General features: G+C 39.2%; 12 protein-coding genes across 16 annotated transcripts; 6 read left to right on the top strand and 6 right to left on the bottom strand.

Annotated features, from left to right (window-relative positions):
• Window positions 1–6,798: 6,798 nt before the first annotated feature.
• Window positions 6,799–9,203, bottom strand: LOC120415680 (F-box-like/WD repeat-containing protein TBL1XR1). The gene is made up of 4 exons (XM_039577267.2): window positions 8,917–9,203; window positions 7,823–8,853; window positions 7,644–7,760; window positions 6,799–7,577 (listed from the first exon to the last, which is right to left on the bottom strand). The coding sequence occupies exons 1-4, from the start codon at window positions 8,972–8,974 to the stop codon at window positions 7,194–7,196; spliced, it is 1,590 nt and encodes a 529-aa protein (XP_039433201.1). The 5' UTR covers window positions 8,975–9,203; the 3' UTR covers window positions 6,799–7,193.
• Window positions 9,204–13,207: 4,004 nt separating this feature from the next.
• LOC120415684 (60S acidic ribosomal protein P1) lies at window positions 13,208–14,265 on the top strand. Its single transcript, XM_039577268.2, has 2 exons — window positions 13,208–13,423; window positions 13,757–14,265. Exons 1-2 carry the CDS (start codon window positions 13,349–13,351, stop codon window positions 14,021–14,023), a joined length of 342 nt encoding a protein of 113 aa, XP_039433202.1. The 5' UTR covers window positions 13,208–13,348; the 3' UTR covers window positions 14,024–14,265.
• Window positions 14,266–15,787: 1,522 nt separating this feature from the next.
• LOC120415690 (ribonuclease H2 subunit A) lies at window positions 15,788–17,138 on the bottom strand. Its single transcript, XM_039577285.1, has 2 exons — window positions 16,818–17,138; window positions 15,788–16,627 (listed from the first exon to the last, which is right to left on the bottom strand). The coding sequence occupies exons 1-2, from the start codon at window positions 17,032–17,034 to the stop codon at window positions 15,840–15,842; spliced, it is 1,005 nt and encodes a 334-aa protein (XP_039433219.1). The 5' UTR covers window positions 17,035–17,138; the 3' UTR covers window positions 15,788–15,839.
• An 88-nt stretch (window positions 17,139–17,226) lies between these two features.
• On the top strand, window positions 17,227–20,310 carry LOC120415688 (gamma-tubulin complex component 4 homolog). Its single transcript, XM_039577283.2, has 3 exons — window positions 17,227–17,402; window positions 18,211–19,946; window positions 20,002–20,310. The coding sequence occupies exons 1-3, from the start codon at window positions 17,337–17,339 to the stop codon at window positions 20,141–20,143; spliced, it is 1,944 nt and encodes a 647-aa protein (XP_039433217.1). The 5' UTR covers window positions 17,227–17,336; the 3' UTR covers window positions 20,144–20,310.
• LOC120415691 (protein arginine N-methyltransferase 6) lies at window positions 20,134–21,078 on the bottom strand (the record flags this gene model as incomplete). Its single annotated transcript, XM_039577286.2, has 2 exons — window positions 20,134–20,281; window positions 20,348–21,078. Coding segments are annotated over 2 exons (855 nt in total), but the record flags the coding sequence as incomplete, so codon positions are not given.
• On the bottom strand, window positions 21,063–28,141 carry LOC120415686 (uncharacterized). The gene is made up of 6 exons (XM_039577271.2): window positions 28,081–28,141; window positions 27,872–28,014; window positions 25,625–25,908; window positions 25,484–25,564; window positions 24,150–25,409; window positions 21,063–22,280 (listed from the first exon to the last, which is right to left on the bottom strand). Exons 2-6 carry the CDS (start codon window positions 28,008–28,010, stop codon window positions 21,375–21,377), a joined length of 2,670 nt encoding a protein of 889 aa, XP_039433205.1. The 5' UTR covers window positions 28,011–28,014; window positions 28,081–28,141; the 3' UTR covers window positions 21,063–21,374.
• Window positions 28,142–33,812: 5,671 nt separating this feature from the next.
• LOC120415687 (germ cell nuclear acidic protein-like) lies at window positions 33,813–45,282 on the top strand. 4 transcript variants are annotated; one of them, XM_039577273.2, is made up of 11 exons: window positions 33,813–33,969; window positions 41,296–42,007; window positions 43,026–43,189; window positions 43,256–43,550; window positions 43,614–43,757; window positions 43,824–43,946; window positions 44,010–44,174; window positions 44,238–44,360; window positions 44,424–44,588; window positions 44,652–44,750; window positions 44,904–45,282. In XM_039577273.2, exons 1-11 carry the CDS (start codon window positions 33,920–33,922, stop codon window positions 45,264–45,266), a joined length of 2,403 nt encoding a protein of 800 aa, XP_039433207.1. In that variant the 5' UTR covers window positions 33,813–33,919; the 3' UTR covers window positions 45,267–45,282. The 4 variants fall into 4 exon arrangements, with proteins under 4 accessions (XP_039433207.1, XP_039433206.1, XP_052562824.1 ...); XM_039577272.2 differs by having other exon boundaries at window positions 44,652–44,774; window positions 44,838–45,282; XM_052706864.1 differs by lacking the exon at window positions 44,652–44,750 and having other exon boundaries at window positions 44,424–44,514; window positions 44,950–45,282.
• Window positions 45,283–51,512: 6,230 nt separating this feature from the next.
• LOC120415689 (parafibromin) lies at window positions 51,513–53,803 on the top strand. Its single transcript, XM_039577284.2, has 5 exons — window positions 51,513–51,742; window positions 51,813–52,895; window positions 52,947–53,010; window positions 53,074–53,239; window positions 53,297–53,803. The coding sequence occupies exons 1-5, from the start codon at window positions 51,612–51,614 to the stop codon at window positions 53,473–53,475; spliced, it is 1,623 nt and encodes a 540-aa protein (XP_039433218.1). The 5' UTR covers window positions 51,513–51,611; the 3' UTR covers window positions 53,476–53,803.
• A 9,818-nt stretch (window positions 53,804–63,621) lies between these two features.
• Window positions 63,622–69,107, top strand: LOC120415685 (zinc finger and SCAN domain-containing protein 10-like). Its single transcript, XM_039577269.2, has 5 exons — window positions 63,622–63,886; window positions 64,190–64,360; window positions 64,421–65,165; window positions 65,228–65,340; window positions 67,481–69,107. The coding sequence occupies exons 1-5, from the start codon at window positions 63,716–63,718 to the stop codon at window positions 69,020–69,022; spliced, it is 2,742 nt and encodes a 913-aa protein (XP_039433203.1). The 5' UTR covers window positions 63,622–63,715; the 3' UTR covers window positions 69,023–69,107.
• A 3,124-nt stretch (window positions 69,108–72,231) lies between these two features.
• Window positions 72,232–101,234, bottom strand: LOC120415673 (aquaporin AQPAe.a). Of its 2 annotated transcripts, none has more exons than XM_039577256.2 (6): window positions 100,829–101,231; window positions 83,023–83,127; window positions 82,842–82,948; window positions 72,938–73,372; window positions 72,750–72,878; window positions 72,232–72,502 (listed from the first exon to the last, which is right to left on the bottom strand). In XM_039577256.2, the coding sequence occupies exons 2-6, from the start codon at window positions 83,105–83,107 to the stop codon at window positions 72,467–72,469; spliced, it is 792 nt and encodes a 263-aa protein (XP_039433190.1). In that variant the 5' UTR covers window positions 83,108–83,127; window positions 100,829–101,231; the 3' UTR covers window positions 72,232–72,466. The 2 variants fall into 2 exon arrangements, with proteins under 2 accessions (XP_039433190.1, XP_052563772.1); XM_052707812.1 differs by lacking the exon at window positions 72,232–72,502 and adding an exon at window positions 72,632–72,694 and having other exon boundaries at window positions 100,829–101,234.
• LOC120415672 (galectin-6-like) lies at window positions 76,527–78,286 on the top strand. The gene has a single exon (XM_039577255.2). It carries the CDS (start codon window positions 76,785–76,787, stop codon window positions 78,009–78,011), a length of 1,227 nt encoding a protein of 408 aa, XP_039433189.1. The 5' UTR covers window positions 76,527–76,784; the 3' UTR covers window positions 78,012–78,286.
• Window positions 101,235–114,793: 13,559 nt separating the features above from the next.
• LOC120415698 (uncharacterized) lies at window positions 114,794–120,124 on the bottom strand. Its single transcript, XM_039577290.1, has one exon. It carries the CDS (start codon window positions 120,122–120,124, stop codon window positions 114,794–114,796), a length of 5,331 nt encoding a protein of 1,776 aa, XP_039433224.1.
• Window positions 120,125–126,357: the final 6,233 nt, after the last annotated feature.

Below are 126,357 nucleotides of genomic sequence, written 5' to 3'. Positions count from 1 at the left end.
ATGGATGTTGAGTACACGCTTACGTAAAATTTGCAATTTGGGTGAAATCAAGCATTTTATTATTATTTGTAATAATAAATGATTTTGGGGTTGTTTTTTTATGTCTGGTTTTATTGAGAACGATTTTTTAATGTTAACGATTTCAGGCTTAGTTCATTCATGTAAATGATAAAGCGATTTTTTTAGTGTTAATATTTTTACCTGATAAAACTTAAGCCATAGTGGTACAGCACGGCTAGTATCCCAACAAAAAATGTACTTTAAAAACAAATAGTTTTTAAAAACTTTTAAAAGACACATTTCTTTTGAGTTTAATAATTTCAAATAAATATTTGTTTAAGAATTATTTTTGATCATAAATTGATTTTGAAGATACTCAATATGTGTTTTAAAATAATAGGTAAATTTAATTGGCAAATCGTAAATTGTACCTTTAACGGCGCTACCAATTTGTATTCTTATATGAACCAAAAAAATGATGTAATTTTGTCGAAATTAAAATTCTGAAATTCTGAAACTCTGAAATTCTTCAATTTTTAAATTCTTAAATTCTTAATTTCTTCGCCATCTTGAATCATAAAAAAAACATGGAGTCATATTTTAGGTTAGAAACACATATTTAGACGATTTAGAGTTTGAAAATTTTGACTCTTTCTTTTTTATTTATAATTTTGTTTTAAAATTTTTGATTGGCAGAAGTTTTTAATTTTACTTATTTTTGAAGTTATAATTTATTTAATTTTCTATCTTATTATTTTTAACTAAAACGAAACGAAACTAAACTATTGGCACTACGCCCCCCGGGGCATGGCCTTCCTCTAACGTGGGATTTCTGCTCCAGCGCCTCTGACGAGACAGGAGAAACCGGGACCGACGTTTTACTTCACCATCCGATAGAAGCTAGAAGCTATTATTATTTTATTTTTAACTATAGCTTTTAAATTTTTGGTGTTCTGCACCCATAAATATTCAAACTATTGTTTTTAATTTCGATTTTTTTCGACCTGTATTATGTTTATTTTGAATTTTTAAAATTAAGATTGTTTTTGAAATTTTAAACATTTTGAAATACAGTGGACTCTCTAGTTGTCGATATTGAAGGGACCGTCGAGAGCGGGGGTTATCAAATTATAGAATAAAAAATCAAAGCAATCTATTTGAAGGGACTGAAAAATTTATTGACAGCTGGAGCAATATTGATATCGAGAAGATCGACAGCCAGAGAGTCCACTGTATTTAGTTTTTAATAATTCGAATTTTTAAACTATGAATTTGTGATTTATTATTTTTTAATTTTTCTGATATAATTAATTGCATTTTTAAAATTCTCAAATATCTGATTTATATTTTTTAAAGTTTCTCAATTTGAAAATATTAGTTTTTTATACTTTTGGATACTTATGGATTTCTTAATTTAAAGATTTCTTAATTTATGTGTTTTAAAATTTTTGAGTTTGTGATTATTTTTTTTTAATTTGTTCTCTCGTGAGACATCCAGTCATAATCTATTTATGTTATCCTGAATAATCTTTCAAACATTCTGCTATTAAAACATGTATTTTTGGTCCCTTCTATATTAAACCTTTGTTTGTCTTTTTTTCAAATCAGGTTTATTAAACGTACCTTCCACTCTCATTTGTAAAATGGTTTACCTAATGTAAAAGTTTTGAGTTGTTTCGAATATATAATTTCTACCTAAGCATAATTAATTTCTAGTTACTTAATAAATAATACATCCTTGATTTTATAAAATGTTGTGCTGCATAAAAAAATAATTTCCCTTTTTTAGAGGCAAACTTGTTTCAATTACTTTTTCGGCAACCATTTTTTTTAAATATTTTGAAATAATTAAAAAACTTTAATACCCAATTTGAGTAAATCCACTCAACTGTGTACAATATTGCAGAAAAAGTACTGGAACGCGTTACCCAGGCAAAAGTTTTGCCGCTTCTCTTCTTGCAGAACTTCTGCAAAAGAGAGAGTGGAAGAGAGCGAACTGAAAAGTACGGGAACGTGCTGCAAAAAAGTGACTTATGCTGGCTGCAGAATTCTGCAGATCCTGCAGAAATTCTGCAATTCTGCAAGTACGGGAATAGACCTAATACCTTCTACAATCACAAATGACTTCCCTTTCCCACATTGCCACTTTGTTATTGTTGTCCATGCTCTGCAAAGAAAGGGATGTTAATAAAATATAAAAACTATAAAATAACGATACAAATACTTTCCGGAACCTGAGTGCCATCAGGTTGATGTTGTTGCTGTTGTTTCCAATGTGATAGATATCACACCGGAGACGTCTTGATTCGGTTGTCCTGGTGCGACCGTCCTCCAGTCGTAGACCCAGGCATGACATGAAAATGAAGACAAAAAGATGCATTAATACATGAACTTCTTGCTCACGAATAACCCAATCCCACCCAAAACAACACAGCTAATCTGGGTATGCACCCAAACCAACTGCGTTGTTCCGTGCCCTCCTCATTCGGCTATTTCAATATGATTGTCCTGGAGAATCCTCCCTAAGGATCGTTAAATTCCGAAGTAACTTCCCAAAAGGGCACAACCCCTGTTGCAAACAAACAGTTCACTTTGAATGTGACTGGAATAGGCTGCCTGCTCACACCCAAGGCTACGCTCCATTGAAAAATCACTACGGAACTCCCTAGTGATGGCCGTCCACGCAATCATACTTCGTCATGATAGTGCTACCTTGTCACTCGCCTATACGTCAGTTACGTAAATACATGTGACAAGACAGAACAATCACCACGATTCGAAACATGGACATCATCGACCGCCAGCTAGACAGATGTTCAAGTCATCATCTAGCATACGGGGAGGCATGAGGATAGGGAACTGATGCAGGACCAGAGCTATACTGTTCAGACTCTCATAACCAGGAATACTAACAACCAACATTTGGCGGATCGCTTCCCTGATTACGACAGTCGCAAACAGGACTGCCGATACAGTCAGTTCCGCTCCTTCCAGGATGTCCTGCACCTGGGCATCCCTAGTATCCAAAGGCATTAAAACATAGTTCAAACTAGCAGGACTGGGAACTTTATTTATTGCACTGTGGTTACTTGGAATCTTGCAGCCCTTGGCCGACATGCAGATTCGCCTTGAAAAGTCTTGAAAAAAACAAACTGGCAAAACTGCAGCGATCATCATCAAAAACTCTGTTTAAAAAATTTCAAAAAAACTAAAAATTTCAAAAAATTTCAAAATATATTTTTTTTTAATTTAAAAATGTATGTATGTATGTATGATCCCCATACCCGCAGGCAACTTGGTCCCGAAACACATGTGAGCGCTAGGTGAACAATTCGATCATCTTTTTCTCCGTAATCTGTACACCCACGTGCATAAGTTTTTTTTTGCACGAATTTGAATGCTACAAATACCGGCGCATAGAACAAAACGAATTCCCTTTTCCCTCCCCAAGCGCCAGAAATTTGTAGCGGGTGTAGGGACACTTTGCATAGACGCCCTTGCTCCCATCACGTCACTGAGGGTATGGAGCGACGAGAAATTAATAAGCATGCCCCCTCAGTCGATCCTTCATTAGAGAAGCAGGCAATCCACAACTCACAGCGAACGACCAAGGGAACACCCTACCGCGTATTTAGTGAAATTGGCGTGGTGAGTCTTAAATGGAATGTATGAATGTAAGAATAAGTGACAGTGTATTTTGATATAAGAAATGAAGCGATCATCCGGCATCATGGGTCTTGAAATGTCACTTGAATCTTCTGGGACTTCTGGCCTTGATTTCCTGGACTACCGGAACTGGTACACAGCAAAAAACTTCCTGGTTGCCGGTTAAATCTTGAGGGATGCTGGAGTTGATGAATGCTATCCATCCTGGCTTGGCTGATAATCTGGAACATCAGGACTGGAACCACACGACGATGAAACCGATGGTAACTTAACATTCCAACGCCCAAGGCTCCAAAAAAGTTGGAACGGTAACTTCAACTCAATGGTTCTCGGGCATAACTCAACCAATCAAGATGATTCTTCTTTCCAGTGATTTGTTAGGATGTCTAGATGATTCTAGACCTTTGCAGAACTTAATTTGATCAAATCTGTAATTTTTGCGATCAAAAACATCGTTCCAACTTTTTTTTTCGCGTGTAAAAAAAAATTCGCCGAAAATTCCGCGGAGGCAGTCGTTTAAAAAAAGTTGGAACGATGTTTTCGGTCGCAGAAATTACAGATTTGTTCAAATCAAGTTCTGCAAAATTTTAGGATCATCTAGACATTCTTACAAATCACTGGGAACAAGAATCGTCCCGATTGGCTGAGTTATGCCCGAGAACGGGCGTGTTGAAATTACCGTTCTAACTTTTTTGGGAGGCTTGGGCGTCCGTGTAAGTTGGACATGCGTTGGGCGTTCCAGTGTTAATGGTGTTGTCCGCCGTTATAGAGCTTTATGACGTTTCGCGTACGCACACTAGCGCACCATTTGGTTTTGCTGGCTGACAAAATTTAACCTCACTTTATTTTCGTGTACGTATACGCAATACATACGTACGTAGAATGCTCTATTGTCCGTCATCACCGTCTCCTGGGCGCCATCCACGAGGATTTCACTGACCACCAACAGATTTACGAGCGAAATATCCTTATTTTTGTATTTTTCAATCAAATATTTTAGGATTGTTAAATGACAGCTTCAAAAAATTACGTCTAAAAATTTTAAAATTTTTAAAAATTTTAAAAATTTTAATCATTTCAAAAATTTTAAAAATTTCAGAAAATCTAAAAAATTTAAAATTTTAAAAATTTCCAAAATTTTAAAAAATTTTCAAAATTTCCAAAATTTGCCTAATTTCAAAAATAAAAATTTCAAAAATTTCAAAAAATTCAAAAATTTTAAAAAAATCAAAAAATTTAAAAAAATTCCAAAATTTTAAAAATTTTCAAAATTTCAAAAATTTTAAAAATTTCAAAAATTTTAAAAATTTCAAAAATTTTCATAATTTTCAAAATTTCCAAAATTTCCAAAATTTCAAAAATTTCAAAAATTTCAAAAATTTCAAAAATTTCAAAAATTTCAAAAATTTCAAAAATTTCAAAAATTTCAAAAATTTCAAAAATTTCAAAAATTTCAAAAATTTCAAAAATTTCAAAAATTTCAAAAATTTCAAAAATTTCCAAAATTTCCAAAATTTCCAAAATTTCCAAAATTTCCAAAATTTCCAAAATTTCAAAAATTTCAAAAATTTCAAAAATTTCAAAAATTTCAAAAATTTCAAAATTTTCAAAAATTTCAAAAATTTCAAAAATTTCAAAAATTTCAAAAATTTCAAAAATTTCAAAAATTTCAAAAATTTCAAAAATTTCAAAAATTTCAAAAATTTCAAAAATTTCAAAAATTTCAAAAATTTTAAAAATTTCCAAAATTTCCAAAATTTCCAAAATTTCCGAAATTTCCGAAATTTCCAAAATTTCCAAAATTTCAAAAATTTCAAAAATTTCAAAAATTTTAAAAATTTCAAAAATTTCAAAAATTTCAAAAATTTCAAAAATTTCAAAAATTTCAAAAATTTCAAAAATTTCAAAAATTTCAAAAATTTCAAAAATTTCAAAAATTTCAAAAATTTCAAAAATTTCAAAAATTTTAAAAATTTCAAAAATTTCAAAAATTTCAAAAATTTCAAATATTTCAAAAATTTTAAAAATTTCAAAAATTTCAAAAATTTCAAAAATTTCAAAAATTTCAAAAATTTCAAAAATTTCAAAAATTTCAAAAATTTCAAAAATTTCAAAAATTTCAAAAATTTCAAAAATTTTAAAAATTTTAAAAATTTAAAAAATTTCAAAAATTTCAAAAATTTCAAAAATTTCAAAAATTTTAAAAATTTCAAAAATTTCAAAAATTTCAAAAATTTCAAAAAATTTCAAAAATTTCAAAAATTTCAAAAATTTCAAAAATTTCAAAAATTTCAAAAATTTCAAAAATTTTAAAAATTTCAAAAATTTCAAAAATTTCAAAAATTTCAAAAATTTCAAAAATTTCAAAATTTTAAAAATTTCAAAAATTTCAAAAAATTTAAAAATTTCAAAAATTTCAAAAATTTTAAAAATTTCAAAAATTTTAAAAATTTCAAAAATTTCAAAAAAAAAACAGATTTTATGTGTTTTTCTTAAAGTACACATCAGACTTAACTTAAAAATGGCATAAAGTCAAAATCATCAAAAACTGACATGGGACAATTATGCGTAGAACGGCAGTTATCCCTAGTAAATAGAGTTCTCCCTACTTAAAGAAAGAAAAAAAATAATTAGTATCAGGAGTTATCACAAGTCACGATGTCTTATTTAAAGCGATTCTAAATTCTCGATTCTAACAGATTCCCAAAAAAGTGTCCACGTGGTTTATGGATGGTCCCATTACGATCGAATGCAATAATCACCACGCCGTTTTGTTGCGTTACGTAATAAAAGAACGCTCCCTTACAATGCATTGAAACATTACCCATTAAAGCGGCCAGGCCTATTACGTAAAGTTAACCGCAAAGATGATTCGCTTTTATTGAACGTTCTTTCGTAAAACCATTGAAAACGCATCGATTTTTTTTGGGTGATTTGAAATGTATGTTACTTTATACTTTATTTACGTGTCTATCTTGAGAATGTATTGCGTTTACACACTATTCGGCGACCATCGATGAGAAAACTTTTGCCTTGATAAGTTTACACTAAATGTTTCCATTATACATACTGTTGGTTGTTGTTTTTTTGTTGTTCCAGAACGAATTTCTACAGCACACACACTTTCAATACTTGTTTTTGAGTCGAAGATAATTTTGAATATTAGTTTTATTTTATTTTTCTAACGCGCTAGCCGAAATTGTTTTGAACGTTTATTATGCATGCATTTTTTTTTTGTTTCTCGATATTTACGAACGGGTAGCTTATATCTCGGGGGGTAAATGCCTCTTGTCAATGCCTTCTTTTCTTCTTCCTCTCGCTGCAATATCTCTCGAGTCTGTCCGTCTACAAACTATAAACTTACCAAGCTAAACTGAAGAAAAACTAAGGAAATAGTTCTGTTTAAAAATGCCGGTGCGCGTCCCATTTGGGGACACGACCCACGTCCGCTCCGTCCCAACTCGTTAGGAGTTGCTCGCCTTCTTCTCGGCCGCGGTCGCCGTCGTCGTCGTCGGCGTCGCTCCCGCTCATAACTTCCTCAGGTCCAGCACAAAGACGCTGCCGTCGCTGGCGCTGGCCCCGACCTTGCTGCCGCGCGAGTTCCAGCACACCTCGAAGATGCCGCCGGTGCCCTTGTAGCTGTGCACCAGCTGACCGCTCTGCGTGCTCCAGATGTGGACGCACTTGTCGAAGCTGCCCGACGCCAGGAACTTGCCGTCCGGGCTGAACGCGACCGAGTAGACCGGTTCGGTGTGCTTCGTCAGCGTGTGGATGCACGCGCCCCGCTCGACGTCCCACAGGCGGACGGTTGAATCGAACGACGCGGACGCCAGGATGAGGTTCATGTTGGGGTTGTTGGTACCGGTGCCCGTCGGGGACCACTTGATCGTGTAGATCTCCTTCGAGTGGGCCTGGGGGAGAGGGGATTGATTGGGTTTAGTATGGGTTTTGAGCTTGGTTTGTTTCACGGAACTCACCTGCAAATCGTGCACGCACGTGTCCTGCTTCATGGACCAAATCTTGAGCGTCATGTCGTCCGAGCACGAGGCCAGCAGCTGCCCCTGCGGATCCCACTTGATGGCGTTGACTTCGTTCTGAAAATCAAATCAAAGGTGAGTTGGTTTGTCATTGGTACAAGATCAACTTCCACACTAACCGTGTGTCCCTGGAACGACTTGATCGGCTTGTCCACGCCCAGCTTGCACACGTGAATGCACTGGTCCGTGCTGCAGCTGGCAAACGACTGGTTCGACTGCCAGTCCACGTCCAGCGCCGGTGCCGAGTGGAAGCTAAACTGCTGCGTGCACTGGCCGGTGGCCGCGTCCCAGATGATGGTCGTCTTGTCCACACCCGCCGACAGGATGTAGTTGCCCCGTTTGTTCCACTTGAGCGCAAAGATCGGTCCCTTGTGCTGTCCGAGGGTGCTCGCCAGCAGGCCGTCGGTGCGCCAGATTCGTGCGTATCCGTCGTACGACCCGGTGGCCAGCAGCGTCCCATCGCAGTTCCAGTCCAGCGACGTGACGTCCTTGTTGCTGGGCACCTCCGTCCCACCCTTCTGGATGCAATGCCGCAGAACCAGCTGGTTCGGGTTCGTCGTATTGTCCGACATGTCCCAGATGCGGGCCGTGCTATCGCCGGAACCACTCGCCAGCAGGTCCGTGCTCGGATTCCACGCACAGATAAACACCTCGCTCTCGTGTCCCCGCAGCACGGTGGCCTTCGAAGCCGGAATTTCAATGCTCTGGTCCACCTCCATGCTGTCGGCCGGGGCCGGTGTCGAAGCGGACGTCGTGGTCGTCGACGTTGTCGTCTGTGCCGTCGAAGTCTCCTCATTGGCAGTCGCCCCACTCCCGCCACCACCTCCACCACCACCACCACTTCCGCCGGTTCCTCCGCTACTCGTCGTCCCGTTCGTCTCCGCGGCCTCCGTTTTAATCGTCTGCTTCTGCTGGTTCTGCATGTTCTGCCGGATGGCCACCACCTCCGGCATGACCGCGTCAATCAGACTCAAACTCTCGACCAGCCGCTGCTCGGACCCGTCCTCCCCAATACTAATCTCCGCCTCCGTGTATTGCAGACCCTTCTGCAGAATGCTGAGTAGGGCCGCCGGCGGAACCAACGCGCCATTGATGTTACTCTGCGAAATGTGCGACTCGATGCCGAACGTGTACGCCGAGTGGGAAAACCCTAAAGAAAAACAATCTCAATTCCGGAATCACCAAACAAAAACACCCGCGCCGCAGAACTAACCTGACTCTTGGAGGTAGCGGTAAACAAGAAAATTGACTTCGTCCGATGAGAAGCTCATTGCGGCGGCGGCAGCAACTTTGTGTGCAGCAGTTACCGGAACGAATTACGGGGCGACTTGGGGTCGCGAGCGGTAAGCAACCACTGCCAATCGATTTCGCGCGCCGATATCTCTTCAACAAACGACGAACAAGGTAATTTTTGCAATTTTTTCTGATAGAAAATCACTTTAAAAACAAGCCCGCAATTTTTTCCTCTCGGCACCATTCGACATTTTAGACACTTTTTGTTTGACGTTGTCAAAAAGTGACGGCGGCAGCGCCGCCTGGATGGACAATCCGAGAATCAGAAACGTTTGAAAAATCGCCTGCAAGGATGCAATCCGCAAATCACGCTTGGAAGTGCAACGTTGCGTTGAACAAACAACATAGACAAGTCGACGTCAAACGACTACTCACGCAGAAAAACAAGGCATATTTGAATCAACAAAACATTTTGTTGATTTGAAAATCATATTTTTTGTTGAATTAACGCCTAGTGGGTGTACAGAGTAAATAGAATTATTATTCGTTAATATATTGACGTTGTTATTGATTTATTGGTTAATAAATCAATGAAAATGTTATGACCGAGGTTATGACCTACATTTGCACACCTTGATTTGACAGTTGACAGACAAAAACAACAACATATTTTTGGTGACAAAATTTTACTATCTGAAGAATACTACTGCTGGAAATTTTCGGAGAAAAAAGTCTGGTTTGGTCCTAGATTGGCCAAAATCGGGCACAGTAAGATCTAACTTCCGGCGCAATGAAGCATTTGCTATTGCACGGGTTTGACGGAGCTCAAAACAGATGCGAAAGAAGAAAATATACTTTTAACAATCGTTTTCTCCGGTGCGGCTCGCGGAGGAGAAGGAGGAGGATTCTATATCAATGGTTGGAATGATTTTCCGCGCTATCTCTTCAACATTTTGAAACGAAAAGGTAGCAACTGCTCTGCCAACTACCATGACCACGCTTATGTCCTTCCAATTGTTTCCTCTTGCGTAGTGGAAGAAGTCCTGCTTTTTTGGTCTCGCTGCCGATTGTTTTCCTCCCATTTTTGCTTTTTAAATGATTGAGGAAGCAACGGAACAAGACCTGGGTCACCGGAACATGGTACCTTCCTTTCGCGTTTGCCACAGGCAACTTGTCCAGAATTTTCTTTCCCAATACACCACCCAGAGACGCTAAAACAACGCGAATGGCAGGTGCACAGGATTGGCCATGTTCCATTTAGAAAGTGGTTCTGAAAGTGCTTCATTGAGATTGTTGTTTTAGGGGGCCTTTTCCTTTATTTTTCATGTTAAACAAATGACTAGGACCTCTTCTAGTCTCCAAAACATGATCCCCTAGATCAGCCATTCTCAACCTTCTTCTAGGCTGGTACCCCCTGCCATGTAAATCAAGTAGGCCCGGTACCCCCGTTGAGAATCGCTGCCCTAGATGATCCCTTACTTTTGCCACATTGATTTAGGAATCTCGTATAGTTCCGGCCACTGAAAATAATAAATTGAGCTCAAAAATATCTGTTCCAGAATAACCGCCGCCAAAATGCTTGCATCATGTTTACGTTTGATTTGACATTTCATTTTTTCAATGTCAAAGGGATCAAGGATTCAGAGAACAAGGTAAGGTCGCGTCTAGGGTCGCGTTAAGGGGTCAAGAAAAAGCTTAAGGCTAGTATGGAGATCGGAAGGAAAGGGTCAAAAAACAGCTTTACGAACAGCAGAGCAAAGGAGAGGGAGCGTTTTCTTAGGGGCTTTTCTTCACCCTCTCTGGCTTGCTTTCGCTGCCGCTGTTGCCCATTTGAAATTTTTCTTGACCGACTCCTTCCGAAGTGCATACACCGCTTATTGTAAGGTATGAACTTCGGAAGAAACCGGTCAAGAAAAAAATCAAATGGGCAGCAGCGGCAGCTAAAGCAAGCCAGAGAGGGTGAAGAAAAGCCCCAAGAAATCGCTCCCTCTCCTTTGTTCTGCTGTTCGTAAAGCTGTTTCTTGACCCCTTTCCTTCCGATCTGCGTACTAGCCATATACGAGAAACTTTAACATTCAAACACGTCAATTGGGTCCTAAATTGAAGCTTAGATTGCTGACATTATTGTTTACTGTGATAAAGTTTATTTTTCTGGTACAATGACCCTTTGTACGACCACAAAGAGTTTAAAATGGTCGAGCGTTTTGATCGAATGTCAGAGGTGACATTTGCAGTTCTTGTTTAAAATAGTAGGCGTCGTAATTAGATGATAGTTTAATTTGTTTAAGTCATTTTTTTCACTTGTGAAAATTCATCCTTTTGCCTTCCTCATCTCAATGAGAAAAGGCTATAAAATCCAAGGGGCTGGAAACTCTAATATTTTTTTAAAATACTGAGTATATTAACGATATTCCAGTATACTTGTTAGTATACTAACCGAAACGCAATAAACTGTTAGTATATTAAGATACTCTCAGTATATTGGTAAGTATACTGGCGATATGTAAAGGAAATAATAAGTATACTAACATATATTTTGATATACTGGTTGACATAATAATTATAGCTCTAAGAGTTTCCAACCCCTTGATAAAATCACTCAAAAAATGAACTTCTTTATTCGACCTCGTAGAACCACCTTCACGTGTACCTATCGACTCAGAATCAAATTCTGAACAAATGTCTGTGCGTGTGTCTGGATGTGAGTCCGTGCAGCAAAAAATATGCACTCGAATATCTCTGGACTGGCTGAACCGATTTGGACTGGTTTGGTCTCATTCGATTCTTCTTGGGGTCCCACAAGACCCTAGTTAATATTATGAAGTTTAGAAAAGTTTTTCGAAAGTTATGGTAAAAAAACTATTTCAGCTAAACATCAAAAAAAGGGGCTCGTAAAAGGGTGGTTTTTGTAAGAATACCCGTCATGCTATACCTTTTTAGAAAGGTATATAAAAGACATTTCCAACGCATCCAACACATTGAAGATCTGACAACCATATCAAAAGTTATGAGCACTTTAGTGTTATTTATACACTTTTTTGATGCCGGATCTCAAATATTTTGAGAAAAAAGTTGTCCGGATCTATCATGCGACCCATCGTTGAATAGGCAATCAAAAGACCTTTCCAATGAGCCCTAAAGATTGACCTATCAAAAGTTATGAGCACTTTAGTGTTTCTAATACACTTTTTTGAGGCCGGATCACAGATATTTTGATAAAAATAAGGCCGTTGCAAATATTTTTGTCTTCCTCACCTTACTGAGGAAAGGCTATAAAATCACTCGAAAAATGAACTTCTTAATTCGACCTCGTAGACCTACCTTCACGTGAGGCATCGATTAAAGTTTCTTGTAATTATAAGTAATCAGAAACAGTACAATGCAGATAAAATGCTTTTAAATAAATAAAAAATACCTTTTTCCATAATAAAATCAAAAAAAGCCAAAATATGTACGTCAGATAATAGTAGGGCATTCTAAATAACAAAAACGCCCGAAAACGGCCCTACTGAATCGACAGGGGAGGAAGAAGCGTGGGGACACACCACCATACGCTCCGAGATTTGGTTGGGAGCACCGTGCTAAGAAGGTTTGGTACATACTCCGGGACCTTCTGGGATGGGACACTGTATTTCCACGAATTTAAAACATTCAGTTGTTTCATTTGTAAAACTATTTTGCCAACATTGAAAATTTAATAGCAAATTGCTGAATAATTTTCGAATCGAATGCAGCAGAAATCGTGCCGATTCGATTTGAGGGAAGGAAGTTATAAGCGTTTGACGGATGACGCAGTAATCCAGGGCCTTCGGCCCGGTTTTTTCGGAATTGCACCCCAGTACCTTCGAGTAAGACGTAGTCTACGTCAAAAAGAAGAATATAGCTTTGAAACAACAAAATATCTCGATTTAACACAACAAAATGAGAGAGTTGATTCAATGCAAAAATTTGGTTGATTATATTCAACAAAATATTTTGTTGAATCAAACCTCGTACAGGTTGATTCTTCAAAACATTTTTCTGCGTGTAGGTACCAGATTATTTTCCGACCGGGAAAGTGCGATTTCGAGTTACCGTGCAAAGGAAAAAAAATCAAGAAAAAAATTTGCACAAATTCAAAAAATGGTGGCCAATAAGATCCCCGTCTGTTTTCAGCACTCAGCGCCGGTTGCATACCTGCCGGCGTTTGCTGCGTTTCTCGGATCGGCCGCCCAACACTGGCGCCACTTTTGACACTTTGCATTTCCGGTCTGCGCTCACCAACACCACCAAGCACCGTACAGAAAAGGCGAGTTAACGTGTGCCGCGGCTCGTTCAGGCCTCTTTTCCAAAGTTGATTCCATACTGTGCAGTGTTCTCTACCGGAGCTAAGGTCATCAAATTGACGACTTGCACGGTTTTTCGGTTCAAACATGGCTCTCAACAAAGCTGAACTAGCCTGTGTGTACTCGGCGCTCATCCTCGTCGACGACGATGTTGCCGTGACCGTGAGTATTCTGGGGCCGGAAAAGGCGGATTTTTCGTGGTCGATTCCCGGGTTGGCACTTGGCGAGAAAAAGTGTGCGCGCATCGTGTAAACAAATTGGTGGCGTTTTGAAATTGCAACATCGTGGCAGAATTCAAGTTAAAATGTGATTAATTATGGGGGAAACCAGTTAAAATCGTGAAAACCCTGTCGAAAAGCGTTTGATTTGTGTTTGCAAACCGCGAGGATGATTTTTTTTTAGGTTATGTCAAATTTGTTTACATTGCGCTCCCGGAACCACCTCCATCGACCGTAACTAATCCGTTTCCTCTCTCCTCTCCCTCCCAAATCACAGGATGAGAAGATCTCGACCATCCTGAAGGCCGCCAACGTCGACATCGAGCCGTACTGGCCCGGTCTGTTCGCCAAGGCCCTGGAGGGAATCAACGTCAAGGATCTGATCACGAACATCGGATCCGGCGTCGGTTCCGGTGGTGGTGCCCCGGCTGCCGGTGGTGCTGCTGCGGCCGCTGCCCCTGCTGCCGCCGAGAAGAAGGAAGAGAAGAAGGAGGAAGAACCCGAAGAGTCCGACGACGACATGGGCTTCGGTCTGTTCGGTTAGGTCTGTCCTTTTCTGTCCGCCTCCGTTCCCCGTCTCATCGGGAAGACTGGTGGGGTGGCCGGCGGGTGTTTGGGGCGTGTTGCGAGGAAAGGAACGGGCGGGCCCACTATCCTGTCTGGTTGGTTTCTTGCCCCCGTCCCCATCCGACGGCTGCACCACACTTTCGTACAGTTTTAATGTACAATTGTACAAATAAAAAAATATTCGCTTCTGGTTGAACCGAATTAAAAAAAAAAATTAAACGCCACGTTGTGATGATTAATCCGAACACTCGAAGCCGGAACCAGAATCGGTTCCGGAATGGCCAATATGATGACGATTGTACTTAAAAAATATAACTTGAACTCGTCGAGATTATCTTAAACAAGTTACGGAATGACCAGGTACAGCTTCAAAGCCTGCTGAGTTTTTTTAAAAGGTTCTCAAGGAGCCATTACACTACTTTTTCGTGTTTGACAGTTTGCTAAAATCGCAAACAATAAGGCAAAAAGTTTGCAGGCTGACGTTTGTATTTACAAACAAATCCAGGCAAACTGTTAAAAAGTGCGAGTTAGTTGGCCTTGCTTCCTCAGAATCTATTTTTTTTTTTGTTTTCTTAAATATACTTGTCTCGGTATTTTCAAACCCTCAAATATTTATTTGCAAGTACTTTTCAAGTTTATGCAATTTATCAGCAAAAATGCGCTTCCCGAACACAGGCGTAAATTAGAAATACCTAGAATCTGGATACTTAATCTGTGTAGCACTCAAGCTCGTAGTATCCATCCGCATAATCAACTTCGATTGCCTTAAAGAATGCTGTCGGGCTTGAATGGGCTACCGGATTTTGGACCTATAAGCGATCCCGTGTAGGCCTTGACCCGGCAGTCCAGTTTCAGGAGCTCGGTTACTCTGTTCTCCAGGGCCCTTTACTTGCCTTGGTTATTTACCACCATCGGCGCAACATTTGCTTGGTTCATGCTGGGAGCAAAAAGAGTAATCTGTAACCCACACCGCCGATACAACTTGACCAACGCAGCGTACAATAGCCGAAGCTTAGCCTCGGGATGGTACCTAGACCCACGTTTAATTCCGGTCTCACGGCACACGTTGTCGTGCAGGATCCAGAAGTCCGGCTTTGTGACGATTTGAATCGGGCAATTGGCCAGAAACGATCATAAGTACATTGTCTCTCTCTCCGAATTCAGTCCACAGCGACACAAGCTTGGTGACGGAGCGCACTTCAAGAGCTTTACCAATAGCTGCGCATGGTTGAAATCTGGATCGGATCGAGATGCTCGAGAGTGACACAAAGGTGCATTGCATCGAGCAGGATCTAGAAGTTTGGCTTTTCGATTGATTGCATCGGATTCCGTCAACTGTCGGGCACTTGTCCAGAAACGGCCAAAACAACATTGTCAGCCTCCGAATTCAGTCCACAGCGTCGCAGAATTGGCGGCGGAGCGCACTTCGAAAGCTTCGCAAATAGCTGCGCCAAGAGTTTGGTGGGAACCACCCGGTGTCCTATAGCTTTCTGGAAAGTTTCCAGAGTACCGAATTTTGATGATGCTGTAGATAAGAACATCAAAATCTGCCTCGCTTTCGGAAAATTGATAGCGAGATTCAAATTGATTTTACCCGCGGCTTAATTCGAGAGAAAATGTGTGTTATGAAAAACCATTCACGTTTTTTCTTCGACTAATGACAATACTTTCGACGCGCAGTGCCTACTTGATTGCTTCCAATATGATGTTACCTCTTATTAGTTGTTTTTTTTTTCAGATATTTTTTTTTAAATTAAGACTAATTTATTTTAAAACATTTAAACAAAAAAAACTCAGATCTCCGCCACGTGCTCCAGATGTCTCTCGCGGAAGTACTCGTGACGCTTCCGCTGCTCGTTCCGATCGGCCGCAAAATACTTGGACAATTTCTCGCTTCCATAGGTGGCCTTTGCCTTCTCCTGCTCCTCATCTTCGTCGTCAAACTCCACGTCGAACGCCTTCTTATCCAGCGCGTTGGACGCCGTCGACCAGCTGAACCGAACCAGCCGCGGAAACCCAAACACCCGGTCAAAATCGCCGAGGAACTTTTTCGTAACCGGATCACCCGGATATCCGCTGCCAAATTTAACCTCCGGATCCGTTCCCTCGCGGAACTTCCACACCTTAAGCGCGTGATCGCGGCTCACCTTGGCGCAGATACTGGCCGCCGATACGATCGGGTACGTGCTATCGGCCTTTTTCGCGACCGTTATCTTAAAGTTCGGGAAGATGAGCTTCAGCTTGGCCTGGTACTTTTCCGGCGGACCGACCGTGTCCACGTACACCTCGGCAATGTTGACGCCGGCTTCGATCGCCTTGTGGATCAACCCGATGGCCGAATCCATCGAGACTTCGTTGAGCGAGCGCTTTGAGCGGCGCAGCATGGACATCGAGATGTCATTTGGGGAGATGACTTCGACGGCCCAGCCGATGCTCTCGGTGGCAAAGTCCTGTTTGTTCATTTCGTCGAAGATGTGCTCGCGCTTTTCCTCCGTCAGCTGCTTGGAGTCGGCAAAGCCCAGCTTCTTGAGGACGTCCTTTTTGTCGATAGGACTGAACGCAATGCCGTACACCATGGGACCTGGAGGGAAGAATAGTATTTTAAGAGTTTTAGCAAAGACTCCAACCATCAGCTTAAATTAACATTGCAAAGATATGAACCCAGTAGAGCCCATTTGAGGAATTGACGACAATACGTTTAGGGAGAATTGAAACAGCCATTTTTATGCAAAAGATGATAATACTGCTAATTGATTTTAGTCCCAACTCACCCAGCACCGGTCCCCGGCCGGCTTCGTCGACGCCCAGCACGCACGGCTCGTCCTTGCACAGCTGCGGAATGTCCGACAGGTACACGAAACTTTTGGCATTGTCCTGGCCGGCGATGTACGGCCCTAGCGAGTCCAACCCTTCGATGCGGCCCCTCTTAGCCTCCGGCTCCTCGCCGTCCGGATCCGGCTTCACTTCCAGCTTGGGCGAGGAGGACATGTTTCTGGATTAGATTCCGCACTGAACTCAAACAAAATTTATCAACAAAACAAGCTTGTGAACGAGATTTGGCGCCCTTTCAGGAAACTGTCACAAAGTGGCTGCGTGCGCTTGTTATAAAATTTGTTTGGCGCTGTAACCTTTTGAAAAGAGTCTCTATTTTCGTTTTTGTGACAACTGTCACATTTGAACGTTGAATTTGATAAACAAATGAAGAACCGGCTTAAAAATAATCAAGTTTAATCGGTTTAATCTAATTTCTGTTCCTTAAATACTTTTAATTGTTAAGTTTAGTCTTCGCCATGATCCACGACATCCTGTTTACGTTGTTTTCCTCGAATTCGGACCTCCCGATCGAGAACTTCACGGTAAGTTGTAAACATCTGTTCGGCAACCAAGTAAACTGCAAGCGAAGCAGAACCGGCTGCTAAAGATGATGCTAAACCTAGATCTGAGATGACGAGCTCGGATTGCAGATGTGCAGAAAGGCGTGTACGCAGAATTCACTGTTCTACAAGGGATACAGCATGTATAACAAACTGCCTGAGGCAGCCAAGAATACTAGGATCATCAACGAGTTCAAAAAGCTTGTGTAAGACTTTCGTGCGACAACGACCGACGGAATAAAAGTGTGAACCACGGCGGTACTGTGAGGAAGAGCATGTTATGACGGCCGCCCATCTTCATAATCGGAACACTTGGGGCCGCAAAAGTAACGCAAATTTGGGCGCGGTTATCTACTCGTAATCCATTCATGCTACAAAAACGTATTTACAAACGGCAGATCGACTTGCTTTCGCTACCACTGCTGCCCATTTTAAATATTCCTTGCCCGGTTAATTTTAAGGGCGTATGCCCTTGGTGAGGAGCCAGTCAATATCAAATGGGCAGCAGCGAAAGCAAGCCAGAGCGGCTGAAGAAAAGCCCCAAGAAATCGCCCCCTCTCCTTTGTTCTGCTGTTCGTAAAGTTGTTTCTTGACCCCTTTTGAGCTGCGTATTGGCCCCAAGTGTGTACTCTACATTAGACCTTAAAACTTAAGCCAACCTCTTTGACTTAAACAAAAGCGCGCTCGAAATGCACGTTTTCAGTTAGTATTTCAAAATTTGTTAATATCGGATCAAATGTAACTTTCCGCATAGTTTCTTCCAAGATGTAAAGTCCACACCTTCCCCCAGATTCCGGAGGTCGCGTCCACCTTCCTGCACCCGGGAGAGATCCAAATCCTGGAGGACCTCATCCGCATCGCGAATCAATACAAGGAACTGAAAAAGTTCGTCCAACACTACGGCACCCAATCGGCGGGGTTGATCAAGCCGAAGCAGCAGAAACCGTCGGAGGAACCGCTGCCGCAAGGGCTGTATCTGCAGGCCCTCGCCGACGGGCTGGATCTGGCGGTGAAGCCGTACCGCGATTTGATCGTCCAGCTGGAGGCAAACTACCTGAAGCGGCCGAACTTGTCGCTGATCTTCATTTACCACCAGGTTTCTCAGTATCAGTCGCTGTTTGGGTTTTTGCTGCGACTGGTCAGCGGAGTCGTTACGCAGCGGATTCATGGGTGTGCCCTGCTGCAGTACCTGCAGCAGCATTGTCTGCATGGGGACGAGCGGAACTATCAGGCGGTTAAGTTGATTCAAAACTCCGTCTACGCGATCTTCATCAAGCAGCTGTTTGGGTGGCTGCTGCACGGCAAGTTTGTCGACCAGTTTGGCGAGTTTTTCATCCAGCACGTGGACAACACACGGAGCAGCCCCTCCGCGGCGGGAACTCCGTCCGTGTCGGTGAACTCGTTCTCGGACAACGCCAGCATCAACACGGAGCTGTGGCGGTACGAGATTCGGCGGGAGATTTTACCGTACTACTTTCCGGCCAGCTGGGCCGAGAAGGTGCTGTTTATCGGGCAGACGGTGCTGATGCTGAACTGCGACCCGCGGGATAGTGCGGAGAAGCGGATGATTGGTGGTGGGGAGAGGAAGGTCGCTTGCGAGAAGCGGTTTGCGACGGTTAAGGAGAGCTTGTGGGGCGAGCAGGAGTACGAGTTCTTCAAGAAGTTCCATCAGCTTCAGATGGATGAGAATTTGAACATTGCCAAGTTTGAGCACATCGTGGACGAGATTAAGGTCCGGGTTACGGAGCAGATGTCCGAGATCGCCATTAAGGAGGCGGATTTGGTGAAGCAGTTGAAGCTGATCAAGGATTACTATCTGTTGGGACGGGGAGAACTCTACTCGGAACTGCTCAAGCAGACCAAATCGATGCGACTGGCCGCAAACAGCGTCAACATCACGGAAGATATCGAGCAGTTCTCGTTCGCGCTTCCCCCGAAGGACGAAGTGGAAAGCGCCTGTTACGAAACCAAGAGCATTCTCAGCTACATTACGCTCAAGTACAAGGTAAAGTGGCCACTCCACCTGCTTTTTTCGCCCAAAACCCTCGACAAGTACAACGAGATGTTCCGGTTTCTGCTGCGCATCCGGAAGATCCAGTACGACATCCACCAGGTTTGGACCTTCCAGCGGGAGAGTAAAATCAAGAAAAACTCCGAACTGCTCCAGTTCCGCAACAAGCTGATGTTCCTGATCGACAACCTGCAGTACTACCTGCAGGCGGACGTCCTGGAGAGCCAGTTCAGCATCCTGATGGCCGCGATCGGCGAAACGAAGGACTTTGAACGGATCCAACGGGCGCACACGGTCTTCCAAGCGAACGTGCTCAGCTTGTGCTTCCTGATGTCGAACAACAGCGCAAGCGACATGACCAACACGACCGGAGTCATCCACGTCAACGAGAACCCGGTGCTAACAATCCTCGATAAGGTGCTGGTCCTGGTGGACAAGTTCTGCTCGTTCTGCACCAGTTGCAAAGATCCGATGACGAAGATCGAGCGGCAAGAGTTCAACGGTTACGATCAAGCGTGAGTATTTCTTACTTCTTTAAAATCTCAAAAACTGACTCAAATTTTGTCGCAGCTTCAAGAACCACGTGGACTCCCTGCTGAAGCTGTTGATCGGCCTCAAGGCCGGCCCGAGCAGTGCCCCCCTCTCCCAGCTGCTCCTCCGGCTGGACTTTAACCACTGGTTCAGTAACAACTCGCAAACTGCTTCGTCTTAAAACACTCGCTCTCTTTATTGATCAACCTCCATCGACTGCAGGTGGGCCTTCATAAGGATACACTTGGTCATTACGCACTCGCACGGTAAGCTGTGCTCTTCCTTTTCCGCGTCCAGCAGCGTCAGCTGCAGGTTGTATCTGCAAAATAAACATTGTTACAAACTTAACACTCTTCATTTCTTCAAGCTTCGAAAGCAGCGTTACCTTCGCCGATTTTCCGCATTGCGCGCCAAGCTCAAACTGAACGCAATCGGGTCCAGCTTGTCCACCGTCTCGCACGCATCCTCCGGCAGCAAAATCACGCTCTGCTTCCAGTGCGTCGCCGGACTGTTGGGATTCGTGCTCAGGACCACCTCCTTCGTCGGTTCGCTCGCGTTCCCGCTGGGAAAGCTGCAGTCGAACCAAATGCAAACGCCCTGGAACTTGCCCGCCTTCTGGATGATCAGCACCTCCTTCATGTCGAACTCGTTCAAATCGTCCGTGCTGACCTCCTTCAGATCCAACCACGCCATGATGTGACCCTCGTGAAGCAGCTGATCCCCCTCCACGTTCAATATTTCCGGCTTGTCCGACTTTTGCTTGCGCAACTCCCGCCCAAAGCACCGCAAACTCACCCCCGACAAGCTCTCAAACTCGTCGAACCTGCCCGGCACGCTGCACGGAGCCACATAAATCGTGGCCGTATCCGGAAACATCAACCCACTCGGCTTCAAAAACTTGTCCCGCGCGTAAATCACCGAATCCAGCATGCCCTCGTGCAGCAGAAAGAATCCCATCCACTCCGAAACGATAATGTCCACCTTCCCCTCACCTTCCGGCAGCTGAAAATCCTCCACCTTACTCTCAACCACCTCAACGACCCCCTCAAACCCGTTCTCTTTGACGACCTCCCGCGCAAGTCGGGCCAAATTGGAAGCTTCCACGGCGGACAAACACGGCAAAGTTTTTTGTCACACTGGTCATGTGTAACATAACCACCTGCACCTTTTTAGATTAGAAATGAAGGTTTCTTTTTTAATAAAAATGATATTAATCTTATCCCCCCAAGGCGTGGGGCCGGCTCCGTCAGCCCAAATACGCCGGTGACATCCTGGCGGTGCTCTTCTTTGCTTCTTCCTCTTCTGCGAGAAAGCCGTGACTGGGTCGGGGCTAAATCGGTTCGAAATCGTCAAGGACCACCGTTAAGTGACAAAAATTTAAAAAATTCTACGTTCGAAATGAAAGTTTTTATTTATTTTTCAGTGTTTATTTTTTTAACAAATTCCTTATAGCTAAAAGGCTCTCCATTTACTGTACAAATATTACTGAGATTATTTTTAACAATATCTGACCCCCCCCAAACCCAAACATCACTTAAAGAAATGTTATAATAATCTAAATCATAAGATTTGGGGTCAGCATTTTCGAAGCCACGACAAACTAGGTGTATTTTTCCTAGTTTGTCGTGGCATTCTCTAGCTCTATAGATCTTATTTAAAATGGTAACCTTATTATCTAATACCTTGTAACATTCTAATTCACCCTTTTTAGGGGGCACCCTCAACTCTCCTACATGAATGATTGTTTTTTGATAAAGTTTGGCAGCCTTCAAATCTTCACGTTCCATTGCTGCCCAGGGTCCGGTGTTCATTTTGCCATTAAACGGGATGAGATTAGTTAGGCAATTGGCTACGTACTGTTTCATCAGATCGTTCATATGACCAACTGGAATCATATGAAACAGTACGTAGCGCTTCTCATTCAGATTGTACATCCGCACCCTCCTCACCGGTAAAATACGTGGATCTTTATAATATCTGCGTTCTAATAAGAAGAGTCTCTCCCCTTCCATACTCAACTCGTATGTGGCATATTCTGCCGTTTTCCTCTTCTTATTATAATAAATGCAGGTTCCAAATTCCGAGAAGATCTGATAAGGAAAGGGAAACTCGAAATTTGGAACTTTGAGTGGTGTTCGGGTAAGGGTTATCGGAGGGTGCGGATTTTGTGGACCCTGGGCAACTGGTTCGATCTTTTGCCGCTTCAAACCTCCGCTCGAGGCCAACGCTTCATCCTTCTCGTCCACGCCCGGGAACTCCAGGCGGGATACTTCTGCGAAACGTTTCACCATTTCGTCAACCGCTTTTATCTGCCGGCTCTGAAAATAATTCATAATAATTCCCCGATCATTCGGATTCTCGAATCGACTTATTCTGGAAAGATTACATCCCCGAAAATTCCATTTTCCCTAATTTAATTGTACCGATTTTCTTTTTTTTCATATATTATATTTTCTTAGATAATAGCTAAACAGTTTATTTTGTAAATATTTAGGCAATCGTTAATAACTCGGACACTTACTTTTCGTTATTAATAGATCTTTGTATGGAAAATATCAAGGTGACCACTCAAATCCCATTTTATTATTCCCGACTTTTTCCCTGCTTTTCCAAAACCTCAAAAAAAAAGAAATTTCTTTTCTGATGAATGATTTCATTTCTTAAAATCTTTATAAAATGTCAATTTATACTATTTAACAATTAAAAATCAAAAAGTTTGAGTAAATAAAAACATAAATTTTATTAATTATTTCTTAAAACCTTCAACCTTTTTTCAAAATTAAAGCATTGTTTTTAGTAAAAAAATAAATCATCAGATTTTGAAAAATTACCAAAAGATTTACGACAATATAAATTTCTATTTTTATTTTTAAAATTACCAAACATATTTTTTTAATTTAAAATTATTCTGATTTTCTGTTCCATGTACCGTTGCCTATCTCAATGGTTGAAGTATTTTGTCTAGCTCTCGCTCTTTAGAGGGAGATAGCAAAAAAGTTTGATTTAAAATTACAGGTACAATATGACTTTGAGAAAATTGCGATTTGGTTTTGCCTTCCTCACCTTACTGAGGAAAGGCTATAAAATCACTCGAAAAATGAACTTATTGATTTGACTTCGTAGACCCACCTTCACGTATACATATCGACTCAGAATCACGTTCTGAGCAAATGTCTGTGTGGATGTGTGTAGGTGGGTGGGCCAAAAAATTGTCACTCGATTATCTCCGGACTGGATTAACGGATTTTGACCGTAGTAGTCTCATTCGATCCGTCTTGGGGTCCCATAGGTCTCTATTTAAAATCAGCAAGTTTAGTTAAGTACTTCAAAAGTTATGTTAAAAAAAACGATTTTGGCCTATGTCCGGAAGATAGTAAAAAGGGTGGTTTTTGCAAAAAAAAACCCTATCACGTAATACATTTTCAGAAAAGTATTAAAAAAACCTTTCAAATGAGCCTAAAACATCGAGGATCTGACAACCCTATCAAAAGTTATTAACACTTAAGTGTTATTTATACACTTTTTGGAAGCCGGATCTCAGATATTTCAATAAAAATGATGTCCGGGTTCATCATGCGACCCATCGTTAGTTAGATATTTGAAACACCTTTCAAATCTGCCTAAAACATCGTGGATCTGACAACCTTATCAAAAGTTATTAGCCCTTAAGTGTTATTTATACACTTTTTGGAAGCCGGATCTCAGATATTGTGGTATAAATATTGTCTGAATCTTCCATGTGAACTATCGTTTGATATGTTTTTTATCAGTCCTTGTCGATTTTTCTGAAATATTGAAGGTCTGTGAACCCTATCAAAAGAAATGAGGAATAAAGTTGATTTGTTAAACATGTTAAGGGGGAATGTTGCCCTTTTTACTGAATGTATTGACTTTATGAATGTGAGGAAGGCACCAACCACCTAAAGGTGGATTAAATAACGTTTTTTTTTTTCAATAAATCACACATTACCTTTACCATTTTTTTCACTTGCCACCTTGTCAATATTGATCAAAATCCATACGTCAATTTATTTTTATAATGGTAAAAATGCTGATTACCGGGTTCTGGGGATTTGATCGTTCATGGGAAATGGATGTGACTTTTCGGGGATGTTGAAATTTTGAAAAAAGTGTGAGTTTCGGATAATTGTATAGAATTGATCTTAAAAGAAACAAAAAAAAAATACCAGTTCTCTATCCACCATCTTCCCGTTCACGTCACCTCTGTCCTCTTGGCTGACGACCGGAGTGACCTGTGACAACAATCTCGAGGCGTGAGGCGGAAGCTTGATAATCTCTCGCGTTTCGCCGGTATCGGACTTGGCGCGGCACGAGCTGTCGTCCTGGTTGACATCCGGCAATAATCTCGAGGCGTGAGGCGTGGCTAGTGGTATAGTGCGAGGCGTGGCTTGTGGCTGATCCGGAAGCTTGATAATCTCTCGCGTTTCGCCGGTATCGGACTTGGCGCGGCACGAGCTGTCGTCCTGGTTGACATCCGGCAATAATCTCGAGGCGTGAGGCGTGGCTAGTGGTATAGTGCGAGGCGTGGCTTGTGGCTGATCCGGAAGCTTGATAATCTCTCGCGTTTCGCCGGTATCGGACTTGGCGCGGCACGAGCTGTCGTCCTGGTTGACATCCGGCAATAATCTCGAGGCGTGAGGCGTGGCTAGTGGTATAGTGCGAGGCGTGGCTTGTGGCTGATCCGGAAGCTTGATAATCTCTCGCGTTTCGCCGGTATCGGACTTGGCGCGGCACGAGCTGTCGTCCTGGTTGACATCCGGCAATAATCTCGAGGCGTGAGGCGTGGCTAGTGGTATAGTGCGAGGCGTGGCTTGTGGCTGATCCGGAAGCTTGATAATCTCTCGCGTTTCGCCGGTATCGGACTTGGCGCGGCACGAGCTGTCGTCCTGGTTGACATCCGGCAATAATCTCGAGGCGTGAGGCGTGGCTAGTGGTATAGTGCGAGGCGTGGCTTGTGGCTGATCCGGAAGCTTGATAATCTCTCGCGTTTCGCCGGTATCGGACTTGGCGCGGCACGAGCTGTCGTCCTGGTTGACATCCGGCAATAATCTCGAGGCGTGAGGCGTGGCTAGTGGTATAGTGCGAGGCGTGGCTTGTGGCTGATCCGGAAGCTTGATAATCTCTCGCGTTTCGCCGGTATCGGACTTGGCGCGGCACGAGCTGTCGTCCTGGTTGACATCCGGCAATAATCTCGAGGCGTGAGGCGTGGCTAGTGGTATAGTGCGAGGCGTGGCTTGTGGCTGATCCGGAAGCTTGATAATCTCTCGCGTTTCGCCGGTATCGGACTTGGCGCGGCACGAGCTGTCGTCCTGGTTGACATCCGGCAATAATCTCGAGGCGTGGGGCGTGGCTAGTGGTATAGTGCAGGGCGTGGCTTGTGGCTGATCCGGAAGCTTGATAATCTCCGGCCCCTCTTCACTTTTGTCCTTTTTTAAAATTAATGTATATTATTGTCAATGAAGATAATTATGAATATTTTTCTATTAACCGAAATAATTACCTCTTCCTTTTGCGAGGCGTAGAGCAGCTCTTCCGGCACGACTTCTGGCTCGTTTAGCAGTTTTTTTTGTTTGCCGTCGTCCTGTATTTTATTAAATAATATTATTTTTAATGTAGATTGATAATCAAAGTATATTCATACCAAAGAGAACATGACCGTAGCTGCGGAAGTTGGATCTTTTCTTTTATAACCAGTCCAACCTGGCGGGGCCTTTCTTAATTTGGGGAATTCACTTTTTAGGGTTATCGCTTCCTTTTTTTTTTGTTTTTGTTTAGTTAAAATCTTAACTTTAATTAATTTTTTTTCAACAACTTTAATATGATTCGCATGATTAGAGAGGGAAGCCGGTAGAAAGGACAAGGACTGTGGTGGTGTAGGCCGTTTATAGCCGGTCCATCCTGGTGGATCTTCGCGATTTAATCGACCTGTAAAAAAAAATTGTTGTATTGTCGCAAGCTGGGCATCACATGACCATCTACGACAACGATTTCGAATTGGGTTTCTGTGAAGGCCTGTGGAATCAGCTAGCTTCGATCGAACATCCTCTCTAATTTAAATCGTTTACAAATTCCGTTTCAAACGCAACACGCAACAACCGGTCCCGTGTTCGAACCGATTGTTGCGTTTGAAACGGAATTTGTATACCATTCTAATTAAATTCCGTTTCAGAAATCGGATTGATTTGACTGAGTGGCTTCTAATTCTGGTGCAACATGAGAAAAGGGCGGATATGCATTTTGACAGATGGAGCAATTTTGCAAATTCCGATCCAACAGGTGACTTTTTCACAAAACCCGAAATGTAAATCAATAGTTGGCTCTCTCAGCTACCCTTTAACATAGCGGGTTTTGTTAAATAGTCAACTGTTGGCTCGGAATTTGCAAAATAGTTATAGCTGTCAAAATGCTTATGCGCCCTTTTCAAATGTTGCTCCAGAATTGGTGAATTTTCAAATGTGAATTGCCCTTTGGCCGCGCAGCAAAACCTTCAATAGGGTAGTGTACCCAGTTTTCGCCCTGCACCAGTTTTCGCCTTCTGGATTTAATATTTATTTTGCTAACTTATAATATTTTTTGGTTCAATATATTATGCAGGTTTACATATTCATATTCATTCATTTCTAGCACTAACTGAAACATTAATAGTGATTTTCTTTTTTTTATAATTTTTTTATGCTTTTTTAAAAAAGCATAATTGGGTCCTAAAATTAAGCTTAGATTGCTGATATTATTGTTTACAGCGAAAAAGCTTACTTTTCTGAGTACAATGACCCTTTGTACGACCAAAAAGAGTTTAAAATGGATTTTTAAATCAATTTTGAAAAATTAACCTCGTGGTCCTTCTTGACAGAAAAGCTCCTACTTGACAGCTCGTTCCAAAGGGACCATAGTTGATCCATCGAAAAAATGTTGTCTTGTCAAACAAAATTTTTGCATTAAAATGAAGAAAAGGGATTAGAAATGGTTTTTAATCGTGTTTTTTACCGTTGAACATGAAAATCGACATAGGGCTTTAGTACCCAATTGCAGCCGCCATAATTTTGACAATTTCAACCACAGCGGGTAATTTTGTTAATGATGGGAAATAACTTATTTTGTCCGCAAATAAACCAGTTATTGTTCACCATAAAATTTTATATAATCGCAGCGAAATTTGCTTGAAAACTTATTTGGAACATTGTAGGCTAATTTTAAAGATTAATAATTCTTTTTAATAAAAGTCATTCATTCCCAGTCACGGATATTTCTAGCAGAACTTGTTCTGCTAGAATCCTGCTAGAATGATTCTAGCAGGCTTATCAGAATACTGTAAGAAATTTGCTAGAATATTCTGACAGAGCAAAATTTGACGAAAATGACGTCATTTGCTGAACCGATTTATGGCGAATGTGATTGCCGCCATTTTGTCAAGTTTCCAAGTTCTTTCATTTTCTTTTGTCGAAGGAGATTGACGTATTTTCTGCGCCACCAACTAAGTTAATTGTTTCAATAAAATGGCCCAACATAAGTAATAAATCTTTTCTTAATTTCAGCAGGTATACAAACAAGATGGATCTTCTGACCAAAACCACGGAAATCGTCAAAATTGATAATGACACAATGGCCCAGGGACAATCGCTAGGACGGATCAGACCGAGTACGACTGTGTTAATGTTGTTCAAATAATCCTCAAAAAATATGCACTACGTGATATATTGATCACCTTGGCGAATATATATATTTGTTTTTACTAAAACTATAAAAATATCTCAAAATATTTTGCAAAAAAATAAATGGAAAAAACCGTGCAGTGCAGTGTTCATTTATGATACATTTGCTTTTTTTCATTTAATTTTTTTCTATTAAATTGTAATATTAATCACTATTGCTATTTTTAATACAAACTTACCGAAAAAGAAGGCTGGCCGTACATCGACGTTGTTGACGGCCGACGAGCCCGGAATTCCGCTCGATTCTCCCGCACCGTTATTTCTCACAGACGGAAGGTCAGACGGATTGACCATCTCCTTGTCTTGATGCATATCCATGATCCTGTATGTTTTGTTATTTTATTATTTTATTTTTTTAAATATTTTTAAAGATTTTTTTTAAACTTACGAATTGTGAAATGTAGGCCCACGTGATCGTTTTGAGTTTTGAAAATGTGTTCAAACTTCAAGGCATGCTATGATTTGAAAATCTATAAATGGCAACCGGAAATCAATTTTCGCTATTCTCCGCTAGTTTCACATGGTTGATTTTAAGGCCTTTAAGGGAGCGTTCTTTTATTATTGAACGCAAGAAAAAGCTGACGGTTAAGAGGAATTGCAGCAAAGCTAAAAGACACATGTCGCCACCTATGAACAAATAGCGTAAACCTATGATTTTTTGAAAAAATGTGTTTTTTCCTTAGGGGTCGTGCATAAACCACGTGGCCTCCTTAGGGGGGGGGGGGGGTTGAAAATCTGACCAAAAAAGGCCACAAAGCCATGGGGGGAGGGGGGGGGGGGCGACGGCAGACCACGTGGCCTTTAAAAAATACTTTTAAAAACATCATAAAATTGAGCTAATTAAATTTAAATACATGCATACAGTTCATGTTTCAGATTAAACGCATATTATTATTTTATTTATAATTACCACGTATATTTCAATTTCACTGTATCAGTGATGGAAGAATCGTATCGAACTTATCGATTTTCAAGCAAACAATCTTTTTGTTTCTTTATCAATTTTTAAATTAAGAAATAGCTCTCAACCGGAAATATGTTTTTCTTTATGCTGAGAAAATTTTCTTTAACTTTATTCAAGGAACACTGAAGATTGGTCTTTTCATACCTGAAATAAAATCACTCAAAGGACACAATAAACTAAATTGAAGTTTAGAAGTGTCAACCAAACAACACTCAGTTTTCAAACGCCGATATCTATTCGTGAATCAAATTTCAATATAATGTCATTCAAGATCAATATATATTTTTTTATAATACCGTTAAAAGAAGAAAAACTCATATTTCTTTTTTTTTAAATAAATATTTCAGCAACCAAAAGCAAGATCAAAAATGTAACATTTTAGAGAATTTCATGATCTTTTAAATAGTTATTATTACAATTTAAAAAAGATAAATCATTTGCCAAATTTATCATTTTGCAAATTCATCCAGACTACGATTCAAAAGCAAAAAAATAATAATAGAAAAATACAAATAAATTATTTTTAAAAACTGCTAACTTTTTTAATTTAATGCTTTTTAATCGTTTATTTGCACAGAAAAAAAAATCAATCCTCGTAATCGTGAATAAAGTTCACGAATGTCAGAACCACGAAGGAATTTATTCATGAGTATGGTGCATTTGCACTATGAACGTGAGTATATTCCTTCGTGGTTCTCGCATTTGATTTCGAGAACTGATTTTTTTCAGTGTGGTTTGATTGTATGGAAATATTTAAAAGCACGATTTATAAACTCATGTAGCTTGAAGAGTCTAAAAGTATTTATATTTTAGCATTTATATTTTTAATGCATTTCATTGCATTATAATTTTATAATTCTGGCCTTCAGTTTAAAATCAAATCACTGCTTATTTATAATTTTCATGTTTTGTAGGATTTACAGAAAAAGCTATGTTTGTAGAATCTTTTTATTTTCTGTAAAATAATAATAAAATTTTATACTGTTGAGTAAATGAACCAGAGTGACTCCTCAAATCCCGACTTTTCCAGAACCTCAAAAAATATGTGCTTGTTGCCTGAAGAATCATTTCAAATCAAAAACTTTTTATAAAAAGTCAATACAAACCATTGGACAAATTTCTTTAAAAAATCATTCACAGTTTTATTTAAAAAAAAAACTTTTATTTTGAATATTAAATTCCTAAAAACTTCACTTCAAAAATGGAACCATAGTTTTTATTTAGCGTAAAAACATAAATAATCAGTTTTTGAAAAATAACCGAAAGCTTAACAGTACCTATTATTTAAATGTTTATTTTTTTTTAAATTACTTATTATATTTTTTTTTGAAACTTTAGCTGGCAATGAAAATGATGATAACAACAAAAACAGGCAACAAAATTTTAAATTTTATTCATATGATTACCTTTATTATACAATCTTTACATATATTTTTTTACATGATTCTTTAGAAGAATTTAAAAATATCTAGGAATTCGTTGAAAGATATTTTACCAAGTATCCTTTAAAATTTTGTAAATTTCGATATTTAATTTTTTGAATCAATGTCGATTTATCGAAGTGTCAGTATTTAAATGTTTAAACTTTTTGTAATGTAAAATGTAGTTTGATGACCTTTTTTATTTTATCTAATTTTTATACGAATGTTTCTGAAAAAAATTTCTTTAAACTTATTTGTAATAACTCAATCAAATTCTTGTTAATTTAATTCAACCAATAAAAAATTCGATTCAATTTGTTTCGTTATTTAAATAACAAGTAAAGTCTTTTACATGCTATTTAAAAACATTATATAACGTTTATTAATGAATTTCTTATCAAATGAAGGCTTTTTAACATTTTTACAGCAGAAAACGGAAAAGGACGTAAAACTTCAGAAAAAAACAATATTTTTGTAAATTCATTAATATACTGAGCTGAGGGTAAAAAGCGTTGATTAACATATTTACCAGTCTTATTTGCGATTTGAAGATTTTTAATTATTTTTTTTAGCGTTAAGAAGTTTTTAATTTTTTTATTAAAAACTAAAAATCTTTGGATTTTTTAGAAATTTAAGTTTTCCGAAAACTGAAGATCAATCCTTATCTATGGTATGGAACCTATATTCACACAAAAGTTTAAGCGAATCAAACATTTGGCAAACAATATTCGAAATGACTGAATGAATTTAGTTTAAGATTTAAAAATATTAACTACAAATAAAAACTGTGTGAAACGTAACTATACGCTTATGTAATCGTTGAAATTTAACACTTTTTCATAATGGCTTTATTGGCTTTGTTGTTGTTTAAAGTTTAATGTTACCTTTGACTAGTTTCATTAAGATTGATGCAGGGAATCATGAGAAATAAGCGATTTTGTTCTTCAATCCAGCAGAAAGGAATGCGATTTTTGGCAAGTAACCTCATTTTGGCGCCACCTACATTTGAAACACAGTCGCGCTGCAAAACCTCATTCGCATGGTTGATTTAAAGGCCTTTAAGGGAGCGTTCTTTTATTATTGAACGCAAAAAAAGCTGACGGTTTCGAGTTTTTTGCACACGCAGAAAAATAAAGCAAATCTTGATTTTTGTTGAATCGTTCGTTCCCTCTCCTTTGTTCTGCTGTTTTTAAAGCTGTTTCTTGACCCCATTCCTTCCGCAGCTTTTTCAAAACATCAAAACACTTTTTTGAAATTGAGAAAATCAAGGTTTGTTTCTACGCAAAATCGGCGTTGATTATATTCAACAAAAATTTTGTTGATTCAAACCTCGTACAGGCTGATTCTACAAAACATTTTTCTGCGTGTAGCAATATTTTTTATTATTAGTTAGATTTTTCTATGAGACAACTGTAATTTTATAAAAAGATAAAAATTTGGACTATTTGGCAAGAAAGGCTGTCCATCAAATATGTTATCAACTATATAAATGTTGATTTGTTTGATATATAGGGAAAATGTTCTTAAAATTACCATGTTCGGGTTCTCAACATTTGCTAAAAATGCTGCTTATTAAATTAACTGTGGCATTTCGGTAAAAGTAAACGCAAATATGGTAAAATCTACCATACTTCCATAAAATTGCATGGTAGCAATTGAGGTTTTGCAGCGCGACTGTGTTTCAAATGTAGGTGGCGCCAAAATGAGGTTACTTGCCAAAAATCGTATTCCTTTCTGCTGGATTGAAGAGCAAATGCGATTATTTCTCATGATTCCCTGCATCAATCATAATGAAACTAGTCGCAAAAGACGAGAAAAATTATTTGCTTTAAAGTAATGAACATCAATTTTTGGGCGCGCAAAAATTTGTGAACTTTTTCTTTAAAAAACTTGTTTTGGAACACGAAAAAATTAGTTTCCTCATAAATATCAATGAAATAAACAGTTATATAGTTGATAACAGATGTGTTTACGTATATTCAACAATTTTTATTGATTTTTGACCGACTTTCTTGCCAAATAGTCCAAATTACTATCTTTTTCTAAATTTACAGTTTTCTCATAGAAAAATTAAACAAATATTGGAAAGTTGTACATTAATTTGTTGGAAATAATTTTTCTCATCCGAATCCGGCATAAGTTTTATAAAAATGTTGATAATGAAGGAAAAAACACATTTTTTCAAAAAATCATAGGTTTACGCTTTTTGTTCATAGGTTGCGACATGTGTCTTTTAACTTTGCTGCAAAACCTCAATTGGCGTTCATGAGCAAAACGATATGCGACACCTAGTGTTGAGTAGTAGAACAGAGCGAAGAATGTCGATTGAAATTTTTGCCCGTTGAGGTTATGTATGCGAATTCTGTTTTGTTAAATTCCAGCGTTCAAAATAACTTTTGAGCAGAAATTCGAGCTGATCCTTTGTTAACTTTTGATGCTCTATCATTTTACACAATATTTTTTTTTCAAAATTATTTTTCTTCAAAATCTTTTTTATTGGCGTTCATGAGCAAAACGACATGCGACACCTAGTGTTGAGTAGTAGAACAGAGCGAAGAATGTCGATTGAAATTTTTACCCGTTGAGGTTATGTATGCGAATTCTGTTTTGTTAAATTCCAGCGTTCAAAATAACTTTTGAGCAGAAATTCGAGCTGATCCTTTGTTAACTTTTGATGCTCTATCATTTTACACAATATTTTTTTTTCAAAATTATTTTTCTTCAAAATCTTTTTTATTGCGTTAATTTATAGAGGGCAAAAAGTTTACACTCGTACTACTTCAATTTTTTCTCAAAAGTTGTTCTAAGAGCTGTAAATTCAATTTTAAGTTTGCATTCCTATATAACCGAACAGCGAAAATTTGAATCGTCATTCTTCGATGCTTTGCGCCATCTGCCGGAATTATGGAGCTTTTAATCGCGAATTGCGTTAATTTATAGAGGGCAAAAAGTTTACACTCGTACTACTTCAATTTTTTCTCAAAAGTTGTTCTAAGAGCTGTAAATTCAATTTTAAGTTTGCATTCCTATATAACCGAACAGCGAAAATTTGAATCGTCATTCTTCGATGCTTTGCGCCATCTGCCGGAATTATGGAGCTTTTAATCGCATGTCGTTTTGCTCATGAACGCCAATAAGCGATTTTGTTCTTCAATCCAGCAGAAAGGAATTCGCGATTAAAAGCTCCATAATTCCGGCAGATGGCGCAAAGCATCGAAGAATGACGATTCAAATTTTCGCTGTTCGGTTATATAGGAATGCAAACTTAAAATTGAATTTACAGCTCTTAGAACAACTTTTGAGAAAAAATTGAAGTAGTACGAGTGTAAACTTTTTGCCCTCTATAAATTAACGCAATAAAAAAGATTTTGAAGAAAAATAATTTTGAAAAAAAAAATATTGTGTAAAATGATAGAGCATCAAAAGTTAACAAAGGATCAGCTCGAATTTCTGCTCAAAAGTTATTTTGAACGCTGGAATTTAACAAAACAGAATTCGCATACATAACCTCAACGGGCAAAAATTTCAATCGACATTCTTCGCTCTGTTCTACTACTCAACACTAGGTGTCGCATGTCGTTTTGCTCATGAACGCCAATGCGATTTTTGGCAAGTAACCTCATTTTGGCGCCACCTACATTTGAAACACAGTCGCGCTGCAAAACCTCAAACCGGCTCTTCAAACGAACGTACCATGAGAATTTGAACTGTTTCGTAATTAATGAATAGTATATAACAAAAAGGCCTTTTCTGAACGACATCGTCTTCCAATCAATTGTCGGCGTCATTTGTGGTTAGCCAAATTTAGAAAAGAAGTGAAAAGAACGAGCAAAAGAATAAAAATGGATACCGTGGAGAAACTGAACGTACAACATAAGGAAAAGGAAGACTGGTAAGTCAAAAAGTAAAATAAAAAAAATCATGTTATGTGTAAAAGTACCAGCAGAAAAAATGCTAACAATCATTCCCCAGAAATTTTCCGTAAGAATCTTCAAAATGGCCGCATTCATAAAGTCTTTTGATAGGGTTCACAGACCTTCAATATTTCTGACTAATCGGCAAGGACTGATAAAAAACCTATCCAACGATTGTTCGTGTTGAAGACAATATTTCTATCATAATAGGGTATATGGCCCTATTTTGGACCTACTATGCAAAGCGTCAAGACATTTCGCATGGTTCTCAGGAACGGTTTAACTAATTTGGCTCGTTTCAGGATTGTTTTGTGCCTTAATTTATGCTTAACAAAGTGTACTATTGAAAATTGAAAATAATTTAACTATTTCATTGTAATAAGCATTTCAAGTAAAACATTTTTTGGATGCTTTTTGGACTTATTGGATGTATTTCGGAGACATCGGTGAACCTATTTTGGACCCACTCTCTGATTGGTTGAAATTTGGACAACTCAAATTGCGGCGTGCGATGGCAACACGCACACTTACAAAAAACTCGGTTTGATAAACCAAAGGGCCTATCCACGATTGTAATTTGGAAAATATTTATTTCAGAAATTAAATAATTATGATAAAACAATGGATTTGAATTTGAAAACGTGTTTTAATTATATTGAATGGAAACTCACGCATCTTTATCAGATATCTGTCCTATTTGCAATTTGCGTATTCTTACGACCTAATTGTTCAAGCATTAGAACATAAAAGACAACCCGTTATTAGTCGCAATAAAAACACCTTAACTTAAAATCAAATGAATGACAGAGATTCATAACAAATTACAATGAAAAAAAGTTCTAAATTTTACGCAGAGCTTAAGTTCAAATATGATTAAACAATGAAGAAATTTTAAAGGGAGATTATAGCTTGTAACTTGGTGTGAAACTTTCTCATCTGCCATGTTAAACTTTACAATTGCTTGACAAAAAGTTTAACTACATGTTGCACTTTTAAGAACAATGTAATATTTGAAAAAAAAAAATTGTTTCAATACCAGGGTGCCTTTGATAGTCATAGTTTGTCTTGTTGAAAGCAGATTTGAGGTGTTCAAATATTATTTTTACTTCGAACTTACCATCACTTAGGTTGCTGATATAGTTTTTAAGAAAATCATTTATGTCAATAATTGGTTAACTATGTTTATAAGCTTTTTAACATAATACATATAAATTTTAGGTAAAATTGCTAAAAATTCAGAACATTGCCTAAAATTCGTTGAAACTAGTTTTGTTTATTAAATTATAGACTTACTGAATTCAAAGAACGAATCAAAATGTTTTACATTTTATATTGTTTTAATGAAAATGCCTTTAAATTAGGAGATTTTTTTGAATTATGTTTCAAAAACAAATAATATTTAATAATATTTATTATTTACAAACTTATTTTACCTTTTCCTAGTAGAAGATTGTCCGAAGAATCCGAAAATGCATTCCGTTTTACGATTCAAAATCATGTTCATTGAGAAAATCATGACACTTTGAGAAGATTAAAATAATGCTATTTATCAAAATTTTCTTAATTATAGTTAATTAACTTTTCAAAAATATTCTTGAAAAGTTCTTCATGAGGTACTTTGAGCACTTCTCTACCACAGTCAGTATGATTCCATACCATTCCGTACGTATTTAATTTGTACTCTTCATTTAGCGGAAAAATCTCAAACCTATCAAAGTCACCCAGATTTACGGTAATCAGATATGTCTCAAATAATAAAATTCATAAAGTTAACATCGTATTAACCTCTTATGATAATTTGTTTTGGAAGATTTATATTTTTCAAGCTGGTTCAATTGTGTTTCTAACATGATTGACACGGTAAAATCTAAAAGTGTAATTTATTATAAGCCAACGCTGCCAATTGTGAAAAATACGTTATACCTGTATTTTTAAAAATTATATATTGATAGATATGCAAAAATCAGTCAAAACATACAAAAAATCAATTTTCCATTTGTATATTTCTCTGATTAGTTTGCAATACGTCATAACAGGCATCACGATCTCCGACACTTATTTGATTTTTTTTTTCTCTGAATCAAACCAAATTTTGTTTGTTTTCCAGTAAAGAGCATTTAAAAGACGTGCAGATGACAATTCAAAGCATTTTTTATTTATAATTCGCAAATTGATCGAGAACTGATCGAAAAATTGATTTGTTTACAAATAGCACTTAGAATCTTTTTAAAATGAACTCAAGATTTTTTAAATTTAATTCATACGACTTTTTCAAAAACCACTCGTAAGCCATGTTGACAGCTCCTGTCATGGTGACAGCTGACGATTTAATGAACTAGACCCTTTAGGTTTTTCAATCGTTTCCCCTTCAATTCCAACAGGGTAGCCAGTTTGCATTTTTTGAAGCAAATTTTAAAAATATATGCAGCTAAATTGGTGATAATGATGTTAAGACAAACATAAATCAACATCAGTTTAAATTTTGGGATACTTTGCAATCGGTCCTTACAATCATCTAAATCTCTATCATCAATTTGGATTTTTATCGTTTAAAAAACACATTTTGATTGTTTCTGTTAATCATTTGCTTTTTAAAGCTTAGATTTCTTTCAAATAATTACAGTAAAGGAATGCAATTCAAAATATTAAATTAAAAAATTTCAATTAATGTTAATGAAATATCGAAATAAATTGATAAACAAAACTGGCAACACCTTGTTATACATGTGTTGGTGATAGCCTTGAACCGACGGCGAAGTAGCTCCAAAAACTCATCCAACGCGGCTGATTTGAAAAAATATTTTGAATTGAGTTTTTTTCGATAATAGAATAGTTATTTCAATGGTTTAGTGACGAAAAACATAAAAGAATTAAATAGACAACAGTTACATTGCTCGGAAACCGGACGAAATTGCTTGGTGTCAGTGCAAAACAGAAAAAATCATCAAGGTGTCGCGAGCCAAATCCGATAAGCAACGAAGCCGGAATATTTGGACCTAATCGATGTGCTAGGAAAATGTTAGGAAATACGGATGGCATTGGAAAAAGTGGCTGAAAAAGCGGAAATAACCAAAAATGTTAACATTTTTGGAAGAGGTAAGCTACAAAACGATCCTGCTTACACTTTCTGTTGGTTGGATTCAGTGAATTCGTACTTTAAAAGCCTGAACTACCTCGATTAATAAAAATAGGTCCAAAATAGGTACTAGGTCCAAAATAGGGCCATATACCCTATCTGAGATCCGGCCTCCAAAAGTTGTATAAATAACACTTAAGTGCTAATAACTTTTGATAGGGTTGTCAGATCATTGATTTTTTAGGCTCATTTGAAAGGTTTTTTGATTATCTATCTAACGATGGGCTGCATGATTAACCCGGACATCATTTTTAATGAAATATCTGAGATCCGGCTTCCAAAAAGTGTATAAATAACACTTAAGTGCTAATAACTTTTGATAGGGTTGTCAGATCCTCGATGTTTTAGGCTCATTTGAAAGGTCTTTTGATTATCTATCTAACGATGGGCTGCATGATGGACCCGGACATCATTTTTATTGAAATATCTGAGATCCGGCTTCCAAAAAGTGTATAAATAACACTTAAGTGCTAATAACTTTTGATAGGGTTGTCAGATCCTCGATGTTTTAGGCTCATTTGAAAGGTCTTTTGATTATCTATCTAACGATGGGCTGCATGATGGACCCGGACATCATTTTTATTGAAATATCTGAGATCCGGCTTCCAAAAAGTGTATAAATAACACTTAAGTGCTAATAACTTTTGATAGGGTTGTCAGATCCTCGATGTTTTAGGCTCATTTGAAAGGTCTTTTGATTATCTATCTAACGATGGGCTGCATGATGGACCCGGACATCATTTTTATTGAAATATCTGAGATCCGGCTTCCAAAAAGTGTATAAATAACACTTAAGTGCTAATAACTTTTGATAGGGTCGTCAGATCCTCAATGTTTTAGGCTCATTTGAAAGGTTTTTTGATTATCTATCTAACGACAGGTTGCATGATGAACCCGGACATCATTTTTATTGAAATATCTGAGATCCGGCTTCCAAAAAGTGTATAAATAACACTTAAGTGCTAATAACTTTTGATAGGGTCGTCAGATCCTCAATGTTTTAGGCTCATTTGAAAGGTTTTTTGATTATCTATCTAACGACAGGTCGCATGATGAACCCGGACATCATTTTTATTGAAATATCTGAGATCCGGCTTCCAGAAAGTGTATAAATAACACTTAAGTGCTAATAACTTTTGATAGGGTTGTCAGATCCTTGATGTTTTAGGCTCATTTGAAAGGTATTTTTAATACTTTTCTGAAAATGTATTAGGTGATAGGGTTTTTTGCAAAAACCACCCTTTTTTCTATCTTCCGGACATAGGCCAAAATCGTTTTTTTTAACATAACTTTTGAAGTACTTAACTAAACTTGCTGATTTTAAATAGAGACCTATGGGACCCCAAGACGGATCGAATGAGACTACTACGGTCAAAATCCGTTAATCCAGTCCGGAGATAATCGAGTGACAATTTTTTGGCCCACCCACCTACACACATCCACACAGACATTTGCTCAGAACGTGATTCTGAGTCGATATGTATACGTGAAGGTGGGTCTACGAAGTCAAATCAATAAGTTCATTTTTCGAGTGATTTTATAGCCTTTCCTCAGTAAGGTGAGGAAGGCAAAAAAGCCAGGAGTGCGATTTCGTTTTCGTTTTCGTTTTCGTTTTACGGAGCAAGGTGGGGGACGCGGCCTCAAGTCAGTCCAAGTCCGGTTTCTTGTGGAAAAAAGGGTAGTGGCCGAACTAGTATTGCATACAAAATGAACACCACCGGAAGATATAGGGGATCGGGAGGGGGAAGGTGAAAGAAAATAAGTGTAGGTGTGAGTAAAACTTGGATGACTTGAGCAGTTACGTTAATCTAAGTTTAGCACTAAATAAAGGAAATCTGAAATTATGATTCAAAGTAAAAAGGCACCGAAGAAATAAAATTAGTAAGTTGAATTAGAAAATGTAACTAATCGGAGATTTATACAAAAGAAACCTATGATGTATTTCAAATTTGAAGAAAATAAAAAAAAAATTGGAAAACGAAAGATGAAAACTAACTTGACCAGGGAATAAAAATCTTGAGGCCTTTTTCTGGGTCGCGTCCGTCAGTAGTCTTGTCTTACATTACAACTAAAAGCAGATCTGCCAATGAAATAGAACACTTCGACTAACTTGAATCAACAACCTAAACAAAACTGTATGAAATTAACTTGAATCTCAAATCCCCAACATTTTAATTACAAAGCCAAACATTCCTATATCTTGTTTTTAAACCTGTCATGCCGCTTCAAACCCAATAAACATAAATTAACTGTTCATATTTTACAAGTTGAACACTCGTCGTTTAGTAGAAGTAGAAAGTCTATGTCGTGCCTTCCATTTTATTAGGACACACAAGCTTTGCAAACAGGAGCGTATCCCTATCATACCTTGTGTAAAATATCATTTCAGAGGAAGAGATACACTCCTGTTTACAAAACCCATGTGTCCTTTTAAAATGTTAGGCTCCATTTGATCATCAAACCTCCAGTAGATCCTCGATTCGGAACAATGGTCGATACAACCATAATCCGAAAACCGTTAGTTCAACAGATTCACGAATTTTGTCCGATATCATTTCATTGTTGATTGATCGAGACTCTATGGTTCTTTGACAAATCAGAATGGTTAGTATACTAATTGAATGCAAATCAGAGATTCTGATAGCATTACTTAACTCACTTACACTTAACTGGAGTCTAGAATTATTAAACAACCTAAACGTTACAAAAAAAAAAAAAAATAACTATTCAAAGTGCCTGAAAAAAAATCAAAATACCAAATCTTAACCTAACACCCACGTTAAGATGAGAAAAAAAATCACGTTTTTGTTTTTATGATTATATTAAATATAGATCCCACATTGCCTAGAAGAGGCCTTTCTTACTGTTGTGCGTCAGTGTTGCTTCGCTTTATGAATTTCTACTTAAGCTAACGATGTCCCATTATCATAATGACTTAAACCTGTTCCTACCAGATTTTACAAACAAGAATATTGAGATGTTAATAAAAAAAATCAATATCTTGCAATTTTACAAAGTATAAAAGTTGTGATTTCTATCAACACAAGTATATAAATAAAAAATAAATGTGTGATATATATCAACATCGGAAACCATCTTGGCAAATAGCCCTGAAACGACGGCAACGTGTGGCTCCAGTCCAGGGAAAAAGCCAGGAGTGCGATTTGACTAAATAATCATATGCATATTAACTTGATTAATTGCGCAATAAAAAATTAGGGATAATCTTAACAAACATGCATTGAAATTAATTTGGTAACGTAAAATGGGGTCAATCGGAACACATGGGGCGAATTGGGACAGCAGTTTTAACCATGTTGGAGCACAATATTTTGATTTTTCTGGTTGGTTCAGACTCTGGCCAAGAAAATGTGTACATCCATTTCCAAATTTAAAAGCTTTAAGTGCTCTAAAAACTGCTGTCCCTATTCAGACTGTAGTCCCGATTCGCCCCAATTTACGGTATAACAAAAATGAAAGAGGGACTCTAGTGATCAAACGACAGGGGTGATTAAATGCAAGGGTGTTAAAAAGAAGGGGGTGTTAAAAAGACAGGGGTGTTTAAAGTGATTAAACTACAAGGGTGATCAAATGCAAGGGTGTTAAAAAGACGGGGGTGATCAAACGACAGGGGTGATTAAATGCAAGGGTGTTAAAAAGACGGGGGTGATCAAACGACGGGGGTGATTAAACTACAAGGGTGATCAAATGCAAGGGTGTTAAAAAGACGGGGGTGATCAAACGACAGGGGTGATTAAATGCAAGGGTGTTAAAAAGAAGGGGGTGATTAAACTACAAGGGTGATCAAATGCAAGGGTGTTAAAAAGACGGGGGTGATCAAACGACAGGGGTGATTAAATGCAAGGGGGTGTTAAAAAGACAGGGGTGTTTAAAGTGATTAAACTACAAGGGTGATCAAATGCAAGGGTGTTAAAAATACGGGGGTGATCAAACGACAGGGGTGTTTAAAGTGATTAAACGACAGTTTAAAGTTAATATTTTATTAATATTGATTTTTTTTATTAATTACTTTTAAATAAAACATTCTTTATATTTAAATAAATGAACGAAATCTAAGTTGAATTAAAAGCTGTTACTGCCCTGGGCTCTGTGGGATTTGAACTAATTGAACCCCATTTTAATTACATCTTTTTTTTCTCTTTACTAGGCTTATAAACATAGTTTGTGTTTGCCAAGAGAGCCAGAAAGGAGTGAATGATGAAATAGAAGTTGAAGCGGGCGAATTGGTGATTCCTTTTGATGTTTCTGAAAAGTGGCTGTGGGTTCGGTCCTCAAACTCTATTGGAGTGTACCCAAGATCGTATCTGGAACGAGTTGAAGAGGGGAGATTTTTTGAACACCCTATTGATAATAAGTGTCCTTTTTGTCGTATAACTGTAACTAAAATATCATATGCTACTCATGTCAGGGAATTCCCTTCTGGAAATTGTTTATTAACTCAAAAATGTGAAAAATGTTTAAAACCGTTAAAAAACAAAAGATCTCTTAAAAAACACAAATGCAAAATTGTAAACTTACATAATTATACATGTCCTTATTGTGCAAAGAAATTTCAAAGACGTTCAAATCTTAGTAAACATTTAAGAGAAAATATTTGTATGCCTTCTTGCTTCGTATGTAAAAATATTTGTAATAGTTGTAATTCAAAAAAGGAATATTCGCACATAATTTTTCAAAAGATGGATGAGTTAGATAATAGTTTAAAAGCGAAAGACATTGAACAAGTTTATAATGAGGGTAGTATTTCATTTTTTGAAATGTTAAAAGTTAAGAAAAATTTTTCTTCATTTATCAAATATATGAGGAATACTAAATTTAACTCGCGATTGATTTGGATTCTCCTAGAAGTCATTGATAAGGTAATTTTTTTTCTTAATTTATATTATTATTATTTAAAAAATACAAATAACATAATTAAAAACAATAAATATTAATTGTTATTAAATTATAAAAAAAAAGATAATGTAAATTTATTAAAAAATAAGGTAAATATTAAAAAAAAAAAAAAAAAACTGAAAATTATTAATATGCAACAGATAAAAAGATGAAAAAAAAATAAATCAAAAATTAGGACGTTGCAAATATTTTTTTAAGTTTATGTCCCTCGAATCTGACCAAAGTCGAGGGGGGGGGGGGTGGGGGGGGGGGTGGTTGGGGGGTTAATTTGGTGTTTTTTGTAAAAAAAAATTTTGCCCACTGATTTTTCAGACCAATTTTGAAGGAGGGGGCGACATAAACTTTAAAAAATATTTGCAACGGCCTTAACATTTAAAATATAAATTTTTACCAAATAAAAATAATAAATAATTATATTTTAACCAAATCATAATAAAAAAAAAGATAAAATAAACATTCTCAACGTTAAAAAAAAGCATTATATAGATTTATAAAGGCATGGAAAACAAATAAATAAAGGGAGCTCAAAAAAAAAAAAAACCTCATCCTCACCAATACTCTCAAACCCCGAAGAAGCTGGACTTGTTGCGACGCGTTTCGTCGCAGAACTGATCATAAAAAACATGATAAACAAGGCTACATAAATGTTGTTTGTCTGATTGAATAAATAATAATAGTAATAATGAATTAATCTTATTTTAAAAATAATAAAAATAAAAAAGGTATGCGCTAAAACAATTCTAAAATGATAAATCTTATTTATAATAACTTAAAACGTATCTTAAAACAATTATAAAATTTTAAAACTTATATATAATAACTTAAAACGTATTTTAAAACAATTCTAAAATTTTAAATCTTATTCATAATAACTTAAAAAGTATCTTAAATTTTTTAAAGCTAATAAAAAAAAAATCTATACATTAAAATAGTTTGAATTTCTAAAAATAAATTAATGATATTGTAAAATTCTGATTTCAGAGAATAATGCCATTTAAGGCTCTTAAAGATGAAAATGTTATTACTTTGCTGATAACATGTAATTTGTTTTCAATTGCTTCAATTGATGTACACTTACGAATCCAAGAAGTGTTACTATCTGCTTGGGGATTGAAGGATTGCAGTGTTTTAAATGGTTTTGAAGGGTAATTATATATTTTTAAAAAAATTAAACCATGATATTTAATTAATTAAATCTATATTTTTTTAAGACTACGAGATTACATAAACAAAGATCAATATGAGCCGATGATTTCTACCAGTGTGGTGGACAAAGAGAAGCAGAAATTATTATCGGAAATGGACGAGCCGGAAACCAAACAAAACGACAATATCATTTTTTTGAACGAAACCCAGCAACAATTTGCTATCAATTCCGGATTAATCTTTACCGATGAAAATGGTAACCTGTTGAACTATCAAGTAGTGAACGATCCGGATGATCAGCAGGACGCGCCGGATGATAAACAGGACGCGCCGATGGTGGATTCCGACGAGATTGTTATTGTAAATAAAAATAAAAAACCCTAGCAATCTTCATGAAAAATAATATACATTTATTTACAACAGGACGACATCGAAAACGAGTCGGATGATCAGCTGGACGGGCCGGATGATCAGCTGGACGCGCCGAAGGACGCGCCGGATGATCAGCAGGACGCGCCGGATGATAAACAGGACGCGCCGATGGTGGATTCCGACGAGATTGTTATTGTAAATAAAAATAAAAAAAAACCCTAGCAATCTTCATGAAAAATAATATACATTTATTTACAACAGGACGACATCGAAAACAAGTCGGATGATCAGCTGGACGGGCCGGATGATCAGCTGGACGCGCCGAAGGACGCGCCGGATGATAAACAGGACGCGCCGATGGTGGATTCCGACGAGATTGTTATTGTAAATAAAAATAAAAAACGCTAGCAATCTTCATGAAAAATAATATACATTTATTTACAACAGGACGACATCGAAAACGAGTCGGATGATCAGCTGGACGGGCCGGATGATCAGCTGGACGCGCCGAAGGACGCGCCGGATGATCAGCAGGACGCGCCGGATGATCAGCTGGACGCGCCGGATGATAAACAGGACGCGCCGATTGTGGATTCCGACGAGATTGTTATTGTAAATAAAAATAAAAAACCCTAGCAATCTTCATGAAAAATAATATACATTTATTTACAACAGGACGACATCGAAAACAAGTCGGATGATCAGCTGGACGGGCCGGATGATCAGCTGGACGCGCCGAAGGACGCGCCGGATGATAAACAGGACGCGCCGATGGTGGATTCCGACGAGATTGTTATTGTAAATAAAAATAAAAAACGCTAGCAATCTTCATGAAAAATAATATACATTTATTTACAACAGGACGACATCGAAAACGAGTCGGATGATCAGCTGGACGGGCCGGATGATCAGCTGGACGCGCCGAAGGACGCGCCGGATGATCAGCAGGACGCGCCGGATGATCAGCTGGACGCGCCGGATGATAAACAGGACGCGCCGATTGTGGATTCCGACGAGATTGTTATTGTAAATAAAAATAAAAAACCCTAGCAATCTTCATGAAAAATAATATACATTTATTTACAACAGGACGACATCGAAAACAAGTCGGATGATCAGCTGGACGGGCCGGATGATCAGCTGGACGCGCCGAAGGACGCGCCGGATGATCAACAGGACGCGCCGAAGGTGGATTTGGACGAGATTGTTTTTGTAAATAAAAATAAAAAACCCTAGCAATCTGTATGAAAAATAATATACATTTATTTACAACAGGACGACATCGAAAAGGAGTCGGATAATCAGCAGGACGGGCCGGATGATCAGCTGGACGCGCCGAAGGACGCGCCGAATGATCAACAGGACGCGCCGGATGATCAGCAGGACGGGCCGAAGGACGCGCCGAATGATCAACAGGACGCGCCGGATGATCAGCAGGACGCGCCGAAGGTCGGGCCGAAAGGTGCTGGAAATAAGCGGAAGCTGGTTGGTGATCAAACGGATGGAACTACTAAAAAAAAAAAAAAAAAACCGCAGATGTGTCCAAATTGCGGCCGTCTTCTTTCTCAAAGAACTGCGTTGAGAAACCATATGAATGTATGTTTAGGTTTAAAACCATTCAAGTGCAATCTATGCGAGAAAGCTTTTGCACAACCTAATGGGCTTAAGTATCACCTTAATTCAGAGCACAAAGAAAATGTTTAATTAAGCTTAACTAAACTTGGTTTATTTTGCAACGATCCGAAAAGCGCGATAGGAAATGCTAGAGTGACGTTTGTTGGTTTTTGCTACCAAGGTGTAGCAACAATGAGGTGAGCACAACACAACGCGGGGCTCCCCCCAGTTACACGAGGAATCGGACACGATGTCCCGAAGGTGTAACTTTAGTTTTGGTGTCTTCGTCTGAGCTTTGGTCGTGATACTCGGTGGAGTTGAATGCTGGTTTGATCCTGTCGATGGCTATGCGCTTCTCCTTGCCACCGATGCGGACATCGAAGAACTTGCTGCTTCGGTTGACAACTTCGTAAGGTCCCTCGTACGGTTGCTGCAACGGCCGTTTGACGTGGTCAACTCGAACGAATACAAAGTCGCAAGTGGTCAGGTCCTTCGGCACAAATACCTTGGGCTTTGCGTGGTTGCTACCGCCAACAGGTGCGAGTTGTTGGAGAGTTTGCTTAAGCGACCGGACGAACTCCGAGCGGTCCACTTCCCCTCGCGCCGGCGCTTCGAAAAATTCACCAGGCAGCTTCAGCGTTTGACCGTACACCATTTCGGCGGAGGTGCATTTCATGTCCTCTCGAAAGGACGATCGAAGCCCCAAGAGAATCAACGGAAGTTTGTCGCTCCAGTGTTTCGAGTCCACACACATGATAGCAGCTTTCATCGTCCTGTGGAAGCGCTCGACCATGCCGTTCGCCTGAGGGTGATACGCTGTTGTCCGAGTGCGTTTAATTCCCAAGAGCTGGCTCAGTTCCCGGAACAGTTCGGATTCGAACTGTCGTCCTTGATCGGTTGTTATGGTTTCCGGAATGCCAAAGCGAGATATCCATCCAGTGAGCAGTGCTTGATCAACGGTTTCTGCTGTCATGTCGACCAACGGGACTGCTTCTGGCCATCTGGTGAATCTATCGATCATTGTCAGGACGTAGCGGTTTCCGTTGGATGTCGGGAGTGGTCCGACATGATCGATGTGCACGTGTTGGAATCTCCTTTTGGGAATGGCGAAGCTCTGCAGCGGCGAAGTTGTGTGTCGATGGACCTTTGAACGCTGACAGCCATCGCAAGACTGCACGTACTTCCTTACGTCCTTGTGCATCGACGGCCAGACGAATCGATCACCCAGCAGTTTGCGGCTTCCTCGGACTCCTGGATGGGACACCTTGTGCAGCGTATCGAGAATCGTACAGCGAAGTTTCTCGGGGATGTAAGGGCGTACTCGACCTTCAGGGGATACATCACAGTAAATTTGCACTTGTGTACCCGGTAGCGGCTTCGGCTCCAACTTGAGGGATGAACGACCATCGTTAAGCAGCCGCTTCAGCTCTTCATCGCTGGTCTGTTCCGCTGCAACCTCCTCAAAGTTCACCGAACTAGGAAACGCGATGGTTGCCACCCGAGACAGGGCGTCTGCGACTTCGTTCTTGCTACCGCTGACGTGTTGGACATCCGAAGTGAACTGAGAAATGTACCTGAGGTACCGTTCCTCGTGTGGTAGGTGGTTGTTGCTTGTAGATCCCAGTGCTTGAGTCAGCGGCCGATGATCGGTGAAGATGGTGAACGATCACCCTGAAGTACTGCACAGCCAGCTTCATTGCGGTTAGTTCTCTTCCGAACGTTGAATATCTGGTTTGCGCTTCAGGGAACTTCTGCGAGAAGAAGCCAAGAGGAGCCCTACGGCCGTGTTCAAACTGCTGCAGGACGGCGCCGGCCGACGTGTTGGACGCATCGACCATCAAACTCAGCCGTTTTGTTGGGTCCGGGTAGTGCAGGAGGGCTGCGCTGGCAATGCTCTGCTTGCAGTTATCGAAGGCAGCCCGAGCTTCATCACACCACTCGAGTTTTCTTGTGTCGTTCTTGCGGTTTCCAGGTATGAGCTTTCGCAGGGCAGCTTGTTCATCTGTGGCGTGAGGAAGGAACCGTTTGTAGCCGTTGATCAGAGCGAGAAACCGATGGAGTTCCTTGACCGTAACTGGCAGAGGTCGTAGCCCATCCTTGTTCAAGAGATACCCCAGAAACTCAACTTCACGCTGCGCGAACCGGCATTTAGCAGGGTTGATGACCAGACCATTTTTGTGCAGACGTTCCAGAACGCACCGAATGTGATCGCGATGTTGATCTTCGTTGGCTGAGGCGATGCAAATATCGTCAACAAAAACGGTCACAAAATTAAGATCCCCAAAAATCTTGTGCATGAAGCGTTGGAACGTCTGCGATGCGTTACATAATCCGAACTGCATTCTTGTAAATTCGAACAGCCCGAAGGGCGTGATCACCGCAGTCTTCGGAATGTCGCACGGTTCTACGGGAATTTGGTGGTAAGCCCGCTCCAAATCCAAGGTTGTGAATATGGACTTACCGTGTAACGCGTTGAGAAGGTCATGGATGTGTGGAACTGGGTATCGGTCCGGCACCGTCACGGCATTCAGACGTCGGTAGTCGCCGACGAATCTCCAAGCTCCGTTCTTCTTCAACACGCAGTGCAGTGGGCTGGCCCAGGAGCTGCTCGAGTGACGGCATATTCCCAGTTCAAGCATCGCCTCGAATTCTTGTTTGGCGGCCTGCAGTTTATCCGGAGGAAGTCGACGGCTCTTGCAGGACAGTGGGGGACCTTTAGTCTGGATGTGGTGAGTGACATCGTGTTGAAGTTCCGAGCGAATCGTTGACGGAAGTGTCACATCGCGGAATTCATCCAGCAGATCCTTGAACGGATGATCAGCGAGCACCGTCGTCACGTGCAGCTCGTGAAGTGGCAGCCGCTTGATGTGGCGGGCAAAAGCGCCATGTACATTCGGCGAAGAAAAACAAATCATAACAAAGGGTGATATAGACGTTGGTGATTTCAAATAAGTTATGTTTGTTTTTCCTAAATATAGTGAAGAAAACAATGTTTTATTGAATATGGATGATCACGCATCGATAAAAGCAACGTTTTTCATCGTTTGTTATCATCAGAACATCTGCTTTTGCTTTTATATTAAAATGGGAATTGAAAAATAATGCTAAACTTTCGAATGCGTTTTTTCAAAACGCATGGTTTGTACATGACGCTTTTTGAAATGTTGGCGTCGAATTGTTTGGTCCTAAGCATTTTATAAAAATTTAGCAAAATTACAATAGTAATATTTGTCATTCCATAAATTGAGTAAGGTCTCGAACCTCACTTGTTTCAAGAAAAGGGCGAAGATTGAAAACAATGGACATTGAAGAAAATATATACTATTTAAAGAATCAATAGTAAAAGAAAAATAGTAATTTACGAAGTGGATAAAGAAATAAACAGAAAATGAAAATGGTCTATGTCACAAGATAGCACACAGCAGACGATTTGCTGCCTCGCACGTGCTCACGCTCAACTTTGCCAAAATAAAAACGCATCACGCATAGGTACTGAGAAGAGGCGGGCGTGCTGTCATGACAACAGCAGCGCCATCAGCGTCGGGTGAGTGGGTGCCGAAGCTAACTTGCATTTGAAATAACCGTTTTTGGCTCGGTTTTTGGAGGCCGATGGTTCGGCACTCGAGTGTCACGTCTGTTTGTCTTTGGTTTTACTGTGTGAAATCATATATGATAATAATAACTTTAAATGTAAGGATTTTTTTAATTTGTTGGAGGATTTTTTTTTTGCATCCTCTGACCTCTCGTCTCTTTGTTTTTGTTTTTTGACGTTTGACTCGGCGCCGCCTGGGGCTCGTGCATAAACTACGCGGTCTTCAAATTAAAAATGTTGTCATTATTTAAATCTATCCAGGTTTTTAAGCGAAGATGGCGTTCGACAGGTGAACGTCCGAAATGTCAAAATCGCGCAGTAGCACCAACATTAGAAGAAAAATGTGGCTGTCATGCCATTTCACACTTTTTTCGTAATGTTGATATCATTGGGTGATTTTGACATTTCGGGCGTGCACCATTCGTAACGCCATCTTTGCTTGAAAATCTATATAGAATCAAAATAAATTGATGAAGAAGATGAAAAAACATCAATTTTTTTTACTTAATTTATTTGCGAGTTTGAAATACAAATCTTCAATAACAAAAAGGAAATGTTTTCATAAATGCAACGTTTACAAAATAGTGGTAATGGATTTTCAAGTATATAATATTTAAGAAATGTTTTGAAAATATATGTTTTAAGGAGATTTCGCCTCAACAAAACGATCAGTTGTTCACATTCGGCAATTCATAGGTCTGCCGAACTTTCTGCTTATCCTCGAACGCGCCACAGGGAAATGGACTCGAACTGGCTCAGCGCGATGGCGTCCTGACGTGGCTTGTCCGTCAGCATGATGCGGTGAATCTGGAAAGATGGAAAGTGTCGTTAGTTGCTGACATTGACCTCCCTCGGCGCTAGAATTCTCTCAAGCTGAGGAAGGAACTGCATTGAACGCAATCAAGGAGATCTCCAGACTTATCTTCAACCTTTTTCCGGACGAATGGAAGCTGGCGGCAATCACTCCCATTCGTAAATCCGGCAGTACAATGAATGCGGATAATTATAGGCCAATCTTCATCCTGTCCTGGCTGCCCAAGATCTTCGAAGTGCTCATACACATAGGAATGTACTCAATAGCCCAAGAAATCGTATATAATATCTTCTACCTTCTAACATGGTTTCGTCAAAAATCGGTCAACGGTTACGAACCTGATGGCGTTCGTCAAATCCACATTGGGATTCAGTCGCCAGCCAGCGACAAGTTAAGACGTGTTTTGCTCGTGCTGTCATATCGCGTGCTTGGAAGTTTTTGACGGATGTCCCGTTCGCGGGTATTGAAAGCGGAAAAAGTCCAGCGAGGTCACTGAAATCTTCATCGAAGGAGAAAAAGTTGAGAAGACCCTGCTCAACAAATTCAGCGTGCTAGCGGGCGACAAAAGCAACAACAATGCCCGGCGGTTCCAGAACCCAGAAAATCTGTCGGTAAACAAAAGCAGCCACCTCTGGTGGTAACGAACTTGGGCATTAACAGATTTCTGGATTTTATGGCCCTGTGCAAAGTGAAACCGGAGTACAAGCTGACCCGGAGCGGAATAAAAGTGACGTGTTTTTCCGTGGAGGAATTTAACACCGTTCGAGAGCTGCTGCTTGAGTACAAAGTGCAATTCTACTCGCACGATCGACAAAGCGAACGCTCTCACCGGGTCGTTCTGCAAGTACTTCCAGAAGTGGATGTGGAGATTATCAAGGATCGGCTCAAGGAGGACCACAACCTTGATGTTTTGGATGTGAAGGCCATCAAGCGGAAGGAAAAGTCCACCGTGGGTGAAACCCCTTACATTGTCTTCTTTCCCAAGGGACACACGAATCTAAAGAAGCTGAGTGCAATGAAGAAAATGGGACCAGTCATCGTCCGATGGTAGGCCTACCGGAATAAGCAAGGGTGTAGGGTCCTATGCGACGCAAGTCTAACTTGCATGCGCATGACGGACGGACGCGCTAAAGGCCATTTTGAGCGGAAACAGCTCCACGACGAGCGGTGCTCCACCACAACTAGATCATCAAACGTCGCTGACGACCATGGCGACCGGAAACAGCTTCTATCCGTTTTCATTCTCTCGAGCTGGCATACGACGAAAGTTGGAGTACAACGCGTTGCCTTCAGAGCGGCCCTTTTCGGACGAGATATTTGTCCCCTTGAACCTTACTGAACTCTGAACACGAGTCAAGAAGTTTCTTCCGAAATCAACTGATGTACATATATCCTACGTATCGGATCTTTAACGTAACTGAACAATGTTCTTTGATTAGAATGCTCCTGGTTCAGGGCAAAATCAAAAACAGGAGAAGAGATTTACTGAGGGCATTGATGTTGACGTCCGCATTTGGGAAATGCTGCCGAATATTTCGAGCAAGACACCTTCGCCTTATCAAGTCGTTGCAACTTGAAACTACAAACTGTATTAAATCAATAAGCCAAAGTTAAATTTGATTTTAATTACCTCCAAATCTTCATAGCTGTCGAAGTACGTCCCATTGATTGCACTTTCTATGTCCATTTTCGCGCAAAATTGCAAAAATTACAGCGCCTTTAAATTTCAATGTTTTAACCGAAAGCACGTTGTTTTGTTGTTATCACTTTTGTTTTGATTCCAGGTTCCAAATAATTTTATAGCACTGCGTTCGATTCCTCCGCCAGATGGCACCCCCAAATCTGACAAGTGTGTCCCCGCTAAAACTAAACCATAATTAAATGACGCGTTCCCGTTCAGCGTGCACGCGGCAGTGACAGCGTCGTGTCAAAATTGTCTGAAACGCATCTCGCGAGTAAAGTTTACAAAAAAAGAGTTAATTTTTCGAAGATTTCCGGCGTTCCGGGTTAAGCCGTTCACGTTTGTACGATGGCCGATCCGCTGAGTCTGCTGCGGCAGTACAACATCAACAAGAAGGAGATCATCGAGCGCGACGGGCAGATCATCTTCGGCGAGTTTTCCTGGCCCAAGAACGTCAAAACAAACTATCTCAAATATGGGTGAGTGTTTTGCTGCGTTTGTTTCTTTGGTGAAGGGGGAAGGATTTTGATTTTTGCGGATTTGTTTCAGTTCCGGCAAGAAGGGGGCCCCGAAGGAGTACTACACGTTGGAGTGTTTGCTGTACATCTTGAAGAATGTGGCGCTGCAGCACTCGGTGTACGTTCGGCAGGCGGCCGCGGAGGATATTCCGGCGGTGAACCGTCCGGATCGAAAGGAGCTGCTGCAGTACCTGAACGGGGAGACCAACACCTGTGCCAGTATTGACAAGAGTGCGCCGTTGGAGATTCCGACGCAGATCAAGCGGCCGGCCGAGTCGGACACGTTGGACAATTTGGCGAAGAAGGCGCGCTATGAGGACACCCAGGTGCAGAAGGTCAAGGAGCAGCTGGCGGCTCGGTTTGATGTCAACAAGAAGGAAGCTTCGGTCAACATCGACAACATCAAGTCGCTGTCGGAGACGATGTCCGTGGAGAAGATTGCCGCGATTAAGGCGAAACGTTTGGCCAACAAGAAGGTCACGATCAAGCGGACGGACAATGACGATGCGATGGGCGTGGGGCCGGATCTGAGGGCGATTCTCGACTTTGACGTCGATTCCACCAAGGACATCATCAGCAGGGAACGGCAATGGCGCACGCGGACGACGATCCTCCAGAGCAACGGCAAGATCTTCGCCAAGAACATTCTGGCCATTCTGCAGGGCATCAAGAACCGCGAGGAAGGCCGCGGCCGACCACAAGCACCGGCCATCAAGCTTCCGGAGCCGCCACGCGTGACACGACCCCAACCCCAGCCGGCCCAGTACAATCGTTACGATCAGGAACGGTTCAGCCGGCAAAAGGAGGAAACCGAGGGCTTCAAGATCGACACCATGGGAACGTACCACGGAATGTCGCTGAAGCTGGTGACGGAGGGATCGGCGGCGCAAAAGAAGGCCCAACAGGCGGCCCAGAACAACAACAGCAGCGCGGCCCTGTCGGCGAATCTGCCCCCGGGCCGGCCAAAGGAGATGATCCCGACCGCACAGGCCCGCATGCTGCCCCAGGGCAACGCCAACAAGCGCCAGAGCAAGACCCCGATCATCATCATTCCGGCGGCCACGACCAGCCTGATCACGATGTACAACGCGCGCGACATTCTGCAGGACTTGAAGTAAGACATCAACTTTGCTCTGTTACTTAACTAAAATTCATCCTTTTTCAGATTTTTAACCACGGACGAAAAGAAATCCAAGGGAGGCGTGCGGGACAATGAAGTTCTGGTTCAGGTAGTGTCCCCTTCTTCGTTAAAATTTCAAACCCAATTTCACTCACAACCCAAATTATTGCAGCGCCAAAAGGCGGGCGGCCTGACGGTGCCGTACCGGGTCATCGACAACCCGATCAAGCTGACCGCGCAGGACTGGAACCGGGTGGTGGCCGTGTTCGTGATGGGCCCGGCGTGGCAGTTCAAGGGTTGGCCCTGGGACGGAAACCCCGTGGAGATTTTCTCGAAAAGTAAGTTTCGCCTCTCAACTCGTCTACAGGAAAAAATCTCAATGTTTAAAATTCCAGTCGCGGCCTTCCACTTGCGGTACGACGAGATGAAGCTGGACGCGAACGTGGCCCGCTGGGCTGTGACCGTGCTGAACGTGTCCCGGACCAAGCGCCATCTGGACAAGGCCAGCCTGATGGTGTTCTGGGAGAAGCTCGATCTGTACATGAGCAAGTACAAGCCGGATCTGCGCTTCTAGAGCGTGACTTTGCACACAATTGTATAACGCAAAATATTATCGGACGCAAACAAGTAGTTTAGTATTTTCAAACAGCAGCAAAAACGGCATAACAATATACAAGAAAAAAAAGTTTATTTTGAGTGCAGCGAAGCAGCGAGACAGTTTTTCAACCATTATGATTTTATCAACAGAGAGTGAAACTTTAGAGCGGAATCTTCACGGCGCTGCGATCGGCATGGTATGATAAGTTGTATTTTCCTTATAATTCAGAACCTTTTTTTTCCTCTAAAATAGTGTAATTTCGTAGGACTTATGATTCAATAAATGATACAATTTACTCACTTGATTTATGTTGTGCTGGATTGTGAAAATATGGCAGTTCTTGATTCATAAAAATAAATCACAAAAAGGTAACAAATACACTTATCAATTCGCTATATTTTTAAATTTTAAAATGTTAGGTAGGTTTTTTGAATCGAATCCCAAATATGAGCTTGATTGGTGGCGACAGGACCTGGCGCTTTGGCTTTGAAGTTCAACTGGCATTTAACCCGTAAAAACTCATAGTTCGTGTTTTAGGAAATAACATTGCCCAAGAGTGAGAAAAGATTCGTCAACTATGAAAAAAGTTACAATGTTTATAACACCTCCACTGAAAATTTCAACTTTTTCTTCAAGCTCTTCTAGAAACCATCAGTTTGCTTGGAAAAGGATTAAAAATATTGTTTTAAACAGATCGAATGTTTTTACGAATGTTTAATTTTTTATCATTGAAAATCGGACCATTAGTTATGGTACATTCGTGTGAGGGCTAGTTCCGCACTCGGAGCTGTAAAAGTGTTTCTTTGAAGAAACTCGTGCTAGTTCCGCACGAGTTTCGCCGCCATCTTGGAACTGAAATCCTAGTGCCGCACCCGACCCATGGTCACTGTGGTACCGCCCTAATATTATACCAGTTTGAGCGAGCTGGGTTAAGTCAGTGTTACCTAGAATACAACAATCGTGTAGCTAACGTCAGCTTTAGGCAGTTGTTGTGATGTGCGCGAGCAGACGATTGTAAGATTTTCACGCCTAAGCGACCACAATGCGAAATAATGAATTTGTAATGTTGTCAAATTAGGAAAGAGAAGGAGCTAAGAAAGGATACAATTTTAAAGTTTTCATCAGTTTGAGAGTTCAGAACTGAACATGAACTTGACTAGGCTTCTGAGCTGGAAGTAGCGGTGATTGTTTACATGAATGTGTGCACGCTGAAAGGGAAATCCCCAGTAAGTAGGTAAACACAAACAAATATGTTTTTAAAGGGTTTTAGTGAATTTTCACCGAGTCCGGTGGTGCAGTGGTAAGCGGAATTGCCTCTTAACCCAGTTGGCGTGGGTTCGATCCCAGGTGGCTCCGGTGACATTTTCGAGACGAGATTTGTTAGATCACGCTTTGGCGGAGGAAGTAAACACAGAGTAAATGTCTACAAAAAGGTAGAATTCTTCTTCGGTAGAGTCGATGGTCGGCTGTTGGACTCGTAATCCAGTGGTCGTCAGATCTAGTCCCGGGGTGGATGGAAACTTGGTGTAAAAAGGTTTGGAGGTCTCCGTCACCTAATTCGAGTAGGAATCCTGCTATAGAGAACGCCATGCAGTAGAGTTAACATTTAGATTTTTGAGTGGATTTTCGGGAAGAAAACATTACTCGATTCGGAGGTTGAAATTGTGTAAAATATATTCACGAACATCGCTTAGTCCGATGCCATCGTAGACTTGGTTCATCAAAGTTGACAAAGACAAATCGACAACGAAAACAGTTCACTAAATTGATACTAGGTCACCGACTGAAGAGAAAGTGGACGTGGGGAGTGTTTTAGGTTTGTTGACATTTCTTTGATTTTTGTTTGCATGTACAAATTGATACAGACTACGTTGAAACAGAGTGGAGACAGACTGAAGCAAGGACGTGCCAAAACTGGTTTCCAGGAATGAAGGTTTGGCCAGATGAATTATTAGATGTTCTGTTCGGCAAAATATGGGAGAGAACAGAAAGAACTTGTGACTTTATAGTTCAAGCTAAAAATCAGTTAGATTGACAACGCAGATAAAGTATTAAATGACATACCCTAGGCTTCGAGCCAGTTAAAATTGACGGGAAGACCACGAGTCTGACCCGAGGTTTCGAGCCAGTTGAAAAAAGACGGGAAGACTACGAATCTGACCCGAGGCTTCGAGCCAGTTGAAAAACGGGAAGACCAAGAGTCCGACCCGAGGCTTCGAGCCAGTTGAACAAAGACGGGAAGACCACGAGTCCGACCCGAGGCTTCGAGCCAGTTGTAAAACGGGAAGACCAATAGTCCGACCCGAGGCTTCGAGCCAGTTGAAAAAAGAAGGGAAGACTACGAGTCTGATCTGAGGCTTCGAGCCAGTTGAAAAACGGGAAGACCAAGAGTCAGAACCCTAGGCTAAGAGCCAGATGGAAAAGATGGAAATACGTAGAGTCAGAACCCGAAGCATTGATACAAATGAAACAGGGGGAGACCTAGAGTAAGAACTGATGGTTTTGAGCTGGATAAAAAAAATGAAATGAACAGATATCAGAACTCCGAGCCAACGGTTTAACAGTAAATGAGATTTATAGAGAAAAATATTGATTCAAAAGGGTCAGGAAAGATAAAACCAGAAAGATCAAGAGTCAGAAAATAAGGAATAAATAAAGTGTGATGTCAATAGCCAGTAAAACAGAAAATGGCCAAGAGCAAACATAAACGTAGGCTAAAAGCCAATGATGATATTGCGCAAGAAGTCAGAAAGGGTTGAGAGTCAGGTAAACTAAAGACCAAAAGAGGAATTTAAAATGCAATGTTGGCAAAGATCCGGGAAGGATTTATTAGCAGTGTTAAATAAGAAGTTCCATAATAGGAAAAATAAACTCAAACAAAAAAACAATCGGTTAAATCGGTTGAACCGTGCGCGACCAGTGGGATGCGTATCAGCTAGAAAGGTGGGGGGAAATTTGCCAGATTTTGTAACGCAATTTCCCAGACACACACCCGCAATGTGACATTGAAGGCTGAGTTTTTGACATGATTTTGTGTTCGTAACTTAGAAAGATTCGATTATAGTTTAAAAAAAATAACTTGTGTTTAGCTATCTTTAGCTTAGATTATTCACTAAAGAAGACTAAAAAAAGGAACAGAGCTCGCGTGAGCTAAATGAATTGAGTTAATCAACTACAGGAAAAGCTTTGAAATTACTTTTAGAAAGCTAATACAGTGGACTCTCTCGATGTCGATATGCAAGGGACCGTCGAGAGCGAGAGGAATCAAGTTATAGAACGAAAAATCAAAGCATGTTACTTAAAGCCTAGATTCAAGTTGAAAGGACTGATAAATGTTTTGACAGCTGGAGCAATATTGATATCGAGAAAATCGACAATCAACTGTAGTTTAAGGAAATTACGAACTACTATTTAATTTACTATAGATATTGAACGGATTAGATTGCACAAGTTGTTAAGAAGTTTGAAATAATTAAAGTATATTCTGTAATAAGCGTAACCGTTACCGGAACACAAAGATAGATAGAGTATAAACCGCTGGTAGCCACAGACAGATACAGATTTACCCAAAACTTAAGTATCAGCTAAATGTCAGAATGATGTGAGTTGAGAAATCGACTGCCATAACAGAGACAAACAAATTTACTTTATACTAGGCCCAAAATTTAAAGGACGTTGTTACAATAGGCTGAGGTCTTAGGTTTTACGCCGACTCGGGTTTTATGTTAGTAATTTGACAGCTCGCGTACACTGTCTACATTTTTGCCATGTGTGTCCCTGTTAAAATTTGGTGCATGTGCGCTTTGGTTCACACGAGCTGTCAAATGACGGCACGGCGTAGCACCTAATTAGTATTGAAAATATCAGAATAATAATGAGTTGAGAAAACTGGCAGAAAAAGGAAAACAGGATCGAGTTAAAAAGATAATTGTACCTTCTGGGGTGCAAATGACAAATGAACAAATAAAATGTGTAAAAAAAAAAGATACAAAAGGAAAATGGAATTACACAACTCTTATTGGAGGGTAAAAGACAGAGTTAAAGGCATACTTAGAATAGCAAAGATTTTTCTTTGGTTTGGCCTAATTTTGTGATTTGTTTGTTTATAAATTAAGAACATTATTAACAATATTTTTAGTAACGAAACATTATACCAAATTTTGAAACACAAAACCTTCACAAATTCAGAGGTACAGTAAAAGCAGATCAAGTTATTATGTGCCTCAAATACGTTTTAATTAGACAGTGGTAGAGGACCCACAAGTCAGTCTGACCTTTTTCGGAGTAAACACAACTATGTTAATGGACACTACTGGAAAAATATTAGCAAATGTTTCTCGTAAAAAAAAAGGACGAAGTAATTTCACCCAAGTTACCCTATTGTTCAAGAAAAATAGTAATATAAATGTGAAAAAGTTTTTCTAACTAACTAACACATAGTAATTATGTAGCACACAAAGTACATAATTGATCAAAGTATTATAATCCAGATTGATAGTTCGGTAAAAAGAGGAGAAGAATAATCACCAAGAAACGTAAAAAAAAAGAAAAAAATGGAGCGAAGAGTATGACGACCTGAATGTGGTAGATAGCTGAATGGTGACAACTGAAAAAATCGATAGAAAAGCTTTATTAGTTCAAAAAGTATACATTAAGAAGTGCCTGCTAGACATTGAGAAGATTGGCATCAAGATTAGCTGAAGAAGCTTGTTAAACTTATCGAGAAATAGGAAATGTAATTTTGTGATAGTGAATATAGATTCACTATCTGTAGACAAAACGAGATGTGGTACCGCCCTAATATTATACCAGTTTGAGCGAGCTGGGTTAAGTCAGTGTTACCTAGAATACAACAATCGTGTAGCTAACGTCAGCTTTAGGCAGTTGTTGTGATGTGCGCGAGCGGACAAGCCGTGTTGCCGGGAGTGACCCAGGACAGGACAGGACCCCGGATGGAACCCGCAAATGGATCACCACAGTCACTATTATAAAAAATCTTAAAACTGTAAATATTGCACTGAAAAAAACCGTTCTTTTTTAGGAGCCGTTCTTTTTCGCTCGCTCATCAAAAAGAGTGGCTCTTTTGAACGGCTCTTTCGCTCTTTTTCAAAATGTTGATGAAAAGGCTATTTCAAAGCAAGCTTTATACATAATTTGATGTTTCGTAAATTATTTGAAGAAAAAAAATTAAAAGCGAGATGATTTTCATGCAAACATTTTGAACTAGGAAATTTTCTTTGTTAAGCATTTTGAAAAGCTCAAATTTATATTCAAATCTGTAAAAGTTTTTTTTTTCAATTTAGCATTTCTTTTGGAGTGTTTTAAAAGTAAACTTGAAAATCTGCTAATATAGGTTTGAAAACTTTTATGAGGTGTTCAAATATTTTCACAGGTGCTATGAGGAGTCTTTCAAAGTAAATTGATGAGTAAGTTCCAATCTAAGTTCCAATAGACCACCCCCTAATGAAACATATCGATTCAGCTCTCATAAGTTGGGAGATAGCACCTCTTTAACATGACTTTTTTATCCTAATCAAGCCTTACCCGACAAACTTCGTTCTGCCTTTTTTTCGTTTGTTGACGTTTTGAGATTTTTTGCTTATTCAGCCTCCTGTGATCAAAATATGATTTTACGTAACTTTCTCCATACAATTTGCCGATGCTCCGGAATCGGTTCCAGAGTGACCAAAGTGTCAATTAGTTAGCGTAAGAACCTTCTTTGGGCTTATCGCGAAATTAAAAAGAGAGATGTGAGCCGGTAACATGGAGTGAAACTTTCCCAGCTGTCATGGAATACTTCACAGCAGCTTGACAGAAAGTTTAACTCCATGTTGTACTTTTAATTTCTCGATACGAACCCAACGCAACAAAAAGCACCTCAATCCGACGCTCCGTATTGAACTGATTCGCGTTCGAACAAAACCGTCGATTTTTTTTATATATATAGATTATAGATTACCGTGACCGTGGTGTACACGCAGAAAAATTCAGCCTCATCAAATTGATAAATATTTTTATCAACATTGATCACTTTTAGTTATTGTTTTGATAATTTTGATTTATCATTTTGATAAACTTTTATTATCGAAACGATAATAATTGTTATTGTTATTGTTTTGATCTCGCGGCAAGGTTTTCCGTAGGTCTACACTCGTACATGCAACATGGGACAGCATGAATCTTCAGCTGAAGCCGGACGAATGTATTCCGAAATTACAGAATTACAGAATTACAGATAATTTTGATTTATCATTTTGATAAACTTTTATTATCGAAACGATAATAACTGTTATTGTTTTGATAAATAAAATTATCGTCGGACGCGTGCACGTTTTCTCCTGTCAAAATAAACATAAACAAACTGATCAGAGCGGAGAAGCAAATCACCGGCATCCAACCCGTGCGTAGTTTTCGACGTTGCTTGATGACTTCCCCCACGTTAAAATCAGAGTAAAGTCCCTGGCTGAGCACTGCAAAAAAAATAAGAATCCAGAATAAAGGGCGAGTTTTCCTACAAAATGCCAACTCCAAACCTCCGGGACAACAACATAGTCAGCGATGGACAGTCCGGCTCCAACCAAAGCTGATTCAACGCCAACTTCCGGAACCAGAATGTCTTGAATTAGAGTAAGTATTGTGGTCCAGGAAAGCCCTTGATGATGTTAACCTTAGAATGCTACTTTTCAGTTTATTATCGCCAGGAATCTTTGTCCACCACCAAAATGCTTTCGAACGGAATTTTGGCCGTTGACCGAGCCGGTACAAGTTCGCGTCATTCAGAAGAACTCAGCTGTTTGGTCCGCCACGGAGGCATGAAGAACAAGGAACTTCGGGGGAAATCGGTGTTGAAATCTAATTCATACGGTGAATAATAAGATTTATGTAAATAAATAGTTATTTAAACAGTAAACCTGTGATTTGGTTTGATTCTAAATTGAAAGAAAGATAAAAAGTACTACCTAAGAAAGGACGATAAATACAATTTTTGTTTCGATAATCCAGATTATTGTTTTGATAATAAAAATTATCAAAATGATCAATAATCTTATCGAATTGATACTTTTTGCTTTTGACGTTTCATCAATGGTGTTTGTCAAACTGATAATATAGTTTATCAAATTGATAACAATATTTATCAAATTGATAAGAAAAGTTATTGAATTTGATAAAATAAATTATTGGTTGCCAACCGATAATTTTATTTATCGAATTGATGTCATAAATTTATCAAATTGATAATTCTTTTCTCTGCGTGTAGGGGTAAGCGTGATTGCCTCTCACCCAGTCGGCCTGGGTTCGATCCCAGACGGTCCCGGTGGCATTTTTCGAGACGAGATTTGTCTGATCACGCCTTCCGTCGGAAGGGAAGTAAATGTTGGTCCCGGACTAACCTAAAAAAGGTTAGTTCGTTAGCTCAGTCCAGGTGTAGGAGTCGTCTCCCTGGGTCCTGCCTCGGTGGAGTCGCTGGTAGGCAGTTGGACTAACAATCCAAAGGTCGTCAGTTCGAATCCCGGGGTGGATGGAAGCTAAGGTGTAAAAAGAGGCTTGCAATTGCCTCAACAATCAAGCCTTCGAACACCTAGTTTCGAGTAGGAATCTCGCAATCGAGAACGCCAAGGCAATGCTGTAGAGCGAATAATTTGATTTGATTTTTGAGATTACTTGAAAGAGAACACCGTGGGACAATTATGACAAATTTGACATTATTTGAAATATTTGAAATTACATTGTTAATCCTCAAAAACAAATTAAATAGTACAATTTGATGGAAATTCATGAACTTTAAACCTAAAAAAATATAAGTTTCAAATTTGTTTTTCTTGAAACGGTTCATTCAAACAGGACCGGTGTTTCTAAAAGAACCGCGGTTCTTGTTTTGTGGATGGATCGTTTGCTCTTTTTAGCGAACCGGCTCTTTAAGCGGCTCGCTATTTTTTACCCACCTCTACACTGAAATCAAACTTTCGCACTTTATCAAAAAATCTGTTGAATAATTTTCGATTGTAAATTAAAATTTTCATAAAAAATGAGGTAACAAAAATAAATACGAAATTTTTAACCATACTTCTCTATGACTCAAAATTTGCGGGTTTTGGTCCCTTAAAACATATAAAAAAATCTCGGAAATCAAAAAATAATTATTTTGGGAAATTATTTTTTTGTGAACAACTTGATCAGAAAAATCCTTCAAAAGTTACAGATTTTCGTAAATTTACGTACCATTACCATTTCCGGTTTTGGTAGAGAATTGCTCATGAGCATTGGTAAAAAAAATGTAGATAAACCGAGATAAACCGTAATTTTCATAATTCGGGAAAACGATCAAATCGAATTCAAACCATTTTGGGTTTTTGCGATATTTGTATTTTTTGAAAGAATAATAAACGTTATCATTCAGAGCAGAATCACAGCCTTTGGCGTTCTGTTATTACATAACGCAATATTTGGGACTTTTTATCCCACCTATCGAGAAATTAAAAGTGAGAGTGTGTGCGTGCAACATGGAGTTAAACTTTTCAAAGAGTCATGGTAACCTTCTCAGCATCTTCATAGAAAGTTTAACTTCATGTTGCACACACTCTCACTTTTAATTTCTCGATAGAGTTATCTACGTGCGCATGTATTGCGTGTACGTACACGAAAATAAAGTGAGGTTAAATTTTGTCAGCCAGCAAAACCAAATGGTGCGCTAGTGTGCGTACGCGAAACGTCATAAAGCTATATATATATCCCAATTCTAATACACTCAACCCCCGGTGGTTGGTCACTTTTTCGTTTGACACTTTTTTAGTTTGTACCCCGTTGGTTGGTCAAAGTCAAACTAAAAAGTGACGAACTGTCACTTTTTACACGGCGCTCACGCACACTATCAAAACAAACGTGTGATAGTGTGAGTGAACTCCGTGTAAAAGAGGTGTCAAACTAAAAAGTGACCCCGTTCGTTTGACAACAGTTGGTGTCAAACCATCGGGGTTTGAGTGTATTAGAAGAGCGATACCCCCTACCTCGCCCCCTACCCCCTGTAACGCGTAACACAAGGTCAAATTTGCGTTACGTAATATAATATTTCATCACACACCCCCTCCCCTCCCCCAATTTTTGTAACATTTCGTAACAGACGCCGGCACCCCCACCCCCCCTAACTGCGTTACGTAATAAAAGAACGCTCCGTTTTCTAAAAAATATTGAGGGAACAAAATTCTCCACTGTTGTAACGTCACGCTACATATTTGCTTGTAGAACAGCAACCAAACGTTAAATTTATAGCCCAATGTTGATTCTTATGGCAAATTTAACGTACTTTCAGAATCTTTAAAAATATTGAGGTGTTTTCTTTGAAATTTCCGAGTAACAGCAAAAAAACGGAAAAAAACGTCAAACCGTTGTAATGTCACGGCAGATTGTGTCTATCCAGATTTTTAAGCGAAAATGGCGTTCGAATATTGAACGCCCGAAATGTCAAAATCACGCAGTGGTACCAACATTACGAAAAAAGTGTGCCATGGCATGACAGCCGCATTTTTTTTAATGTTGGTGCTGCTGCGCGATTTTGACATTTCGGACGTTCAACATTCGAACGCCATCTTCGCTTAAAAACCTGGATAGCTTATTGGGCCTTAAAAAACTGTAGATTTGTACCAAAATGCAAATATCAAAGCATTAACAGAAAAAAACAAGTCCAGAGTTTTTTTTTGAAAAGGTCCTATAAGCTATTGTCTTTCAAATGTTTATAGGACCTATTCAAAAAAACTCTAGAAGTGTATAGAGTTATCTACGTGCGCATGTATTGCGTGTACGTACACGAAAAAGATTGAGGTTAAATATTGTACCGGCCAGCAAAACAAATGGCGTGCTAGTGTGTGTGAGAGCGGGCTTAGATAACTCTATTCTCACTCAGAAGCCTTCAAACGAAAATTATTGACCAAAAATTTGAATAACAAAAAAAAACTAATTATTTTGTTACTTTAAAGTTTAAACCCTTTTGCGTTACCACTCTCGTTTCATAGTACCATGACAATTCACAACTACCATGCAAGTACGCAGCCATTTTATAGCAAACATTCAAAAAATCCCTCACCAGATGGCCAAGTCCAAGTCAAATCATTCGAGTCGCCGTCGTCTTCGAAAGTGCTCCAGTCAAGAAACAAAATTTACTCTGCTCCTCAGTTTTTGCCAAATTTTACCCGGAAAAGTGCTCAAATTCACACCCCGAAAAATGGAGGAAGAACAGATGGCGGAGGAGCTAAAGGAAAAGCGCATTTGCCGGTTCTGTCTGACCCAGACTGAGCCGCTGTCGGATATTTTCAGCACCAACGCCGAGGCGTCGGATGGGAGCAAAAAATCAACACCCTTGACGCTGCAAATCATGGCTTGCGTAGCCATCGAGGTAGGCTGTGGTTTTCATAAGTTAATTTTTGGCGGGAGATTTGGAGAAGGAAGGATTTTGGAACATTTTGTTGTTTACGAAGTAACTTGGCTAAACGCTGAGAGGGAGTCTCCGCTGCATCTGGCCCAAGTCGCGACCCATCGCGCTAAAAGGCAATATGGCGGCGCACCCGTGTTTGCGACCGCGGGTGTTTGTTCAAGACGACGGTCGATACTATAAAACTTTGTTATGGTTTGCTGTTGAGAGGGAGCTGGGATATTGCGCGAATTCAAATATTTTTCTAAGAACATGCTTTGCTTGCAGGTTTACAAAGACGACGGAATGCCGGCGACCATCTGTGACAACTGCCGGGCCCTGATGGACCACTCGTACCGGTTTAAGCAAATCTGCAAGAAGGCCGATACGTTGCTCAAAACGTACCCGCTGACCGGGGTTTGGCCCGAGCGGTTGCAGGTTCCGGTGAACCTGTTTAAGGTAGGTCACGTCGACTTGGAATTACGAAATGAGTCATACACTAATTCAATCTTCATTTAGTCTGCACAACCGGTTACCGTTCCGGTGAAGGCTCCACAACTGCCGGTGAAGCAGCTACCCGTTAAGGCTCCGGTGCAACGGAAACCTGTACCGAAGCCAACGCCAATCAGACAAACTGTAACCGTCATCCCAGGCATTGATAAACCCGTCAAAACCAAACAAAACAAACAATTGAACGTAGAAGAAGAGGAGGAAGAGGAGCAGGAGCTCCAACCGGTTGACCAGTCCGACGAAGATCCGCTCGCGGACATCAAGCCGAAAATCGTTAAACTTAGCATCGAAGACCTGCGCAGCATCAAGCAGGGCAAACCGATTAGCAAAACTCAACTGATCAAGAAAACTCCCCCCGCTGCTAGGAAGAACAAAATCCAAGTCCTGAACTCGGAGGTGATCGTACCGAGCGCGGAATCGACGAAGAAAACATCACCCACCAAGCAACATCCGGTCAAGGTCATCAACGGCTCACTTCCGCTGTCTAACCAGCCCATCCTGCTGAACAGCCTCAAGTCGGCGAGGCAAGTAACCGAACACTTTTTGCACACCTCAGAGGGCACACTGGAGATTGTCACGACGGAAATGTTGGAGCGCGATCCGATGAAGATTGCTCCGCCCGTCGAGACGAACGTGTTTCCTTGCAGCGAGTGCGAACGGTCGTTCCCGCTGCGTCAACTGCTCGAAATTCACATGCAAAATCATAACCGCGAGCGTAAATTTCCCTGTGACTTGTGCGACAAGCGCTTCTTTAGTGAGTAGACTAGGATTTGTTTAAAAGCACTTGATTTCTAATACAGACTACAAATGTTTCAGGCAAATACGATCTGGCCAAGCACAACCTCACACATACAGGGGAGCGGCCTTACGTGTGCATTATCTGCAAGGCGGCCTTCTCCAGATCGACGCTGTTGACGCGCCATCAAAAGGTAAGGTCAAGCTCAAATCCGAAATAAAGATGGTCATCCCATCAAGAACGGTGAAGCAAAACCAAACGTCTTGGCGGAACACGTTCTTAGTGCGCTTGATAGGAGCAAGGAGTCTGACCGTCAAGCATTGAAGATTACCATGCCTGTGGTAGCTGCTCTTCACGTTGATGGGTCAACGATGGCACTTTCACGCAGCACGATAATGCAGAGATGGCAAGACATGCTCATAAACAGATCTAGGATAACACTGGGATGGCATAAGGCCAAAGTTTTCACTTAGACAAGTGGTGAAACTGTCGAAATCATAAGATAATTATTTCTGGTATGGTAACTATTTGTGATAATGTTGATATAATGTCACGACCATATAACAAAATTAAAATGGTATTATTTCTCGAATGGTTACACTTTTATGCTCCCGCATAAACGAGAACCTTAAAAAAACTTTATGCTAAATGGTTTTCTCACCCTTTCAGAGATCGTTACCACTATTTGAAAAATGGTAGGAAAACCTTAAAAATACCATATCGGAAATGGTACCCTACCATTTTTCATAAAGTTCGACCATCTGAGATGAGGGTGGTTAGCAACGGTAACCTTAAAAATCCCCGAACAACGTAAGAAATACTTTCCGTGATTTTCCGTAAAAAAACGTATTTTTTATTATTTATTTAAGTGTAGTGTAGTGTAGCTTGCAGCATCTCGTAATTATAAAATGGATCGAGTTGAGAAACAAAAAACATTGTGGTTGGTTGGTTGTGTGCTGTTAAAAACACGGTTGTCACCTACCTGAAAGGCATACCGACCTTTCCACGGAATGATTACAAAGATCTCCCGAGCTGACATTCGTCGTCCCGGGAAAGGTACCAGAGTTGTGCACATGGGAAATATCCGGACCGATCCATCATGTCAGGTGGATGGCATAAATTATGTATGCCACAACCAAGGCAACTTGTGTGATTTGAAACGATCCGAAGCTCCACTAAGTGTAGACGCCATCTAAAATCATCCACTACTATCGTAAAATCGACTTAGAGATCTTGTTAGGTACTTGAAGTTTACGTCCGTAATAGGGAAGCGTTTTGCCTTCCTCACCTTACTGAGGCAAGGCTATAAAATCACTCGAAAAATGAACTTCTTAAATACGACTCCTAGATATACCTTCACGTATACCTATCGACTCAGAATCAAATTCTGAACAAATGTCTGTGGGGATGTGTGTAGACATGATTTTTTTTCCACACGATCATCTCAGAACTGGCTGAACCGATTTTGGCCGGATCCACCTTATTCTGTTCGTTTTGGGGTCCCCTAAGACCCTATTAAATTTTATTCTGTTTAGTGAAGTACTTTTAAAATTATGCCAAGAAAAAGTTTTTTTGTAGCTACAAAAAAGGGTGATTTTTGCATAACCTCAAAGGCCGGGTCTATTTGCTTACGCGCGAGAGTCGCGCAGCATGCGTAGGGATTTTGGTCTGACCATGCGGGGGATTGGCAGCTACACCCCCTTGTATGCGTATCGCCCGGTTGCCACAGTGCTTAAGCAGTGTCTGCGTCTCTTCTGGAAAAATTCTGTATTAATTATGTTGCTGCATCATTTTGTCTCGACAAAGATTTACACGAACTTTTTACTGAAATATATAACTCATGAGACTTTTCTCCTTTAGGAGAGTTGGTAAAACAAAGAATTCAAAAAAAAAACTCTTAAATTAATTTGTAAATACAACATGAATTCGAGGAAGGCACCAACCACCTTAAGGTGGATTAACCCTTTCAGGCCTGAATTTTCGAAAAAAATATTTTTTTAGTCAATAATGGGAAAATGATTCTTATGACCATACGAAAATTATAGGCTATAGTTTTGGAAATTTTGATATTTGGGTCATATATGACCCATCAGGCTCCAAAGGGTTTAGTAACGTTTTGGGTGGTCAATTCAATGCATTCTAGGTAAATTTAGCGATGAGGTTTTCAATAGCTAAATTGCTGTCAATATTTTGAATTGAATGGTTTATAATTTTTGGTTTTTGGCCTTTCTCATAAATTATTTACGTGATATCAAATATTATAGTTAATAGTTTACACTGTTGTCCTTTTCTCAGTTGAATCTTTTCAATGAACCGAATGTTTCATCCCACAGGTTCACAAGGACCAGCCCAAGTTCATCTGCATGTACTGCGAGCGCACGTTCCTGTCCAACGAGGAGCTCCAAAAGCATGCCATAAACCACGAAAAGGTTCGCCCGTTCAAGTGCATGAAATGTCCAAAGACATTCGCCTACAAGCAAGGCCTGGAACGTCACGAGATTACGCACGACAAGAACCTGCCGTTCCCGTGCGAGCACTGCGATCTGAGCTTCGCCACGGCTGGCAAGTTGGCGCGACATCTGACGGCGCACGCCGGAAACCGGCCGTATCCGTGCCGCTGGTGTAACCGGGCGTTCATGTTGAGCCATCATCTTACGCGGCACGTCCGCGCTCACCAGGGTGGTCAGGGTGCTTACAAGTGTACGGAATGTACGGAGGTTTACTACAGCCAGGATGAGTTGATTTACCACTCGGCGGTGCACGCCACGGAGAGCAAGACTTGCCCGCTGTGTCGGGAGCAGTTTGATTCGCTGGAGCAGGTCACCGATCATATCAAGCACCACTCGGAGGGCGTTCAGTACGCGTGTGACTATTGCGACTTGTTGTTTACCTCGGAGAAACGGCTGGACGACCATTGCCAAGCGGAACACTTGTCGGTGCTGGCGATGGAAGCCGAAGAACTGCAAGCGGCCGAAGCCTCTAAAGCGCAACAAGACGCCGAAGAAGCGCAGCAGTACATTATCGAGGAAATTGAAATCGGAACAGACGGTAGCAAGACCATCACCAAATTTGGCATTGACGGACAGGTTAAGGAGAAGAAACTTGTCCGGCAGGGCAAAACGATCAAGAACGAGGTGGTGACGAATGACAACACAGCGTACGCCGAGGAGGAGGAAGAAGAGGAAGCTTACAGTCAGGAAGACGAGGACGGATTCATGGAGCAGGACTGGCCCTCCGAAGAAGAAGAGGATAGCCAAGAGGTCACCAAAGCTGCACCGCCACAAGCAAAGAGCCAACCCGCTTACAAGCCCGGCGTCAGCAAGCTTCAAGTTTCGAAACCAGTCACGTCAACTCCGGCTCCAAAAACCGCAACTCAAAAGAAGCTCGACAGCTTCTTCAAAAAGGAATCTCCGTCGTCCGCACCGGCCGCCAAAAGCGTCAACGATGTTCTCCAGAAGCTCCCCAAAGGAATGATAGTCAAACGTCCCACGGCCGTCGTCAAACCGGAAGCCACCAAAACTCCACCACTCCCGAAGCGCCCATCCGAGCCACCCAAAACCTCCCCGCGACTGGCGGGCAAGCGACCACGTGAAGAATCTGAAACCCCCGTACCGACCAAAAAACCCACCATAGAATCGAAACCAGGTCCCGCTTCCAGCAAGCCACGTGCCCAACCCGCTTCGACGTCATCGTCCTCGAGTTCGCTTGGGGAAGTCAAGAAGGGCAAAACGTTCGAGATGAAGATCGGCAACAAGATGGTCAAGGTGCAGAAGGTGGTCATGACGAAGGCGGAGGTCGCAGCGATGGCGCGTGACGGAAAGATTGAGATGCAGGGCGAAACCATGATATTGAAGCAGCAGAAGGGGAAGAAGTAGGAGATGGGTTCTACGGTGAGTACAAGAGTAAGTTTAAATTTGTCCATCGAATGCGAATAAACGTAAGGTAAGAGTTGAAATTTCAGTGATGGCCATTTATAGTGATGACTGCCCTAAATTGCCTCTTTTTTAGCACTAAAAGCAAACGTGCATTGGCATTCAATAGCACATTTCAGTTTTTCAAAGTGGATATCTGCGGCGCACTTTCCAATACCTTTCCTTTTTTGCCGGAGATACAGCTGCCGTTCTACGCATAATTGTCCCATGTAATGTTTTGGCGATTTTGACTTAATGTCATTTTTAAGTTTAGTTTGACGTGTAGGCTTTAAGAAAAACACATAAAATCTGGTACTTTGTTTGGAAACTCATTAAAAACAACACCAAGTATTTTCCTAAACGGAATCATTAGTTTTACGAAGCATATTATGTCTTGTTTAACTGTTGTATAGCAAGAGGATCATAACTAAGAGTAATAAATTGGTAACTGGGGCGATTAGGGACACAAAGAGTGAATAGGGACTCCGGGACAATTATGCGTAGAAACACAGAAATCGATCGAAAAATTTCAATCGCGTTTTTCACGGTTGCACTTTTGTGAATATGGGACAATTATGCGTAGAACGGCAGCACAGGTCGTCAAAGTTGGGGTCTCAAAAAGGTCCTTTTTCGGTTGAAGCAGATTCCTGGTGGGACAAACTTCAAATGCGTTTTTCTCAGCATGCTGATTTTGCATAAGGGACATTTATGCGAACATGGGCAGTATAGTGACCAAATCCGTTTTTTCGGGTCAGTTTCGAAAAGGAGACATCCGAAGCCTTCATTTGAGATCAAGAGAATCGAATTTGGTCAAAAACTGGATTTTTTTTTTGCGATTTTTTAAAATTTGGAGTCGAAAAGGATCCCAATAACTTTTAAGTCACGTTTTGCCATCCTCACTGAGGTAAGGCTATAATCCTGCTCGAAAAATGAACTTTTGAAAAACAGCTCGTAGACCTATACTCATGTATACCTATCGACTCAGAATCGAAAACTGAGCAAATGTCTGTGTGTGTATGTGTGTGCGTATTCCCCTTAGTGCTCAAAATTCTTGCCACGTTTTTTCGGCACTTGCTGATCCAATTTGATTCAAACAAGTTGCATTCGATCCGTTTTGGCACTATTGAATTGTTTGAAGATCCGTAGTTCAAAAGTTATGTATAAAAAAGTGTCAGAGTTGACACTTTGAGTCACTTATCTATATGAAAACTATGGCCGGCTCCATCATCCGACCCATCGTTGGTTAGGTAATCAAAAGACATTTCCAATGAGTCCAAAACATTGAAGATTTGGCAACCCTGTCTCGAGATATGACCACTTAAGTGATATTTATGTACTTTTTTGATGCCGGATCTCACTTAAATGCATGTAAACTATGTCCGGATCCATCATCCGACCCATCGTTGGTTAGGTAATCAAAAGACCTTTCCAATGAGTCCAAAACATTGAATAACTGGCAACCTTGTCTCAAGTTATGACCACTTAAATGATATTTATGTACTTTTCTTAAGCCGGATCTCATTTAAATGTATGTAAACTATGTCCGGATCCACCATCCGACCCATCGTTGGTTAGATAATCAAAAGACCTTTCCAATGAGTCCATAACATGGAAGATCTGGCAACCCTGTCTCAAATTATGACCGCTTAAGTGATATTTATGTTTTTTTTTTATTGAAAAATAGATGGAATTTGAGTCACAAACCCATCATATTACTAAATGTTGGTGAAGTGAGGAAGGATCCAACCACATAGGTGGATTAAGTTAGTTTTTTTTATAGACTAGGGGTTGTCCCATGTTTATTTGTTTTGTAAAATGTGTATCCATACTACAGATTTAATGTCAGAAAATTTCGAGGTTCTAGCAGTCGTATAATAAAAGTTATGGAGAATTCAATTTTAAAAAGACCGATAAGGACCTCAATACCGTAGGAAGTCCTTACTTTGTATGGGAAAACGTTTTTTTTCATTGGTATTTTAAAAATCCTCCTTTACGTTATATTAAAATCGAACTCATATTCGGTTGCTTAAGAAGGAGTATAGTGAAGCACTATTTAGTAAATACAACCCATCTTCGATTATTCGAAGACCTCGGAAAAAAGTTCCCTTCGGATAATCGATTCACATTTCTTTACATTGTCTTGTTTTGGGTCGTTTAGCTCAAATATGAAATTAAATGCTCTAAAGTGTATTAGATTTTTTTAAATCCAAGATGTCGGTCAAAATAACGGTGATACAATATTGAGAAAATGCACATAACCAAGTAACAGGAAATCTACCACTCAAAATTGACAAAATTAGGGTCACAATTCGAATTTGATGTTAATGTTCGGATAATCAAACTTCGAATATTTGAGACTTCGGATAATCGACTGACTGAGTTGGTTTTATGATGCTAATGCTCGTACCTAATCACATGTTTGATAAAAATACCTTATATCGTTGTATCCAGATTATCACGAGTGATGCACGCCCGAAATTTCAAAATCGGCGTCATGGCATGGCACCCATGGCACACTATTTTTGTAATGTTGGTACCACTGAGTGTTCTGACATTTTGGGCGTGCACCATTCGAGACGCCATCTTCGCTTAAAAATCTGGAACAGCCCGAAAAAACTAAAAAAAATGTCCCTATTTTGGGTCTATTGTTCCGCGAATCCGACCTTCAATGTGTCTATTTTCGACCTACCTTTTTTAATGCTTTCCATTTATTTAAACTTTTATTCAATTAATGAATTATTCGCTTTGGCTCTCATTTATTTTCTTTTTTTAAACTGAAATTTGTGTCATTAGCAGGTCTATGTTAAGGCTGCCATTTTAATGAAACCAAAACATTACCAACACTACTAAAAACCAGAAATTTTCGACAGGGGCTACTCACAAATACTAACGCATGAACTAGTTCCAGACAGGGGCTACTCACGAATACAACTGCGTGGGCTAGTAAGGTTTTGGTGACGGACGAGTCTACTGTCACTTTGTTCTTTGTTTCATTAGGTACCAGAAAAACATTTGCCATGTTGACTGCAATCTTTAATGCATATTTGAAGATAAATTGTAACATTTTCAGGGTCATATTTGCAATCAGTGACCCAAAAAAATACTCAATTTTTTTTTCTCCGTCGACCCTAATGGCATATAAATTGGTGATATTTAAACAGAACAATCAATACTTTTATTAATTTTAAAGTAATTTATTCGTGCATCTTAGCCTAACAAGTTATAAAAAGGGTGAAATATGCTTTGATTGTTTTCGCATGAAGACAAGTTGACATTATTTTAACATAAATAAAGTTTAGATTCTCAGCTTAGTTACTGCGACTAAGGTGTAATCAAAATACTAACTGAAAATATTCGATTAATGAATATTCGTCTAACAAGTAAAATCAAATGATGAGTTCGATGCGACTAGGCCATATCATGTTTACCATCCAGGCGTTTTAGCTGAAAAGAGAAAAGGTAGGAACATTGTTTAGCAATTTATTAGTTACAAAGGATGAGGAATGTTGGTTTGTAAACAATACAACATAAATCTACAATGGTTTTAAATGACGGTTGGACACGAAACACACTGAAATACCTACTCAATCATGCATCATCATCGATATATCTCAACTTGATGTTGATTTTAAAACCCTAAATAACAAGCTCTTAAACAGATGAAACATTTTCAACTCGGTAATCAACTAACCTCCTTCTCGTCAGCAACGGCACGGTAACGCTCCGAGGCAGAGATGGCTTCCGAAGGGGCAGCCTTGAACACTTGGCTGTAGAGCAGAGCGGCACAAACGCCTCCGAGAATCGGACCGGCCCAGTACACCTAAAATTGTTGAAAGATGGTTAAATTTTATTATGATTAAAAAAAGTCAATAAAATTACCCAATGCTGGTTCCAGTTCTCGTTGATGAGGGCAGTTCCGAACGAGCGGGCCGGGTTCATACTGGCACCGGTGTACTCCACCACACCCAGGTGGCCCAGCGTTACGGTGAGACCGATGGCCAGCGGGGCCACGAACCGCGAGTCCGGTTTGTTCTCATCGCACACGCCAAACACGCACAGCACCAGGATGAAACCGAGGAAGAACTCGATGCCCAGTCCCTGCATGTCCTGGACGTGCTCCTTGAGGCCGGTGTGTCCCAGCCCATTCTGGTACGCTTCCGGCAGCAGAGCCTTGAGGGCGGCCGTCCCGGCAACGGCTCCGGCACACTGCGCGACCACGTACAGTCCGGCGCGTACGAGGCTCACCTTGCCGGCAGCGAGCAGACCGGCGGTGACCGCTGGGTTGATGTGACCGCCGCTGATGTGGCCAATGGACTGGAAGTGAGGAAAAAGGCGGTTTTTGTGATTATGCTTTGTTTTATGAATTATATGAACTTCTTTTAACAACTTGCATCCTGTGAAGTAAAAATTTGTAAAAAAAAGTATTTGGGGATATAAGCTAGCACTTAGCCACAGATAAATCAGTACCAATAAAGGTTTCATCAAGGACGGATCTAGAAAAAGCTCAACCAGCCTTACAAAAAAAAAATCCAAACCGGTCGCATTCGACTCGGTTTCGGGTTCCATAGATCACAGTTTCAAAGAGTTTTTAAATTCGATACATAGTTCAAAAAATATTCATAAAGATGTGATTTTGCAATCAGTCTAATGTTAAAAAGTTGTGGTTTGGTTGAGCGTTTTAGCAGAATGCACTGCCGTTCTACGCATAATTGTCCCATGTTCAAAAAAGTGCAACTGAGAAAAACGCGATTGAAATTTTTCGATCGATTTCTGTGTTTCTAATTGTCCCGTGGGTTCTTCTTCGTCCTATGTGGCCCCATAGCCCCAGTTAGTAGTTTATCACTCTTATTTATGATCCTCTTGCTATACAGTATGTAAACAAGACTCAATGCTTCGTATAACTAATGATTCCGTGAAAGAAAATACTTGATGGGACAATTATGCGTAGAAGTTTAACGATGGGACAAACAGACTTGGTGTTGTTTTTGATGAGTTTCCGAACAAAGTACTAGATTTTATGGGTTTTTCGAAAAGTATACGACAAAAAAAAAAACGAAACTATTGGCACTACGCCCCCCGGGGCATGGCCTTCCTCTAACGTGGGATTTCTGCTCCAGCGCCTCTGACGAGACAGGAGAAACCGGGACCGACGTTTTACTTCACCATCCGATAGAAGCTCAGTGGATAAGGCGGGAATCGAACCCGCGTCTCATAGCATCATCGGGATCGGCAGCCGAAGCCGCTACCCCTGCGCCACGAGACCCACTACGACAAACTAAACTTTAAAAATGTCAAAAGGTCAAAATCGTCAAAAAATGACATGGGACAATTATGCTTAGAACGGCAGTGCATTACTATCAATACAAAGAAACGAGTACATTCCTTATATATATAATCCTTATATCCTTATAATATATACCAGAATTAAAAGGAACAACTCGTCTCTTTGTATTCATAGTTAGAAAAGTGACCTGAAATAGGCCCAAATACCAACATATTATACGTCGTTAGATAGGTAAATAAAACAGTTCAAAGCATGGAGATCTGGCAACCCTGTCTCAAGTTATAACCACTTAACTGCCCCTGATTACATAAATGTCCCATATGCATTTTCATCACTTTTGAGTTATTGATACAGTATGGTTCCAAATCGTGTGCTCTTTCAGAAAAGCTTAAAACATCCAGTAACAGTTCTAGAAATCAAGAGGCAATCCAGTTTTTCTCGTGAAAACTTTACATGTAGCCTTATGTGTGGGACAAACTTGTCTTGCGTTTTTCTCAGCTTACTCTTTTTGCATATGGGACTTTTATACGAACATGGGCAGTTAATTGATATTTATATACATTTCAAAGACGGATCTCACTTATTTGCATGAAAATTATGTCCGGATCCATCATCCGACCCATCTTTGGATAGATTAGTCGGAAGTCCTTCCCTGCGAGTCCAAAAGCTTGAAGATTTGGCACCTTTAAGTTATGACCGTTATGACCATTTAGGTGTTATTTATGTACTTTTTTGAAACTGGATCTTTTTTGTTTTAGTTTGTCCAATACCAAAGCCAAGTTTTGTGTCAGATGGCAATTATTTCCGGATCTTACAAATTATTGTAAGGAGTGACGATGTTTGGAAAATAGTAAGGCCATTATAAATTTTATTTCAGGTTTTTGTCCCCTCCTTCAAAGTTTGCCCAAAAAATCAGGGGTCAGGAAAAAAATACTTAAATTGAAATTCATTGAAAAACTTGTAAAATCTGTTGTAAACTATTTTTTATACATTGTAAACGTTTATTTATGATTTGTTAAACAAATGTCCCTTTTTTATTGATTTTACAAATTCAGAATTTAGGGACTACAGTTTAGGGAAACGAAATATTTTCATAAATTCATTGATATTTTGCATTTTTTTTAAAGTAGCAGAACTGTAATAATGTATAAAGCCTAGCATAAAGCATTTTGCGATACTTTTTGTTTCGATGTTTTGAAAATTGTTTTTTTTATTTGTTTGTCTCCCCCGCTATTCCAGAGCAAAAAATGTGAAAAACAAGCAAAAAATTGAAAAGGTGACTGTGAAAACATGAAAAAAATAGATGGGCAAAACGTAATGATAGCAGGTAGTAGAAGTGGCCAAATACTACCAAAAATAAAGATAAACTAAACAAGATAAATGCAAATTAAAACACTTAAAAATAAAACAAGAAAAACATAAAACAAGAGAAGTAATTTTTTTGGAGAACAAAAGTATTTGAAAAAAATGGAGGGTAGAGGGTTAAAATGGATTTTTAAATCAAATTTGAAAAACTATCTTTACTGCTCGTTCTAGGGAGACCTTAGTTGATCAATCGTAAAATGCTGTCTTGTCAATTTATTTTTATTGCATTAAAATAAAAAAAAAGTTATCAAAAATTGGTTTAAACTTTTTTTTTGTTACCGTTGTACATCAAAGTTGACATATTTCCTTTTCCATAAACATCACAGTTAAAAATCTATTGGTAAAATTGCATGTAAAAGCACGCACACTACCTTTGCACAGGCAGAATGTAAAGAATCTACGGAGGGGTCTGCACATCAGCTCCTACGGCTTTCAGACCATTGGAAAGTAGTAAAGGCTACATATTTCTGCGTGTAACATTACATAAAATTTCATCAACAACAAAATTGTTTCCCAGTGGCGTTTTACATGAAGCTTATTTTTTAACGGTAAACAATTGAGAATTTACTGAAAATTCATATATAGTTTGAGAGCTTCATTGTTAAGATGCGCAAATGCTACGTATTCATTAATGTATCTTCAATTAAGTAAGATTGAGTAGAATAATATAATTTTCCTATTTGCAACGATTCATTTAAATTCAAGCTTCCTTCGCCTAAACCTCTTCTCCTCTACAGTTTATCCCTCATCGTTTGTGTTTTGTTGGATGGAAAATATAAAGTTAGAATAGAAGAGAACAGGGAAAGCAAAAGTTGTAAACAGAGAGTGTACAGCATGATACGCAAACAAACCACCCAATAAAAACAGAAGCAAAAGTAACCCCACAAACCAAAGTATTAAAAGTCAGATCACACATTACTACCGTTTCGAGCTGTGTGCCTGCACTGTGTGTGTTGGTTTGGTTAGTTTTGCAAATTGCATTATCAAATGAATGGAGCTCCACAACCGTAGTGGTGGTGTGTAAGGTTTCGCGTGTGTGGGAAATGCCCTCCCCACTGTCGCTGCTGCTTGAACTAGATGGCAGTACTCGCTTATCTGCTGCTCAGTGTTGGTGAAGAGCTGGTTGAAGTGTCCCAGGTATTGCTGCGCTCGGGTGGTTCCTTCTCGGAATGTAAAGCTCACCTGTGGGACCGGAGACGAGAGCAGCTATTCCAGTACTATATCGCTCAGTACGAGGCCGTAGAAAAGAAGACTGCATCAACGATGTCTACCGAATCGATAGACAGCTGCGACTATGCGTATCAGGAGGACTTTGAGGGGCCGAATTCGCCCGGATCGGTGAGCTTGGACAAGAGCAACTCAACGACGGAGGTGGCTTATTTGCTGGAGAACATCACAGAAGTCTCGCCAGGGTTGAGCTTCCTGATAAGTGGCAATATTCTGCTGACGTGCGAACGATTTTCGATCAATTTGATGCTCAAAAACTCCGACTTGGCGTTGCATTTCAACCCACGACTGCCGCAGAACTACATCGTCCGAAATTGCCGCGTCAAGGGCGTTTGGGGGAAGGAGGAGGTGGCCTCGCCGCTGTCGTTCAATCTACACCGTGGCAAGAAGTTCAAGGTTCACATCCTGGTTACGGACAAGGAGTTTCTGATGTGTGTCAACGATCGGCACTTCAACTCCTTCAAGCATCGACTGCCTTACAAGAAGATCTGCGCGCTGGAGGTAAAAGGCGACGTCAAAGATGTCAACGTCGAGCAGCTGTACACGGAAAGGTATCCGGACATCCAACTGGACGCAATCAAACAAATCTCCCGCGAACAGTTCGTGCTTGCTCCCCTGTCGGACGCCACAAACCACTTCAAACTGATGCCTTACACGGGTCGGCTGGAGCAGCCGTTCACCAACGGGAAGAATCTCCACATTCGAGGCCGCATAAAACTTCTGCCCCACTCGTTCTTCGTGAATCTCCAAACGAATCACCTGGTGTGGCCTCACCCCAACATCCCGTTCCATCTGAATCCACGCTTTGGCAACGTCGGCGGCAAGCACGTCATCTGCCGGAACTCGTGGACCAACGGCAAGTGGGACCGCGAGGAACGGTCGGAGAACATTACCGACTTTATGCCCGGCAAGACGTTCCATCTTAAAATCGCCTGCACCGACATCAGCTACCAGGTCTATCTGAACGAGAAGCTCATCGCGGAGTTCATCTTTCGGGACAACCCGGCGCTGGTCGAGACCGTGTACATTCAGGGCGACATTAAGGTGTTTGATGTGGTGTTGGAATCGGCTTATTGAACCACACTCCCCCAGAAATCAATTAATACTAGTAAGGCTTTAAACGAAGAACAATAATTCATTGGTGGAATCTATTTACTCTCTAGGTTGTAGGCTTGCGCAGCTTTGTGCGCTGTTTTGTTTTTCTCCTGCGCAACAACTAACAATTAACCACAAATTTGTTCGATGTCATTAGTGTACTAGAAGAATTTGCTGTACTGATGAGAATGTTAAATAGGCATTGTGTTATGCAGAAATACAGAAATATTATTGCAACGCAAAAAAAGCAAAATCAATCATCGTGTTTTATTTTTCCTTCCAAATCGTTCAACTGTTTGGGTCGTTATCAGGGTGTAAATTGAAGTGGTTCTTCGCTGTTTTTATCTCCAGCAATGAATCATCTGTAGATTGCTTGCTGGTATACATATGAGTAGGGTTAGTGAAATTTCACGATTTCGCGGACAGCGTGAAATCCGCGAAATTTGGCTTTTTCCGCGAAATCCCGTGAAATTTTATGTTTGTGTGAAACTGTAACGATTTTTCTCAAAATAATTTATCAAACTCAAATAGGAATAAAAATAATCTTATGAACTACTATAGAATTAAGTGGGTGAATATCCTGGTTTAAAAACTGATCTAGGGTTAGTGATTTTCAACGATTTCGTAGACGGTGTGAAATTCGTGAAATTTATCAATTTTCTCAAATATTTTTTTTCAAATAGCAACATAATAAATATTTCATCCATAAAGACTATTTAAGTAAATTTTATTAGTTTTCAATTGAAAAGCTTGATATGAACCATTTGAAGAATTGTTCAGATTTTTCAGTTTTTTTAGAAACTAACTAAATTTAGTAATATTTTAATGCTATTTTATTTCAAAGATATAGTTTAAAAAGAAATTAAAATAATCGAGCTTTGTTTTATTCAAAATAATATGAAAAGTATTTCTAGAGTTTTTTTTTAAGATCCAATAAGCTATTGTGTTTCATATGTTTATAGGACCTTTTCAAATAAAACTCTGGATTTTTTTCTTTGAAACCACCTTTTAAAAACATTTAATTTTTTTCTGAGTTTAATTTTAACGATATTTGATTATTTGTGTGGATGATTCCCGTAAAAGTTCAAAAATATTTTTTTTTCTCATTTTGAAAAACAAAATTCGATTCCGCTGCAAATTATATTATTATTGATTATTGATTTTATTTTTTTAAGTGAGATGAAAACCTTGAAAATTAAAAAAACGTCGTAGACAATTCAAATTATTTTACTCATTTTGGCTGGACACGATTGTTAAATCTTGCTTTGATATGAAATTCAATAAAATGTAAAATGATAAAACAGAAGCAAATCAGCGAAAACTTTTTAGCTTTATTAGTCGAATATTAAAAAAGCAGTTCAGTAAATGAGCATACATATGCCCTAAATTTGGTTCAAAATATATATAGAGCCCATCCCTAAACCAGGTGGAAACATTTTTGAAAATTAGGAGATTTTTTTTGTCACGTTCAAATTTAGTGAAGATTTTTTTTTAGTTTATTGAAGAATAAAATATAATGAAGCAGAAAAAGTAGTTTCTGTGATTTAAACGTCAGATTTTGAGAGTTATTATAATTTTTTTCACGTTGCGTGAAACTTGGTGTTTTAAAATTTAGGTCTCCTTGAAATTTGCAATTTTCGAGCGTGAAAAATCACTAAGCCTACATATGAGGATCTGTTTTCGTCACGTGGTTCGCTGGACAGAATACGCCTTCAGTTATGCATAAAAATCTAGTGAAAGCGTAAAACATCGCGATGTTGAGATCATTTGAGTTATTTTAGAAAGTGTGTTTGTACAACATGTGGTCAATTATTGCGGTTTTGTTCGGAGATGATTATCAACAATTTCTGAGTACAATGTGTAAAATACTCATAGTGACATTCCCAGAAAAATGATCTGAGTGTAATATTTTAAATAAAGAACTTTCGTTTGATCGCGTTCCTTCTAATCAAAGTTTTAAATTCACGTTTTTTTTACCAAAAACTAATAATGGTGTACAGTTTGACCTATGATTTTGAATCTTGAAGTAAATATTTTTTAAATGTTTTTGAGTTGCATATTTAGCAAATTTAATTACATAGTCTTCAACAGATCACTCTCGCTGCCCGAAAGCTGTATAAAAGTTGGAAGTTTAATAAAATTTTATGTTTAAATTTCAGTTTAAATTTAGATAAACGTAACCGCTCGAGTCATCCAAGTTTTTACCACTCACACCTACACTAATTTCTTTTAAACATCCCCCTCCCGATCCTCTATAACTTCCGTTGGTGTTCATTTTGTATGCAATATTAGTTCGGCCACTACCCTTTTTTCCACAAGAAACCGGACTTGGATTGACTTGAGGCTGCGTCCCTCACCTTGCTCAGTAAAACGAAGATATAATATTGTTCTAAATGTACTTAAAACATATTTGTTATTTCAAGAACAATTTTTCATTTCAATATTTAGAAAAACATAGAATTGATATTTATGTCTTTTTATGTCGAGAAAAATAATGAGAAAGTTAAAAAAAATGTAACAGATAATGCCCTGATATTTCTTTCAGGATTCTAGCAGTTTTTATCTATTTTATTTTCATTTTCGTCACGAAATATAATTAAAAATGATCCGGCCGCCACAGCTTCCGGTAAACCAATTTTGGCCCGCAGGAGCACCCCTGCTTTAATCCTTTCCACTCTTCAACAGTCTGGTAGCCGTGTGAGCCAAGGCGCAGTCCTATCTAGTGCTAGACTTGTACATGTATAGTGTGTAATATTAAGTGACTTTTCTGGTTGCTTTTGCATGCGATTTTACCACCGGTTTGGTTGGTTATGACTTTCACAGGTAAAAAAGTAATGTTATCAGTGCACGATATAAAAATTCAGTTTAATTCCAATAAAAAAACAAATAAATTTAATTTTCATAAAAATTGCTCGCTGTTGACAGAATGGCTCATCTACGTTTAAGTTGCATATTTATTTGGCATCATAGTCATTGCTGATGATCTAATCTATTGACATATTTTTAAGCTCCTTGGATATGTACAATAAATGTTCTCAGTGAGTTGCTTGTACAATCAACTTAATTCCAGTTTCTTAGAACTAACATCATGCAACATCAACAAGTTCGCGAAATTATAAAAACCCATTTCTGATTCCTTTTTTTCATTTTAATGCAAACAAATAAATTGACAAGACAACATTTTTTCGGTGGATCAACTATGATCTCCTTGGAACGAGCTGTAAAGTAGCACCTTTTCTGTCAAGAAGGGCCGGTTTAAAATGGTTTAAAAAACAATTTTAATCCTTTGTGCTCGTACAAAGGCTCAATGTACTCAAAAAATAAGCTTTATCGTTTTGGACAATAATATCACAAAATGAGGCTTTCTTTTAGGACTCAATTCAACTTTCATTTCAAATTTATTTGAGGGCTGTAATCAATGCCAAAATTAAATGAAATTGAAATATAAGTTTACCAAAAATCTAAACATTTCATAGGCCTTCTAAGCAACGGGAAAGCCAAGCAGAAATTTATGGTTTTGATTTCCTTAAATTCTAGCAAATTGTTATACAAAATATCGATTGTTTTGATGCCATTCACTAAAATTTTAGTCCAAATACGTGCGGTGTATAAGCGGAAACGAGTATCCAGAATTCAAAGCAAAATTGTCCGGATTTATGAATTAGCTTTTATCAGTGTCCGGGAATCGAAGAACAACAAGTTATTTTATTTTGAAAATTCTGATGATTTTTTTCAGAAAATACATATTTTGCATACATTTGAAATTCGGAGGCGCATCATCGCTGGAAGTCGGTCTTCACAAGAGCCTAAGGTCCCGGAAATTCTCCCTACATACGAAGTGTTCCATCTACAAGTCGCTGATAAGACCGGGCGTCCTCTACGGGCACTAGACGTGGACAATGCTCGATGAGGACTTACGATCGCTAAGCGTCTTCGAACGTCGAGTGCTAAGGACCATCTTTGGCGACGTATATGAGAACGACGGATGGAGGCGGAGAATGAACCACGAACTTGCACAACTCTACAACGAACCAAGCATCCGGCAGGTCGCGAAGGCTGGCCGGTTGTAGAGGGCGGGTAATGTTACAAGGATGCCGGAACGAGCCGAGCAATTGAGCCAACGGAACCAGAAGATCATTCCTGCGAAGTTGTTGTTTGCGTCGGAGCCGGTAGGAACAAGACGTAGGGGGGTGCAACGTGCGAGGTGGGTGGACCAAGTGGAGAGCGACTTAGAAAGTGTGGATGCACCGCTAAATTGGAGACATGCAGCTATGGACCAAGCTTGTTGGCGGAGAATCGTGCAGCAGGCCAAGCTTATGGTGTAGCGCCAATAAAAGTAAAGTAAGTAAGCATACATATTTTTTACGCATTGTAATCGATTGAAAGCCCTTGGAGACGTTTGTTAGTTTGATTGTTTAACAATGTTAATCTATACTAAACTTTTAATAGACATTACACCGTCTTTTCAGACTGAATTTACTAACTAAACGGGACAAACACAGAACACCCAGAGGAGATGAGCGGGAATCGAACCCGGGCCCCTTAGCACACATGAGGGATCGGCAGCCTAAGCCGCTAACCACCGCGCCACGGGGTCCTCATCTCCATTCCATTCCATTCCATTCTCAAATAATTCTCAAATAGTTAATAACAACATTCTGAACTTAAGTGAATGTAATTGGGTGTAATGTTTGCATTCCTACTGGAAAGGGCCACTTTGTTTGAAAAGCCGTATTTGTTCTGCGCTCTATTTACTCCCGTACAACAACTATTTTTATACCTAGCAGTTCTAAACCGCGCTGTTTGTCTTACCATTACGACCATAAACACGCTGAGTCCGAACGCCAGCGAGATGAGTGTTTTGTCACCGGCCGCGTGGGTGCAGGCCGCACATCCGAAGAAGTTCAGGATGAAGATTCCTAATGATGGATTGAATCAATATATTAGCATTTTGGCTTGCCTACAAAAAGGCAGACACTCAATCAATACTTGCCAACAAATTCCGCCAAAACCGCCTTCCAGATGTTGGTGGACTTGCCCGAAAGCTCGTCCATGCCCAGCTTGTACGACGTACCCATTGTGGACGGTTGGGGATTGTCTGGAATAGTAGAAGATATGACGAAGTTAATCATTAAAATCGCGTTACAGGATTTAATGGTGGTTTAATTTGTCTGACAGCAAAAATAACATCCCGCTGAAGCACGCGGGAGAAGATGAGCTTAGCATTAAATCATTATATTTATAGTCAAAAGTGCCATTCTGTTGAAGATGATTCCTCAACCGGTCACGTGGTTTGGAATCTGAAAACAGGAATTTTCACCACAAATTGACGTAATAGGATACGTCAGAAACTATCCAGAATCGGATATTTTTGTCTTATTTGCTTTATCACTCAGGATCACTTCTTGTTCCATGGAACGAAAAGGGTTGCTAATCTTTGGCGTATAGGACAAATACGCGGTAAGCTGAACTGAAGATGATGAATTGTCGTGATTAATTTATTTTGCTGTGGTTGATGCTGTTGTGAGAAATTTGATATTGGAAGATTTGGTTTGCAAATGAGCTGAATCTTATAATTTCACGAGTTTTTGAGAACTAAATCTTACTCGAAGTGTTATCTTCACAGCAGAATTGTGCTAAATTAAATAATTATGATAAAATGCCGAGCCATTTATGATCTCATCTCAATCAAAGATATGTTCTCACAACAGACAATCATCGCGGTTGATGATACTTAAGTACTATCAATCATACTCGCAGGGTGTCACTCATAAATTCATTAGCGACATTAGCAAAGCCGCTCTGCCGAGGCGTATCTCGAGATCACTTAACACGTGTTTTTCAATTAAAAGCAAATGTTTACTTTTTCATGACACAACTTATTTACTTTACAACAACTTTTATTCATATCGAATGACCCCAACTTTTTCAAGCTCAATTTGAGAAGGATTTAGCTATTTTTTTCTTTGCATCAACCACCTCCACCAACTTAATTATAATGATTCGTGCGTATTTTTGCGCACATTGTCCAGGCTCAATGGCGCAGACTGACTGTCGCGACTTGAGCAAAATTAATATCTTTCGATTTGCGGCGTTGAAGTTAGGCTAGATTATTTATCGCCTCCGGCGTGGTGGAGGATGCCAACGTGCGTGCGTGCGCCTGCCTGAAGTTGGATCTAATTTGCATCGGCGAAAGGTAAAGTCGAGTTGGCTTATAAATAAGAGTCCCGGCGTGCAATGTCGTCAAGCGTCGATATCGATGCACTTTGGCTCTTCTCACCTTCACACGAATCGTTTACGGAGTTTGCTGCTACCTGTTTGGAGAAAATTTATGTTTGCGGGTCGGTGAAGGATATGTCAGCAGGTGATTGAAGGAGAATATTGTTCGATTAGGTTTAACATTTTAACCCAATTTTGTTTTAGCTTGCTAAGCTTAACTTTTTCTTAGTAATTTCACTTCTTTTATGTTGTTTTTCAAAAATAACATTTTATTCCTTGCTGAGAAAAAGTTGCATGTATTTTTTTTAAATGCAACGGAATCGACACCTTATAATGTTACGCCTCCCGGGTCTCCTTTATTCACACATAGAATGTTTTACGCCCGCCTCAGGATTCGAACCGGCAACATCTGGATTGTGAGTCCACACAGTAAAAAATAATGTAAATTTGGAAGGTTGAATATTACCGATTTTATGATGTAATTTTACCATGATTTTTTTTTCTGTGCAATGTGCGGTCCGATTAATCCACACAGACATACTAAATGCAACAAAATTTCTATTTTTTTTCAAAATTAGCAAATTGCTTTAACGCATTCAAAGTTTGTACACAGCAATTTTTAGAGTACATAAGTTATAAAACGTCAATTGTAGAAGGGGAGATATTTCGCCAAATTAATGACACCGATGTGGTTAGTTTGACTGTCCAAAAAGTCCCCCAGAGCCTCACACACGAGGTACTGAGGTTTTGCTTATTGAGCATTAATCGAGCTACTTGCTTTAATCGCGGCGAGGTAAACGAAGTTTAGCTTTTTTCGCAGTTTGGGTTACTGTTGTCGGCTGTGCAGACTATGTTGGTGGCGTCGATCAATTATGCGGAAAGCAATTTCCGTAACTCATATCGTATTCAATTATCTGCGGATATTCGATTATCTGAAGGGTTATAAAGAAATTTCGGAGAATTGATTTATCATACATTTTCAAAGCATTATTATTTTGAAAAATAAAGGCTTCGAATTATTCGTGAGGCTATATCTCAGAAAATAATTGGCCGTCCCAGAGTCCCAGAGAGAAAGTTAAAGGAAATTTTCTCAACTTTTCAAACATATTTTATCAGAGGTGTTTTTCTTTCAAGAATTATTTTCTAAACTAAAAAAAAAATTGCTTAATCCACCCTTAGGTGGTTGGTGCCTTCCTCAGATTTAAAGAGTAATGCTATCCAAAATAGTATCAAAAGGGCGGACCTTTAAGTGTTCTAACAATTTGACTCATTATTCAAACTATCAGTTTTTGAATGGATCGAATGAGGCCAAAACAGATAAAATCGGTTGATCCAGTGCCGAGATAACCCAGTGCAAATTTGTTGATCAACATCTCACCACACACAGACATTTGCTCAGAATTTGATTCTGAGTCGATGAAGGGTGAAGGCTGATCTAGCAGGTCAAATTAAGAATTTAATTTTTCGAGTGATTTTATAGCCTTTTCTCAGTGAGGTGAGAAAGGCAAAAACAAAAATGTATATTTGAACGTAGCTATAACCTATAAACGGTACGTTTTATCAAATAAATTGTAATAAGTACTTTTCGATTTTAAATTCGATGTTGCCTTAAAATTGCCCAGATTAAAAAAAAAACGAAATAAAAAAAAAACAACTCTGGGAATTCAACTTTTAGTCATACAAATTTGAAAAAAAAATTCCGGGTACAATTTTTTTCTGAGAAGTCCTAATCATAACCTATAACTTTGCCCAAGACACCAAATCGATCTGCAACAGTTGAATACAGTGTGATACGGACTCCAAAAGGCTAAATTTATGGAAAAATATTGTTTTAAGCATGACCTGACTAATTAAATATTGGGTTACAGTAGAAATTTTGATTTTTTTTTTACATTTATCAAGGAGGAATGGTAAGGCAAAGGTAGAGACGACTGGTGTAAATGGACTTTCACTCTTTTAGGATAGAAATATGTTTATTTAATCTGCTCTAAAATGTTAAAAATACACCAAATTGGTACATACGTAGCGCCTGAAATGACGAAGACATTTTTTTAAAAATAAAACGCTCTAGCACAAAGCACAATAATGGCTCTAAAAACCATTAAAAATGGAAGAAATCACAGGCCATAATTGCAATGAAAAAGTGTGGTTAAATGAATTATACACTAGTACAGTCTAGAATCGATTATCTGAATTGTAAGGAAGTGAAAATTATTGGATAATATTAACAAACAAAAAAAAGGCACGTTTTGCTCTTATTTTGAATTTAATAAGGTGTACCATCGTAACAAATAAAATAAGAATTTACAAATTTTTGACTTCTCGAAAAAAAATGTTTTCTTTCCAGAAAAAAAGTACTAACTTTGTTTAATGCAGCTATTTTTTTAGAACAGGCATTCTGGAAATCACTAGCCATTTTTTAAAATTATTGAAATTCCTTAAACACTACCATTGTGAGCAATTCTCTACCAAAACCGGAAATGGATTTTATTTGTATTTTTTGATTTGGCTCAAACTTTGTGGGGGCCTTCCCTATGACCAAAGAAGCCATTTTGCATCATTAGTTTGTCCATATAAATTTCCATACAAATTTGGCAGCTGTTCATACAAAAATGGTACGTAAATATTCGAAAATCTGTAACTTTTGAAGGAATTTTTTGATCAATTTGGTGTCTTCGGCAAAGTTGTAGGTATTGTTAAGGACTATTAAGAAAAAAATAGGTACACGGAAAAAAAATTTTTCCGATTTTTTTATTAACTTTTTTTTCACAAAAACTCAAATTCCCAAAATACGTATTTTTTGATTTTCGAGATTTTTTGATATGTTTTAGGGGACAAAAATCCGCAACTTTTGAGCTATAGAGAAACATGGTCAAAAAATCTGCCGCCGAGTTATGATTTTTTGAAAAACTGGTGATTTTTGGAAAAAATCGAAATTTCATACATAAAATTTTTAGGACCTCATTTTTTTATGCAAAATTGAATTTGCAATCGAAAAGTACTTTACAGATTTTTTGATAAAGGGCCCCGTTTTCAAGATATAGCCACCGAAAGTTTGATTTTAGCGAAATATTTGCAGTTTTTCAATTTTTAAAAATAGTGACCATGAGTGACCATTTCTAAAAATATTTTTTTTGAAAAGTTCAGAAAATTTGCTATAAAATTGTCTAAGAGACATTGAAGATTGGACCTCGGGTTGCTGAGATACAGCGGCTTAAAGGAAAAGAAACTCGAAAATTGAAGTTTTCTAAGTCTCACCCAAACAGCCCACCATTTTCTAATGACGATATCTCAGCAATTAATGGTCCGATTTTCAATGTTAATACATGAAACATTCGTGAAATTTTTCGATCTTTTCGAAAAAAATATTTTGAAAAAAATAAAATCAATACTAGCATTTTAAATGGGCATAATATTCAAAGTTTGGCCCTTTTAAAATGTTAGTCTTGATTTAATTTTTTTTAAATATTTTTTTCGAAAAGATCGGAAAATTTCACGAATGTTTCATGTATTAACATTGAAAATCGGACCATTAATTGCTGAGATATCGTTATTAGAAAATGGTGGGCTGTTTGGGTGAGACTTAGAAAACTTCAATTTTCGTGTTTCTTTTTCTTTAAGCCGCTGTATCTCAGCAATCAGAGGTCCAATCTTCAATGTCTCTAAGACAATTTTATAGCAAATTTTCTGAACTTTTCAAAAAAAATATTTTTAGAAATGGTCACTCATGGTCACTATTTTTAAAAATTGAAAAACTGCAAATATTTCGCTAAAATCAAACTTTCGGTGGCTATATCTTGAAAACGGAGCCCTTTATCAAAAAATCTGTAAAGTACTTTTCGATTGCAAATTCAATTTTGCATAAAAAAATGAGGTCCTAAAAATTTTATGTATGAAATTTCGATTTTTTCCAAAAATCACCAGTTTTTCAAAAAATCATAACTCGGCGGCAGATTTTTTGACCATGTTTCTCTATAGCTCAAAAGTTGCGGATTTTTGTCCCCTAAAACATATCAAAAAATCTCGAAAATCAAAAAATACTTATTTTGGGAATTTGAGTTTTTGTGAAAAAAAAGTTAATAAAAAAATCGGGAATTTTTTTTTTCCGTGTACCTATTTTTTTCTTAATAGTCCTTAACAATACCTACAACTTTGCCGAAGACACCAAATTGATCAAAAAATTCCTTCAAAAGTTACAGATTTTCGAATATTTACGTACCATTTTTGTATGAACAGCTGCCAAATTTGTATGGAAATTTATATGGACAAACTAATGATGCAAAATGGCTTCTTTGGTCATAGGGAAGGCCCCCACAAAGTTTGAGCCAAATCAAAAAATACAAAAAATAAAAATGGTCGAAATCGGCCGGTTTTGTAGAGAATTGCTCTTGTATCTAAAACCATTGTATCTAAAAATCATGCATCTGTATCCGACTCAGCGTTCACAGTATACAAGGTGTAGATTTGCCTAGCACTACCAATTAGCATCTGGGCGATAGCAAACAATTTGCTAAACATCTTTTTATTGGAAAATAGAGGTGTAATTACTTGCTTGGCATGTCTGAGCAGAGCGATACCTCGATTGGCAGATAAGATGCAATCGAGAGATGCTTTGCTATGCATTTAGAGTAGTCAACATATTGTTGCTTGAAATAGACGATTTGCACTTTCGTTTGAACTGATTATGCTTATGTTGACACACAAAAAGTAAACTACAATCCATTTCGATTCAAATTTGAAACCAATCCTGTTTCTGTTGAAAGTATTTTTATTATTCCCAAGACATTGTTTTGATTGATGGTCAAATCTCGACGGTTCCAACAAATGTTCTAAACTTTAAAACCAGTCATTAAACCGCTTCGCTAAGCGACGAAATCGAAACGACGAATAACGATTCTTTTTGATGTCTCAGCAGTGATGTAATTGACCATTAACTTCTAGACGCAGACATTGTCTCAGCTCATACAATGTCTTCCTACTTTAGTGACATACTTTCAAGAGTGTTTTTCGTCCTGTTTTTTTCAAAGTCGACCGCAATCACAGTTTTTTTTCTAGGTTTTTATCAGTTGTAGGATCACGAGAGCACTCAGCGTTCGCGCGTAATAACCCGCGAATACGCAACACGTGACCGACCAACCGCAGCCACCTTGTGTGATATATCTCTCGGAATGCCGGCCGGCCACGTGGTTTCCCACACAGGGAGAGAGAGGAAACACGGCAACGACGTAGAGGTGTATGTTATTTGCTCGAGATAATAAAAGTGCGTCAATTAAAATGCAAATTGTTAAGCGCGAAATGTAATTAATTTTTCGCGCTTAAAGTATTTACTTTGTTTGTATTGAATTGAATTGGGAAAGTGTATCACTTTTTTTTAAGGTGGTATACGGTATGGTTTGAAGAGATTTTATATTTCCACCGCCAACCATGCGTCTCCATCAAGCGTTCAGTTCAAAACATTGCAGCATCACTTCCCGGACTTATGAATGAATGTCGTTTCGTCAATTGGTTCAATAAAATAATACGTTTTATTTTGGCTCGCTTGTTCAGACGTATCTGCCCAAATCTCCAGACTTAAGCCTAAGTCCCTGACAACCCTGATAAGCGCAGCGATTGACTCACGGTCCAGTGTCCAGTGGAATTTGTGACGACAACCCGTGGCAGATTCCTTTGATACGGAACGTGCTTATCGCGAAAAAGAACTGCCGGTGACATTGAGGCTGTATTTACACATGTTTTGATGGTTTTCAATTGGAATTCTGCATGCGTTTCTGAACGTTTTTTGTTTGTTGCACTGGAAACTTTTTGTCCAAGAGCACAAGGCAGGGAGTTGCGATAATTATGTTTGCACGACACTATTGAGTTATATTATCTGCCTTTCGATGATAATTGAGGCAAACAGGTGAAGGTTTGCGAAGGGGCTTAAGTCGGAAACGTGTTGCAGCTCTTTTATCTCCTTTATCGGGGTGTCATCTTGTCGGGAAGCATCATCGTCGGAGGAGGTTGTTTTATGGACGGGGAGATGACTACAGTGAGTACCGACTCTCGCAGTCACATTTAATTTGAATTTCTAAATTCTGGTCACACTGCTGCTGCCGTCACGTGTTCTACAGTAGTTGAGCTGGGTTGGTGGTACTTAATTGGAAAATTGAACTCCCGCGCAATGCACAACCCATTTGTTGGTCGGAAAATGCACATTACTCTGAAACATGAATATCGTTTGCTCTCATTGAGAAAAATGTGTGTCGTAATGGTGGGTAAACTGGTTGGTACTGAGTAATTCTCTACGAAATCGGTCATTTTTCTTCAATTTTTTTTTATTTTTTAATCCGGCTGAAACTTTTGTGGTGCCTTCGGTATGCCCACGGAAGCCATTTAGCATCATTAGTTTGTCCATATAATTTTACATACAAATTTGGCTGCTGTCCATACAAAAATGATGTATGAAAATTCAAAAATCTGTATCTTTCGAAGGAATTTTTTGATCGATTTGGTGTCTTCGGCATAGTTGTAGGTATGGATATGGACTACACTGGAAAAAAATGTTAAACGGTAAAAATTTTTTTTTTAACTTTTTGTTACTAAAACTTACTTTGCAAAAAAACACTATTTTTATTTTTTTTCATTTTTTGATATGTTTTAGAGGACATCAAATGCCAACTTTTCAGAAATTTCCAGGTTGTGCAAAAAATCTTTGACCGAGTTATGAATTTTTTAATCAATACTGATTTTTTTTTTAAATCGAAATATTGGTCGCAAATGTTTTTCAATTTCATTTTTCGACATTAGAAAATGGTGGGTTGTTTGGGTAAGACTTAGAAAACTTAAATTTTCCTGTTTTTAAACCTTTGCATGGCAATATCTCTGCAACTAAGGGTCGTATCAACAAAGTTCAAAAAAGCAAAATATATAGAATTTTCTCAGCTTTTCAAAAATATTTTTTTCAAATGTGGGCAAACATGTGCACTTATTTAAAAAAATGAAAAACTGCGACTACTTTCAAAAAAGTCACCTAAAATTGGATTTAACTTGAAAACGGTGCACTTTATCAAAATTTCACTAAAGTACTTTTTGATTGCAAATTTGATTTTAAATCGAAAAATAAAGTTGAATTTTTTTTGCGACCAATATTTCGATTTTTTGAAAAAATCAGTATTGATTAAAAAATTCATAACTCGGTCAAAGATTTTTTGCACAACCTAAAAAATTTCTGAAAAGTTGGCATTTAATGTCCTCTAAAACATACCAAAAAATGAAAAAAAATGAAAAAATAGTGGTTTTTTGCATATCAAGTTTTAGTGACAAAAAATTAAAAAAAAACATTTTTTTTCCGTGTAACATTTTTTTTCAGTGTAGTCCGTATCCATACCTACAACTTTGCCGAAGACACCAAATCGATCAAAAAATTCCTTCGAAAGATACAGATTTTTGAATTTTCATACATCATTTTTGTATGGACAGCTGCCAAATTTGTATGGACAATTATATGGACAAACTAATGATGCAAAATGGCTTCTATGGGCATACCGAAGGCACCTAAAAAGTTGCAGTCGGATTAAAAAAATACAAAAAAAAAAAACGATTGACCGAAATCTGAGAGAACTGCTCTACTGATAAGCGTGTATTTTGAACAACTGGTAACAGAGGAAATACCGAAGATGTGCGTGACAGTGCTTGGAGCGGATAAATTAAGCTGTTTCCATGCGGATTAATCCAATTAAGCAATTGACTTACTTATTGGAATGCCCCTACGCCGTACAATTTGTTTCGATGTTTGCCATTGTCATTAGTGTGAGGTACGAAAAGGACTGTATTTTTCCAACAGTTAAAATTGTTTCGGTAAGCTGTTATTTGCAAAGCATTCCAATATCGGATAGCAATCGTCCAGTCATTATCAGTTCTCCAACCTACCCCTCCCGTCGTTCCCACGTCTAATTGTTTTGCACATTTTTCTTCGGAAGTAATCGCCCGGATAATGCCCCCCATTTGAGGTGAGATCGGGAACCCTTTCGTGAGCAGCCTGACTCATGAGCCCATCAACATCACCATCCATATTCATTGGACCAACAATTTCCGCCAGATTCCAGCGCTGCGTCCACTCATAGAACATTGTCTAGGCTAGAAGTCTAACGCTTAACCAGTCACTTAGCCGCGCTAAGTAGCTCGACGCGGGGGATTCAATTCAACTTAACCGCAATCGAGACTCAGATCTGGACAGTTTATCGTGATTTTCCGGCCGGATGCATACGATTAACTGCAGTCGTGCCTTGAAAGTGGCTGAGCAAGAGTGGGTCTGATCGTCGATGACTTGTATCTGCGAGGTGTTTCGACCTGAAGTGTGCTTATCACTCTTTGAAGTATGATTTACTTGTAATTCACTTGAAAATTTTACTAAGCGCTGAGTTTATTGGACACGTTCAAAATAACTGCTTAAACATTACTTTTTGCCAGAAACACAGTAAACTTAATCGTGATTAAACAATTCCGCTTTCGCGATGACAATAGCGTTTGATCGGCGTGACTGATAGCTATAACAGCATAGTTAAGTGGGAATATCATTAATAAACAAATATTTGCTACACGGATCAGCAAACAGGCGGTATCGCACGAATATAAGAAGTTTGATTTTTTTCTTCGTTACGAGCATTATTTGTTTAAGTTTGTTGATCTCCAACAACCTGAAACTTTCTCAAATAATACAAAAAAAAATCAATCATGTTCACGGGTCCCCCACAGACCGATATTATGAAAAAAAAAATTCCACCCAAACCAATGATTGGACATGGTTCCTGGGACCATTCTGCACCTCTGTGCCGAGTTTCAAAATATTTGCCGGTAGAAATTTCGAATACGGTCAGTTTTAGTGTTTCGAGTAGAAATTAAGGAGAAACCGCATGTAAAATGCGTAGGAAAAGATCAAAGTTTCAATGTTTTAACTCCGAAACATTACTGGTCATGGTTTTAAATTGTACTAACATGTAGCTGAATGATATAAAAACGATTTACAGCACTGACTTAGCCGGATTAAGCCTAAGTCAAGTGACTTAAGTATATTATTATACCTTAATATTAAAAAAAAAACTCCTACATCAAGCAACTTTCAGTCAAAGAAAACTAGATTGCACAAAATAACTTAAAATGGGGTGACATTGTACCAAATTTTACGATTTTTCAATAGCCAGATAGCTTGATAAGCTTGAATTGCAAAGCATAATCGTTGCAAATATTGTTCTTAAATTATGTTGTCCTCTGCCATAAAAAGTTCAATAAGTACGAAAAACTAAAAAAAAATAGATAAAACTTTAGTTTCATAAGCCTTACCGCTTGACCCCAACAAGAGTTTTAGGACACAAGTCACATTGAAAACTTACATCGCCTGTACGTATTTGACTATACTGGATTCGGTGGTGGAATGTTAAACGTGGTTGTCTCTCACCCCAGTTGGGCTGGTGTTGTTTGTAGAGCGAACAATTTGATTTGATTTGATATTTAACTGTACTATTTCCATGTTTTCATAAGATATGCCAAGCTTGTTATAAGATTGATTGTGTTTTCACATTGGGCAGAAGTAGGTTTTGTTTTGATGAATACAATGAACGTTCTTGATGATCAATAGTATGTTCTATTGAATTTTAACTATGAGTTACTTTATTCAATTATAAAATGTATTTTTTTATTTTATTACGATAACTGCAATGTTGGAAAATAACTGGTTGGTTTGAATTATTAGTCTTGTGGGAAGTTGTGTCATTAAACTTTTGCTGATTATAATCATTACAAAGGACAACAAAAATAAATGAGCTAAATGATAGCTAAATACTCTCCTGATTTCATTCGTAAGGTTGAAAATTGTAAACGGTTTAAAACAAAAAAAGAACAATTTTATTCTAATTGCAATGTCACAAACTTGTCACGTCCAAAAATTTGTTGCCCTAATATTTTGATTGTTTTACTTGATTTCAGTAGGAATTGATTCAGAACTGAAAAATGTGAGCATCATTTTCAAATTTGGTGGATTCCAGGAGATTTTAAATTTATTTATTTTAAATCAACAGGCTTTATTTAAACAGAATAAGCAGATTTGCGTAGCAATATTGGTACAATGTCACCCCTTGACTCAAAGTCACCCCATTTTAAGTTATTTTTGTGCAATCTAGTTTTCTTTGACTGAAAGTTCCTTGATGTAGGAGGTTTTTTTTTAATATTAAGGTATAATAATATACTTAAGTCACTTGACTTAGGCTTAATCCAGCTAAGTCAGTGCTGTAAATCGTTTTTATATCATTCAGCTACATGTTAGTACAATTTAAAACCATGACCAGTAATGTTTCGGAGTTAAAACATTGAAACTTTGATCTTTTCCTACGCATTTTACATGCGGTTTCTCCTTAATTTCTACTCGAAACACTAAAACTGACCGTATTCGAAATTTCTACCGGCAAATATTTTGAAACTCGGCACAGAGGTGCAGAATGGTCCCAGGAATCATGTCCAATCATTGGTTTGGGTGGAAATTTTTTTTCATAATAACGGTCTGTGGGGGACCCGTGATGTTCGATGCCATAATTTTTCGCAAAAATTTTATTTATATAAAGACACACTATAACCCTTTCAGGTCTGAATAAAAAAAAGTAATTTTGTTATTGATGGAAGAAAGATTCGAATAACAATATGAAAATTATAGGCTTATTATGGAAATTTTTATTTATGGGTTATATATGACCCATCCGGCCTGAATGGATTAAAAAAGGTATGTTTGGGCCAGTTCAGAGTTTTGTTACAAATCTTTTTGAAGGAACTGCTCAAGTTTGTGAGTTTGGAATATCATCATAAATATTACAGAAACTGGAAGAATTTATGTTGAAAAAATATGAAACTGTTTTAAACACGAATACGAATTATGCCATTTTCATACAACTGCTTTTGTTTGAAAGAATGGAAAAAATCTCAAAAATATACAGAAACATGAGTAAATTATTTTGTGAGAGTGAAAAAACATTTTACAAAACTGGTATAGGGGAAATAAACCCATTTTAATCAGTCTAAGCCGTTCGACCAATTCTCATCACTTTTGCAGTTTTCCGCTATATTAACATTTTCAGATACATCAACAATGGAGAGTTGCTTGCTCACTTTTAATTGAGCTATTTGTTTCTTTGGAACATTCAAAAACACTTTATGAAAGCCGTAATTTATGATCAAAGTGCTGATAGCACGGGTCCCCCACGGACCGTTATTATGAAAAAAGAAAATCCACCCAAACCAATGATTGGACAGGGTTTCTGGGACCATTCTGCACCTCTGGGCCAAGTTTCAAAATATTTGCCGGCAGAAATTTCGAATACGGTCAGTTTTAGTATTTTGAGTTGCAATTAAGGGGAAATCGCATGTAAAATGCTTAGGAAAAGTTCAAAGTTCCAATGTTTTGACTCTAAAACGTTACTAGTCATAGTTTTAAATTGTACTTACATGTAGCAGAATGATATAAAACGATTTACGGAACTGACTTAGCCGGATTAAGCCTAAGTCATGTGACTTAAGTACATTATTTACAAGTTTATATCTAAATATTTTTTAAAAACTAGGAAGGCTAGATTGCACAAAAATAATTAAAATGGGGTAACTTTGAGCCAAGGGGTGACATTGTGCCAACAATGACTAAAGATTGTTTTGATAAGCATTAAGTTTATGTTAATATTTTTTTGTAGACTGCTTAATTTGTTCTATTTATGTTCCCAAAACCAAAAATAATTTGATTATAGGCTGTGTAATTTCTAAGCTTTTTCTTCGAAAACTTTTTCAAGAACTGCTAATGCTTGAAAAAATGGAAAAATATCCTAAGAAGAGAAAAGAACATATAAATCTCATGCAACTTTTGAAAGAACTTTTAATTTTTTGGAGCAAACAAACAATAAAACAACAAATTACAATTACTATAAAATATTTAAAAATCGGATTTCTTGAAAGATTGGAAAAGCTTGTATTTTTTTATTCAGGATCAAGAATAAATTGTTTGGAATGAATTTAAGTTCAAAAAAATATGCTCGAATCAAAAAACTTTCTATAAACTGCTCGTATGGTATGCTTGTGTTCATCCTTTTGTCTTACATCTTGTAAATATGAGTCTTGACATGAGTAGTTTTTTTTCTTCATTGAAGATTTTTATATATTTTTTCTGTACTTTTTGGATTTTTTTTTTAATTTTACTCAGCTTACTTTTTTTCCGGTTATATTTAATCGTTTTGGAGGTTATATTGAGTAACTTTTATTCTAAATAAAACTTTAGTTCTTTTGTTTCATGAGTTTTTTAGTATCTTTTCAATGCATAAATTTTTTTTCTTATTTATTACCGCATTGTTATTTTTACTTGTTTTTGCCATGTTGTCGCTTTAACCTTTTTAGGCATAAAAAGGCCCAGAAATTTTTGAAACAGGCATAAAATCTGTATTTTCATTATATTTGTTATGTTTTTCAAGCTTAAAATCATAAAATTAGCTCAATCATATTAATTGTTCATAATCTACACTTCAATCTAAACAAGGTCGAGTTTTGAAATAGCTTAAAAGAAATTAAAAATGTTATTCAACTGTTCATCTATTTCTACAACCAAATTTGAATTTCCAAACCAAAATTTGTTTTTTTTTTTAATTTCGGGAATTCCCGGGACTAATTATAAAAATTACCGGTTTTGGAAAAATCTCGGGAATTTCCGGAACACTAGGCATGAATCTAGAAAAAAAATATTTTTTAGGTAATTATGGGGAAATGATTTTAAGGACCATACGGAAGTCATAATCTTATTTTAAAAATAAGTCAATATGACCAGAAAGAGAGAGAAAAAAAAAACAAAAAAAAAAACATATTGAAAATCTCTATTTAGAAGATCTGGTCCGCAAAGGGCCCAGACTCAAAAGCTTAGAAATCTACAAAGCAAGCAAACCCTTCTCCAATTTCCCAAAGCGTTTCGCCCCGCTTTTAAGGGAAAGTTGATCTTCTCACGCGCATCCCAAAGCAGCAGAGCAGTTCCTAACCTTCCCCTCATGCTTCTATCGCACAACACGCACGTCATTTGCCCTCGAATTACCCATTTGCTCCTATAACCTAGGTAGCAAAGCCAAGTCCAAGCGCGTCGCTTAATACCTTAACTTTTGGCTCGCCAAATCGAAAAACAACCTGCTGACACACTTTTCGTCATTCGTTCCCTTATATGTTGCAGGCCGCCGATGTGATGTGATGATGACTGAGAACGAGATGCTTTGCTTCGCTCTTTTTTTTCGTTCGCGGTGTCGTTAGATTTGACCAGTCACTCCCGGTTGGGTCTTTCCCAAGTGACACCCCCCTGACAGCATGTTTTACCTCACCTGTTATATTGGGAAGCAGTTTGATTGATTGGTTTGATTCTGGAACAGTCCGACCTCTTTTGCTGCGAAGATATTTGCAAATATATTTGGCTACCAAAATACCACTCGATTGGAGAGTAATCCGATTTCGAGATTTTGAGTTTGTATGAAGCAGGATTAAATCTATTCCGGGAACGCTTTTGGGATTTAAACAGTTGATAGAGCCGTTTAGTTCGTCGCAGTACGTGATTGCACCGGCAGCACGGCAATAATTAAATTTAAAATGTCTGCGATGAGACTAAAATCGTTGTTTTTTTCGAAACCGGTTGAAATTTGACACGGCGACGCCACACACATTCATCAGATTATGTACTTCAATTACAGAGCTTTGTCGTTTTGCGCGTTCGTCGCTGTTCTGTCGTTTTAGTTTTAATTTCTCCCAAAATAATTAAAGCCAATTTGTGTTTATGTGCGGTTGGAAGATGTTGAAGCCCGAGGGAAGAGATTTATCTCAGGAAAAATCCAATTAACACAATGTTTCGAAAACAAAAATACGTTGATTAATTTAAAGAACAATACATGTTTGCCACCTCTAACGAAAATCATTTGATTCTTGACATTGAATAAAATAATATGAACAAAAACTTGACCATTTCGTTCACTATCCAGAAGTATGATTTCCGGAATCACGAAAAAATCGAGTATTGTCGATCCTCAAAGGATAACAAGTGGAGCAGTCAAAAAACGAAACTTTAACTCAAACTAACCAAAAATGCACCAGCGAATATAAATATCAAATAGAAACATGGCATCGAAATTTTGATGGTCTTGTTCTTTTTTATGTCAAGTTTAGCAATTTGAAACTGACCTAGGAAGATAGAAAACAACAACAACAGAAGTTTAGCAATTTGAAACTGACCTAGGAAGATAGAAAACAACAATACTTCGTCGCTGTAGTGCTATCTTGTCGCACGTGCATTTTGGGCCAAATTGAGTAAAGAACGCTATTTTGTGCAGCTCACAATGCCTCAACTTTAGACCTTCACAGATCCCCAAAAAAAGATTCCTGAGATATTCAATAAAAACCGAAAAAACTTCGTGATTTTTTGTAATTTTTCATAACGCGTTTGACATACGTACAAGTCCGACTACCATAAACATTTGTAATTAAAACTCGGGACTTCAAATAGAGCTATCTAAGCCCGATCTCACACACACTAGCACACCATTTGTTTTGCTGGCCGGTACAAAATTTAACCTCAATTTTTTTCGTGTACGTACACGCAATACATGCGCTCGTAGATAACTCTATTCAACCAAACAAATCCTGTTTGTTATTGTTTACATTGCGTACTCTTGTTTTTGTTAATTCAAGGTCAAACATTAAGACGCGTTTTTCTCGGAACGTCAAAAAGCGACGTACGACAAGATAGCACGACAGTGTCGACGTTTTAAATCACAGTTCATTGTATAATTCGAAAATATCTTGAAAGAGACAGCTGATATATGACGGTTTTAATCCCAAAAATGTAAACAGTCGCGATCGGACAAAAATAGCGACGCTTTGTCGGATAAATGTAGGGAGAGGAAAAATCTAAATAAAACAAAAATATTAGCAAACAGATGCTGCGCTCAAAAATATTGGACTGACAAAACAATGTGACTTTATTTTTAGGAACAAAAGAGAATGTTAAGCTTTTGATAAACATGTCCCACGTCACACAATATATTCAAATCAACATTGAAAAAAAAAAATGAATGCAATCCCCGGGTTTGAAACATTATAGTTTGTCACTTCGTCAGCTGTGTGCTATCTTGTGACATAGACCATTTTGGTCGAAAATGAGTTAATGATGACGTTTTGCTATATTTAACAAACACTACAAGATGCTTTAACCCGATTTTGGAAACTCGCTTCCGTTTCCCGGATATCGCAATGCACACTTGTGACATAGACCAATTTATCATCAAAATGATTGTGCACACTTGTGACACGTCATACATGTTGTTGGAAAATGTGGAAAATTTGTCTTGTTTTTCACAAATTTATGTTGATACACACTTTCTAAAAGCAATTCAATCTTTTGTTTTTGAAAATATACTGATTAAGTCGATTAAACCATTGATTTGAGCTTATTTTAGTTTGTATGGGAATACTGTGCACACTTGTGACACGTAGTACAATTTTACTTTCAAAACACACTTGTGACAAGTGCTTTTCAGATTTTTGTTTACATAATTTACTGTATCTTTTAACTGTTGTAACCAAATTATTTGAAACTTGGAGCGTTCGTTAAGCGATAGTATACGATCCGATTGCTTCAAATAGTTTGGCTCTACCATTCATAGTTTTGAAAATATTTATCATCAAACTTTAAAAATCGATTTTCTCGAATAGTACTAAATGGTCGTTGTCACAAGATAGCACACAGCTGACGACTTTATAGTTTGTATCCCGTTGGCGTTGGTTTGACAAACTAAAAAGTGTCAAACTGTCAAAAAGACCCCGATGTTGTGTGTGTGTGTGTGTGTGTGTGTGTGTGTGTGTGTGTGTGTGTGTGTGTGTGTGTGTGAGAGAGAGTGGATGAAACAAAAACAAATCACTTATACAATCTTGTTTTTTTTTTGTAATATTATGAGTAGTTTATATGTTTCAAGTAAGGCGTCATCCATAAAGTATATCACGCTCTAGGGGGGGAGGGGGGGGTCTGAGCAAGTGTGACATTGCGTGTTGTAAGTATAGGAAAAGCGTGACAAAGGGGGGGAGGGGTGGTAAATTTCGGCTGATTTTAGCGTGACGTACTTTATGGATGAAGCCTAAGTGAAGTTTTTTTTTAACACAACACGTTTGACACAATTTATTGTATGTTTTGACATTATAGAAGAATATAATCAAAACTAAGAGGTTTATATTCTCGATTTTTTGTCTCTGGTTTAGTTGGTCAGTATTTGTGAGATGTTTATTATAATTTCCATGAAAAACTATGGATGCAAATGCATTTGATTTGTTCCAATATATTTTCACAGGTTTTATTATTCACAGATTAAAAAAAACTAATTCAACAAACAATAAAAAGGGTACTATTTTATTGTTTGTTGAATTTCAATGAAAAAGGTTTGTTTTTTGTTTTTTTTTTTGTTAGAATAACAACTTTTCAAAATAACTTATCATCATCACAAGTTTTCATGGTCTATCGGTATGTCACAACAAAACCACTATCTCTAATAATTAGTAACACTTACCTCAATTATATGGTTCTACAAATGCCTCCGTGTGCAACAGGCCTCTTCTCAAACAACACGTTTTCACACTCTAGTTGCACGTTCCGAAAACAATTATCTCCGCGCGAAAAATATTTCGTAACACTGCAGGTCCCACTTACAATTCGTTATCAGAACCACTATTCGGAGCCTTGAACAACCCACTTTATCACTGATAGCACGGCAGAGACAGTCCACGCGTTTCACCGGTTATTTCCGCTGTCTTTTTTCAATTTTTTTTTTGATAACCAACACTCAATCGTTGCCGGCTTCCCCTCGATACTATTTTTTCGTAATTACCCAATTTCTTGTACCGGCCGTTACACACCGGATGTGACCGTTTGTTGTCGGAACGACTCGGCAGCAACGACGTCAGTATCGTACGGAACCCAAACTCGCACTATCCGCGCTAGAACGTTCAATTAACGCTTTTATATGACGAGCAAAGAGCGCGAACCGTTGAGAGTGTCACGGCGTCGCGACGCTGCTGAACCGAGTCACCATCGCAGTTGAGTTTGGTTTGCGCGCCGCCAGTCTCCAGGTTTGTTATGCTCTGGCTTTTGGGAAGGGAAAACCAACCGGCATCGTGCGATGATGCTGCACGTAAGAAGAATCTCACCTGGAAATGGTGAATGAGCTTTCGGTTGAACGGAGAGTGAGAAAATTTTCCGTAAATGAATCAAGAGTAAAGGAGGTGCTTTGTCAATTGTAAAGTCATATATAAATGAAAATTCAGTGATTATTTGGGTCCCGATAAAATTATATGCTTTTCCCCTATATTGTGCCAATTTATTTATTTATTTCTGTTCTTACTTTACTTCTTATTTTTATCTTTTTCCATCTTTTTATAATTCTTTGTACCCGTACTTTTTCGTTACACAGAAAAAAATCCGATGGTAAAATCGCAAGCAAAAGCATGCACATCACCTTCGTCAAAAAAGACACTTAATATTACACACTGCATGTACAATTTTTGTAAACACAAAAAAGTTGCAACCGGTGGATTTCAAACCCAGTACCAACAGTAAGGACTGGCGCCTTAGCCCGCTCGGCCTTCGGACCGATGAAGAATGCAAATGCTAAACGCATATATGAGCTTGACATTTCGGTCAAGTAGGTTTCCCATACTGATGGGCTATATATTTCAGGGTGTAATATTACATACAATTTCATTAAATAATGCAAAATTTATTTTACACCCAAGCCTTTTACACGCAGCTGGATTACTACTTTTTTTGCTGTGTACATACTCTTTTTCTATTTACTCCTTAACTCTTACCTCTTACAAAAAAAGTATAAAGAGTTTAGGCTGGTACACATTTTATTTAAAGTTTTTGTCTCCCTCCCTTCAAATTTCAATCAGGGGGCAAATTTTTTTTTTTACAAAAGGCTTCAAAATTTCTATGGAGATTGAAGTGCAATCAGCTGAACTGAAATCAATTTAAAATGCATTCCCCTGCGTTTAGCATGTTTGGGTTGATTTAAAATCTATTGAATTTTTGAAAATTTTCGATGTTTATGATCGCAAAATGATTTTTTTTGCTCCTTTTCTCCATTACTTTTTACACCTTTAATCCTTTACGCATTTTCTGCTTACTCCTTAAAGGACGTATTAGACTACAACAAACAAACAAACAAACTCGCAAACAAACAAACTTTTTGACAGTTTGGCTGCATTTGTTTGCAGAAACGTCAGCTGGCATACATTTTGCTTTGTTTGTGAATTTGCCGCAAACAAGTTTGCGAGTTTGGCAAACTGTAAAATACGAAAAAGTGCAAGTTTGTTTGTTTGTTTGTTTGTTTGTTTGTTTGTCATAGTCTAATACCTCCTTTACTGTTTTTTCATTACGCCTTTCCCTTTTCCTTTACTATTTGCTCCTTTACTCTACTTTTGATATGATTTGATAAAGCAGGAGTAAAGGCGCTGATAATAAAGAATCAAGAAGAGTAAATAACTAAATAGAAAAGGTGTAGATAGTAAAGTAGTATCTATACTACCTATAGGAGCAAATGAGTAAAGATTGTAGACTTATGAGACTTATGTAGCATGAGTAAAGGAGAAAGGGAGCATAGAGTAAAGGAGTAAAAGAGTAAGGGAGTAAAGGAGTATAGGAGCAAAGAGCGAAGGGGTAAAGAAGCAAAGGAGTAAAGGAATAAAAAATAAAAGGGATAGAGTAAAAGAGTAAAGAGCAAAGAGTGAAGAAGTGAAAGAGTAAAGGAGTAAAGAAGCAAAGAAGTGAAGGAGTAAAAGAGTGAAGGAGTGAAGAGTAAAGAAGTACAGAAGCATAGAGAACATTCTGAAGCGATGTTTTTCCTCATACATTTTTGACACAATCACTTATTTTTGCCTAAGCAATCGAGTCAGGGGTATCCCTAATGTCGATTTTTTTTTATTGTCACCCTAGTGTACTATCATTGATAAAAATACCTCGTTGGATGAATGTACGTTTCGTTTTGAAAAAAAAAACTATTTAAGAAATCTTTTCGAAACATTTTACTTTAACCTACCCAAGTAAAGTTTACAAAATAAAAAACATGAAACAAGACTTCCTAGCAGGGCTGTGGAGTCGGAGTCGGAGTCGGAGCCGGAGTCGGTGGAGTCGGGTCTTTTTGGGGACCTGGAGTCGGAGTCGGAGTCGGAGTCGTCAAAACTCGACCAGCTGGAGTCGGAGTCGGAGCCGGAGTCGGCTAAATTTTATGAGCTGGAGTCGGAGTCGGAGTCGGAGCGGAAAATTTCTGATAACCCGGAGTCGGAGTCGGAGTCGGAGTCGGCTAGAGTATTTGCTATAAAACAGCTTAATTTACAAAACTTCTTGTATTTTTAACTGTTTTTTTAAGTCGTTTGCACTGAATTACCATTTTTTTAAAGATTTATCAGATGCCATTATGTTTTTTATGCTTTTTATTGTGATTGGAAAACTCTTATTGTGTTATTTTACTAAATGATAACCTGTTTATTCCCTCTTACCCAAGTATTTAGTATTATAACTTTTTGTAGTCAGAAATATTTAATTGATTCTTGACTGCATCCCTTTCAATTCAAATTTGACCAAATTTAATCTAGTTCTCTCTGAAAAAAGTACACACACAGTCATCTTTTACCCTGATAGCGAATGTCTTGGAGGTTTTAAGTAAATCATTTTTCAGGGAAAAAATGCGAGATACAAAAAAGATTTAAAATAATAATTGCTGTTTTTGGAAATCGGAAAAAGTCACTGACAGTATAACTCTTCCAACAAATATTCAATCGTTATAACAATCTATTTCTAAGAAATCAACATGAGCATTTTTTTAAACAAAGTACAAAAAAATCAAAGTGTTGCATTTAAAATAATTGAAACTGACAAAAATTATCAATACAGTTGCAACTTATTTTGAAATAATCATTGAATATGTTAAATATATCGATTATCTTAATGTTTACTATTTCTCTACTAAAATCTGAGAATGTTGATCCTTGACAAACTATTTTGATATCGTTGCAAAAAATCGTTGAACAAATCTCAAGATTTCAGTACCAAAAAGTACACCAAATTAAAATATTATTCAACCGGTAATAATTTTCTCATATTGTATGTTCCACGCCAATATTTTGGAAGGTGATTATCATTGCAATTTAATGTACCTAAAAAATGTTTTTTAGAAAGGTCCTTTTAAAATTACCTAGAAATTATTTTACCTGTGGATTTTGGTTTTTATCCAATATTTTGATATTTCATATATTTTGAAGGAGGCTCACGATCATTCATAAAAATTCGTTTTAGGTGAAGATTCAAGAAGTATTGCGCGCCTCCTTCTATGTATATTAAAAAATTTAAAATCAAAATAAATCAATAATTCCCACGGATATTTTAAAAGGACCCCTAATTACCTTTTCCACGAAGACATTTTTTAGATACCTTGATTTGCGATCATAATCTTTAAATAGTAGTATAAGCAACAAGTTGCAAAAAGAATTTGTTTTAAGCACGAGTCGTACATTTATCCAACGAGGTTTACTGAGTTGGACAAATACGATGAGTGCTGCAAAAAAAAACAAGTTTTGCAACGAGTTGCTTACAACAATTTTTGCAATTCCGAAAAACGCTTTTTGAATGGAATTTTATGTCAATTATTCATGTGTTAAGTAAACTCACCGTTCAAAACAAAAAAATACTGAAAAATGTTACTTTTCGATACTAGTGCTGAAAAGTTCAACTTTTCAGCACCCATTTTAAGTGGAACTTTTCCGTACTGGTGTTGAAAGGTATGAATTTTCCATTTTGTTATTTTTGGTAGGGAAAAGTAGGCCGTTTCGTTTCTCCAGAAGGACAGGAAAAGTTGACAGTTTCACAGCGGAATTGCAAACAAACAGTTTCGTTTAAAATTGTTATTTGAAAAACAAGGTGACTTTGATAGACACTGTGCTTCTTATAAATGTCAGCTTAAAAGTGTGCAAATTGAATTTATATGTTAAATCGATCATTAAGGCCAGGTTTCTTTAAATGATTCAGCTAGAGTTGGTAGGCCGGAGTTGGAGTCGGAGTCGGAGTCGGTTGGGACTGAAAGCCGGAGCCGGAGTCGGAGTTGGAGTCGTCTATTCTCAGAAAGCCGGAGTCGGAGTCGGAGTCGGAGTCGCTTGAAATATGACCCGACTCCGCAGCCCTGCTTCCTAGATACAGTTGAAGTTGAAATTATTTGAAATCGTATTAATGCCTTGGTTAACAGTACCAAAGATTGTATCATTTTGTTTTACAATTCAATTGACTTGATCGTTGAAACCCTGATCACAGTAATTTCGAGTTTTTGACCCCGAAGGAAGGTAACCGTATAAATTAGAGCAACACATGTCTCATGGTGAGAAACATTGGAAAGAGATAAATATATAAATGATTTAAGATGCGTCGGAGGAGACATGGAACAAATGTCATACGATTACCCAATAGAAACCAATCACGTTTTAAGAGGTCGTCTCTCAGCACGGTGATTTGGTTCCGTTGGCAGATCGGTGATGCGTTCTCACGGTATGAGATATACGGGGTTCAATTCCCCGGCGGAATACCGTGCACATTTTTTTTCGCTTATTATCTTCTTTATGCAATGTTTATCATTTTCCAATGATTCTCACCATGAGACATGTGTTGCTCTAGAAACCCTGATGTTTATATTTTTCCCAAAATAGCACATTATGCTGATTCCTATTTGCTGCGTTATTTGAATTTTGTTATCAAAGTTGCATTTTTAGGATTCCTAAGAAGTGGTGACAAATTTCCGTTGTCGTGCTTTATGGTTGCTGTTCTACGCATATTTTGTTTCGACTTTTTTTTTGTTTAGATTTTATTACGCTTATCGCTTATACTTACAGCTAAGCATTTGCTTCGTCTGAAACCCGGAATTCTTAGTGAGAAACGGATCGAAGGCTTCCTTAGCACTCACCGGAATTTTCCTAGACCTTATTGAGTTTGGTGAGTATTTTTTATTGTTGCTCAAGCATCAATCTTTTTGGTGATACTTTATGATACTACTTCATTGCATATAATATATGCAGGGAATATTATTCCCTGAGGTTCAATGCAATTAACTTAAGATTCACTTTGATTGGAATTGTTTGTGTTTGTTTGTTTGTTTGTTTAAATAAGTGTTTTCAGGACATCAGTTAGGTGGCTCATGGGTTTTATTTGTTTACCCTACAATCAAACTTTTACCAAAAAGCTGTAAATTTTAAACAAAAACTTCTCGAAGTAACTTTGCGTATTTGCATTGCATTTGTGAAATTGAGTCAAAAAATGGCTACTGACTTTAATTCTCCTGATCATGAATCCGTAATAATAAACAAAACCGAAGCTGATTCCAGAAAAAAAACGATAAATGCAATTGTTATTTTGCACTATGTTTTTTTGACAATCGTGGCCATAATTCTCATTAACCCAGTTTTATCTGATCGAAAAGGTGCCCTTATCGGTGGGCAGCGATCTTGGTCGCGCTTCGTGTCCATTGTTTTCGGTGCTATCAATTTTTTAACGCGAAACATAAATATACTGACGGACGTGATTGTCATTTTCATACGATTTTGATTAATACGTTTATTGAATGATGGGGAGGCGCCAGAAGCGTGTGAAACTGGGAAGTAGTTTGATGGATTGAGTTTTTAATCTTTTTTTAAAGAAAGTTCTTCTAGAAAATTTCACCAACGTCAACTGTTTTGAATCTGAATTTTTTTGATGAATTGAGTACAGTCAAACCTCGCATAAGAGCGTCTCGCATATGCAACTTTGCATATACGAGTCATTCCACCTGATTCGGTTTTGTCGCAAGAGTTGCATATGCGAGGTACAGGGCTTATGGGATTTTGGCTATATGGGAGACATGGCCTATATTGTTATAAAAAATCATCTTAACTATACAAATTTATAGTGTTTTGGAATCGTTATGAAGTCAGCTATACAGCTACATCAAATTTACAAGGTTTACGATGTTCTAGGTCATCCGAAACTTCCTCAAGTTAAGGCCCATGTGTTCACCGCCGTACAAATATTAGGTAGGCGATTTTGACTGTGGTTTTTGACCTCAGGTCATATCCGGATAGCCTCAGAGAGGTTCAGGGACTAGTCTACCGATATGTGGTGATGTTCTGGGTCTCCTGTAGAGTCCCGGGAGTTACGACCGATGGGTCTACCGCCGTAACAAGATAGAGGTCAGTAGTTTTTGACCTCAGATCATATCCAGATAGCCTCAGGGAGGTTCAGGGACTAGTCTACCGATGTGTAGTGATGTTCTAGGTCTTATTTAGAGTCCCGGGAGTTACGGCCGATGGGTCTACCATCGTAACAAGATAGAGGTCGGAGGTTTTTGACCTCAGAACATATCCAGATAGCCTCAGGGAGGTTCAGGGACTAGTCTATCGATGTGTGGTGATGTTCTGGGTCTCCTGTAGAGTCCCGGGAGTTACGGCCGATGAGTCTACCGCCGTAACAAGATAGAGGTCGGAGGTTTTTGACCTCAGATCATATCCAGATAGTCTCAAAGAAGTTCAGGGACTAGTCTAACGATGTGGTGATGTTCTACAATCTACAGATGACCCAGAACATTACCACATCGTTAGACTAGTCCCTGAACTTCTTTGAGACTATCTGGATATGATATGAGGTCAAAAACCTCCGACCTCTATCTTGTTACGGCGGTAGACCCATCGGCCGTAACTCCTGGGACTCTACAGAAGACCCAGAACATCACCACACATCGGTAGACTAGTCCCTGAACCTCCCTGAGGCTATCTGGATATGATCTGAGGTCAAAAACCTCCGACCTCTATCTTGTTACGGCGGTAGACCCATCGGCCGTAACTCCTGGGACTCTACAGAAGACCCAGAACATCACCACACATCGATAAACTAGTCCCTGAACCTCCCTGAGGCTATCCGGATATGATCTGAGGTCAAAAACTACTGACCTCTATCTTGTTACAGCGGTAGACCCATCGGTCGTAACTCCCGGGACTCTACAGAAGACCTAGAACATCACCACATATCGGTAGACTAGTCCCTGAACCTCCCTGAGACTATCCGGATATGATCTGAGGTCAAAAACCAGTCACAATCGCCTACCTAATACTTGTACGGCGGTGAACACATGGGCCTTAGCTTGAGGAAGTTTCGGATGACCTAGAACATCGTGAACATTGTAAATTTGATGTAGTTGTATGACTGACTTCATAACGATTCCAAAACACTATAAATTTGTATAGTTAAGATGATTTTTTATAAAAATATAGGCCATGTCTCCCATATAGCCAAAATCCCATAACCCCTGTACCTCGCATATGCGTGCTTCGCATAAGAAATCCCCATATGAGTTGCATATGCGAGGTTTAACTGTAGACAGTAATTCTGCTTGACTATTAGGTCAGTCAGATAATTATTATTTTTATTTAGCTGTTTCATTATTTGCATAATTTTGCCGTCCTTAAAAGTATCTATACAAATTTCGCAGCTTCCATACACAAAAAAAATACAAAATTTTTGTTCAGTATACATAGTGCTACAAATTGTAGAGATTTTATCCTTTTTACCGTTCGATTTTTTTTTACATTTTTTACTCTTCGCAGAATTTTAGCCTTCAGGATTATTGTATGGATTTTTTCTTTGTACGGTGTTTATGAAGGCAATAATACTTTTAAAATTTTTAAGATTTCTTTTTTTGCTTTTGCTTAAAAGCATATTTATGTTTGATTTTCAAAGGATTTTTGAGCATCAACTTTTCTATGAAAATTCCTTTAAGAATAATTTGCTCAACTCGCGAAAAAAAGTTGTACTTGAGAAGTGTGAATTTTACAAAATATTGCAAGAAGATTTTGATTTAATTAAGCAAATTTATCATTGCATACCTATGTAATTTAAATTTTTCCCATCACTCGTGAAGAGTAACGGGGCTGCATTTACAAACCGGATTCAGTGGCTTTTTCGTAACTTTAAGTTAACTTTCCTTAGATCGCCTTCCCTAAGGTATCATGAAAAGGCCCAGCTTGCGACGATACACGACCTTTCCTTTACTAAGCAATCGAATCCAGAAAGAAAAAAGTTTGACAGTTTTGTTGGGCCGAGCCGGGATTTGAACCTCGATCTACCGCTTACGAAGTGGAAGCGTTACTACTAGGCTATATGGATATGTAGTTTTTTTGACTTGCCATCATTCAAATTTGTCATATTGTAATATCAGTTATATTTAAACTCCCATGGTTATTAGACGAGCTTCAGTTTCTTGGCAAAAATTTTACTTATGCCTAAATTATGATAAATAAACATTTCGACGGTAACATTTCAATGTACATTTTGACACTTTCTGGGTTATTGCATATTCTGAAAGTACTCCTTATAAGCTACCTCTCCACCAAAAATGAGCAAAAGTTACTTCAGTAAAGTCTGTTTAATCATGATTTTAAATAAAGTAACATAAATAAAATCTCTGCCATCAGCAGTGCCTCTCTATATAGCCCTGTCAACCTGTCAAATAAAAGACTACATGAACCTCGTGACGAAAAAAAAGCATCATGAAAAAAGCGCCATGTACATTCGGCGAAGAAAAACGAATCATAACAAAGCGTCCCCCTCAATGACAGCAGGGTGATATAGACGTTGGTGATTTCAAAAGAAGTTATGTTTGTTTTTCTCAAATAAAATTACGGAAATAATGTTTTATTGAATTTGGATGATCAAGTATCAATAAAAGCAACGTTTTTCATCGTTTGTTATCATTAGAACATCTTATTCATCTTATTAACTTATATTGCTTTTATATTAAAATGTGAATTGAAAATGGATGCTCAACATTCAAATGCGTTTTTCTCAAAAAAGATGGTGTGTACATGATGCTTTTTGCAATGTTGGCATCGATTTTATTATTGTGTTTTTTAATGTGCTTAACACAAAAAGAAAATAATTTCAATCAAAACGAAATAATTGTTGATAAAATAAGAAGTGAAGTATAAGAAGAAATTTTACGATAATTAATATTTCATTTCAAGAAAATATTTTAAATTAGATTAAATAGTGTTAATTGTTAAATTACAACTTTATGTTACGGCAACGCATAATTTGAAATGTAAAAAAAAATTAATAAAAAATAATTTAAAAAATAATGTCACCCAACTTTCGGCCGCCACTTTATCAAAGACACACACCATTTTTTAGTTCCAACCATTTCCGCCACGCGACGCCACCAATCACTTGAATGTACCACAGTCACAACTCAGCAAATAGCGCGGCACGCTGTTTGACCAACGTGTTGTTTGCCTTTGGATTATTGGACCCAATCAATGAGGTGTGATTCCACGCGACTTCTTGGCGCTTTACGTATTTTATTGGGTAGCAGCAAAAAAGCTATCTTATCTATTTCGATGGCACCTGCCTGCGCTTTCTAATCAATCATGAATGGGTCATTGTGACTGCATGTAGGAATGCATGTAGATTTCTACGGCGAGATTTGACGTTCTTGCTTGATTTATTTAAAAGTTGAAGGTTGTTCTTTGTATAAATTTTGAGTTAATTATATGATGTTCTATTCTTTTATTAGGAAAAATAGAATTATCTTCCCAAATTTCTTAACTAAAAAAAAATCTATAAAAATCATGTTCAGAACTGCACAGTTTGTCATTATTATTTCATTTCCTCCAAAAAACATGATGCTGATCAGTGAAATGTGAGATGCTATTTTTGGGAAGTTGTTTCCAGCTTTAGGGGAAGGTGGGGCAAGACGACCATATGGGGCAAGAGGAACAATCGCTCGTACGGCCGTAATTTTTACAATTTTTGGTATTTCCAGTATGAGGAATTGTTGCTAGCAATGCAATTGGCTGATTCTACTACCACATAACCGCCAAAACGACGTAAACGCCAAGGGGCAAACGATTTAATGAAGTTTTTTTCAAAACCTTTGTTATCTTGTAATATTTGGATGGTAAAAAATAAGGCTTAGGGTTCGTTTTAAGGCTTATTTTATCAAAATGCTATTTTTCCTAGATCAGTAGTGTCCCTACCAATGACTTGCACCAATTATAAAGTATGATTTGACGTTTAGTTATTTTTGTTGAGAGCATTTAAAAAATCTTGTTCAGGTGGGGCAAGTGTACCATATGGATTTTTAGTATGGAAAAAATACGAATTGCTGCAAGAACATATTTTATTGGGAAAAAATACATAAAAGTACTTAAAAATTGATAAACAATTGTTAAAAAAAATTGTCCATGCAAAATATAATGATATTATGAAAATTTCCTTTTTTTCATCTAAGTAATATTTTTTTTTTCCTAAAAACGATCAAATTTTTAGTAAAATATTATTATTTAATCTAAAAATGAAAGAAACGTTTCAAATACATTCTAATCTGATGTATCTAAGTGATAACAGTTCAATTGTTAGCAAATTAACATGTTGTTTCATGCATTGTTCCTCTTGCCCCAACGGGTTGTTCGTCTTGCCCCACTAGTTGAGAAGAACGTACGGAAAATCAAAATTTTTAAAATCAATTTTTTACATTAAAAAACAGGATTTTTTAAAAACTTGCTCATCAAAGTCTTAGTCAAGACCTGGAATAAGATGATTATAAAAAATCCGACAGATTTTTTAACGTTTTTGATGGGTTATAACGAGCATTTCCTTAGCTTGTTACACTTGCCCCACTTTCCCCTACAAGCACGTGATTCTTCGATTGACGTCAAATTAAGGTTTCGAACCACGGCACCAGGATAAGAAGATAATTCAAACGGACGCGCATCAATTTTAGCGCGTTGTTTCCGAGTTTTATTTACTCAAAAGTTTGAGGTCAACGGCCCACACATGATCGTGGTGTGGAGGCTTTGGCGAGATGTCCACAATAAATTTCGCAATTTTTGACGTCACATGTGACACTGATCCGTCAGGATGTTGAACACAGTTTTTGGGACATCTGATTTAAAAAATCACCTCTTTGGTCAATTCAAGTTACTACGCACTGTTAATACTCTTAGGGTGACCATCTTTTCGTTGAAATATTAATCAGTTAACTTCTTGATAGCCATTTCCTCCAATAATATTGAAAAATTGCTTTCCAAATTTAACGACCAGTTTGATTAACGATCCTCATTGTGTTTCCGACTACCTCCCCCAATAGGTCACCCTGATGAATATTCAGATCGGCACCGGCAAAGTACGCACGCGGGGTTCAAGTGGACGATCATGGATCTTCCATGTTTGGTTTGGACAACCTTGCAGTTTTTTTGTGCGTGCGTGTGCGCTGCAGTCAGTTACTCTCTGAGAAAGTTGTAAAAGAGTAGGTTATGGCTTGTGCTGTGTCATTCTAGAAGCAGTCAGTGATAAATAACTTGCCGAATCATTTTGGCGGTTTTGGTTTTTCGTCCTTGGACGGTTAATGAGTGCTATGTGGGAGTGTTTTGTTTGGGAGGGAGCTGAGCGGCCAATCGAGTGCAAGCTTGGGAAAAAGTATGTCGAACATTTCGCATGATCGAGTTTTGGGTGCAGACCTATTGGGGGCAAAAGTTCACCTGGGAAGGCTAGTTGTAATAACCACTTGATATGGTACTATGATAGTTATTACTATCCTTAGTATTGGGAATGAGAAGATTTCACATTTAATTGGGAAGAGCTGCGAAGAAGGCTTGATAAATATTGATAAAAATATCATAAAATTCTATTTCTATAGAAAAATAAAAATGTATGTATTTTAACCGAAAAAAACGGAATCGACGCAACACCTTATAATGTGGCGTATGGGGTGAGTGATTGTGGTAATCGAATAATAGCATCATTGGTGCGCTGGAAGTGGGGACGCGAAATCGTGATTATTCAGGTTAATTTTTTTTGTGTGCTTTTGTGTCGCTGTTCGTATGGGGTGAGTGATTGTGGTAATCGAATAATAGCATGACTTACTGAATTATTTGTGTCTTGAGCGTAATTTTCGTTGAGTAATTGGTGTTTTTTGTGATTTTTTTTGTGATCTTAATTAATTGTTTTGTGATTTTCAAAGCCCTTCCTATATCATCGTTGATCGGAAGGCACGGCGTCGGGTAAATTGTGTATAATTTTTTCGAATAAGGTTTTATTTTTTATGGTGAAAAAGCCATTTCTTTATAATGATCGAAAGACGCACTGACATTTTGGATTAATTAATAGTGGAGTGAAATAATTGTGTGTGAGTGACTTTGTGTGTTAACCAGAAAGACCTTCCCATAGCATCGTTGCTCGGAAGGCTCGCCGACGGGTCTGTTATGAAAGTCCTCCCCATAGCATCGTAGCTCGGGAGGCATCGAAAAGCCAATACCTTATCCTACTAACCCAAAAAAAAAATAATCACGTGATGCTTGAAGGAGATGCTGTGGATTCAACGGTCTCAAGCGGTATCAAAAAGTATATAGCGAAAAACTGTGTGCTTGATGAGTCTGCAACTTCAACTATCGGACTAACATTCCTCCCTTTCGTTGAACTGCAGGCTTCTTGGGAGGGCGCCGGTATTGACTAATAAAGTAGGGATCTTCAGAGGTTAAACAGTGAACGGATGGTTGGCTCCCACTGATCATTTTTGATTCATTGTTTAACTTCAGCTGATCTGTCAATAACGGAGTAGCAGCTCATTGGCAGTCAACCATGCTCATGCTCATGCTCATGCTCATCGGTCAAGTGACAATGTTTGTGAAAAATGTCGATATAATAAAATCTTATATTGTTAATGAACGCTTGCTCAGATAATTTTAATGATGATAATATTTTTTGAAACATGAAAATTTTATCAAAATTTGACGAAAATCAAGAAGAATTATTAAAAAAAACAGTAAAGAAACAGAGAAAAGGGCGAATAATCATTTTGACAGCTGGAACTATTTTGCAAATTCTGAGCCAACGGGTAACTTTTCCACAAAGTTAGAGATTTAAAACAATTACTGGTCTTCCCAGCCTTTTACCTTTTAAAACTGCCGGTTTTGTTAAATAGTTCCCTGTTGGCTCGGAATTTTCATAATAGTTCTGCATGTCAAAATGCTTATGCGCCCTTTTTAAAATGTTGCTCCAGAAATGAATGAAATTTTGTAAATTTCCCGGGAATTCCCGAAATTTAAGCAAAAGTACACATTTTCTATACTTTTTGGAACCATTTTTTTAGATGCTCAGAGAAAAATAAATGAAGATGATTGTTAGTGGACTGTATCGTAAATTGGCCAAGTTCCGTCGTCGGAAACAGTGGCGCGGGATTGAAGGAAGACTTTCCGGCGGATTAGCGACTTCGCGCACGAGAAATAAAAAAAGACGTCTTTCTCTAAAAAGCCTCCTTCCTGACTAACTTTTATTCTTCTTCCTACTTTTCTCCTGCCGCAACGGCAAAAAGCGCGCAACGGCGTCAATGACGTTTGCGTTTGGTAGACCGGATGAGCCCAAGGGGTGGGCCACTTTTCTTCTGCAAACATCCTCCCCGCCTTGAGACAGCGTCTCAATTCGGAAGCGGACAGATCTTCTGCACCGAGCGTTGGTACTCGTGCTTCCCACGACGCAGCGTCACGTTCCGAACAAGTCCTGCTCGATCCGGATGAACTGCTACGACACGGGCCAGCTCCCAGGCGGATGGTGGAGCGTTGTCATTCTTGACCAGGACCAGTTGCCCCGGCTTGATGTTCTCCTCACTTGCGCGCCACTTTCCTCTCGGCTGCAACGTCGCGATGTATTCGTCACGCCAGCGGTTCCAGAACTCGGTGGAGTAGCGCTGCATCTTCTGCCAACGATCGAGCTGATTCATCTTCAAGTGCATGACGTCGGGCTCTGGAATCATGTTCAACGGCTGGCCCACAAGAAAGTGCCCCGGCGTCAGAGCTTCGAGACTGTCCGGTGATGTTGACAACGGGCAGAGTGGTCTCGAATTCAAGCAGGCCTCGATCTGGCAGAGCACCGTACTGAGTTCTTCGAACGTCAGTTTTTCGTTCCCAACGACTGGACGCAGCAGGCTCTTAGCACTTTTGACGGCTGCTTCCCAGATGCCACCCTGGTGAGGGCTGGCCGGCGGAATAAACTTCCACTTGATGCCGAGATTGCAGAGGAATTGCTCGGCTTCCTTGCTGTGTGCCATAATCGCTTCGTAGATCTCCTGCAGCAGTCGGTCCGCACCAACCAGATTAGTGCCGTTGTCCGACCAGATTTCGCAACAATAACCGCGACGTGCGATCATCCTCTTGAGTGCGGAAATGAATCCCTGCGACGTGAGGTCGCTGACCGCCTCCAGGTGAACGGCCTTGGTTGAGAGGCACACAAACACGACGATGTACCCCTTCATACAGCGTGTTCCTCGGGTGTTGCTGCAGCGTACTTGTATGGGCCCGGCGTAATCCACCCCCACGTGAGTGAATGGCCGGCACGCCGTGACTCGAGCTGCAGGGAGGCTACCCATCAGCTGCTGCGCCGTCTTGGCCTTCAGACGACGGCACTTCACACAGTTGTGAATCACCTGCTTGATTACCGATTGGCAGCCTTGAATCCAATAGCGTTGGTTGACCGTAGCAGTCAAGAGCGATGGTCCGGCGTGGCAGTTCTGCGAGTGGAGCTCCTCCACCAGCAGCTTCGTGAATCGATGATCCTTGGGAAGAATCACCGGGTGCTTGACCTCGAACGGTAGGGACGACTGCTGCAAACGACCGCCAATTCGGAGCGTTCCATCGCCGTCCAGGAACGGGTACAGGTTGGCAATCTTCGACTTCGGTGAAACCTCGCGACCCGCGGCGAGGGTTTTGATCTCCTTCTGGAAGACGTCGTGCTGAGCCAGCCTTACGAACTGCATTCGCGCGCTGTGCAGCTCAGCCGGGGCGATCGAACCGGAACGCTTCTCTTTGTTTCCCGGTCGCAGGTTGTAGAGGAACCGGTTGACCCGTGACAGCTGTCGGCACGCTCCAAGCAGTGAAGAACGCTTCTCAAGAATCTGCTTCTCCTCTTCGTACGTGGTTTTTGGTAGTCTGACCACAATGTTGAACGTTCGGAATTTCTTGCGTACCTCCAGCGTTGCTTCGTCGAATTCCTCGTCAGGCATCTCATGCTTCCAGGTTGACGCATGTGCCTTCAGCCACGGCGGGCCGAACCACCACAAGGGATGATTGACCAGTTCCGCCGGTGAGATTCCACGGGAGGCACAGTCGGCTGGATTCTCTTCTGACTTGACGTGGAACCAGCGAGACCGTGGCAGTACCTCCAGGATCGATGCCGTTCTGTTGGCCACGTACGTGTCAAGTTTGCGTGGGTGGATAGCAAGTTGGTGCAGAACGATTGTTGAATCTGTGTACGCAAACATCTCCACCTTGAACCGCTCGAACGCCTTGGCCACCCGTTTCATCAACCTTGCTAGGAGCCACGCTCCGTTCAACTCCAGCCGAGGTAGTGAAACCTGCCGGATTGGTGCGACCTTCGTTTTGGCCGCGACTAAGTTGACGTAGGCACCGTCAATCTCGTTGAACGTTCGGATGTAGACGACGGCAGAGTAGGCTTCCTCGGAGGCGTCCGAGAAGCCGTGTAGCTCGACGCGTCCGTTGTAGCTCGACATCCACCTTGGTATCTTGACCTGCTCCAGGCGCGGCAGGTTCTCCTTAAACTCGATCCACATTTGCTCGACCGCGGCGGGCAGCGGGTCGTGCCAATTCATGTCGTACAGCCAACACTGTTGAAACAGGATCTTCGCTCGCACTGTCACTGGCGCCAGCCATCCGATGGGGTCGAACAGCTTCGCCGAGTCGGACAGTAACTGGTGCTTCGTGTTGGGTCCATCCGTTTTCATGTTGACCTTGAAGGTGAACGCATCCTCTTGCGGCAACCAGTGGATCCCCAGCGCCTTGATGGCGTTGCGTTCGTCGGGGAACTGGATTGGCACCGCTGCGTTCTTCACGTCGGCGAGGGGTAGAAGCGCTTCGTCCACGTTGGAGCACCACTTGCGGAGAGTGAAGCCGGCCTTACCAGCAATCTCGTCGATCTGCTCCACCAACCGCGCTGCTTCTGCCGCCGAATCTGCACCGGAGACCAGGTCGTCCACGTACGTGTGTTCCTTGATCCGCTCAGCAGCCCCAGGGTATTGCTGCTCGAAGTCCTCTGCTGCTTTCTTGAGCGCTGACATCGCCAGGAACCCGGAGTTCTTCAGCCCGTACGTTACGGTCAGCAGACGAAAGTGCCGGATCGGTTCGTCGGGCGACTCTCTCCAGACGATGCGCTGATAGTCCGTGTCGTCACGATGCACCCAGACCTGGCGGTACATTTTTTCAACATCCGCCGTGAACACTACCGGGTAGGTTCTGAATCGCAGCAGCACATCGAAGAGATCTGCGTTGACGTTGGGTGCGTTCAAGAGTAGGTCGTTTAGTGAGACCCCGGTCGTGGTGGCGCAAGAGCCGTCGAAAACGACCCGGAGTTTGGTCGTGGAGCTGTCCTCCTTCACGACCCCGTGGTGTGGGAGGTAGTAGGACTTGGTGCAGTCTGCTTGAACCTCCGTCTCGGGAATTTCCTCCATGTGGCCCAGCTTCTGGTACTCGCGCATGAAGGCAACGTACCGTTCCTTGAAGTTGGGATCCCGTTGGAACTTGCGTTCCATGGCCCGCAGGCGCTTGGTTGCTGCGTTGAGCGATTCTCCCAGTTTGCACTTTGAATCGTCGAGGGGGAGTCTGACGATAAAGTGGCCATCCTTCTCTGAGCGCGTGAGAGTCGAATCGAAGTGTTCGATGACCCTTTTCTCCTCGGTTGTCAGCAGCTTGCCTTCAGGGATCTCCTGGTCCTCCCAGAACAACCGCAAGGTGCGGTCGATGTCAAACTCCTGGGCGACGTTGAGAACTGCATGGTGACTGCTTGTGCGACACGGCTGGGAGATCTTCCCCGATACCATCCACCCAAAGATGGAACGCTGGGCCACGGGGATTCCTTGGCGATTCTTGACCTGTCCGGCTTGTAGGATGGACAGGAAGACATCTGCTCCGAGAATAACGTCCATCTCGCCTGGACTGTTGAAGCTCGGATCCGCTAACTCCAGCCCCTCCAGGAAGGGCAGGTCTGCTACGTTGAAGCGCTGGTTCGGCAGGGTTGCCGTCAGCCTTCCCAACACGTAGGCTTGCGTGGTGAGCTTGGTCTCTCCGTCGAAACGCGAAGACATCACCAGCGTGACTGCGCCGGCCGTGGTGCCGACGATTTCTCCGTTCACTCCGGTGACTTCCAGGGAGGCGTTCGTGCGCTTCAGCCCAATGCGCTTGACACATGCCTCCGTAATCAGCGACGCTTGTGATCCGCTGTCGACGAGACATCGCACCTGGTGCAACTTCCCGTCCTTCCCTTCCAGGTTGGCGATCACCGTGGGCAGCAGTGCCACCGACGACGGTTCGTACTTGGTTGCCTTGGCTTGAGCTGCGTTGGCCGAGACCGACGAGGCCTCCTCCGTCTCTTCGGGTTGGCGTGGAGGATGGTCGCGGTCAGCCTTCTCCGGTTCCTGACTGTGCTGCTGCCGCTGCTGGCACAGCGTCGTGTGATGTCGCTGCTTACAATCGGGCGTGCGGCACGTTGACTTCGACGGACACTTGTTCGCCGTGTGGAGCGGCTTCAGACAGTTGAAGCACAGCTTTTTGGAGAGCACTAGCTCCCGCCGTCCGGCCACGTCCATGGCCTTGAACAGGTCGCAGTGATACGTCGGGTGATCTTTACTGCATTTCGCGCAGCTCACAGCAGCGCTCGTGTGGAACGCTTGCACTTTCCTTTGGGTTGGCTTTTGAGACTCCTTCTTCGAAACTTCAGGGCCCGTCTTCTTGCTGAACGCCGAGCACGTCTCCAACGCGTCACACCGCTGCTCCAGGAACTCTTGGAAGTTTGCAAAAGTCGGGTTCTCCACGGTGATGATCTTCTGCGCCCACAGTGAGCGCGTCTCTCGATCCACCTTCTCCAGCAGCAAGTGGATAAGCCACGGATCCCGTGACTCGTACTCCCGTCCTAGGGCCTTCAACTGGCGGACGACGTCGTCAGATGTGGCCACGAGGTGCTTCAATTCCTTGGCGTTGGTGACTGGTTGCTGGTCGACGAACTCCCGGACGAGGGCAAACACCGTGTATTTGTGTTTGTCATAGTAGGTCACGAGTGCGTCCCACGCCTCACGGTAGTTGCCGTCGTTGATCGAGAACGAGTCGACTTTCCCCTTCGCTTCACCGTCCAGGTAGGAGAACAGGTACTGCATCTTTACCGAATCCCGCAGGTCGGTACGGCTGTGAATTGTGCACACGAAGAGGTCCTTAAATGAGCGCCAGTGCTTACGCTCCCCGGTGAACTTCGGAATGTCGATTTGTGGCAGCTTGACGACGTTCTGGGGTACCGGGTTCGATACCTGGCTCCCCGCCGCTAGCGCCAGCGTTTGCGGTGGTGGTTTTTGGCACTGCGCGAGCAGCATCTGCTGCTGGGATTCCAAGAGCGCCTTGACGGCGTCTCGCAGATCGTCCTGCCGGTCTTCCGGCCTAACTTCCGGCTCCTCCACATGCTGGTCCAGATAATCCGTGTAGATGTCCTTGATCTGGAAGTAGGCCTCCTCGAATAGGATTCGGTGGTTGAACACCGTGACCACCTCCTCCAGGTTCGGCGTGGCCTCCTCGATCTCGGTCTGTACGTCGTCAAAACACTGAGCGAGGCCGGTCAACTTGTCCCGCCGTTCCGCCACTTCGCCGAGGGACGGGTTGCGGGCCTTGATGGCTTTCGCGACGGACAGCTCCCACTTCACCTTCGCGAGGATGACTTCTCGCTTGTTGGTGAGGGACTTCAACCGATCTTGATCCATATCCGCGCCGCGAAGGACCAATGTTAGTGGACTGTATCGTAAATTGGCCAAGTTCCGTCGTCGGAAACAGTGGCGCGGGATTGAAGGAAGACTTTCCGGCGGATTAGCGACTTCGCGCACGAGAAATAAAAAAAGACGTCTTTCTCTAAAAAGCCTCCTTCCTGACTAACTTTTATTCTTCTTCCTACTTTTCTCCTGCCGCAACGGCAAAAAGCGCGCAACGGCGTCAATGACGTTTGCGTTTGGTAGACCGGATGAGCCCAAGGGGTGGGCCACTTTTCTTCTGCAAACAATGATTTTGTTCAATTAAATTTATTTTATAGCTCATATACAATTGATCAGATTATCAGACACTTTGATATCTGATAATATTAATTTTTGAAGCTACGGGAAAATTAAGTAATCTTTTTCAAGAATATTTGGAGTTATTTCATAAAAAATATATTAAATTGAGAATTTTTACGTTTTTGTTTACCATGATCTAATGAGTTGAAAATTAAATGAGTATCTTAGCATTTTTAAAATAGTTTTGTGCAAGAAGAATTATTTCAATTCGTTAAATACCTGGTATACAAGAAATTATAATATGTACTAAAAGAAAAATGGAGCACTGGTGTAACAATGGGTGTTAGAAGGTTAAATATCAAAACATGTAAGACTGATTGTGACATGATGTCAATTCCAAATATTTGAAAATATTGAGTTGTATGAAGTAAAACAAACAAGAGAAGTTTGATTTTTGCTTTGCCATTTTGTCCAAGAACTGAAACCATTATGACTTTTTTTTAGAAGAGTTATTTGTCATGAAAAACATAATTTCTGCATGTTTTTTTCCAACTTTTGTATCAAACCACGCTCTCTTTTACTGGTCACAGAGGCAAGAAAATAATTTGTATGATTGTGGAGTATGGACTTATTTTAGGGGAAATTCTCGTAGGTTTCGCAGGTTAAGCACTCGCTCCTAACTCCATCCAATTTGCTATTTTTTTTTCTTTCTATTTAAACAACTCATTTTGCAAAACTTTTAAAAGTAACTTGCTTGCTCACTTCTTTTTGAGCTATTTATCACTCTATTTCAGTTGAAATCGCCTTCAATGAGTTGTAATTGACCGTCAAAGTGCTGACCTGCCAACATAAGAGGTACGATGGAATTAGATGCTATTCCACTACTCACTGTCTAATTACCTTGATAAAAAAAATAAATGACATTATTTTTTGATTTATTGTACTATTGGAGCTTATAAAATAAGAAAAAAATTACATTTTCTTGCAGTTTCATAATTTTTTACATGCAGTTAAGCTGTTAATTGATCTTCACACTTGTTTAAGCCTTTCAGTCGCTGTTCTAAACAACTCAGTTGCAGCAGAACCAAGATCAAAACAATTTTCAATAAATTTAAATTTCCCGTTTCCCGGGAAATTTGTAACCCCGGGAAATTGGACGCTCTAGACTCTTATCCAAACAGCACCCCATTTTCTAATGTCTCAGCAACTAATGGTCAAATTTTCAATAACATTTGTGAATTTTTGATCTTCAAAATAATAATTTGATTTTTAGAGAATCAAAACTAACATTAACGTTTTGTTTTAGTCAAAACATTTTTTTAAAAAGATCAGAAAATTTCACAAATGTTAAACCTTTTTTGGCCGTAATGGCTCAAAAGTTGCGTGTTTTTCCCTTTAAAAATATAAAAAAAATCAAAAATTTTAAAATTTGGATTTGGTAGAGATTTTCTAGAAAATAGAGAGTCTGTAGAGAATTGTTTACCTTTGAACAATATGAATATTTTGAGACCACAATGCTTTTTTTTCAATTAAATATCTCAAGATCCATGATTTTTTTAATCAATGTTTAAATATCAGATGTAATTTCACATTTAAAAAACATTATTATGGAGTAAAAGAGTATTGAGATGCTGAGAATTCAATGTTGGGAAGATAATTCAATACTTTCAAAAAAGCTTCAAAATTCCTCCAAATTGAGCAAAGAAAATAAGCTGTTTCATCAATCCCGGAAACTATTGATAAATATTTAAAAATCTTGTAATCCCTGTATTTATTTAAATTGGACGATTTAGTTGCTTATAACTGTAAATTTAGGACATTTCGATATTTTTAAATACTTACAGCTTAACATTACAGTTGGCTTTCATTTCAGATATTGCATTTAAAAAAAAATGAAGGAAAATAAGTAGTGCTATCATGATATCATGACTGAATCAACAAATGATGACATATCCCTAAACTAAATTAGAGATTTGCTTAATTGTAATTAGCAGCACATGCACATAGTCGTCATTCCTTTGATTCTCCCGATATAATAACAATGCAATAATGAATTTTTAATAACCCTGAGTACAATCTTAAGAATTCCGCTGGCAATAAATAAGATGGCAAACATTTGTCTAAGCTTGTAATTAATACCTCTCAAGCCGTGTGTTGTCGTCCATACAGAGTAAAGGCTCCCGAGAGCTTGTGATAAGGAAGCCTACATTTGAGCATTTTTTTTGTTCTTTGAATAAAATTAAGCGCACGCGAGGACGTCGATGTTTGCGCAGTTCCAGCAGCTTCTTTTGCGCAATCGCAGCCACGTAGTCACTCCTGGGTGGACTGTAGAATCTTTGCCGCCCAGGTAAGATTAATGTCGCTGTTTGTTTTACGTGGTTGCAATTCGAGATAAAAGTTTTTTCTTCTTTGCCTAGAATCACGTAATAATGAGATAATTTGCGAATGATGTCAAGTGATACATCCTGGCACTTGGGGTAATAGAAGGAATATAATAACATGTTTGGGGTGCGCTCTTCAATATTCTCCTGGAAAGAATTACACTTTTTTGTCATTCAAGTCATTAACACTAAACGTGATCGTGAATAGTTTTGAATGGTACGTGATGATCATCAAGCAAAAAAGTGGCTAAAACACATACAAAACAAAAGTGTACTTTATGAGCGAATAAATATTATTTTCTCTAAACAACCACAATACAAGGAGAAATTTGTCAAATGTGTTTTCCCCAGATGTCGGCTTGTCTACTTGTGGCAGATCATATTTTCAAACTACTAAGCCAAGTGGGATTAACTAGAGTAGAAAATGAATCATTTTCTTTGGCGAAATGCCAAATGCAATCTCGTCGCTTAGCTTACATTTCGCTGTCGTGCCGAGAAAGCCAGAACAAATTTTAGCAAATTACTTGTCCGACTGTTTAAGACACACTGCTTGGTCTTGTACTACTTAGAGCACCTGTTATTTGTCTAACGTCTACACAATATTCACACAGACTTTTTTGTTTGAATTAGATTAAGAAAGACGTCATAGAACAGGTACCCTTTGGTCTCGTGTTATCATTCTTGATTTTTTTTCTTTGCCACCACAAAACCATAAAATTCCACACTGACATTTTGGCGATATTATCATGGGCGCAGTAGTGGCCATTAAGCAGCAGACACACATATCGTAAAGATACGGCAAACTAGCGCTGCTTCCACTTTCTTCACTATTGTCGGCGCCGATAGTTGGGGGGCTTTTTCTTGGAAAAAGATACACCTTGAAGGTTAGGATGTATGCGGTGCCGTGTTTGATCACAATCAGTATGGTGATATTTCACACCAGGGTGAATTCAATTTAGCAAATTGAAACAGAATAGCCTTGCTGGCCCATTAGGTAAAATTCAGGACTGGGTTTGGTGTCTGTAACAGTGTATATTTTGTTTTTCTGAAGGTTGTTTTTTTTGCAGCAGTAATCTGCTATGAGAATAACATTCAACAAAAACAATATTTTGAAATATTGCTACAACCAGCATTTATTCTTAAAGTGGTTAATTTTGTTTGTATTTACACGAAAGAACGAAAAGAAAAGTGTTTGAAAAACTATTACTTTCGATCTATCTATACCCATTTGAAACAATCATTTTTTAAATGAAGCGATGAAGATGCAGAATCACTTATTTATAACCGTTTGTATATACAAGGTCGATTTTAAAATTTAGATGATATTTTTAATCGAGAGTTCTGAATATTGTCAAATGAATATCAATCACCGCCTTGTGTTAAAGCCCAAATCATGGCATTTATTGTTTTTCAAAACATATTTAAGTACCTATAGTACCTATAAAAATAAAAATATAATTATTTTGATGATGCCAAATTGAGCAGAATATCCGAATACCACAAACCGGGATGACATTGATAGGATTTCAATTTATTTTGGAATATTTCAATCTGGTAAGGTTTGTCCCAAGATTATTATTAAAAAAAAACATGTACTGGCGTAGACCACTAAGGTCCGTTGCATTGAAAACTCTTATTTAGAATTCAGGGGTAACTACCAACTAGAGCGTCCAATTTCCCGGGGCTACAAATTTCCCGGGAAACAGGAAATTTTCAACCAATTTCCCGGGAAATCCCGGGAATTCCCGGGAAATTTTAAATTGATTGAAAATTGTTCTGATCTTGGCTCTGATTAATATTGTGCAACAAAACTGTATAGGACAGCGACTTTAATGGTTAAAATAAGTGTGAAGATCAATTAATAAAATGACTGCATGTAAAAAATCATACAACAACAAGTAAACGTATATTTTTTTTCTAATTTTATAAGCTCAAATTCTACTATAAATCAAAAAATGGTACTTTTTATTGAGAAGTATTAGTAGTAAAATTAATCCATACTTCACAATCATAAAATTTCTTTAAACTTGCCTTTGTGACTGTTGCTTTTTTAAATAAGTTATACTGGTTTCAGCTCTCAAACTAAATAGTAAAACTTTATAATTTTTCCTTAATAATCTACCTTTCGTTTTTGTTTTACTTCAAACAACTCGGAAAATTCGGAGCATGTTTTTCAAATATGTTTGCAATTTTTGAGCAGTTTTTAAGTTTTTAGTTGGCTTTGGTTTTTTTATAGCACAAAAACATGGTTTAAATAATACGATAAATTAACATCATTCCACAATCAGTCTTCAACGTTTTCATATTTAACCCTCTCACACCCATTATTGCACTGGTGCTCCATTATTCTTTTACTAAAAAATTGCAGTTTCTTGATAACTAGTAATCAGACGAATTGAAATAGTTCTTCTTGCTCAAATCTTTTTGAAGTACCGTAAACTGGGGTCAATCGGGACACATGGGGCGAATTGGGACAGCAGTTGTTACCATGTTGGAGCACAATATTATGATTTTTCTGGTTGGTTTCGGTTAGAACAGATTCAGGCCAACAAAATGTATACATCCATATCCAAATTTAAAAGCTTTAAGTGCTCTAAAAACTGCTGTCCCTATTCAGACTGTAGTCCCGATTCACCCCAGATTACGGTATCTAATGATACCAATTCAATTTTCATCTCGTTTGATCATGGCAATCAAAAACGTAAAAAACTACTTAATTTTCCTTTGGCTGGAAGGAGTTAATTTTTTATAAATAAAATAACACCAATTATTCTTTAAAAAGCTCTAATAGTAATAGATTTTTTTTCATGAGGCTGGATCTATTTACAGATGCTTCAGAAATCAGAGGCGACTCATCCACCTGCTTAACCTGTTCATTGAACAGGTAGCCGATTTCAAGGGGATAATTTTTATTTAAATATCGCGGAGCTTTTTGTTTGAATATAAGCTCACGTTCACAAAATCAACGCCCTATATGCAGCAGCGCTGCATGCACCGAAAAAGCTTTGGCCCGCCACCCTTTACTGTTTCCAACCCACCAAAACTAGAGCGAGCCCTGCGGGCCACGCGCAAAAGCTCGTCGCGTTCAACGCCGACCCTCTGAACGTCGGAGAAAAAATCTCCATACAGAAAAACTTCAACACATGTATAGAGCTTTCTATTCATACGCAGCGGCAGTATCGAGGTGTAGGTAAATCTGGTTCAAACTGAGAGCGTGAACTGACAGCATTTTTTGGGAGAGAGCGAAATACCACCCCCAGGCCACAGCCGACTCAGCTCAGTAGGGAGCTGCAGGCAAAAGGTAAACAAGCCAGCGCGTTGACAGCACGTTGGGAGCGTGCATAAATGAGAGAGCGCGAGAGCACGAGAGATATTGCTCTCTATTTGGCGCACTTTTAGGCTTTAGGCTGTTTTGCGCAGACTGGCGATGGCTCGACTGATCAACTGCGCGCCTTGAACGACTGCGTTCTTCTTGGTTGCTAGTGGATTCTTTCGCTACTGAAGAGTGATGTAAGTTAAGTTTAGATAGTGTGACTGATACATTGTATTGAAACAATTGAAACAAAA

Source organism: Culex pipiens, chromosome 2 (genome assembly GCF_016801865.2).
Source record: "Culex pipiens pallens isolate TS chromosome 2, TS_CPP_V2, whole genome shotgun sequence".
NCBI lineage: Eukaryota > Metazoa > Arthropoda > Insecta > Diptera > Culicidae > Culex > Culex pipiens.
The sequence above is the reverse complement of the archived record's forward strand: the minus strand, read 5'-3'. Positions and strand labels throughout refer to the sequence as shown.

Coding starts and splice junctions, on each gene's coding strand:
- LOC120415689 (XM_039577284.2), top strand. CDS start 51,612: ATGGCCGATCCGCTGAGTCTGCTGCGGCAGTACAACATCAACAAGAAG. Junction 52,896..52,946: donor GACATTCTGCAGGACTTGAA/GTAAGACATCAA, acceptor ATCCTTTTTCAG/ATTTTTAACCACGGACGAAA. Junction 53,240..53,296: donor CGTGGAGATTTTCTCGAAAA/GTAAGTTTCGCC, acceptor TTAAAATTCCAG/TCGCGGCCTTCCACTTGCGG.
- LOC120415688 (XM_039577283.2), top strand. CDS start 17,337: ATGATCCACGACATCCTGTTTACGTTGTTTTCCTCGAATTCGGACCTC. Junction 17,403..18,210: donor TCCCGATCGAGAACTTCACG/GTAAGTTGTAAA, acceptor ACCTTCCCCCAG/ATTCCGGAGGTCGCGTCCAC. Junction 19,947..20,001: donor TTCAACGGTTACGATCAAGC/GTGAGTATTTCT, acceptor ATTTTGTCGCAG/CTTCAAGAACCACGTGGACT.
- LOC120415685 (XM_039577269.2), top strand. CDS start 63,716: ATGGAGGAAGAACAGATGGCGGAGGAGCTAAAGGAAAAGCGCATTTGC. Junction 63,887..64,189: donor TGGCTTGCGTAGCCATCGAG/GTAGGCTGTGGT, acceptor CTTTGCTTGCAG/GTTTACAAAGACGACGGAAT. Junction 65,166..65,227: donor GTGCGACAAGCGCTTCTTTA/GTGAGTAGACTA, acceptor CAAATGTTTCAG/GCAAATACGATCTGGCCAAG.
- LOC120415690 (XM_039577285.1), bottom strand. CDS start 17,034: ATGTCCTCCTCGCCCAAGCTGGAAGTGAAGCCGGATCCGGACGGCGAG. Junction 16,628..16,817: donor CGGCCGGGGACCGGTGCTGG/GTGAGTTGGGAC, acceptor TCTTCCCTCCAG/GTCCCATGGTGTACGGCATT.
- LOC120415680 (XM_039577267.2), bottom strand. CDS start 8,974: ATGAGCTTCTCATCGGACGAAGTCAATTTTCTTGTTTACCGCTACCTC. Junction 7,761..7,822: donor AGTCGTTCCAGGGACACACG/GTTAGTGTGGAA, acceptor TTTGATTTTCAG/AACGAAGTCAACGCCATCAA. Junction 7,578..7,643: donor CGTGCGTGCACGATTTGCAG/GTGAGTTCCGTG, acceptor CCTCTCCCCCAG/GCCCACTCGAAGGAGATCTA.
- LOC120415684 (XM_039577268.2), top strand. CDS start 13,349: ATGGCTCTCAACAAAGCTGAACTAGCCTGTGTGTACTCGGCGCTCATC. Junction 13,424..13,756: donor ACGACGATGTTGCCGTGACC/GTGAGTATTCTG, acceptor CCCAAATCACAG/GATGAGAAGATCTCGACCAT.
- LOC120415686 (XM_039577271.2), bottom strand. CDS start 28,010: ATGGATATGCATCAAGACAAGGAGATGGTCAATCCGTCTGACCTTCCG. Junction 25,410..25,483: donor ACGCCTCGCAAAAGGAAGAG/GTAATTATTTCG, acceptor ATTTTAAAAAAG/GACAAAAGTGAAGAGGGGCC. Junction 22,281..24,149: donor AGATGGTGGATAGAGAACTG/GTATTTTTTTTT, acceptor AATTATTTTCAG/AGCCGGCAGATAAAAGCGGT.
- LOC120415687 (XM_039577272.2), top strand. CDS start 33,920: ATGGATACCGTGGAGAAACTGAACGTACAACATAAGGAAAAGGAAGAC. Junction 43,551..43,613: donor ATTCCGACGAGATTGTTATT/GTAAATAAAAAT, acceptor TATTTACAACAG/GACGACATCGAAAACGAGTC. Junction 43,947..44,009: donor ATTCCGACGAGATTGTTATT/GTAAATAAAAAT, acceptor TATTTACAACAG/GACGACATCGAAAACGAGTC.
- LOC120415673 (XM_052707812.1), bottom strand. CDS start 83,107: ATGGGTACGTCGTACAAGCTGGGCATGGACGAGCTTTCGGGCAAGTCC. Junction 82,949..83,022: donor GGTTTTGGCGGAATTTGTTG/GCAAGTATTGAT, acceptor ATCCATCATTAG/GAATCTTCATCCTGAACTTC. Junction 73,373..82,841: donor GCGTGTTTATGGTCGTAATG/GTAAGACAAACA, acceptor CCTCACTTCCAG/TCCATTGGCCACATCAGCGG.
- LOC120415698 (XM_039577290.1), bottom strand. CDS start 120,124: ATGGATCAAGATCGGTTGAAGTCCCTCACCAACAAGCGAGAAGTCATC.
- LOC120415672 (XM_039577255.2), top strand. CDS start 76,785: ATGGCAGTACTCGCTTATCTGCTGCTCAGTGTTGGTGAAGAGCTGGTT.